Raw genomic sequence first — 122,707 nt, 5'->3', positions numbered from 1 at the left:
CGGTACTTAGGCAGCCACCTGGTCTTAAACTCAGAGTAATAGGGTTTTACACAGAACTCCCAGGAGTACCAGAGTTAAATATGACACAAAAGAGAGCAAGTAACTGGGATACGGCTAGAGCGGCACTGGTGGGATAGATGCAACTAATGTAGCACTGGTGGTATGGATGCGGCTAATGTAGCACTGGTGGTATGGATGTGGCTAAGGTAGCACTGGTGGTATAGATGCGGCTAATGTAGCACTGGTGGTATGGATGTGGCTGGAACCATCTGTGGAAGAGATGCAGCTAGTAGCTGGTAGAATTGATGTGGCTGGTATAGCCTGTGGAATTGATGCAGCAAGTAGCTGGTAGAATTTATTTGGCTGGTGTAGCATGAAGATTTGCTGCAGCAAGTGCGGCCTGGTGATCGTGATGTGGCTTGGTTAGCTGTGGTGTGGCTGCTAGAGCTGGAGGATACGATGTGACCTGGTGACCGAGATGCGGCTTGGTTAGACATGGTGCGGTAACTAGAGCCGGAGGATATGATGCGGCCTGGTGACCGAGGTGCTGCTTGGTTAACTGTGGTGTGGCAACTAGAGATGGAGGATTCGATGTGGCCTGGTGACCGCAGCACAGTGTTGAAAGATGCAGGAGCAAAGTCCAGACACAGGAACTGGAAGGGGACGTACTGAGACGCTATAGCCGGCAAGGCTGTGATGACGATGCCAGGCATAAAAGAGGTGATGCACCAATCAGAACAATGGAGAATCATCCCATGCTCCCAGTGATGCGAAACGTCATCCGGCGTGCAGATCGCCTAGCAATCAATGGAGTAGTACTCACACGGCAGGTGGAAGTGGTGGGAACAATCACTGACGTGTTGGAAAGTGACAAACCGCGCTGGCGATTTGTAATACTCAGTCACCTGATGCTCCTCCACCACTCAGAGCACTGCTCCCAGACCAGCTGATTGCAGCATCCAATCCCTGGAAACTCAGCCCTATAGGTTCCACTTCCTGACTGGCCCACATTGCCAGTACAATGTCGCTCCTGCTAAAGTTACAGCTCTGTGCTGAGCTCAAAGTACCTGCACGGTTCCAGTCCGTCCTAATCCAGTTCCAAATCAGATGTTTGCAAGTCTCCATTACCATCTGCATGTCAGTCTGGATTTCCAAGAGACTTGCTTCTTTCTCCAAACATCAGTCCCAAACCGCTATCTCCAACATCAGTCCCAAACCGCTATTTCAACATCGGTCTCAATTCCATATCTCCAATATGAGTTCAAATTTCATTCTATATCATCAGTTCCAAACCAATTCTACATCATAGAACCCAAACAGATTCGACATCATCTGTCCCAAAGTGATTCTACATCTTTGGTCCCAAACTGATTCTACATCATCTGTCCCAAACCGATTCTACATATTCAGTTCCAAACCGATTCTACATCACGAGTTCCAATTCAATTCTACATCATAGGTTTCAATTTGATTCTGCATCATCAGTTCCAATTCAATTCTACATAATCAATTCCGCATAATCATTTCCAATCCGATTCTGCATCATCAGTTCCAATTTCCATTCTGCATCATCGGTCCCAGTTGGATATCTTCAACATCTATACCAATCCAATATCTACTACTGTTCCAGTATAATGAAGGTATTCCATTCCTGTACCCACCTTCGGGCAACCACTACCAACAGTTCTACTGCTCCCTCTCTTCTACTGCTCCCTCTCTTCTACTGCTCCCTCTCTTCTACTGCTCCCTCTCTCCTACTGCTCCCTCTCTTCTACTGCTCCCTCTCTTCTACTGCTCCCTCTCTTCTACTGCTCCCTTTCTTCTACTGCTCCCTCTATTCTACTGCTCCCTTTCTTCTACTGCTCCCTCTATTCTACTGCTCCCTTTCTTCTACTGCTCCCTCTCTCCTACTGCTCCCTCTCTTCTACTGCTCCCTCTCTTCTACTGCTCCCTCCCTTCTACTGCCCCCTCTCTTCTACTGCTCCCTCTCTCCTACTGCTCCCTCTCTTCTACTGCTCCCTTTCTTCTACTGCTCCCTTTCTTCTGCTGCTCCCTCTATTCTACTGCTCCCTCTCTTCTACTGCTCCCTTTTTTCTACTGCTCCCTTTCTTCTACTGCTCCCTCTCTCCTACTGCTCCCTCTCTTCTACTGCTCCCTCTCTTCTACTGCTCTCTCTCTTCTACTGCTCCCTTTCTTCTACTGCTCCCTTTCTTCTGCTGCTCCCTCTATTCTACTGCTCCCTCTCTTCTACTGCTCCCTTTCTTCTACTGCTCCCTCTCTTCTACTGCTCCCTTTCTTCTACTGCTCCCTCTCTCCTACTGCTCCCTCTCTTCTACTGCTCCCTCTCTTCTACTGCTCCCTCTCTTCTACTGCTCCCTCTATTCTACTGCTCCCTTTCTTCTACTGCTCCCTCTCTCCTACTGCTCCCTCTCTTCTACTGCTCCCTTTCTTCTACTGCTCCCTTTCTTCTACTGCTCCCTCTCTTCTACTGCTCCCTCTCTTCTACTGCTCCCTTTCTTCTACTGCTCCCTTTCTTCTGCTGCTCCCTCTCTTCTACTGCTCCCTTTCTTCTACTGCTCCCTCTCTCCTACTGCTCCCTCTCTTCTACTGCTCCCTCTCTTCTACTGCTCCCTCTCTTCTACTGCTCCCTTTCTTCTACTGCTCCCTCTCTCCTACTGCTCCCTCTCTTCTACTGCTCCCTTTCTTCTACTGCTCCCTTTCTTCTACTGCTCCCTCTCTTCTACTGCTCCCTCTCTTCTACTGCTCCCTTTCTTCTACTGCTCCCTTTCTTCTGCTGCTCCCTCTATTCTACTGCTCTCTTTCTTCTACTGCTCCCTCTCTCCTACTGCTCCCTCTCTTCTACTGCTCCCTCTATTCTACTGCTCCCTTTCTTCTACTGCTCCCTCTCTTCTACTGCTCCCTCTCTTCTACTGCTCCCTCTTCTACTGCTCCCTTTCTTCTACTGCTCCCTCTCTACCACTGCTCCCTCTCTTCTACTGCTCCCTCCCTTCTACTGCCCCCTCTCTTCTACTGCTCCCTCTCTCCTACTGCTCCCTCTCTTCTACTGCTCCCTCTCTTCTACTGCTCCCTTTCTTCTGCTGCTCCCTCTCTTCTACTGCCCCCTTTCTTCTACTGCTCCCTCTCTTCTACTGCTCCCTCTATTCTACTGCTCCATCTCTTCTACTGTTCCCTTTTCTACTGCTCCCTCTCTTCTACTGCTCCCTCTCTTCTACTGCTCCCTTTCTTCTACTGCTCCCTTTCTTCTACTGCTCCCTCTCTCCTACTGCTCCCTTTCTTCTACTGTTCCCTTTTCTACTGCTCCCTCTCTTCTACTGCTCCCTCTTCTACTGCTCCCTCTCTTCTACTGCTCCCTCTTTCACTGCTCCCTCTATTCTACTGCTCCCTCTTCTACTGCTCCCTTTCTTCTACTGCTCCCTTTCTTCTACTGCTCCATCTCTCCTACTGCTCCCTCTCTTCTACTGCTCCCTTTCTTTTACTGCTCCCTTTATTATACTGCTCCCTTTCTTCTACTGCTCCCTCTATTCTACTGCTCACTTTCTTCTACCTCCCCCTCTCTTCTACTGCCCCCTCTCTTCTACTGCTCGCTCTCTTCTACTGCTCCCTCTATTCTACTGCTCACTTTCTTCTACTGCTCCCTCTATTCTACTGCTCCCTCTCTTCTTTCAATACATGAGGAAGAGCTAACTCAAACCTCCCAGCTTCACACAAGCCTCTTCAGTCTCCACTTCAGCCTCTCACGTCTGTTCCAGCCAACACCAACCCTCAGGTGTGACAGTGTTTTTCCTTGAAATGGATATTGGTTCACACTGACCACTATTGCTCCTCACTGATGATGTCGACAATGACAAAAAGCATTGGGTGTTATAATCTGTGTCCATAACACTGCAAGCCACCTCTGTCACAAGCTCACGTCCTCACGTTATGAGCGACACAAAGAGTGGCAATTTCCATCTGCAGTTTAGTGGTTACAGATTTCTTGTCAATGGTGAATGTAAACTATGATGGTGATTTTTTGATTGAAAATATTCTATGAAAAAATGTTTTAAGAAATATTTGTAAACTCAATTAATTATTTGGTATCGGGTACATGTTTTACTATAAGAATTAGCACACAAATGATTGCACATCAATAGGTCAACTTAGGTTTGACTGATTATACACTCTGTAAAATTGATAAAAATGATAAATAATCAAAAGACATCACCACAGTTTTTTTTAGTTTAGATGGACATTCCATTGTGTCATCAGAGCGCCCTCTTGAATAAAATAGTTTGTATATTGTATTTTATTTAAACCTATGCTGGTGGGTTATATTTGAGAGGAGCAGCTCCAGTTACAACTTATACCCCTTTTCCACCAAAATTCCGGGTCTGACCTGGAGTTGGAACAGAGTTCCTATCTGGATCAGACCCAGAATTTAGCCGGCGCCGACTAGGCATATTCCCAAGTCGGCGCCGCTCACACCGGAGTCGGGTATGCATAGACCCGGCTTTCCTGGCGTGAAAGTGGACGCTTGGAGATGACATCATCTCCAAGCGCCACTGAAGCCGAACCAATCGGCCGGCTAGCAGCGCCTTCCAGGTCATCATGACCCGGAGTGCGCTGTTCTCACAGCAGGGTTTCACGTGCTACGCCCATGTTAAACCCTGCTATTTACATGGGTTGGATTGCCGGGTCACTCGACCCAGCGATCCAACCCTCTCCCCTTTTACACCAGGGAGCTGCCCGGGTTAACCCTGCAATAACCCGGGTTTTAGCTCCGGTGTAAAAGGGGTATTAGTAACAGTACATATATTTAATATAATCTAAACGCAGAAGAGGGATTGTGTTTTTTCATGTTTTCATATATATAAGCCAATGGTACTCCGGCACTCACATGACTATAATCCAAGAAAACTTGCTCCGGTGCCTTCCTTTATAGGGAACAGCGTCCCCACAATACCAATCCAAATAAGGCGGCACTCAGAGTCCATGTACTAATGTAAATAGGTGGTGTTTATTCACACATTCATCGACGTTTCGGGGCCATCTGCCCCTTCTTCAGGATGGCAAAAAGAATGTGACATACAGATCGATTTAAATAACTTACCCCATCGGACATGTAACACCTCCTCCGCGCCGTTCTGGATCCCGGAACTCCAGTGCTCCCACGTGATGGAAACCACACGTGACTGGTGCTGCCGTGACGCAGTCCGGCGCATCGGATGATGTCCTTAGCACGTATGCTAGCATGTTGCCGTGGTAACATCATCTATTATACAAACAAAGAAACGTGAAGACAACACAAACAACATTGGCTAAATTTAGTATACATGTATAACAACATATTTCAATTAATGATCAAAACACCACTGATATATGACTAATGTATTCTCAATAAGAAGTCTAATAAGTTAAAAATAGCAGGACTGCACATTCCAATTATACTATCCGTTCCCCCAATAAAAATGACCTACTGTGTCAACATAAATTTGTAAACATCATTTAATAAGTATCAATATGATACAAAACCAATATATGTGTTAATGTGATATAAACTGTGACAAAAAAATATAACTTGCCACAAATGTAAAAACCTATAAATGTGTGACGTGTATTGATCACTGCTAAAATGCAGTGAAAATTATATGTGTAAATCGTGTGTACAAACCAAATGTATGTGTCAAAAAAGTTATGAAAAAACTAAAAAACAATTGGAATGTGCAGTCATGATATTTTTAAAATAATTAGGCTTCTTATTGAGAATACATTAGTCATATATCAGTGGTGTTTTGATCATTAATTGAAATATGTTGTTATACATGTATACTAAATTTAGCCAATGTTGTTTGTGTTGTCTTCACGTTTCTTTGTTTGTTTGTATAATAGATGATGTTACCACGGCAATATGCTAGCATACGTGCTAAGGACATCATCCGATGCGCCGGATTGCGTCACGGCAGCACCAGTCACGTGTGGTTTCCATCACGTGGGAGCACTGGAGTTCCGGGATCCAGAACGGCGCGGAGGAGGTGTTACATGTCCGGTGGGGTAAGTTATTTAAATCGATCTGTATGTCACATTCTTTTTGTCATCCTGAAGAAGGGGCAGATGGCCCCGAAACGTTGATGAATGTGTGAATAAACACCACCTATTTACATTAGTACATGGACTCTGAGTGCCACCTTATTTGGATTGGTATTGTGGGGACGCTGTTCCCTATAAAGGAAGGCACCGGAGCAAGTTTCTTGGATTATAGTCATGTGAGTGCCGGAGTACCATTGGCTTTTATATTTATCCACGGATACTCAGTGGTTAGTATTGTGGATTACTCAAGGCACCACGGTGCACTCTTACTCCTCAGGACTACAAGTTTTTGTTCACTTATTATTTTTTCACTTATTTCTATATATGCATGTATGTTTTTCACTTGTTTGCAGTTTATGTAAACTTTGTCAGTGACTGTCATTCATACGTGTTTGTTATTGGCTTGATTCAACATATACAGTGTTACAGAAAGTATGGCAGTAGCTCCAGACCCTATTGAGAACATTTCTTATATACTACAATGTGACACATCGGACACGTTTAGTTTTTCTGATCTAGAAGCAGAGGGAATTTTAAGTAAAGAACCCATTTTTGATACATCGATCAATAACAGCAATGAGGATGTCTTCAAGGAATTATTGAAACTGAAAAAACGTGAACTGGACTTTATATTACATAGTCGTACACTTTCAGACTGCTATAGAGCCAAACAAATTCCTAGAGGACTACGGGTCCATAATACTCCTACCATTGGCAGGCACAGTATTCCCTTCTGCCGCCGATGGATTTCAATATTGAACAAATGTTCAATGGACCTTATTTTGTTAATTATTGAAGAGTCCACTCGGGAAAGCAATATAACCAAAGAGAAAATTAAAAAATGAGAGGAAGAAAAATTATTTAACCTTACAGCTGACCCGGATGTTAATTGGCAAGAAAAAATCAATAAGCAGATGGAGCAGTATAAATCTGATCTATTGAAGTTCAAAAAACAAAAATTAGTGAAAGTGCAACAAGACTACGAGCTTCACAGAGTTAGTAACCCTCCCAAAACGAATCGGTTCTATACAGCACGCTCACTAAGAGCTTTCAATAAATTTTCCAGTACATCTGCGAGCGATACAGATGAGGCTATACAGACTCAGAAATCGTCCCATCAACAAGTGCTCCCTTTAGGAATAGGCGGGAATGAAGGGATGACTACCAGAAGAAAAAAAGAACTAGAAGGGGGGGTCAAACGTGGAGGCAGAAACGCAGGCAGACCACCGAGAGGGAGGAGGATTTAATATTTAATTTATCCTCAGTACCATTAACCTCCATTGAACAACAAGTTCTTAGTAAAGGACTTACGTTTGTGCCCACCCACGATGTTAACATGTTTAAGTGGAAAGTCGATAGCTATAAATTCTGCAGAACTTTAAAAATAAAGGAACATTTTAGCAAGAACAACGCATCTCAATTGGACACAGCACCTTCTGCTCTATCTAAAATAGGAGCAAAGTCCACATTTGACCCGTCATCTACGAATTCTTCTATTAAGACGTTTCACAGGATGTTGGATTCTGCACCTCAAAGGATACAATCGGTTCACTCTGCCCCTAATATGTCCAAAGATGAGCTCACAGCTCTTAAATCATTGGGTTCTAGACAGGACATTGTCATAAGGGGTGCTGACAAGGGAGGGTCCATAGTTGTGATGGATACCTCCTTTTATCAAGAGGAGTGTGACAAACTGCTTAGTGATCAAGCTACATATTGTTCTTTATTGGGTGACCCTACAGCTGAATACAAAAAATGTCTGGACAATTTGCTGAAACAAGCTGAGGCTGAGGGTATTATTTCAGAAAGCATTAGTAAAAAATTGATCACTGATTTTCCAGTGGTACCGCTATTTTACATAATACCTAAGATTCACAAGGATTCACAGAGACCCCCTGGCAGACCTATTATCTCAGCCAGGGGTTCTGTCTGTGAATCTATAGCGAAGTATGTTGATATGTTTTTGCAACCCTGTATACAGGATACATTTACTTACCTCAAAGATTCGACTACTTTGTTACGACATTTGACTGCTATGTCAAGCGTGCCTTGTGATATGGTCATGGTCACGCTTGACGTGACAAGCCTCTACACATGCATTCCACACACAGCAGGACTAAGTGCGATTGAGCATTTATTGATTAATAACCCCAAATATGAGGGCCCAGACATTAAGTTTTTTATATCTTTATTAGAGTTCTCGTTAACTCATAATTACTTTTTGTTTAATGGGGTCTTCTATAGACAGAAGACGGGGTGTGCTATGGGTTCTCCAGCTGCCCCGTCCTTCGCTAATGCATTCATGTGGGAAACAGAAAAAGCTTTGTTTTTTGAAAATTTGGCTGTGTCCAGTAAAATTCTGTTATATTATCGTTATATTGACGATTTATTGATTTTCTGGAATGGAGATGTGAACATGCTGTTGAAATTGGTTAAAATACATAATGCGACTTCTAGTCCCATTAAGTTGACAGCTCAGTTCAGTAACAGTTAAATTAATTTTCTGGACATTAACATCAAAATTATTGAATCCAGAATACAAACTTCACTGTATGTTAAACCGACGGACAGAAACACTCTATTATGGTACAACAGTTTTCATCCTAGATCTACAGTGGTAGGGTTACCATTCTCTCAATTCATCAGAGTCTGTAGAACTACCAGTGATAGAAATGAAACTGTGAAACAACTGGACATAATGATGGAAAAACTTTTCAATAGAGGTTATCCAATTAAATTACTTAGGCAAGCTAAATTGAAGGCATCGAGTAAAACTAGAGCATCCTTGTTGGTATCAAAAGATAAAAAACAATTGAAGCAAATGGTACCTTGGGTTAGTGAATTTAATACAAAAAGCCGACAACTATCCACACAGGTGAAACAATGGTGGCCTTTAGTAGCTACGGACCCTGACATGTCGTTAGTACAGGGAACCCGAGTGATGCCCACTTATATGAGGAGTCGCAACATTAAAGATTTCGTGGTAAAAACCGACATCACCCCGTTTAAAAAAGTGGGCACTAAAGAACATTTTCTCAGTAGGAAAAATGGGTGTTTTAAATGTTTAGGGTGCACCACCTGTAGCTATATGTTGACTGGTACACATGTATATCACCCATATTCTGGAAAGAAATTTACCATTAATTGGCCACTCACTTGTAGCTCGATTTGTCATATATGTTCTGTCTTGCCCTTGTGGGTTACACTACGTGGGCAAGACAGAACGACAATTTAAAGAGAGGATGGCACAGCATTGTGCAGCCATTCGGGCTGCTCTTATTGCGGGAACTAGCGACCAACCTGTCGCTCGACATTTTGTTCAGCTAAAACACAATTTAGCTTCAGTCAAATATAAAGTCATTGACCACGTACCCATCTCACTCAGAGGGGGCAATAGATCCAAAAGGTTGTTACAACTCGAGGCTTCCTGGATTTTCAGGTTAGACACTCTAGCCCTCCGTGGTCTAAATGAGTCCTTGGGCTTACAATGCTATTTGTGATCCAGTGGTTCACTTCATTACTCTATGGAGGACAGGTGTGTCCAGGGATCTTAGGATAATATCGGATTCTGATGATATTACAGTAAATTAGTAACAGTATGTAGTATTATAAGATGTTTTGAGTTGCTATAATGGTATTGTATGTTACTTTTGGTAACTATTGGCACAGACCACACACACATGAGATAATGTATATACATTATGGACTGTGGTTCTACAGAGGAGAATATCAATTCTATACTCCATATATTCTCTAGGGTTATGGATATATTTTTTCTGCTACTTTATTTTTTATTTGCTAACACCATTGATTATACATAAGTATTATATCTTAAGCCTTTTGATGGCATTTCATTTAATATTGCAGGTCTACACATTGAGTCATATTAATGTGTTCATTTAACACGTTTAGTTGATAAGTTTATTATATCACACCTAGAAATACTGATTTTGTTGTTTTTTTGTTGTTTTTTAGTTTTTTCATCACTTTTTTGACACATACATTTGGTTTGTACACACGATTTACACATATAATTTTCACTGCATTTTAGCAGTGATCAATACACGTCACACATTTATAGGTTTTTACATTTGTGGCAAGTTATATTTTTTTGTTACAGTTTATATCACATTAACACATATATTGGTTTTGGATCATATTGATACTTATTAAATGATGTTTACAAATTTATGTTGACACAGTAGGTCATTTTTTGGGGGGGAACGGATAGTATAATTGGAATGTGCAGTTCTGCTATTTTTAACTTATTAGACTTCTTATTGAGAATACATTAGTCATATATCAGTGGTGTTTTGATCATTAATTGAAATATGTTGTTATACATGTATACTAAATTTAGCCAATGTTGTTTGTGTTGTCTTCACGTTTCTTTGTTTGTATAATAGATGATGTTACCACGGCAACATGCTAGCATACGTGCTAAGGACATCATCCGATGCGCCGGACTGCGTCACGGCAGCACCAGTCACGTGTGGTTTCCATCACGTGGGAGCACTGGAGTTCCGGGATCCAGAACGGCGCGGAGGAGGTGTTACATGTCCAGTGGGGTAAGTTATTTAAATCGATCTGTATGTCACATTCTTTTTGTCATCCTGAAGAAGGGGCAGATGGCCCCGAAACGTCGATGAATGTGTGAATAAACACCACCTATTTACATTAGTACATGGACTCTGAGTGCCGCCTTATTTGGATTGGTATATATATATATATATATATATATATATATTACAGTGCATCCGGAAAGTATTCACAGCGCATCACTTTTTCCACATTTTGTTATGTTACAGTCTTATTCCAAAATGGAATAAATTAATTTTTCTCCTCAAAATTCTACACACAATACCCCATAATGACAACATGTAAAAAGTTTTTGAGAGATATTTGCAAATTTAATAAAAAAAAGAAATCACATGTACATAAGTATTCACAACCTTTGTTCAATACTTTGTTGTTACACCTTTGGCAGCAATTACAGCCTCAAGTCTTTTGGCACACCTATCTATGGGCAGTTTTGCCCACTCCTCTTTGCAGCACCTCTCAAGCTCCATCAGGTTGGATGGGAAGCGTCGGTGCACAGCCATTTTCAGATCTTTCCAGAGATGTTCAATTGGATTCAAGTCTGGGCTCTGGCTGGGCCACTCAAGGACATTCACAGAGTTGTCCTGAAGCCACTCCTTTCATATCTTGGCTGTGTGCTTAGGGTCGTTGTCCTGCTGAAATATGAATTGTCGCCCCAGTCTAAGGTCAAGAGCGCTCTGGTTCACGGCCGCCGCAAGCTAAGCTTAACAAACGCCGATCAAAGATGTGCCCCCGGATTGGTGCAGTCCCACCCACAGAGAGCCCACTGCCAGCCGGGTGATGGAGAAACAGCTTGTCTCTGTCAGCGCAGACAACGAACATGGACTGAGAGGTACTGTGGGTGAGGTAGTGTAAGCACTGTAAGGTGCAGGGGGGGAGGTGAAGCAGGTAGCTTGTGGGAAGGGGAGGGATTCAGCAAAAATTTCCATACCTCCACTTCATAATTCCCACTTCGAGCACTGATCGCAGCAATAAGAAACTTTAGTATATCCCTGAGATGTATATGGAAATAAGTGATTGCTCATGCGATCTCTTTACTTCCAGAAACAGCCGCATTACTGTGCATGTGCGGTCATCACACCACGCATGTGCTAGCGGAAAGTACATGGAAAGGATCTTTTGCAAAATGGAGCCCATATTCTACAATGGCAGATAGAAAATAGTATTCCCCTGGATCGGCACATTAGTGATATCCACCACAATATCATTGCCCCGGTTCACATTCCAACCGTATATACCTTAATCAATATAATATAAAATGGCTCCAAGCAGTATAAAATAATAAAATAAATAATCAAATACACAATCACCCTAATGAGTGAAATACCACAGATGGGTGTAATGTTTTACATGTGGGGGGAGGGTATTCTTTGTCAGTGTGCCAGTCTGTGTGTGTATAGGCTTTGTCAGTGTGTGTCAGTTTCTATGTGTGTGTGTTTAGGCTTTGTCAGTGTGTGTGTATAGGCTTTGTCAGTGTGTGTGTCAGTCTGTGTGTGTGTGTTTGTGTATAGGCTTTGTCAGTTCAATTTAAGGCAAAATCAGTATTCTTTTCTGCAGATCATTGTTGCTTGTTTCTTTGTAGTGTGTATGTATAGGCTTTGTCAGTGTGTGTGTGTATGTAGGCATTGTCAGTGCAGTGTCTGTCAGTGTGTGTGTATAGGCTTTGTCAGTGTGTGTGTATAGGCTGTCAGTGCAGTATCTGTCAGTGTGTGTGTGTCTAGGCTTTGTCAGTGTGTGTGTGTATATGTTGTCAGTGCAGTGTGTGTATAGGCTTTGTCAGTGCAGTCTGTGTGTGCGTGTATATGTCACTGTGTATGTTTGCGGTGCCGCCTTTTTATTTCTTCAAGGAGATGAAAAGCTCCATATTAATATAGTCAAGAAGACTCCAAATAAAAAAGCCCAACAAGCCGGGGTGCAGATCCTAAGAACTAAGCAGACCGCTCAGTCTTGAACATACAATCAGATATAGGCAGCGCTCCTCGGGTACTCAATAATCAATAATCCAAGCTTGTTAATCCATTACTGTGCAACGTTTCAGATGCAATTATTACATATTTTGTCAAGGCATTGACGAAATATGTAATAAATTCATCTGAAACGTTGCACGGTAATGGATTAACTAGCTTGGATTATTGAGTATTGATTATTGAGTACCCGAGGAGTGCTGCCTGTATGTGGTTAGATATTTTTGCCATTGGTTTTGTAACCAAGTATTGAAAACCTCCCCTTTCAAAATCCTGCGTTTGCCACTGATGGGTTTGTCAGATGTCTTTTGATTGTAAGTTTTGTAACGCAAGGCGTATTGAGGACCAGTGATTCGCCAACCTCTCTCGAAAAGTCCATGTAGTCATACCCACATAATAAAAGCCCACATGGGCATATTAATATGTAGACTACAAAGTCCACCATACAGTGGAGTATATGCTGGATCGCTATCCTTTGTCCACTGTGCGGGTGCGAAAAATTTGATCCGACCATCATGGATCTACACATTGTGCAATTGGCACACCTAAAGCAACCATTCTTACAGTTAGAAAGCCAATTTGCATGTTGTTCCTTAGGTTGCTTTATCAGACGAAGAAGTAATTGCTTCACATTAGGACCCCTACGGTAAGCGCATGTAGGAGGACTTTTACTCACTGCTTTGAGGACAGGAATTGAGGAAATAATAGGCCAGTGCCTCTTCAGTGCCCTCTGCATATCATACACTGGGCCTGATTCAGACCCGGTCGCAAGCGCTGAGCGCTCGCAACCGGGTCGATGGTGGCCCAGAGCACATGCGCACGATGGAGCCGGCTCCGTCGTGCACATGCGCGAGACCCGGTAACTTTTTAGCCAATTCCGGCTTTTCGCTCCAAATTGAATATGGGCCATAGGGTTACTCGCCACTTTAGAATATGTCAATGTGCATACATTCACCGGGTGCTTTATTTTTGTGGGTATCCAAAATAACGAAGCTGTTTTCAAGGGATATCCTACTATTTATTTTTAATATGCCCCTGAAAGTCTAAATTAAGTTAAATTTCCTGCTGTTCTCCAGCTGTTGTGCAGCACGGGATGTAGTTATTAGACCACCGGATGGCATGCTGCCGGTCTGAATCCCGACGCTGAAAGTCCGACACGGCACTTAAGATAGGCATTGAAATACTGACGCCTATCTTAATACCAACCCCGGAACACAGACAGACGCCAGCCCGAACCAGTTAAGTCCGGGGCGTCTTAGCTGTTAGTTGCGGGGAGGTGGGTGGAGGGAGCATAGCGGTGTTAGCGCTAGGTTTTTGGGGGGAGGTTAGGCACCACTGGCAGGGTTAGGCACTAAGGGGGAGGGTTAGGTTTAGGCACGAAGGGGGAAGACTTAGGTTTAGACACTAACGAGGAGAGTTAGGTTACAAGAAGGGAGGGATAGGGTTAGGGGGAGGGTAAGAATACTTACCCAAATCCTGTCTGGATAACAACCATCGGGGCATTACATACCGATTCTGTGCAGAACAGCTAGCTTAAGAATGGTCTAAAATGCTGCAATTACTGTTATATAAACATACTAGTGGCCAAAATTGTGGAAACCTTTTGGAAAATGTGCATTTTTGAAGTTTAACAGCTTATAGCACTAATATATTTTAGTGTTATACCAAAAAGCATACATTATTACAATGGCAATTTCATTTAGAACATAATACAACATAATACAATGAACTTTATAACAAAATTTGACATTTTGAAAACAGTTATACGTACTGAACTGTGGGAAAGTACATTTCTTAATTTTGCACAATATCCATTAGTACTTAGGGCCTGATTCAGAGCCGTTCGCTAGATGCGTTTGCTCGCTCCCAGCGTATGCAAATCCAGCGCACGCCCAGCAAGGCAGGCGATCGCTCGGCAAGGCATTAGCACGCCGTCTGTGTCTTGGCGAGTGATCACTTTGTGTAAGCAGACGCCCACCAGCCATTCATAAGATGCCCACTTGCGCACGTCATCTCCAGGAAGTGCATGAGAACATTGGTACATCGAGCACCATCGGATTTGCTCGCAGCGCTTAAGGTTGACTACACCTGGCCGCAAGCATTGCGATCCCTTCAGTGTGAAATACAACGAGGTGACGTGTACTATGACACTGCCTGTTAATTATGCACGTCTATGAAACGGCGTTGAAACACACAAGCACGCCTGCGTTCGCACCTCCACTGCCCTGTTTCTAGTGGCCAGCCCCTGTTGCCACCCACAAACAGCCTCTCCTGTCACTCATTCAGCTGGGCTGTCTATGCTCAGCGAGCGAGTGATTCCCGGTCTGTCGCAGTGGTTCGCGCACGGGCAATGTGATGCATACACATGCGCAGAACGCAAATATCAGCCAGCAACGAGCGTTCACATCCTAGCGAGCAGGTCTGAATCAGGTCCTTAGTTTGGAAGCCCTTTCCTGCAATTACATACCTCCTAACATTGGTGACCAGTGAATCGGGACCCTTGGTGTGCCTAAGGCGCGCTTATGTCAGGAAAGGGGGTGGAGCCTATGTAAAATGGGTGGAGCCTCGCAGCAACCTGGCTTCAAGGTTGTCTTAACAGCAGTGTGGGCCCTTGGCAAAGCAATGCACTGGGGCCCCTACCCACCCATTTACGGGAAAAAAATTTAAATGGTCAATAAAATGAAACCCTCCTGCATACCCATCAGACCTCTCACACATGCAGAGAGACTCTGTATGACTGGTCTGAAGCCAGCGGATGAAGTGAAACTGGAACTGAAGTGAGTACTCATCACCGGAGGGAGGTTAGATCAGAATACAGTGGACCGGCAGTCGGCTTATAAAAATATCACAAATTTACCAACTGGCCGCGGCTGCAGGGCGGTGGGTTGGCGGGCCCCTACAAGCTTCAGGCTCTTGGGCAACTGCCCAACAAGCCCAATGGAAGAGATGGCCCTGCCTGGCTTCAGTCACTGTGGGGTTGTGCCCAGTACTCTCCGAGATGCTGGGCTGCCCCCAGACTCTCTCTGCACTGTGAATATATGCTGTGCACATTGTCTATTCACCCGATGCTTTGCCATGCAGAGCAGCGGTGTGTGCTCACCCCAACTGCACCCCCCCACACACTGCGGGACACTGATGTATTTGCTATTTAAAGTGTCTTGATCATACAAATTCGTCCCACACCTTTTGCTGTCATACATCCCCACAGCATAACACTAACTGGATGCTTCACAGTAGGTGTTGTGCACTCTTCTCAAATTCTTCTGTAGACATATTTCATTCCATCACTGCCAAATATGGATATTATAGTTTTGTCACTCCAGATGACATTGTTCTATTGTTCTTCTGACCAATTAATATGCTTTTTAGCCAATTCCAATCTTTTCTGTCTTTAAGAGATAAATGTGGCCTTTTCCATGGAATTCTGGCGTTTAATACAAAATACTGAAGTCTGCGTAGAACAGCCCTGGCACTGATGTTTACACATTCATGTAAATCATTTTGAATGGCCTCAGATGATTTTCTTCTGTCACTCAAGCACAGTTTTTTCATTCTTCTATCACAGCATGGTGTTGTGGATCTGCTCCTACCTTTACTAGTATTGTTTTGAATTGACTGAGGGCCTGATTCAGAGCCGGACGCAATCAGCCGTTCGCCCGCAGTAGGTACGACCGTCAAAATGTCAAACCAAGCGCTCGCACGTGTGGTCGCTCGTAGCGAGTCTTCTGCCCCATATTTCCCCAACCCCTCCTCTAGCTAACTAGCATCCGAAATAGCTTTGTCCATTGCCTTGTTTCTCGTTCGGCAAACATCCGTGAATCGATTGGTGCCAATCATTACCTTAATTTACTTAATTGTTGGTCGAATGTTTTCAATCTTGTTTCTATTTTGAATGTCAATAAACTTTATTGTTTGTTTTGTGTTCATTTTGGTCCGTAGTTTCCGTCCGCTTTAACGGCAAACTTGTTGTTTATTTTAAATCCAAACGCTGTTTGTGCGTTTTTTTGGGGGGTTTTATTTAGGTTTATAATATTGAAATGTATTTTCTTTTTTTTTCCGGATTGTTGCTAACGCATCAAAATGCAGCCAGATAATCCTAAATCACAATATATTTTTATGGGTTGTTCACATGACTCACACAATAACCAATAGAATTGTTCATGTTATTTATGAAAGTACATTAGCCAATCAAAATTTCGGGGTCCCTGTAATAAATCTGATTTGTCTTAAAAAAAACCCATTGCCATCATGAGAGCCAGTGATTTTACACGGCGTGAGCTGCTGGTGCTCACAAACGTAATGGATTGCCTTATAACGGACAGGCCGCCTCCCGTCACCAACATGGTCAAGCGTCGGGCGAACGTGGAGGTGCGGTGCAGGCTGCGGACAATGGGCTATCGGAGGACCATCGGCCAATTGGAGCGCCGGTGGTCTGATTTACGCCGCCGGTCCCCACACCTGCTTGCGCATCTTCGGATGAGGATCCGTCAGCGTAAGTGGATATTTGAATGTTTATATATGACAATCTTTTTTTATTTTTTCTCTTTGCTAATGTAAATTTGCATTAATGCGTGTGCATGTGTGCAGTATGCGTTTTGTTTTGGCTAAATGAGACCTTGTTAATGTTGTTTTTTTATTTTCTTTTGGGTTAATGTTTTACATTTAAATAGTTTTTTGGAATACACAATTGCTAATATTCCAAACTATACATCATTTAGGTCAGGAGCGGATCCAGAGACGGAGTCGGAGGCCTGCCCGACCCCTCTCCCCAACTCCCACCATCTCCTCCCCGGCCCACTCCTCCCAAATTTCTCCACCCTCCCCTGACCTGGACATCCCTATTTCCCCTCCCTCTCCTGCTCCCCAAATCCAAATAACCCCTCCCTCCCCTGTCCTACCCATCCACATTCCCACACCCTCCCCTGATGCACCCACTCTTGATTATACTCCCTCCCCTTTATCCCCACCGGAAATTACCCCACCTTATTCGGATGTCCACTGGCCCACTTCATCGGAGGATGAGGATCTGGGCCAACCTGGCCCTGAAGCTGCAGGTATTTTGTTTTTCATGTGTGCACTTAATGTGTGAAAAGGTGCCCTATATGCATACACTGTGGTATCACTGAATACAATCTAAGGCCAGTCCAATTTTTTTTTTTTTTTTTGGGTTAAATCATCCTTCGTTTTTTTTTTGTTGGGTGCTAATTAATGAAAAATTTTGTCCCACATTTTAACATTAAAATGTATTCATTTTTTTATGGTGGTTTTTTTTTGGGGGTGAAATAAAATTTGGCCGATTGTCTTCATTTTTCATATCAAAATAATTTTTTAAAAATCCACATATGCCAGAGCCAAATACAAGTTTCATTGTGCTTTTTACATTTGTTGTCTAAAATCAAAATTCAAATTGTGTAAGGATTATTTCAGATGCCAAAGTGATTGTTCAACCCACTATTCTCATGTTCATGTTGTTGTAAGTTGTTTTTTTGTGCCAATTGGTAATTTAGGCAAGTTCATGTAACCACTATATTTGTGTTCAAAATTTAGCATGGTATGTTAACTAATTTTCGTGGAAAATCATACTGTCGTTTTGTTTTGTTTTTTAATTCTATAAAGAAATTTTATTAAAACACAGATTTGTCTTTCCACAGACCCAAGGAGGCAGGATCATCAGATTTTGGCCCATATTTTAGACATGAGGGGCCATTTGGTGCAGCTGCTTGTGTCCATGGACCATTTAATGTTTTTTGCGCCATTAATATGTTTTTCATTTGTGTTTTTGTTAATAAAATTTGTTTTTTTCTAAAAATCTTATTTATTGACTCAAACATTAGCTCACAAGGTCAATCAATGTGTTTGCTTGTTTTTTTTTGAATTTGCATATGAAAATGCAAACAATGTTCCAGACTAAAATTTATTTAAAAAAAAAAAAAAAAAGGAGTAGTTTACCAGAAATTGTAGACATATTTTGTCAGTCCAAAAATTGGGAAACTTGACATTAACTCCATAATGTTTCGCTGGAATACCCTTATGTAGTTATTTAATTTCTTAAAAATTATAAATGCAACTCCCAAAATAGGAAAATAAAGAGGAAAAAAGGTTGGGCAAACTATGCCAACATGTTGTTAATTGTTAGGTTAAAAAGACAAAAATACCAAACCCAAAAAATAAAAAAAACACTTGGAAAGTAATTTCAAAGGTACTGTCTATTTGTGAAAGGCTTTTGTGGTTTTTTCACGTAAAACAAAAAAAAAATTAAATTCAAAATTAATACACATTAGCTCACAAACCAAAAAATATACACACAAATGGATGTTAGTCAAAATCAAGAACTGGTTGAAGATGGTGCATGCCAACAGGTCCAAAATCAGGTAAGAAACACATTTGTCCAGGTGTAAAGGTCATTTGTGAGTCATTATTGTCACAGGCGATCAATTTCCGGAAGTAAGCAGGAAGCAGGTTGTTGTTTGGATTTTGAGAAAAAATTTAAAAAAAAAGGTTACAATTCAAAACATAGGATAGTTAACACACATAATTTTCCTTATTCCCAATGTCAACAAATGAAAAAAAAAGGAAATCAAATACCTGAAAAAACGAGTAACTACCTAATCACGTATGGTTCCTGAGGCACAAAAATGTAACACCGACATTAACTGCGTAAGTGGTGGTATTGCTGTTGGATTGTTAATTTGCCTTTCAAGATCACTCTCTATTAATGAAAGAGTGTCTAGGATGATTTGGGGTGGTAGGCGATAACGCCTTAAAACCACATCATCAGGCATTCCAAAAAGGGTGACACGTGTTCTAAATATCTGGGGCCTTGCACGCCTATGATGCCTACGCCTAGGAGGATGTTCAGGTTGGTCGGGATCATGGACCATTGCCACTATAATACGCTCAACATCAATCTGAAATGTTAGACAATGTAGTTATTTTTCCAACATTTAACAATGAGAAAATATACTTATCTTTTTTACACATTAAGAAGAATCTTACAGGGTTAGGCAGTGACATCTTGAAGTAAACCTACGAGTTAGATTTTCCATAAAAATAATGTAAAAATTAACACAAAATAAAGACAGGCTAAGGCTAAAATAAAAAGAATGCATGCACTACACAGATGATGTTGTTATTCTAGGATTGTACAAGAAAATTAAAATGTACGCTAAAGCCACAGACAGGAGATGAGCAAAATATACGCAATAGAGGTTACAAAATAACGCTAAATGGTACGCTAAAGCCACAGACAGGAGATGAGCAAAATATACGCAATAGAGGTTACAAAATAACGCTAAATGGTACGCTAAAGCCACAGACAGGAGATGAGCAAAATATACGCAATAGAGGTTACAAAATAACGCTAAATGGTACGCTAAAGCCACAGAGAGGAGATGAGCAAAATATACCCAATAGAGGTTACAAAATAACGCTAAATGGTACGCTAAAGCCACAAAAAACAGGAGATGGGCAAAATATGCGCAATACATTTCGCATTTATTATGGCAAAAAAACCATTGGCAAAAAAAACAGGATTTTGGTACTTACCGATAAATCCCTTTCTCTGATTCCACAGGGGACACTGGTGGACTTCAAGACAGTGGGGGTATAGACGTGCTGAGTGGAGCTGGCACTTTAAATTTAAATGAAGTGTGACTAGCTCCTCCCCTCTATACCCCCGTATAGGCCAGTATTAGAACCGAGCCCGAGGGGAGCAGAGAAAAAAGATTGACAGAAGAGGAGGAGGCGAAAGTACACATAACAACTGAAAGGTGAAAACAAAGCAAAATAGAATGAAACAAGAGATGACAAACATGTCTCTAACATTCATAACATCACCCTAGACAACAAACATGTCGCCAACAGGCATAACAGGTGGCAGGAAGAACAGCGCAGGGTGGGCGTCCAGTGTCCCCTGTGGAATCGGAGAAAGGGATTTATCGGTAAGTACCAAAATCCTGTTTTCTCCTTCATCCACTAGGGGACACTGGAGGACTTCAAGACAGTGGGGACGTCCCAGAGCTCCCATCACAGGTGGGAAAGCGCTGAGAACCCTGCAAAACAGACCGACCATATTGCGCTGCAGAAGTCGCAAAGGTGTCAAATCTGTAAAACCGAACAATAGTATGCCGTCCTGACCAAGTAGCTGCCCGGCATAGAGATTCCATAGAAACGCCTCGAGCAGCCGCCCACGAGGCACCCACTGAGCGAGTGGAATGTGCGGTAATGGAAAATGGAGGTTCTCTAGACGAGGCCAAATATGCCTGTCGTATGGTCAGATGAATCCATCGAGCCAGTGTCTGTTTGGAAGCTGGCCAACCCGGACGAGCAGCATCGTACAAAACAAACAGAGTATCTGTCTTGCGAACGGCTGCCATCCTGTCTACATATATGCGAAGAGCTCTAACCACATCCAAGGATCTAGAAGAAGGATAATCCTGTGGAAGAACCGGAACCACAATAGGTTGATTGATGTGGAAGGCTGAAACCACCTTAGGCAGAAAATCCATTCTGGTGCGTAGCTCAGCTCTATCCTCATGAAATACCAAATATGGTGGACGACATGATAAAGCTCCCAGCTCTGACACCCTCCTGGCGGAAGCCAGAGCCAGCAGAAGTATCACCTTCCATGAAAGATACTTCAATTCCACCGACTCCAAAGGCTCGAACAACGAAGACTGCAAGAAAGACAGGATGAAGTCCAAGTCCCATGGAGCTGTAGGAGGAACAGAGGGTGGTTGTAATCTAACCACACCCTGCAGAAAAGTTTGCACATCCGGTAATAAGGCCAATTTCTTTTGGAAGAAAACCGAGAGTGCTGAAATCTGTACCTTCAGAGATCCCAACCGAAGGCCTGCAGAGAGACCTGCTTGCAGAAAAAGCAGAAATCTGGGAAGACTGAACTCCGTAGAAGGCAGAACTCTACGTTCGCACCAGGTTACATATGCCCTCCAAATACGATGGTAATGCCTGGAAGTAACTTCCTTCCTGGCTCTAAGCATCGTAGGAATCACCTTGGAAGGTATCCCTTTACGTCTTAAGATGGCCCTTTCAACAACCAGGCCGTCAAACGTAGCTGCTTTAAGTTTGGATAGAGTAAAGGACCCTGAAGGAGCAGATCCTCTCTGAGTGGTAAGGGCCACGGATTGTCTACCAACAGGAGCTGAATGTTGGAGTACCAAGCTCTGCGAGGCCAGTCCGGAGCTATCAGCAGTACCTTGGCCTGTTCCCTCTTGATGCGTTGAAGGATTCGAGGGAGAAGGGGAAATGGAGGAAACAGATAAATGAATTGGAACCGCCATGGTGTTGACAGTGCATCCACAGCCACCGCTTGTGGATCCCTTGTTCGAGAGCAGTAAAGGGGCAGTTGATGGTTCTGCCAGGATGCCATGAGGTTGACCTGCGGAAGACCCCACCGTTAGACCAGCTGCTGAAACACCTGTGGATGTAGAGCCCATTCTCCTGGATTTACATCCTGACGACTGAGGTAATCTGCCTCCCAATTTTCGACGCCCGGAATGAAGATTGCCGAAATCGACCTTGCGTAGCTTTCCGCCCAGATCAGAATCCTGCTGACTTCTTTCATGGCTGCACGACTTCTGGTGCCTCCTTGCCTGTTTATGTATGCCACTGCTGTGGCATTGTCGGACTGGACCCTGACTGCTCGGCCCCTCAGAAAGTGAGCTGCTGTCTGTAGTGCATAGAAAACTGCTCTTAACTCCAATATGTTGATTGGAAGACTCGATTCCTGTGCTGTCCAGCGTCCCTGGAAGTGATGCTCCAGAACTACTGCCCCCCAGCCTCTTAGACTCGCACCCGTGGTAAGAAGCGTCAAATCCCACTCTCCGAATCTCTTTCCCTCCGCAAGGTGAACTGAGTTTAGCCACCACAGTAGGGAAATCCGAGTCTTGGGTTGTAACCTGACTCTTTTGTGAAGAAACAGGTGGGATCCTGACCATTGTGATAAGAGATCTAGCTGAAAAGGTCTGGAGTGAAACGACCGTACTGGACAGCCTCAAAGGCTGCCACCATCTTCCCCAGAAGTCGGATACATGCATGAACCGAAACCTGCCGACGTCAAAGGACCAACCTCACCATCTCCTGAATGGAAGTTATTTTGTCCTGGGGAAGGAACACCCGTTGAGACACTGTGTCCATGATCATTCCTAGAAACTGCAATCTCTGTGTCGGTTGGGAAAATTCAGGATCCATCCATGACGAATGAGGAGGTTGTGCGTCACGGTGATGTCCTGTAATAGTTGATCCTTGGAATTCGCCTTCAGGAGTAGGTCGTCCAGGTATGGAATAATAGTGATTCCTTGTTTCCGAAGGAGACTCATCATCACAACCATAACCTTTGTGAATACCCGTGGGGCCGAAGATAAGCTGAAGGGCAAGGCCTGAAACTGGAGATGTGAATCCCGAACTGCGAATCTCAGGAAAGCCTGGTGAGGTGGCCAAATGGGAATGTGCAGATAGGCGTCCTTGATATCTAGAGATACCATGAACTCGCCCTCCTCCAAGCCTGCAATTACCGACTGAAGAGACTCCATCTTGAACCTGAAGATCCGTAAGTATGGATTGAGATCCTTTAAGTTTAGAATGGGTCTGACCAACCGTCCGGCTTCGGAACGACAAAAATACTGGAGTAAAATCCTTTTCCCTTCTGATGACTGGGGACTTGGATTACCACTTTCATGGACAGAAGCCTGTCTATTGCTTTCTGTAAGACCACACTTCTGTCGTTGGAAACTGGCAAACCTGTTGTAAAAAAATGATTTGGGGGTTGCAGTTGAAAATCTAGCTTGTAGCCCCAAATTATTAGATCTCGGACCCAAGCGTCCGCACAGGTTTCCGTCCAGACCTCGCTGAAGTCCCGAAGACACGCTCCCACTCTGGGGTCCCCCAGGTGAGAGGGAAGCCCGTCATGCACTGGGTTTAGAAGTGGACTTAACTTCCTGTAGACTTGAGCCTCTGCTGGCTGCGGTTCTACCCCGACTTCTGGTACCACGGGACGTTGATGATCCTCTGAAACGACCATGTGAACGACCCGGGGCCCGGAAGGACCGAAATGAAGGTCCTGAGTAAGATCGTCTAGGTGGAGGAGCTGCAGATGGTAGAAAAGTGGATTTACCTCCAGTAGCCTGAGATATCCATTTATCTAGTTCTGCCCCGAATAGTACATGTCCAGTGAAAGGAAGTGCTTCCACAGCCTTTTTGGATTCCGCGTCAGCCTGCCAAGTTTTGAGCCACAGCGCCCGCCGTGCTGAAATTGCCAGAGCTGAAGTTCTGGAGGCAATAGAACAAACATCCTTAGACGCCTCTCCAAGGTAAGCTGCCGCTTCACCTATATGTTCTGCTAATGGAATGAGTTCCTCCATTGGTAGTTGATCTTTCATTCCGTCCGCCAATTGCTTAGCCCAAATTTCAATAGCCTTGTTAGTCCAGCAGCTAACGATCGCTGGACGAAGAGTCACCCCTGCAGCGGTGTAAATGGACTTAAGAGTGCTCTCCAGTCTCAGATCGGACGTGTCCTTTAAAGACGTGACTCCTGGAACAGGGAGCGTAGTCTTTTTTGACAATCGCGATACAGATGAATCTACCGTAGAAGGAGTTTCACAAGCCTTTCTATTATCTGCTGGAAAAGGGTAAAAAGATAATAAACGCCGGGACATCTGAAATTTTTTATCTGGATGTTCCCAGGCTATCGTTAGAAGAGAATCCAGCTCTTCCGATATAGGGAAATCCGTAGCTTGTCTTTGTTTCTTAAGAAAGAAAGACTGTTTTGCAGGACCTGAGTCCTCTTCCTGTATTTGCAATACCTGTCGTATTGCAGCAATCAAGGCTTCTATTCCCTCTGATACCTGTTCAGGATCAGACTCCAGAGGCTCTTTAGGCGAATCAGGGGCATATTCACCCTCTTCTAATTCGGGCATATCCTCCTCCTCCTCCTCTGGGTCATCCCAATGGAGGACTGAGGGTAACAGTCTCTTTTTAGAGACCTGCGGAGCGGACGCCATTGTCATGGCTTTGGAAATCCCCTCCATAGAAACAGCTAGGGATCTCGTCCATGCTGGTTCCTCTGTAGCAGCTGACCTATAAGCCTCTCTTTCTCTGCGAGAAGCCTCTAGTTCAGCCGAGAGAGAGGACATAACAGATGTAACCTGCGTCCAAGACGGTGGTTCTGACATCTCTGCAGATTGCTGATCCGTATAACAACCGTCACACAATCTGGAGGTAGATGACTGTCCCTGTGTAAATTTTACTCCACACTTTTTGCAGGTAAATAACTTTTGCGAAGCCTTAGACCTGCCAGTCATGCTACATACAGACCCCACACAAACCACAAGAGGTTAAGTGACAGGGTAAGAAAAACAGTATACTGGGGTACAGAGAGATTGGAGACAGTCACACTTGCCCACAACGGCGCTCCTAGCAGTGCCAGAACGCCAGGCAAAGGATTAATTATTATTATGCTCCAAATGCTCACTTTACATCAGCCTAAACCCCTGCTGTGATACATACAAGTTCGTAGGCTGTCCAGCGCTGCCGCTCCCTGTAATGGCCGCCAGCAGTCTGCAGGGAAACAGTAGGGCTGATGGGAGGCAGGAGAAGGAAGTCGGAGCTAAGCTCCGTCCCCCGCATTCTAGCGCCTTGTACACAGGCGCCTGTACCCAGTACTTCTTTATTTATATATAGTGTTCCCGCTAGGCTGTTTTAGCGGGGCGCGGCGCCCTGCCCTCCTTCTGGAGGGCAAAAAGCACCCTGCCCTCCAGGAGGGCAAAAAGCGCCCTGCCCTCACAGCCTGCGGGAGCCGTTCTCACCCGCAGGACGCAGTGTCCCGCGGGTGGAGAAACATGCGGTGACCCGGTCACCGCCGGAGAATAGACTCCGGGCGCATGCGCCCGGCATCTATTCTCCCTGTCTGCAGGGCTTGGGGGCTGCCCGGCGTGTCCGTAAGTGCCGGGCACGCCCCCAAGAGTGACGAAAAGGGGACGCGTCTTATAGACATGCCCCCTTTCCGATGACCACGCCCCCTTCTCGGTCACGCGCACGGGCATGCCCTCTCTAGCTCCGGCGCCCTGCCTCCCGCCGGAGCTAGAGGGAACACTAATATATATACTGCCTCTGCAGTATATGCTGAGCCGCCTAATGCAGGGACAATACCGGCTACCCTGCTTATCAGGGAGCCGGAGCGCACAGGAAGCCGCCTCTATTAGCCAGAAGCTGGCTTCCCTGCTAATCAGGGAGCCAGCTGTCACAGAGCGAGAGAGAGCGATGCGCTGGCAGCTGAGCTGCCACCGGCGCTCTCTGTGGGGGGTCTAAGAAGCCGCCTCTGACCGCTAAGCTGGCTTCCCTGCTAATCAGGGAGCCAGCTGTACACAGAGCGAGAGACGCGCTGGCGGCTGAGCTGCCGCTGGCGCGCTCTGTGGGGGGTCTGATAAGCCACCTGTGTTAGTGCTAAGCTGGCTGCCCTGCTAATCAGGGAGCCAGCTGTACTGACAGAGAGATGCGCTGGCTTTACTGCCGTCTGCGCGCTCTCTGGTATATGAGCCCGCCTCTGTCAGCCCTGCTAATCAGGGAGCCAGCTGTACTTATAAATAACGCGCTGGTGGCTGTGCCGCCGGCACGGATGTGACTGTGTGGGGCCACCTAATGTAATAAGCTGGCTGCCCTGCTAATCAGGGAGCCAGCTGTACTCACAGGGAGACGATGAGGAGGCTTCCTGCTGCTGCCGGCGGCTGGCTGACTGGGGGGGTCCGCAATGCGCGCTGCATGCAGCGGCATGTGGCCCCCTCCTGAAGACTGAGGTCTCAGGTGTCGGGGACCCCAGGCGAAGTACATGCACTTGCGAGTGAGTCCCCTCCGGCAGCGTCCCACGTACCAGATAGGCAGTTGCAGCTACTGCTCGTCTGTCCTCAGATTCTATTTATTAAAAACTATCCTAGCCCTTAGAGTAGGAGAAGTCTTTTTTGTGACCTGCTCCCACTCAGGCACAAACTAATACTGGCCTATAGGGGGGTATAGAGGGGAGGAGCTAGTCACACTTCATTTAAATTTAAAGTGCCAGCTCCACTCAGCACCGTCTATACCCCCACTGTCTTGAAGTCCTCCAGTGTCCCCTAGTAGATGAAGGAGAAATCCCAATTTTTAAGTACACCTATCTGCATAGTGTGACCCCTTAAATAAACATGAAAAATTAATAAAAATAACAGGGTCTAATGTATGACAAAAAACACTTACCGCACAAAGACGATAACACCAAAATAAACGCGATCCACAACACCAAACAAAAAAAAACAAAAAAAAAACAAAGGAAACACGTATTAACATTAAAAAAGAATAAAATATTTGCAAGTTATAATCGACCAAAAATCGTTCCAAAAAACTTACCTCAACAAAAAATAAATTTATGAAAGAAAATAAACAAACAGAAAACTCGCCAAAAATCCACCAAACTCTCCGCAACCAACCACTACTCCGATTAACTCTCAAACTACAACCACTACAAACAACCCACCCCGAAACAAGGCCACAAAAAAGCCTTAAATAGACCGAACTTTCCCGCTCAAATCAATGACGCACAATAGATGCGCCCGTATAATGCACACACATCTATAAAAACGTCACGAGAGCCCACAATGGGTCAGCTGAATTCAAGGGTTGAATCATGTCCACTGAACAGCAGCAAAGCCAAAATCCAGGACCTCACAGTAAGTAGCTCCAAAATTAAAGTTACCACCCAAAAAAAATAAAATACATTTTTTCTAAATTTTTTGTAAGGTGTTGAGACTGACAATGAGGGGGCTGCTGGGCCTAGTACCCAGGCCAGGGCCAAACGCAAAAGGCAGCAGCAATTCACAAGAAAGGAGATGTAGGCTTTGGTGCAATAGTGCATTGATAACCTGGCACAGGCACCCCGAAATATGGGTGCAACCCAGAGATGGAAACTGTGGGAGGAAATAGCCAGTGCTGTCAATGGGGTTGATTTTGTCCGTTCAACCAAAGAGGTCAAACGCCGGTACGTAAATGCTGTAACCTATTTCCAAATTGAAAAAAAATTAGGAACAAATCTAACCATACATTTTTAAACAACAGATGGAGCGACTTCAAATATCGGCTAAAACAAAAAATGGCTGATAGGGCTAGGCATGCAGGGGGGACAGGTGGTGGGCCAACCCCTGTGTCATTGGAGCTAACATATTTGGAGGAGCTGGCACAGGGGTGTGTGCAGGAAGAGGAGGTGTTTGGCGTGTCCAACATGGACACAGACATGCCAGACTTTGCAGCTCCACATGTTGCTGCAGGTAATTTAGTTAAAAATGATTGAAAAACTTGTTTAAGTAAATTTACAAATGTACTAATATTTGTATGATCTCTCTTTTTCACACAGGCACAGAAGAGGACGAGCCTGCTCCAGAACTGAGGTTTGGCCGCAGTAGATCTGCTGGCTCCGCAGGGGAGGAAGCAGTATTTCCGGCTGGGGACCCTGTGGCGGACAGTCCAGGGCCTTCCCCCTCGCAGGCAGTGGCCCTTCTCTCAGATCTCTGAAACGCTGCGGCCAATGTCAGAATAGCTAATGCTCTGGAGCAGCTCGTCCGCCTGCGCATGTTGGAGCCGGCCTCCCTTCCTGCCGGAACATCAGGGCCCTCCGCCTCTGGCGCAACATCGGCCATCCCTCCAAATGTGCCTAGCCCTATGCCTAGGCCAGAGGAAACACCAGCTACCTCTGGCCAGGCACGCCGTACGACCAGACAAAGTCATGCTCCCTCCAACATCAAGCCAAGCGGGGGAGAAGCACTGGCTAATTCCCCCAAATTCCATCTCTGTGTTTGCCCCATATTTTTGCACCACAAAACCTCCCTCTCCTTTCTTGTTTTTTTGTTTCTTTATTTTTGGGATCTAAAAAAAAAAAAATTGGCTGAAAAAAATCCACATTTCTACCAAAATGTGAACATTTAATTTTTGAAAAGTAAAAATCCCTAAAAAAAAAATTGTGTGTCAAATTCATTAGCAAATGGCTAAAAGGGACTGGAACAAACATACTTAAATACATAACAAAGGTCATATACTTAAAAAAATGTTTAATTTAAAAAAACATAACGTAACAGGTAAGTAAACAATAACACAAGCAAAGCAATTAGTAGCTGATTGTCTTTCTGTATTGTAACCAAAATGTTAAAAAAAATTATAAATAAAAAAAAAAGGTGTTGGGCTTTTTAAAACAAAATAAATCTGAAAACAACATGCGTACGGAATATAGCAAAAACATCAAGCATTTTTACCTTTATTTAAACATTTATTTTGTGATTGCTGTGATTTCAAAACACAAACAAATAGGAACACAACATGCGTTCCAAATTTAGCTAATAAATCATGGCCATTGCAAATCACCTTCTCGCAAGTGAACCAATTATTAGGTGATTGGTCTTGTGCCTTGTAAAGGAGAATAGCAAAACATCGATTCGCTAAGGGAGTTACGAAGAGACCATCGTCTTTGCGAGATCCAATACCCTACCACAAGCTGAACGAGCAGTCATAATGGAAACTGGATCACACAGTGACGTAGCGTTCCCGCTAGGCTGTTTTAGCCGGGCGCGGCGCCCTGCCCTCCTTCTGGAGGGCAAAAAGCACCCTGCCCTCCAGGAGGAGGGCAAAAAGCGCCCTGCCCTCACAGCCTGCAGGAGCCGTTCTCACCCGCGGGACGCAGTGTCCCGCGGGTGGAGAAAAATGCGGTGACCCTGTCACCGTCGGAGAATAGACGCCGGGCGCATGCGCCCGGCATCGTCTCCCTGTCTGCAGGGCTTGGGGGCTGCCCGGCGTGTCCGTTAGTGCCAGGCACGCCCCCAAGAGTGACAAAAATGGGACGCGTCTTATAGACACACCCCCTTTTCCCAATGACCACGCCCCCTTTTCGGTCACGCGCGCGCCGAAGGCACGCGCACGGGCATGCCCTCTCTAGCTCCGGCGCCCTGCCTCCCGCCGGAGCTAGAGGGAACACTAGTGACGTATCCAAAAGACCGTCCAAATTGGACGTTCGCAAAAAGATAATACATGTACGCCCAAAAAACGGCTTGACACTTCTGCGTTTTCTCATCTCCACCCCCATTACCACCCATAAACGGAACATTCTGTCAATCAAATTACATAGGTCACTTCCTGTTCGCTGTGTAACCGAGCGAACGAAAAATGACCGCAATGATCCGGCCGCACATGCGCAATGATAACCGGACGCATGCGTGGTTTAAAACAATCGAATGTGTACGAGCGAATGGCTGATTGCGTCCGGCTCTGAATCAGGCCCTGAGTCTGTTGATACTTAATTCACAGTTTCAAAATGTCTCCTTTGGTTACCTTCTTCACGTAAAATAGTCAACTCTTTTTACTTTGCTTGTCATCCTACATAAGTTACACAGCTTACTTCAAGGAATTAAAGTAAAAAAAACACATAAAAAACAGCGACCAACTTAGGACTGTATTCAATTAGCATCAAAAAGCTGTAATCGGCAAAAAAGTATCACGGATGACGTAATTTCGCCAGGCGGAAACTTTTCACTGTATTCAGTTGCAAAGACTTTTCACGAATGCGGAAAGTCAATGCAATGTAATAGGCAAAAAAGTTTTGCCTATGAATATCCTGCGGAAAAAAAGTGCAGAATTGCGGATTTTTTTGGGGTGCAAAGGTGCGGAAACCACTCTTCACCCTTTGGACAGCCCCCCAAAGGGTAACTGCATCAAAATAATGCCAAAATAAAGAACACCCCAAAAAAGCACTTTGAAAATGGGTGGCGAAAAAGTACAAACGCAAAAACTAGCGAAATAGACTTTTGGGGGGTTTGCAAGTATGGGTGAGGTGTTTTTTTAATTGCAGGTGTTTGCTGAAGGTGCATTTCTTTGCAGCACTTAAAACTTGACTTTAGCAATTTTTAACTATGCTTGCACCCATTTTCAAGTACCCCAAATTTGACAGGACTACTTATTTTCACCCCCAAAAAATGCTTAATGCTATTCTTCACCACTTTGTGCAAAGCGCTATTATGGTGCAATTGCCAGCACTTAAGTACCCCAAATAGCTTCAGTAGGGCTAATCGGGGACAACTACATTGACCCCCAATGTTAGTGCATCTTTTGAGGGGTGTCAGGCTGATTTCTCCAATTTTGACAACAATTTTCACCTGTTAGTTTCGCCAGGATGCGTTTTCGCGTCCTTTGGAATTGAACACGGCAAATAGCGGGAGCGCGAGCGATACTTTTTCGCATGGAAAACTGGCGATCGGCGAAATGTCAGGCATACGAAAAAGTATTGCGGGTGCGAAAAGAATTGTATACGGCCCTATGTGATAGTAAAACATCTTATTTAGTTTGATTATCAATTCTAGTCAGGGGTGTCTTAAGAGAGGAGGGGGCCCGTGTACATTCCCCGTGTGGCGCCCCCTCCTCTATCCCTGGCGGCCGGCAGCCAACTGAAGCGGCTGGCCGGCCACCACATAATCAGTAGACTCTGGGCACTAGTGTGCCCAAAGTCTACTGCGCATGCGCAGAACGGCGGAAAAATGGGCGCAGCGGCCATTTTCCCGTGTTCTGTGCAGCGCTGATACACGAGGTGGGACCACGGACAGGTGAGTTTTAGATAATATTTGTGCAGGGTGTGCGGTGCGGGGCCCCGTACACTCTGCACCCATTATAGATACGCCCCTGATTCTGTTAGCAACAAATGTGCTCCCCATCTTTATTTAGCTATAACTTTTTATGCAATAAAGATAATTTGTTGCGGTGAACTGCATTATATTGTGTATAAAATTATCTTTCCAGTGATATACACCTTATAATGCAGTTATAAGCATTTTCCAAAAGGTTTCCACAATTTTGGCCACTAGTGTGTATATATATATATAAATGTGTGTATATATGTGTTTATATATATTTGGGCATATGTGTATGTTTAGATATAATATATATATAGAGAGAGATGTGTGTGTATATATATATATATATGCACAGTATATATACGTACAGCACAAACCCTGGAAATGTGCAAAGATAGATAATGCATTGGGCAGTGGCTGCGCTGTCATATAATAGGTAGAGACCGGAGAATGGATAAAGAGCACATTCCGCACCTTCCCCTGGACCCCCGGGCCCGCTGCGCCCACCCTGATGCCGATGTTACACAGTGCTACAGTACACTCGGGAGTCGCCAACCAAACGTAAGCGGGCGCGGCCAACCAGCGTGGGCGTGGCCTCCCCCTCCCTGCGGGCGTAGCGCTCCCCTCCCCGGCAGGCTACGTGCTATGCCCCACCCATCCACTCCTTCCAGCTTCATTCTCCTCAGACGTGCGTCCTCCCCCGCCCCCCCCCCCCTGTGCGTGCTGCGTGGCCACGCCCACCCTCCCGCCGTCCTGGAAGAGAGGAGGAAAAAAAAAAAAAAAAAAACTTTTTTTTTTTTTTAATTGAGGAATCAACAGCCGCCATCTTGTCGCGGCTCGGTCAGCGCCGGAGATCCCGGGGCCCTGCTGCACGGAGAGGGGAGGAGAGGGCGGCCCGGAGAGGCAGGGGGGGCGGCTGGCTGGCTCTCCCCCACCCCCGGAGGACGCTCCTGCTATTTCCCTAATCCGATGCCCCGTGTGGCGGCGGCTGCTCATTGTTTTCCCTCCCCTCCCGGAGGAGGGGGAAGCGGCCGCACGGTTGCGTGGGCGGGCGGAGAGGACCGGCATCGGGGGCGGGCTGGGAGCCAGGCCTGACGCAGCCCACGGGACTGGAGAGCGGTGCGCGGGGCCTAGCCTCTTCTGTGCCCGGTGCTCACCCGACAACACCCCCCCCCCCCTCCGACAATCTCCACCCTAGGGGGGGTGGTTACCCCAAATTCCCTCACCCCCCCCCCCCCTTCCGCTGTCATTGGTCTGCGACAGGTCTGTGTGAGCCATCCATTCGGGGCTTCCGGGAACTTGCATACAGGGGGCCCCAGCTGCTCCTTTTTTGGTGTCAGTGTTTTTTGGGTGGCTCTAGACTCATTGTAGGGTGCCCCAGTGGCCATTTGCACGAGGCTTTTTGCAGGGGGAGCTGATATTTTGGGGTTTAGGGTGTTACTGTGGGTCCTGTACGGGTGGTATTTGGGGGGGGTACCTGTTTTAGGGGTGATACGACTCATTGCGGCTTACCCCAGTGGGCATTTGCAGGATACTTTTTTTTTCCCGGGGGCAGTGGACATTTTTGGGGTGTACGGTTTCTAAGGGGGTTCCTGTTACGGGTTAGGGGGGGGGTGTCCCTAGACTCATTGTAGGGTGCCCCACTGGGCATTTGCAGGAAGCTGTTTCCTGGGAGCTGACATTTTTGGGGAGTTAAGTGTGTGGGTCCTGCTGGGGTGTTATTTTGGGGCGTCACTGTTGATTGTGCGCAGGGGTGGGTGGGTCGGGGTTATCAGTCACACAAGTGACACTGACAGCTTGAGCCCACTCTGTACGATTTAGGGCCCACACCTGGGGGGTGACAGGGTTCCCTGGGTCAGCCGTGCTCCCCACCAATTCCAGGAGTTGCCGCTAAGGAACTCGTTGACAGGGGGGTTCCCGACAGCGGCTGCGATTGGGGGACTCTGCCCACGGGGTCCCCCCGGGATGCAGGACTCGGGGGGTCGCTGAGCTGTAGAAGTGACGGGCCCGGACATCCCCTACTTTCCTATCCCCCCACCCCTCCCTCGCTGCCTCTCCTTCAGGGACGGAGCCTTGTCTGTCTTCGGTGACCGATCAGAGAAGGGGGTGAAGATGGCCGAGAACCTGCTGGACGGGCCTCCCAGCCGGAAGAGACCCAAACTCAGCTCGCCTGGCTTCTCGGCCAGCGCAGACAGCACAGGTAGGAGAGGCCGGGGCCCTTTACACCAGGTGCCTGCAGGGAGGTTAGGAGTGGATGATGCATAGTGCCTTCGGGACCTGGCAGCATATGTGTAGCTAGGACATGCTGCATATACAGTACATGGAAATAAATTGGTTATTTATTGTTACTTTCATTGCTCCAGCAGATAGTTTTGTTACATATGAGATCAGCTGGCAGGTAGATGACAATTATGAGGAATGTTTGCAATGCACATTTTTTTCTTTTTGTGTACAGATCGTTTAAAAAGTTGTCGTGTTTAAGGGCAACGGCCTTAGTTGGAAAATTACAGCTTTATAATTATCCTGTCTTCCTATTCCTTATAAACTGCGTCAGAAGAAATGACATGTTTTACGTCCATAGGTGACGGAAATGTTGGGGAAGTAGTCATTTTAGTAGTTGTATTGTGCGTGATACATTTGTAGTTTCTTTGATGGCATTTGTGTTGGATAGAAGATATCAGAAGGTGGAAATGTGAGCAGAAGTGACATGCTTGTATTGGTCCTGCAAAGCCCAAGGAGTAGGGGAGACCCCACCATGGCCCTCAAACAATCAAGAGAAGTTCTGCATTCAATTGGAAGTACATATAGAGGATCTCCGAGCCCATGCCAACTAGTTATGGTATATTGGGTAGATGTTTATGGTTCTGTTTTACAACAAGTGTGATGTTATATTTTGGCTCAAAGTTGATATATGTAATAGAATAAAGTCTGTCTGTTAATATAGGTATGTCGCGGAACATGGCGATTTAGCATGTGCAGCCGATGGACTTGACTTAGTGGAAAACTTTGTGAGGATAGTGTGTTCAGAGCTTCGTGTAATCATGGCGCACAATCGGAACAACAAGCCAAAGGGCCTTCTCTAATAGCCCGCGAGATGCAATCACGGGCACGATTCCGATGAGTCTGCCCGAATGTTTGCAGCGGCAATAATTTAAACCAGGCTAGTTATGCCTTTTACAGTATTGCTGCTTTTAAAATACAGGCAGTCTCGCTGGAATTGCGACCAGGCAGTGCCTGCGTTTTATAGGCTATCGCATAAGGCCCAAAGTGTTCTTGGACCTTATCCTACATAAAGTAATCGGAGGCTCTCCTGGTGACATTTTGAACATGTACAGTGTTTACACCTATATCTAGTTGTGTAGGTATCCCAACTGGGAACAGCTTGAGAGCCATTTGACAGGACGTGTTCCCTGTGAACAAAATCAAGAATGGATGAATGGTAACCGGAGACTGTAGCTTGTGAGAGTGATGTGAGTAAGGTGATGGATAGTTGAGGTACTGGACCCAATGCCACGTTTGTTGGAGTTGTTGCCAGCGTCCGTATGGCTGGTGATGTACAACACATGTTTTTTGAGGATTAGTTCATTTGTATTGGGAAGACATTAGAGATGGTTCGTTTCGATCATGTAATGAACTATATGTGTGTGTGTGTATATATGTATAAAATATATATAAATTTTTTATTTTTTTTAATTCAGCAGCCACCATTGAAATTGATGTGAGTGAATATTTGTCAAAACGCTTGTGTATGAGTAATTTTGCTTACATTATATTTTGTAGTTGCGTTATCACAATATATACTAGATTTGTTGAAGCTTTGAGCGGTTGATTGTAACACTTGTGTATAAGCGGTCATACTTAACACTTCATACAGAATAGATGAGCAGGTTTCTCTTCACACTGTCCCAGCATACATGTAATTTTGCTGTATTCCACCTTGCTCTGCTACACAGTACATAATACAGCTGTTCTTTAAACATCTATGTTGCAGCTATTGTGGTCACTTTAAACCACTTTATCCAAACCCCTAACTACATTGGTCATAGGCTTATATCAGGCATTCCCAGTTATTTTGTGCAGGGATCCCAGTTATTTTGTTCCTACCCTGGTTAATTTGTATTTATCTACACAGCTTTGATGCCTTTCCGGCATTGCGCTGGTACCGTTACTATTAATTTAAGCATAAAAGACTGCGCTTCAATTCTGTGTCTAGAAAGGGTAGACAAGTTGGTGTATGGAAGTTATCCGTGTCACTAGTTCTGACCGGGACCCTCCATGTAAAGTCCTGGACTGTCTGCACTTCGCCCACCGTTCTGCAGCAAAATACAGCGTGTTATGCGTTGGCAAACACCTGCGGCTGTCGTTGCCTTTTTTTCGGACAACTCCTTTGTGGTTCTGGTACCCAAATAGTTATCTTGCTGTGCTGTTATCCAGATGTTGAGAGATCGAAGGAACTAATCATTTATTAACCTCTATGTTCTTGGGCAAGGGTATCAAACTCGTGGCCATCCAGCTGCTGTGGGACTACATAGCCCAGCATGCACTGCCACAGTTTTAACATGCCCTAATAGCAAAACTGGCATTGCGTGCTGGGATGTGTAGTTCCACTGCAGCTGAAGTGCTGCAAGTTTGACACCACTGTTCTAGGGGATGGTTTTGCAAATCTTTATATGAAAAAAAAATGAATCCTCTTGTTTCTAAATAAAACAAAACGCCCTGAATGCTGCAGCATTGGCAGCTGGTTAGACCATGTGTAGATGTAATTTTTTATTTTTTTTTTAGAAGTGGAGATATTGCCCATAGCAACCAATCAGATTCTACTTCTTTATCTAGTACCGTTTAGAAGATAATAGCCAGGATCTGGTTACTATGGGCAGCATCTCCACTTCTAAAAACCCGCACTTAAGTTAATATACCCCTGAGTCGCCACTTGTTTAGGCTGAAAAAAGCTCCTCCCCCCCCCCCCCCCCGATCTTTTTTTTTTTCTGGGGAGACAGCAAATGTCGAAGGGTTACCCCATCTGACCACCTGTGTTGTCATCCCTCCATGTATGGGTATGGCCTGATCTGTCCGCTTGGCCTGCCAGTACATCGGCAGATCTATTTTTATTGATCAAATTGGCTTTTGAGTTTTTGTGAACAAATTAAAAAAATTTTTTTAATCTAGCTTAATTTACAAAGTATGCATTTTACTATCCCAGCTGAACAGCCTGCTAATTGCTAACCGTCTAGTAATGTTATAACCACATTTCCTCATGATAATGTCTGTGATTTTAGTGGTCTGTTTGATAACAGCGCTATGAAACAGGCAATGAATGAATGGCTGTGATTTGTAGTTGAATACACGACTGACTGCTCTCACCCAAGATTATACTATGAATGGAATTCGTTACCGGATAGTTTAAGCAGGGTCTGTGGCAAACTTGTTTTCTGTGGCATTTTGTGCCACTGTCCTAGAACACACAGCATAATAGCCCTGTCCATTAGGACATTGGACATTTACACTTTGCATGTTTAGGTGTGGACTGAGTGTGGATAATGGTAGAGGTGTCTGATCACTGACACTGCAGGGGTTACTATTTGCTGTGGTCCATAGTGTAGACATTGAGCCGGCAGTTACAATTGCCCTGGTATCTGGGGAAATGCTGCCGGGACATGGTGAGAACATCAGCGGCTTCCTCCTGCTTGCCTGTGTAGTGTCCACGTGCAGCATCGCAGCTTTGTAGTTCTTGTCACCGTGCATCAGAGAAGTTGAATTGCAGAGTCGGGATCTGTCAGTAAACTCTGTTCAAGGGGCGATCTGCTTCCTTGGATTTACTTGTTAAGGTTTATTGCACTACTGTGGAATTTAAAAACCTCACAAGCATAAAATGTCAGCAGATTGTTCCTCGTCGTTCCCATACAGTGAGGCTGGAATTGAACATAATATGGGCTATTTAGATGCTTTTGGCGCATTAGACAAGACTCCAAATTAATTGCAAATTAAATTGTGCCATTATTATGCTTGGTATATTGAATTGTGAATTGCTGCAGGTTCAGTCAGGCACTCACTAGATTTGCATCACTGTATTAGTCCTGTTGCTGCTTTAGGTTTGTACCATATTTAATTATGTAACAAGATACTATATCCTATAAACATGCACATGTTTATGGGAAGTACTGCAGTTTTCTGGTGTGTGTGTGTGGCTATGTATATAAGCGTGTGTGTGTGTATGTATGTGTATATATATATATATATATATATATATATATAGGGTGTGGTTTACACCCATCTGACATAACATTAAAACCAACTGCCTAATAGCCGCTTCATTAAAACCACCTGTTTTGGTGACACCAATTGATGCCACCAAAACAGCTCGAGCCCATCGATGCATGGACTCCACAAGACTTCTGAATGTTGAGTTGGGGCCTCCATGGCTCGGACTTGTTTTTCCACAGATGCTGGATCGGACTGGAATCTGGGGAATTTGGGGGCCAAGTCAACACCTTGATCTTTTGTCATGTTCCTCAAACCATTCTTGACCAATGTTTTCAGTGTGGCAGGCAGGGCGCATTATCCTGCCGAAAGAGGCCTCCGCCATCAGGGAATACCGTTGCCATGAAGGGGTGTCCTTGGTCTGCAACAATGTTTAGGTCAGAGATTCCCAAACTGTGTCCTCAAGGCACCCTAAAGCTGGGCATGCACTATACAATTATCTGTCAGATATCTGTCCAATCTGGCTGCTTGGAATGAAAACATGGTAATGTATGGGAGCAAACGACAATCGTCCATTTGCGCAAAAACACTGGAAAATAGCCAAAAAATGGTTGTTCAGACCAATTGGTTAAAACACACAAAATTAACCAATTTGAAGAATTGTTTTTTGTCCTTTTTTCAGTGTTTAAAACCATATGATCGCCTGTCATTGGCTCCCATACATTACCAGGTTTTCATTCCAACCAGCCAGATTGGACAGATATCTGACAGAAAATTGTATAGTGGATGGCCAGCTTAACAGTCCAGGTTTTAAAGCTATCCATGCTTGACCACAGGTGACTTAATTAGTACCTCAGTCAATTTGATTTAACCACCTGTGTTCAACCATGGATATCTCTAAAACCTTAATTGTTGGGGTGCCTCAGGAACCACAGGTTTAAGTAGATGGTACAAAAAGTATGGTGGTCGCTCATATCAGCTTAATGACTTTGCACAGGTGCTTGTAAAGGGCGGGGTTTACACTGAACCACAGAAAAAAAAGATTCCCTCCAGCTCACTGCTGCAATATCAACAAAAAATACTTAAATCCTACATGATAAGAGAGATTCAGAGGGATTAGTTACATACATTTGCACATATGAGTAAGCACCGGGCCATCGTCAAGGCTCCTCTATACTGGCATCTCTAACATTAAGGGATTCACGTCTGAGAAGCAAGGTATCCCAAAAAATTCCAGCCAAGGACTGTCACCAGGGCATCACATGAAAAGGGGGAAAAAAGGTGATAGTGAAGTGTAAAGATAAATCAATAAGTGTTTAAATCAATAAGTGTTACAAGCTTTACAAGCACCTGTGCAAAGTCATTAAGCTGATGTGAGCGACCACCATACTTTTTGTTTGCAGTCTTGAGCGGCATGAAGGGAGTCAGCATTGGGAGGATGTGCTGGTCCTTATAGTGCTATGTGGAGGTTTCTGGGGTACCTCCTAGGTGAGTAAGCTTATATATGTGCTGTTATCATGCAGTACATTAATTGTAATTATATGACCCAGATGGGTGCTACTATTATGTAGCAATAATTATTTTGGGCTGAGCAGTGTTGCTCTGGCTGGACCTTTTTCAGAGCAGCACCACTTAATTCACATAGATATTTTTTTAATCACTTTTCTAATTGTTAATTATTTTTGTCATTTTAATTCTTTCTCATTTCATTAACACTTATTGATTTATCTTTGCACCCTTTACACTTCACTATCACCTTTTTTCCCCTTTTCGTGTGATGCCCTGGGGACGGTCCTTGGCTGGAATTATTTGGGGTACCTTGCTTCTCGGACGTGAACCCCTTAATGTTGGGGACGCCAGTATAGAGGAGCCTTGACGATGGCCTGGCGCTTATTCATATATTTGCAAATGTATGTAACTAATACCTCCTGAATCTCTATTATCATGTAGGATTTAAGTATTGTTTGTTGATATTGCTGCAGTGAGCTGGAGGGAATCTTTTTTTTTTTTTCTTTTCTTCTGTGGTTAACTAGATGGTACACGTCAAAGTAATATCCACATGAATGACCGGACCAAAGTTTTTCCAGCCGAACATTGGCCAGAGCATCACACTGCCTCTGCCGGCTTGCCTTCTTCCCATAGTGCATCCGGGTGCTATCTTTCCCCCCGGGTAAACAACGCACTCACACCCAGCTGTCCCCATGGTGTAAAAGAAAACGTGATTCACCAGACCAGACCAGGCTATCTTCTTCCATTGCTCCATGTTCCAGTGCTGATGCTCATGTGCCCATTGTAGACGCTTTCGGCGGTGGACAGAGGTCAGTATGGAAAATCTGACTGGTCTACGGCTACTCAACCCCATTTATAGCAAGCTGCGATGTACTTTGTGCAGGCCTGCCATCAGAAATTGTGGGGCCCAGTACAAACTATACAAGCAAGGCGTCCCACTCACTCCACCTGCCCAGTGGATGTATACAAACACACCTAAGTAAAACAGGAAATAAATAAATAAATAAATAAAAAATATTTATTTTTATTTTTTTTTCATATATTTTTTAAAAATGCCGAAAAAAAGCACATTTTTTAAAAAGAATATTGGGGATACAAGAACTGCCAGGGCAGTTGTTAAATAGGGACAGCAGCTAGTCTTAGCGCACGCTGAAAATCTGGGCTGTGATGCTTTGGAGGGGGGTGTGAGCAGGAAGACCAATGAAAAAGACCACAGACACCATTAAAGTGCTCAGCGAAAAAGAAAATCCTCCTCTTTAGGCGATTGTGCTGCACTAAACGTCAATGTAAATTTAGCAAAACGCTCAAATTGGTCCGATTGTGAAAGTCGAAATTCTGCTCATCATAAAAGGGATAATTAAAGAGTCGTTATAATAGAACAAAAGGCCAAAGGTGAGGGAAAGAAGAAGCCATCTATTAATCTGCCTGTGACTAATAAGTAGATCACAGGTGGGATCATCTGCACTCTGCGGGCCCCCCTCTGAGCGCGGGCCTGGTACATTCGTAACAGCTGTACCCTCCCCCCCCTGATGGCGATCCTAACTGCGTGTTCTGACACTTATCTATCATCGCCAGCATTAACTTTTTCAGCAAATTGTACTACAGTAGCTCTTCTGTTGGATGGGGACCAGATGGACTGGCCTGCGCTCCCCACGTGCATCAATGTGCCTTGGGTACCCATGACTCTGTAGCCGGTCCACTGGTTGTCCTTTTTTGGACCTCTAACCCATGTATACCAGGAACACCCCACAAGACCTGGCGTTTTGGAGATGCTCTGACCCAGCCAACTAGCCATCACAATTTGGCCCTGGTCCAAGTCGCTCAGATCCTTAGGGCGCTATTCAATTGTTATAGCGTGCCCGATCTCCCATCTAAAGTGACGGGAGATCAATTGATTCAGATTTTCATGCTGATCGCGCCCATACTGGTCATGTTTAGCCGCATAAAGTGGCTACCACCGGGCGCAATCGCGAAAAGTGCAGTTTGGGCGCCCGAACAGGTCACTTTTCTCCCATGTCAGCTCGCACCATTGGCCATGTATTAAACTATGTATGTACTGCATGCTTTTCCATATGGGGAGCAATCCAAAAGAGTGACTCTGACGTACGTCTGATCCACACTCATTTGCTCCATCTCTCCCGCGGGATGAACTGCATACACTGAACGTTCAGACGTTCAGTGTATGCAGATCAATCATCCCCATGGCATGGCAACCTGACGGCGGTTTTCAGGTTGACCGTCATGTTCGGGCAATGATTGATGTTAAAAACGACCAGTTGGCGCGCAAATCGCTGGTCGTTTTTAACCTTTTACTGCCCGATTTGCGGGCGATTACCAAGAGATGGAGCGATAACGACCGTCTTTATCGCTCCATCGCTAGGTATAATCGCCTAGTGGATGGGCAGCATAAACCTTCACAGTCCCGTAACAGCACTTTAATGTTATGTTCTTTTGTTGTTTGTTTTGAAATCCTGAATTTTGGGGGATAAAAACCTGCACATAACTGAGTGGACGGAGTTGGTGTAACGTTGCATGCAAGTCCCTATTGTGTAGAAACCTACGAGCAAGTAGAGTCCATCTGTCACATCTCCATAATTTATTTTATTTGTTTAGTACAGCGATGTATCCTTTAACTTTTCTTCTGGTTTGACAATAATGTAATGTGCGTCCTGTCGAATTGTTGGGCAAATACTGGCTTCTTAGGTACTTGGGGTTGGTTTGCAATACACTGTCTTGTCGGGTTGAGCCCTGACGAGTAGCTCAAGCACTGTGGCCTTGTTTCAGACATGGGACGCCGGTGCTTGTGAATGTTTCCTGCACAACGTAAAGGGCCTGAGAGAGTTTTATTGTCCCATGCGTTAATGTAATGTGGGCCAATAGTAATGTCTCCTATCTCTGGTCTCAGAGAAAGTGGCTGTTATCACTGCATATAATGACATGGGGTCAGTGCGGTTTTCATATTCTAGATCAGATGTGGACCCCCCTGTGTAAATCCCCCTTACACGCAGGGAAGCACAACTTGGAGTCTGCTTGAGTTTTCTGTGACTTGTCAGAGGTTCATTTGTAGAAATGACTGTGAGCTCCCGGGGTATATATTTAGCCTTGTGTTTGCCATGTGACATTACTGCTCAAACGTGGATATCTCAACTTTCTTACCGAGTTATATATCAAAGGTGCTATATACTGGGTGATTACACCACTTCTCTCAGAATGACTTATTGTACCTCCTGTAGCACTAAACTAAAACCCTGCCACATCTCTAAATCATTGGGGGGAATTCAATTGTTTTTTGGCACCCGTAGGTAATGGTCACCTGATGGGCGATATTTGATTGATTTTGCCAAGTTCCGCGGACGCCCATTACTTATCGAGCATGTCGCACCCAAATGCACCAGGACTAGCTACCGTAAAGCGGCTAAACCCGTGCAACTTACTGGGCGTGATGAGTTTTGGGCGTCCAAAAGCCTGACTTTGGGCGGATTTCTGTTCACCACCTCAGGTCAGTCTGCCTGTGATTTGAGACTGGGACGGAGGTTCACCTTCCAGCAGGACAATGGCACGAAGCATACTGCTAAAGCAACACTCGAGTGGTTTAAGGGGAAACATTTAAATGTGTTGGAATGGGATTCAGAATGGCCGACAGTTCAAATCCCGACAGCGGCATCCCGGCAGCACTGAAAATCCCGATCGTCCCCAGGTAAGTATAAACTAACCTATTCTACCCCCTAACCCTAACCTCCAACCTAAGTGCCTAACCCTAGCCCCCCCCTTCCCCGCCTCCTAAACCTAACCTCCTGGGGGGGGTGCCTAACCCTAAGTTCACCCCCCCGGGAACGCTAAACCTAACCCTCAGTCCCCCAACCCCAGCGGCTTTCCACACCCATCAACCGGTTTACCTTCGATCGGTAAGCCGGGTGTCGGGCTCCCAGCGTAGGGAAAATGACAGGCGTCGGGATTATACAGTCTGGAAGCCTCTGGTCGGGATTCCGTCCATCGGCTTCCTGACTGTTTCCCGTTAGAATGGCCTAGTCAAAGCCCAGATCTCAATCCAATTGAGAATCTGTGGTCAGACTTGAAGGTTGCTGTTCACAAGCGGAAACATCCAACATGAGGGAGCTGGAGCAGTTTTGCCTTGAGGAATGGGCAAAAATCCCAGGGGCAAGATGTGGCAAGCTCATAGGGCACGATTCTATTCTATGCGATGCAAATAGCGCCGGGAGTGAGCTCCCGGTGCTATTCAATACACCGCGCTGCCAAGTCCGACTAGGATTTCTTCTCGCATCCCCCCGGGGATGAGAGCAGAAATCCGACAAAAGTCCTGGCGTGAGGCTGTTTTCTGCCCTTAGCGCCGGGAAGTTAGGTCGGGGAATGCCCGTTATCGCGCCTTTAAACAGGGTGTTTAGTCGCGATACCGGGCATTCTCCGACTAAACACCGCACACAATTGAATAGCTCCGGGAGCTATCTCCCGGCGCTATTCACATCGCATAGAATAGAATCGTGCCCATAGAGAGTTATCCAAAGCGACTTGCAGCTGTAATTGCCGCAAAAGGTGGCTCGACAAAGTACTGACTTTAGGGGGGTGAATAGTTATGCACGCTGTAGTTTTCGGTTATGTCGTCCTAAATGATGTTTGATTCACAATATAAAAAAAAAAAACACAACGTCACAGTTGTAGGCATGCTCTGTGAATGAAATGATGCACACCTTCACACAATCCATTATAATTCCAGGTTGAGGCACCAAAACATGAAAAATGCAAAGGGAAGGGGGGGGGGTGAATACTTTTGCAAGGCATTGTAGGCGGGTGCGGGCAGCTGTACTTACATGGCTTACATGCACAATTGCCCCACGATCCACGGCTCTGGGGCAGAAAGTTTGTTTGCTGTGTAGCTTCTACATTTCTGATTGGCGGACAAACCTACTTCAAATAAGATAAGAACTGAGAAGTAAGATTTACTGTACAACAAACCGGGACAACACGTGTGAAGAAATCTACAAGCTAAGACCTTTGTCTTTACTTTTCAGCGTCTCCAATAAAAGGAAGTTATTTCATTTTTCCACACAAGAATAATAGACAGACAACATTAGGAGAGACTTGTATTGTTTCCAAATGATCTTTGCCAAGAATTATACAGCGAGTGGGGTTTACATACTATGATCATGCCTTATCCCTATTTCACCTTCTAAGTTTCCTCAGGTCACCATGTCTGGTTCTTACAAAACCTGCTGATTTAATGGCAGGCGAGGAAGGGAGCAGATATACTATACAGCAATCGTTCTCGCGGTTAACTTTTTCTCCTTATTTTATTTCCCTTTGGATTCATTTAAAGGGTCTCCGTCAAGACCGCTGTAGATTGTAGTTCTATTCATGCTTGGTAAGTCTTATGCAGTAATGCTTATCCCTACACACTTTTAGAGGGAGTCAGTTAGCTGCAGGGTTTTAGCTGCCAGGTTAAGTACCCAGAGCTATGGAATTTCTGCCCGCGACTAGCCCAAGGGTGCACTTAAAGGGGATTTCTGCGTTAAATAGTGCTTCCGGGGCTAGTCGCAGGCTTATCACGGGCGGTAATTGCATTGCTCTGCGCACTTAACCTAGGAGCTATGCTTTACAGCTGCTTAGTCACGGGCTTACCGTGGGAGATAATTGTATAGCTCCTGGTACTTCAACCAGGAGCTAAAACCCTGTGGCAAGTCCTGAAGCAAATCTAAATCCCTAATTTGTATATAATACAGTATATAGGCTGAAAACGGCAGTTGCCATAAGGTGCGAACACACTGGGCGATAAAGTGGACGACTGAACGATAACTATATCGTTGTCGTTCACTATATCGTCCATTTTGTACACCAGAACGATAGCGACGATGCGCATTCCCATGGGTCGTTCGTCATTGTCGTTCATCGGGCTGACATGCAGGCCAACCTGACGATATTGTCAGTTTGCTGCATGTTGGGGAATGGGGGAGAGAGCCCAGAGTCAAGTTTGCTAGTTTTTAACTTTGTCCCCCAACATTTTTTTTTCGCCTCCAAATTCAAAGTGATTTTTTTTTTGGGGGTGTTGAGTGTTTTTTTTTTTTTTTTTACATTTTTTGACAGTTCACATGTGGGGGGCTGTCTGAAGGCTGCACGTGGATTCCCACAATGTTGCACCCCAAAACCCCAATTCTGCACTTTTTTCCACCTGCTATTCATATCTGTTATATTGCATTCACTTTCCGCCTAGGCAGAAAGTCTTTCAAATCGAATACGGCGATACTTTTCCACCTGGCGAAATTACGTCATTGGCGAAAAGTTTTCGCAAAAAACTTGCGAAAACTGCTTTTTGCTCCAAATTGAATACGGGCCTTAGTTGGGAGATGCCGGCTAGTGCCCCTTAAGCCGGGTGTTTAGGCGCACCAACCGGCATCTTCCGACTTAAATGTCGTCCGCAATGTTTTTCGCACTGCTCTAAGCTATTAAACAGCATCGCGTCTGGCACTTTAGTCGGATTTGTGCTCGCACCCTCAGGACAGCACGAGACAAAATCCTTTAGCCGTGCTGACAGCGCAGTGGATTGAATAGCTGTGGGAACTCCTTGCAGCCACCATCTAAGCATTTACATGTATTCATTGGAACAGGATAATGGGTGTTAGATATTATAATAATTGAAGGTGCAGTTGCATATATACCAGGGAATTCTTTTACTGCTGATGTGCCACCGAGCACAGTGGCGCACGTAACGGCCAGTTATGGTACCCCAGACATCGCAAGTTTTCATGCGCACATATATTCGGTGCAAGCAAAAAGTTGTGATGCACAATTCCCAAACAGCACACTAAGTCCGTCCCACCAGAATTGATCGAATCCCCTAGTCCCCCATAGTCTATGAAACATTGGGTCTCATTTAGGCATGTATACGGAAACTCGATACCTTGCAAACTTCTCTGATGGAGGGGCGCCTGTGTCATCGAACACAGGGACGGGGTGGGGTGCCAGCCTCCGTTCTGGAAAATAGAGGCTTGTTGTTCCCATTTCCTGGAAGCGCCAATACCAGGGTCTGCAAGCTGTCGTTCTGAAACAGGGCGGCCGCTTGCATCGTGAACGGCCGCCTCCATGTCGGTCGTTAGGCTGTGGGTTAACACCCACAGCTCTAACGACCGCTAGAGTGATGGTTGCGATGGTCAAAAGCATCGGGGCTAACGACGAGACCCTAAGGTAGGGTCTCGTCAACCTTTATGCTCTGTTTGAACAGGAAGCTCCCCACTGACATCACCGATGATGTCTTTGGGGTCGCCCCCAAACGGCAAGCGTTTAGACGGGAACGCCTCTGTTTGGCCCCCAGGCCGCCCAGCAAACGGAGCGAGCTGTCACTCAACATAGACAGCTTGCCCCGTCTGCTACGAGACCCCTAACGACTGATCACCCGTCGTTAGCCGGGTCTCGCGCATGCGCACGACGGAGCCAGCTCCGTCATGCGCACTGGAGCAATATCGACCCGGTTGCGAGCTCTTAGAGCTAACGACCGGGTCTGAATAAGCTCCTGAGTTTTTAGTGTTCCCCTCTAAACAAATGTGTGACAAACTAAAGTACTTCTAGAGTACCAATATCTAACTAATGATGGATTAATTAAGGGGAAGTCGACTTTCCTACAAAGTTACATAAAGTTTAGTTCTTTGTCCTATATTAGTAGATACAATCTTTGTCAAGGCAGGTTCTCTATTGCCGTATCAGACTGACCCTAGTTCTCCTTTTAACATTCATATTTATTTGCACTGAATTGTTCAGTGTGCGGTGTGACGGTACCTGTACACGGCGAGATATGTCCCATTTAATAGTTAATCTTTGATCTGGCTTCCTGCCACTGCCACCGAGCACCAGCCCTATAACACACGTGTAAGAGACATTATAGCAATGTGGCTCTCCGATTTATTTGTACGTTGTGATGTATAAGAAGTTTGCCCCAGCTGTACAATGTGCATGTTGTAACTGCTGCACGGATGTCTCTTCTCCCAATGGGCGGAATTCAATTGATTTCGCGGCCCGCATCTCCCGTCTAAAGTGACAGGAGATCGCGGGCCGCTATTCAATTGTGCCAGAATTTCACGCTGATCGCGCCCATAGAGGTTAGGTTTAGCCGCGTAAAGCAGCAAAACCCGACCAAAGTGCTGGGCGCGATCGCGAAAAGTGATGTTTGGCCGCCCAAACATGTCACTTTTCGCACATTTCAGCTCTCATCCTCCAGGGGCTGCGAGCTGAATGTAGCGCTTGGCAGCTGATCGCGCCCGTCAGGAGCAAGAATAGAATAGCTCCGTCGGGCGCGATAGGGGCTGGAGAGAATTGAATTCCGCCCAATGTGTCACCGCCGTGCACTGCCTTAAATGTCACCGATTCATCGTAAGACCTGCAATATGCAAATAGCTGGATATCAGCAAGCACATCACACGTGGGGTGATTCAATTAAATACGACGTTGACAAGCGTTGGTAATGAGTTCCCGGAGCTATTCAGTTGTCCCCATTGCACCCAGATGCAGGTTACGTCGCCGTAAGCCTGGTGTTGGTAAACTGCTTTCTCCAACTTTAGTGCCGGCTATGGTGGTGTTAACGCACGTGTTAAGCCCGAAACTAGCGGCACTAGTTTAGTCTGATTTCTGCTCACACCTCAGGGGCTGCGAGCAGAAATCCTCTAGTTGTGGGTTAACAGCGCGGTCAATTGAATAGCTCCAGGAACTAATTCCCGGCGCTATTCAACATAGCATTTAAGTGAATTGCGCCCCCATAGAAAGGATGGGACACAATTATTCTTCACGGTTTGGTAGTGACAATATATTGTACTGTTATGCGCTGATTTATCTTCTGAGCTGGTGGTGGTGTCCATGTTCTAAGTTTGCTTTAACAATTGCTAAACTTGTAGGAATATGTGTGTGAGGGGGGGGGGGGGGTGGAATTACTGCGACCTCTTCCAAAAGTAGGGGACAGAGAGCAGATGCTGTAAAATTACAAACTTCATTCTTCTGTTTTTACTTGTTATGGTTTTTCTATCTGAAGACGTTTCATTATGCAACCGTGTGCCTTTGCTATAGCGTATATAGATTATGCCGTTAATAAGCATGGCGATGCAGCAAACCTTATTTGGGGAAAGCGAGAACTGGTGGCTTGAAAAAGAGATGGATAGGAGATGTTTACAAGGAAGTGAGTTTTGTTGTGATTGAAGCTGCAATAATGGTTTAGAAAATGTTGATGTTTGGAAGCTTAAGTGAGAAAATGTGGATTGGTGAAGTGATGGAAATATTCAGCATTACTGTAGGCGTAATTACACAATTCTTGTTCCGTACGATGAGCTTGCATAGTCCTCAGGAGCTGGTGGACTGATGTCTGGTTGGTCAGTGAAGCTGTAGGGTAAAGGCCCCCATACATCAACGATGGATTTTGCCGATCACCAGACACCGGGATCAGGGCATTTATGGAATCCAACATGTTGGATTTCCCTGATTTGCACATTCCGACCAAAATATGATCATCGGTAAATCGGGGCTTTTTAAAATGAATAATTTCACTGATTCCCCGGCAATCAACGTTGGCCACTGATCGGCATTTCAGGTTGAATCGGGGATTCTGTGAAACAGCCGCCTGATGTATGGGGTATTTAGGAGTGAATGAGGACTGCTGGGATAAAGAGAATATATGTGTTGAACAGGAAGGGGAAGAGAGATCTGTACGGGGGGGGGGGGGGAATATGGCTTTGATAGTCCATAGCAGTATTTATTCATTTATTTTTCTATCTTCACAGATTTTGGATCTTTCTTTGACTTGGAAAATGACCTTCCTGATGAGTTAATTCCCAATGGAGATCTCAGCCTCTTGGGCACTGGTGGGAGTCTGGGGCAGGATGCGGTCTCTCAAAACAAGCAGCTTTCTGATCTCCTCCGCGGAGGGAATCCAGGACTGGGCGCTGGCATGGGAAGAGGAGGGTCCGGCAGCCCTGTGCATCAAAGTATGGGAGGTCAAGGACCGCAAAACAGCCCGGGCCTCGGTAACATGGGCAGCCTCAACAAGAGCCCACTCAACCAAGGGCTCTCTGCCACTCCTCCCTCCGGATTGAGCAAGCAAACAACTGGCACACCCGGCCCATCAGTGGCCACCGCCCAATCGCAAAAGCAAGTCGGCATGGTGGCGGGGAGTCCGGCGGCTCCACAGGCGTCTGCCGGTATCTGCATGAACTCGAACTTCAACCAAGGACATCAAGCTCTGTTGAATAACAATGCTGGGCACGCGTTAATGAGCCAAGCCCAGCCAGCACAGGGACAGGTCCTGAACGGGTCACTGGGCCCGGCTAGCAGAGGTCGGGGAGCGGGCTTGCAGTACAACTCTGCCGCTTTGCAGACTAACCCTGGCAGCGTCCTCGCGGAAACATTGACACAAGGCACCGCGACTATGCCGTCTCACACGGGAATGACCACTGCTCAGGCAGGACCCATGACTAAAGTACGTACTGAATTTCTTGGTGCTAATCTGTATGTCAGTGTTTCCCTTGTTGGGTGTTAGCATGCATTCCATGGTATTTGTATCACAAGGGTCACAGTGTGAAGTGTGTGCGCGCGCGGCAATTATCATTATAAATAACACCAACATGGTGCTCGGTATAAATAGCTGTCATTCTTTTTCTGCAACATTTTTACTTAAATATTTAAAATCAACAAGTGGTTTGTAAAGATGAATATTATTTAAAATGCATGAAAATTGGAATTGTTTTAAATGGGGCAGAGGTATGATTATTTCATGCGACCTATAAAGACCTTCCAGAAAGTTTACGCAAAATACTTATGTCTTCAAAGAATCGGCTAGTGCTGTAATGTGCAGGACTTTTTTAGGCTTCTAATGCTGGTTTAGTTTGCATTGCTGTATTGCTTATAGAAAGACATGACTTCGAAGCACAGAAGGGGGAATTCAATTCAGTGCGCTGTTGATGGCGCCGGGAGAGGGCGCTCCCGGTACTATTCCATTCAGCCCGCTGATTAGCCCAACAGAAGTCCAGTCTGAGAATGCAGGTTCTCGTGACTTAACCTGGGTATATAGCCGCGAGAACCAGCACTCTCCTACTAAAGTGCCGGCCAGGAGGTTGTTAGTGCCGCGCTAAACCGGAAAGCAGCCTCGCGGCTGGCACTTTAGTTGGATTTGGTTTAGTCGCCCTAACAGCGCGCTGGATTGAATTCCCCCCCCAGAAAATGGTCAGTTACTCTACACTGGGACATGGCACAAGCTGCACCCTAGATTGTACAGAGCACATTGCAGCAATTGAATATTGGGCCTGATCCAGACCCGCTCGCAAGCGGGTCGATGGCCGGGCAGTGCGCACGCGCGAGCGAGAAATTAACTCGCTCCAGGGCTCGCTGCAAAAGGGGCGGCTGCTGATGTTGATCAACAGCTCACCCCGTTTTGTAGGCGGGTCGGGGGGTGGCTTGCCAAACGGAGGCTTTCTTGAAGGAACGCCTGCCGTTTGGGGGCGGCCCTACTGACATCACTCGTGATGTCAGTAGTGAGCTTCCAGCTCTATTAGAGCATGAAGACCACTGGGGCTTGCGGCAGACGAGACCCTACCACAAAGGTCTCGTCGCAAGCCCGATGGTCGCGACCATCACCTGGCCGCTCGCACAAGCTGTGGGTGGTCACCCACAGCTTAGCGAGCGGCCAGAAGGCCGGGAAAGAAAAAAAACGCCCTTCAGACCTGCGAGCTGCCTCCGGCAGCGAGTGGGTCTGAATCAGGGCCATTGTGCACTGGGCACGTCTTTGGAAGAGCGCACCGATGGCTAGAAATCCAGTCAATGCTAGAAATCTGAGGTGTCTGAGCACTGAACGTAGGAATAAAGGAACATTGATTCACACTATCATATATTCTATATATGATATGGTTGATCAGGTCAGTATGGCAGTAAAAACTAGTCCTGCTGACCTGAGCAGGAACCCACTTAAGGCACGTGCAGGTCATCTAATAATAATTGTGACTGTATATGGAGATTGTTACATCCAGTCAAAGTAGCATCTTAGTACATATATATAAGGGTAAGCTATCCTTGAAGCCACAACGCTCCTGTCTGGTTCCGTTCTTCCAGTTGTCTGTGTTCTCTGCATCTTGTGGCTTGCACGTCCTCTTTGCTGGTATTACTTTTGCTTCGAAGTGGTTGGCTGCCGCTGTGACATGAGCTATACTGGTGAATTCTGTTCTTAGAATGATCCTCTTCATTGGACCGCATTAACGTAACGCAGAATTGTAAGGCGCGCGACGGCTCGGTGTGCTTTAGCCTGGTTACCCGCTCATGTTGCATTTGTGTCAGATATGTGGTTCACATGCACATGGGGGCTTTTCTCATTCATTTCAATTGCCCATTTATTTTAGTGGGGTTTCCCTGTTGGAATGAGTGGGCTATTGAAATTAATGGGAGATGGTTTACTTGTATATCTAAAAATCATCCAGTAACCGCAAGCTGGGGTTTTGCACCTCAGTGGTCACAGTGTAGGGTTACGCCATCTCTATGCAAGTAAAATAAAGCAGCCCTGGTGTAGAATGAGGGAAGGAATAATTGACCAGTCCTACTCTTACCTGCTCAGCCAATCACAAACTGTTCTCCCACTAGGTGCGATATGACTGGCTAGCAGCGAATGGGTAGTTGCCATGGGCTCCATGCTTTAATTGTATAGAAGTAGAGATTAAATCGTCTGTGCTGTGTAGCATTGTACAGGTGTGGTATATTTTGTTGACATTCACCATGCCGACATGGTAGCAATGTCAATGTGCATGGCATGTTCATATTGACCATGTCAACACAGACTAAATGTCGACTATGGCCTAACCCTAGTCTCCCTTCCCGCAGCCCAACCCTTAACCCACTGCTGACTGTCCGTGCCGTGGGCTGACATTGTTAACATGTCGACAGTCTTCAAATGCCGACCTGTTCAATGTCTACATAATTAATATTGACTTTGTGGTGTTTGCATTACTAGTACATCTCCTCTTTACATGTCTATGAGCCATGTACTTTGATAACCTGATGATTTTAACTGAGCTTTTACATGTAGTTTACAGCTCCATTGAAACGAGTGGGCTATTTTTAATGAATGGGACATACTTCAAACCCACTGAAATAAAAAAGCCATGCCCTCACTGCAATGTATGAACATAAATTGGCATGGACACACCAAAGGGCTCTCATTGTTACATATATTAGACGCCAGTGGCTAAGTGGCCTTATTCTGTTCATTGCATGTTATTGTCTACCCACTATTTATTTACATCCATGGACTTTTATGTTTGAGGCTTACATGTGGGCACGGGTGGGATTCTATTTGTCAGCGGATTATCTTTTCCGCTTCGCCAAAGCAAAGGGATATGACCGCGTGTTGCGTTGCTGGAAGGAAACATTGAACAAGTTCTTTGTAAATGTACTGTAGAATGTGATCACTGGGGTGGGAAGAGAGCACAGTCTGTCTATGCACTAGGGGCTTGCACTTGTCATGAAGCGCCTCATATCCCTGTGGTGTCACCGTTCTGAATTTTGGCTCGGCCCATCAAATCTGCTCTTTAGCATCTCAATGAAAACTGCAGTGTATAATAGTATTCATAGCAGACAGTGGAGAAATCGGCCGACTCGGGTTTAGCCTGTGTGTAACCATTTTGAAGAGCAACCTTTTCCCATATGGGCGTTCCTGCAGCGTTCGTAACGTAGATAATCTGGCTGCTTAACCAGGCAGTGCTTCTATATAAATGCAGGCTAGAATTAAGTAATCGAAGCGTATATATGGCATACGGAAAATGGTTTTACATTTTATATATATATATATATATATATATATATATATAATTTTTTTTATTTTTTTTTTCTCAGCGGCCACATTATGTAAACTGTTTGTCCCAAAGGTGCTGTATTGCATTCCTGCAGTTGTGAAACTACAAGTCCCAGCATACTCTCCCAAAGATCAGCTGGTAAAACACACTGGGACTTGTAGTTTCACAACAGCTGGAGAGCCACAGGTTGGCCTATGGGAATGAGTAGGGAGCAATAGGGGGAATGTATTGTCGGTGCTTATGAATCACTTCCCATAAGGTCTGCATCTCAGATAAGAGGCCGTTTTCTCTGAAAGAGAACCCAGAGGGCTGAGGACTGAGCAGTCAAAGTTTTTAATCCCTTCCAGACCATCCTATAGAAATGGCAGCAACTTAGAGGATGCGAAATACAGAACAGCCCTGTTTGTCACCTCTCGCCACTAGCAGAGAGTCTGAGGGAGACTTTTTATTTTTTTATTTTAAATTCAGTTTGACCTTGAATGCACTCTAATGAAACTGTATATGGCACCACCAGTGATGGCACCACCATCTTTCTCAGGACCTTCATGCAAAGGTAAACTAACAGTGACTGCAAACTAACAGGGACTTTACCAGTCCTTGTAGTGAGAGGTTCTTGCCCTCTGGTAAGACCACCCACTGCTGATGGGTGTCAAACAGGACGACCGTTGGCTGTGAGATTCCATGGTGTGGGCTGACTCCAGCACGAGTGTCCAGTGTGGCCATCGAGTTCATCTCGATCAGATACGGGAGCCCGTCACTCCCCTGGATCTGAGAAGGGCAGCCATAACTGCTGTGATCTTTGTGAACACCTGCTGTGCTGTCACAAAGTAAAGAACAGAAACTCAAAGTGACAAGGCTGAATGGTAACTCACTGGTCCATGCCAGATCGGTACATGTTAGTATGTGTCCTTGATGACCATGGACACCATGAACTTGTCTTCTTCCATGCTCTTGCTAACTGTCCTGCGGGGTTCCATTCCCTAGTTACTGAACTGCACATAGTTGGGGGCTTTAAATGGTCCTTGATGTGTACTCCGACTTAAGGCTCATTTTAGGCTTCTATAACGAGCAGTGGAGCCACTGGTCTCGGAAGAGAAGCAGACCCGCAGTCACCACAGCAGTGTCTGGGTGTGCAGCCTCCCTGCATCCCTCCATTGGTGGTGAGGATTTGACCCCTTAGGATCTTACTCTTCACTTTTTCAGAGGGACTGATGGACAGGAACCTCAGACCCTTGGGTGGATGGCTTCCTGTAGCTTCACATGAGAGAACAGAGGTGGGAGAAGGAGCTGCTGCTCCCAGAAAATGGCTGATTTGTGTCTGTTCCGTTGAGCTTGCGCATGGGATATGGCACCAGGGAGAATGGCATCTTTCATCCACACTCATCACCTGCTCCCATTCACGGATACAGGACTGTTTTCAGGTTGCACCCACTCTGTGGAATGCCCACCTACACACACTAAAACTATCCTCTAGTCTCCAAACCTTCCATCGTTCCCTGTTAACTCACATTTTTAGATAGGCATCCCATATTCCCAAACCACCCAACTACCCAATTTCATCCCCTATATACAGTCCACACATAACCTCCATTAGCTATCCTACCCAATTACATCCCCACTATACAGCACACACATATCCTCCATAAGCTATCCTACCCAATTACATCCCTTCTATACAGCACACACATAACCTCCATAAGCTATCCTACCCAATTACATCCCCACTATCCAGCACACACACATCCTCCATTAGCTATCCTACCCAATTACATCCCCACTATACAGCACACACATATCCTCCATAAGCTATCCTACCCAATTACATCTCCTATATACAGCCCACACATATCCTCCATAAGCTATCCTACCCAATTACATCCCCACTATACAGCACACACACATCCTCCATAAGCTATCCTACCCAATTACATCCCCTCTATACAGCACACACATATCCTCCATAATCTATCCTACCCAATTACATCCCTTCTATACAGCCCACACACACATCCTCCATAAGCTATCCTACCCAATTACATCACTATACAGCACACACATAACCTCCATAAGCTATCCTACCCAATTACATCCCCTCTATACAGCACACACACATCCTCCATAAGCTATCCTGCCCAATTACATCCCTTCTATACAGCCCACACACATCCTCCATAAGCTATCCTACCCAATTACATCCCCTCTATACAGCCCACACACATCCTCCATAAGCTATCCTACCCAATTACATCCCCTCTATACAGCACACACACATATCCTCCATAAGCTATCCTACCCAATTACATCCCCTCTATACAGCCCACACATATCCTCCATAAGCTATCCTACCCAATTACATCCCCTCTATACAGTACACACATATCCTCCATAAGCTATCCTACCCAATTACATCCCCTCTATACAGCACACACATATCCTCCATAAGCTATCCTACCCAATTACATCCCCTCTATACAGCACACACATATCCTCCATAAGCTATCCTACCCAATTACATCCCCTCTATACCCTGTCTTTGTGGGGGCGATTCATTTGTTTTTTAGGGCGCCTAAACTAATAGTCACCCAACGGAGCTATTCAATCGTTGCTTCGGTTAGGCACACACAATCCACGGTTTGACACATTTCTGCTCGCCGCCTCCTGAGTTGGCGAGCAGAAATGTGCGATTAGTCGGCTGTTTGGTCGCCCAAAGTAGGACTTCAGACTGGGTTAGCTGCTATACCCGGCTAAAACCCCTGCTTTTGAGGCGCCCACATGGAGAAACGATTTGTTTTTTTTGGGGAGCCCAAAGGAGCAATTCAGTCGACTCGCTACATCTGTCTGTTATGACAGACTTGTATTTATTACAGTTTGTTCCTAATTGTAATGCTCCAAGGACTATGCTGGCGCTATGTAAGTAACCGATAATAAAATAAAAGCATGGCCACTTGGGCTGTATGGATCTCGCATAAGTTGTATTATTAATACATCTGTATTATTACTACTCCCTATATTGTTTCATTGGGGCATTCCTGGAATTCTGGGTGCGGTTTTTGTGTGACGGTGACTCAGTGGGACTTTTGTGAATAGGAGCGCAGGCAGCTATAGGCCCTGTACCCAGAGCAACCGATCAGATGCTGCTTTCATTTCCTAAACTGATAGTGAAAGGAGTCTGAATGGTATTGCTATGGGTGAGTGGTTTTTGTTTCTCTGTAGTTACCTGAGCACTAGCTAGTGCACGAGTGGACATTGGCCTGTGAATATTACGGTGTATAATCAGGTGTTTGTTTCTGTAAAATGCTCCTGTAATGATACAAGTCACGTTACACAGAAATATCACTTATGGTCACTTTGGGGGGAATTCAATTAGCATTGCTCTGAGCTATTCAGTTGTTCACCACCTTCTAGCGCACAGGTTCTCAAACTCGGTACTCAGGACTCCAAACAGTGCATGTTTTCCAGGTCTCCTCACAGAATCACAAGTGATATAGTTAGCTCCACTTGTGGATCGGTTAAAATGAGTCAGCGAGTAATGACTACACCTGTGCAGCTGCTGGGTGACCTGAAAATGTGAACTGTGTGGGGTTCTGGGGACCGAGTTTGAGGATCACTGTTCTGGCTGATACCTGCTCGCGCCCACCTGAGGGTGCAAGCAGCAATTTGCGTCATCTAGTGCCTTGTGGCTAGACGCGGTGTTGCCGCGTGCGGTAACAGCTTTGTGACCGGGCTAAGTCGCCTTAAACTGCATCTTGCTGGTTAATTGATGCTAATTGAATTTTCCCCCTTTTTTTTTTTTTTTTTAAAGGGGAGGTCAATTCACTTGAGCGCAATGTTGAATAGCACCAGGAAGGAGCTCCCGGAGCTATTCAGTTTGCCGCGCTAAGTCTGACTACAGGATTTCTTCTCTCACACTCCGGAGGTACGAGCAGAAAGCGGACGAAATGCTGTTTTCCGGCTTAGCACGAAACTAACACCATCGTGGCCGGTACTTTAGTCTGAGAATACCGGTTAGCATGACTAAAAACTTATGGCACAGTAACCGGCATTCTCCGACTTAAGTGGTTCCAGTCAGACTTAATAGCGCGGTCAATTGAACAGCTCCCGGGAACTCCTTCCCGTGGCTGTTCAGCATCGCGCTGAATTGAATCGCCCCCATGTAGACATTAGCAAAAATGACATTCCAGAATATTAATCTATAATAAGAATAAGATTATGTTGATCACAATTTTACCTACAGTATCTAGGTTTAGCAGTACGACATGTGAGGTACTGTACGCCTGTTGTAGCCTAAAGAGGGCACCACGGCCCTGAGGTCAAGAGTTCAATTTCTGACCAAGGTGACTGTCTGTGTGGAGTTTGTATGTCCTGTTCGTGGTTGAGTGGGTTTCCTCCCACACTCCAAAAACATACTGGTAGATTAAATTGTCTTCTGGCAAAAAAAACCTAACCTTTTCAGTATATGTGTCTCCATGTGGTAGTCATATAGGTCTTAAGCTCCACTGGGGCAGGAACTGATGGGAATGACGGACACGTTCTGTATGGAATATGTGTGCACTATAATAGAGACGATCGGCCTGATCAGGGGTGGACACTGCTCCGTCCGCTATTGTGTATGTAACTTGAGTCGCTGCCGCTATAATATACAAATGCTAGTTTCAGCCTCCCCCCCCCCCCCCCCCCTGGTGTAGTAGCCTGCGTCACAGAGACACCCACTTTCAGCGTTGCTGCGTGCTGTAATTCATGACACGCCACCCTTGCGTGCACCATAGAGACTTGCACCTGACTATGGCCGCTGCGGCTCTGCGTCTGGGAATTGCAGCCACTTTCACTGACACGGCCACTTTATGGACTTTTTTTTGTGTGCGTTCACTTCTAACCTCCTCTTCGGGACTCCCATCACTTTGCCGCCCCATATCTAATATCTGGCCGGATTCAATTTGCCGCGAAAAAGTTCGAGATTCGGCAAAGTTTTCGCCTGCTTAATAAATGCGCGCACCCGCTTTTCGCCCTATTCAATTGTAAAACAGGTGAAAATGCATATGGGCGATTGCAGCGAATAGCGGAACCAGCGAAAAGGTCAGATTTTTTTTTGGGGGGGGGAAATCAGTCTGTACCCCCCAATAAAGCCTAACTCACGCGGGGAATGCATATAGAAGTGTATTAATAACCCTAATAAAAGTAATTGGGGATCTTATTTTGAGTGAAAGGGCTGTTATATGCATATTTACATAAGTGTTTAAAAATGATAGTAAGCCATGTCTTTTATGGAAAATTATTGCTGTAGTTAAATTGGGGGTACATGTAAATGGGTACTAGTATATTTTGGGGTTTGTAAAGTGCAGAATAAATGTTTAACAATACACCTGCTGCAGCCTCCTGCAGTACTAAAAACACCTGTCCCATCCATACAGCCCCCCAACATACCTGTCCCATCCATACAGCCCCCCAACATACCAGACCCATCCATATAGCCCCCCAACATACCTGTCCCATCCATATAGCCCCCCAACATACCTGTCCCATCCATATAGCCCCCCAAAATACCTGTCCCATCCATATAGCCCCCCAAAATACCTGTCCCATCCATACAGCCCCCCAAAATACCTGTCCCATCCATACAGCCCCCCAAAATACCTGTCCCATCCATACAGCCCCCCAAAATACCTGTCCCATCCATACAGCCCCCCAAAATACCTGTCCCAGTACTTAAGCCCCATTTTCCAACACTTTCTTTTTTTTTTTTTTTTACATTTCCGCCCCAAAACTGACATGTCTTTTTTGGGGTGATTTAAGAAAACTGTTTTACATTTTTTTTGCCTAATTAGTCATTAGGGGGGGTGTCCAAAGGGTTCTGAACCATGTCCCCCACATTTTTACCCCAAAATATGGATTTTGCACTACTTTTCTCCTGCCTTTTGCTGGAGAAACTTTTTTTTTCTCCTGTTTTTGCCTATGGAGTTTTCGCCTAGGCGACAACGGCCTGGAATTGAATAAGGCGATACTTTTCGCCGATCGAGGCTTTTCGCCTCTAACTGAATACGGGCCATAGTGTTCATTCTAGCAACCCCTGCATCTATCACAGCCAGTGCAGTTCCTCTTTCCTGCCTGGGGTGTCGCTCTCTGCTCTGGTGCTTCTAGCACACTCAGCTGATGCAACAAACTGCTGAGATACAGACCAACCTGTGCTAGAAGCACCAGAACAGAGGGCGACACCCCAGGCAGGAAAGAGGAACTGCACGGGTTGTGACAGGTGCAGGGTGCTAGAATGAAGACTCTTGATAGTGACTTTAATCGGTTGCCACCGTCGGTCCCATACGCAGCAGTACCTTTTGTGCGTTTACACACAGATTACTGTATGACCCCAGATGGCCTTAGTTTTGGTTCCCTTGCCAACTTGTTCACCGACCTTTTTTTTCTTACTACAAACAAGCAATGATTGCAGGCCCGCGGAGGTAACAAACCAATTTCAGCAAAGGTTTTGAGATATCGGCTGCAAAACTGGGTAAAAGTTTTGCAGCTGATATCTCACAACCTTTGCTGAATTTGGTTTGTTACCTGCACCTTCCCGCGGGTCTGCAATCATTGCTTGTGATTTCTGTGGACCACACACCTGTTCTCATGTAGCGGTTGTATCTCTGTTTTTTTTTTTTCCTTCCACAGATTGGCCTTCAAGGCAACAGCAGCCCATTTGTACAGACCTTCAACCCAGCACCTGGACAACAAATTCGAGCCCAGGGGGTAAATCCTCAGCTTCCCACCAAGCCTGGCATGGCAAATAGCCTTCCACCATTCCCCTCCGATTTGAAAAGCTCACCTGTCGCCAACGTGCCCAGCATGGTAAGGCCGAACAATATATACCACCTGGAAAGCTTTTATAATGTAGATAGGTGGCTCGCCCTGTGCTGAGGCCGGTCACAGCTTTAAGTGGGTTTAGTGTGTTCTGCTAAGGTACATGGGCAGTGTAGTGTTTTTTTTCCCATTTGCCGGGATGCTGTCTCTTCTATACTCACATTGCACTATTTATATTATTACAGCAATATAAAACAGGTCTTCCTGCAATGGCGGATGGAACACATTCTTGATCTATTTATCTTTTGAGATAATTTAATATGAGCATTTTTACATGAGCCATGGACTTTTTAGATTACATGTGGTTGTTTTGGTTTTATGCTCCCTGGCATGTTTCTGCTCCAGGGATGCGGTGCTTAAACTCTGATATACTTCTAATTTATTTATATTCCTTACACACATCTTTATAAAGGGGGCAGATTCAGCTGCCCTGAGGCAGCACTTAACGCTGATCTCAGAAATCTGCATTTAATGCTGCGTTGGAGATGCTCACGGGTCTCTTAATAGCTTTATTTGGTAGAAGAGTCCCCACCAACAGACCCTTCTTCCTGAGTACTACTTATATATTTGTTCCTGTGCTGCTTAAATCCAACTGTTATATTCTCTAGTATAGATTAGAGATAAGCGTATTCGGATTTCCTCGCCGAGTTCGGATTTTTCCCGGCAAAAAACGGGACTCGGAAAGAGGCAAAACGTCATCTTTCATGGACAAACATCATCATTCCTGGACAAAAGTCCAGGAATGATGATGTTTGTACATGGAAAAATTACAGTTTGCCTCTTTCTGAGTCCCGTTTTTTGCCGGGAAAAATCCGAACTCGGCGAGGAAATCCGAACCAATCCGAACCCGCTCATCTCTAGTATAGATGTAGTGGGCCGTCAGGATCATGGCTGTTCCATATCAGTTTAGGAATTAATTGGGATATGCTTTTTATTTGTGCATTTTTTTTTATTTTTTTTTAAGTATATGCATTCCTCAAAATGTGGTTTTTTTTTTTCTTTTTCCGTTTCCCAGTCTACCTTGCAAGCCCAAGTCCAACAAGTAGGCATCGGTACCACCCCGTCCATGGGAACCGGTCCCACCGCCGACCCAGAAAAGCGCAAGCTCATCCAGCAGCAGCTGGTTCTCCTGTTACACGCCCACAAGTGCCAGCGGCGCGAGCAAGCCAACGGCGAGATGCGGGACTGCGCACTACCCCACTGTCGGACCATGAAGAACGTGCTGAACCACATGACGCACTGCCAGGCTGGGAAAGCTTGCCAGGGTACATAATCTGATATTCCATACAGCAAGCGACACCAGAGTGTAAACTCCATGCTTAGGTCCCTCTGGCCCCATGGGGCATTCACCTACTGTTCTTACTCTTCATATGCTTAGAGTTACAATGCATATTGCAGTTTTATTATTGGATTTGAAGCTATTATCAAGAAAAAGCGTATTAAAGTTCTTTATCGTTCTGGCAAAATAGTTTGTCCATATTCGAGGCCATGCCTGGCAGTAAGATAGGCTTTCTTATGGAGTTATATAATGTATGAGCCCTGTACTTTCTTCATATATCTTCTCTAAAAAGGAAACCGTTAAAGGTGTATACTGTCGTTTATAGGCCTGTATGGTCTATAAGTCTATACTGTTGTCTACAGGTCTATACTGTAGTCTATAGGTTTAGCCTGTCTACTGGCATCTATAGGTCTAATCTATCTATACTGTTGTCTATAGGCCCAGGCTATCTGCCGGTCTGTACTGTCTACTATAGGTCTAGCCATTTCTGTAGTCTTTTATAGGCCTATACTGTCTTCCATAGGTCTATACTGTCTTTTATAGATCTAGCCTGTACTGTAGTGTCTTTTATAGGTCTGTAGTGCCTTTTATAGGTCTATACTGTCTTCTATAGTGTCGTCTATACTGTCTTCTATAGTGTCGTCTGTACTGTCTTCTATAGTGTTCTCTACTATCTTCTATAGGACTAGCCGGTCTATACTGTCTTCTATAGTGTTGCCTATACTGTCTTCTATAGTGTTGTCTATACTGTCTTCTATAGGTCTATGCTGTTGTCCCCGTGTACTAAACATTTACCATTCTCCTCCCACACCACAGTTGCCCACTGTGCTTCCTCAAGGCAGATCATTTCACACTGGAAGAACTGTACGCGGCACGATTGTCCTGTGTGCCTACCTTTGAAGAATGCCAGCGACAAGCGGAATCAGCAACGTAAGTGTTTGTCGCGGTCACGTCTTTGTGAGCTACGTGTCAGCCACTCGCACATTACATGGCATCGGTACCGCAACCTTTCACATGCCAACACAGTGCCGCTGCTAGAACACTGAAGCGTGTTACAGGGTCGTCTAGCTGATAGGAGCGCACGTCACATTTTAGTGACCACAGACTGGTGCTGCAAAAGCCAAGTAGACTTAAACACTGTGGTCTATTAGTGATGTTCCGTGTGTTGAGGGAAAGCGGACACATTTCTCATCTTTGTACCTTTAGAAGTGATGAGCAGCCTGTGAGTTGCTTGTAACTGACCTGGAACATACCCAGCATGACATTAGTGCCTTCCTCCTTCTACAGCTCTCCTGGGATCCCCTTCCAGCGGGGTGCAGAACACGATTGGGGCAGTGGGCGGAAGCCAGCAGACTGCTCCGTCACTCAGCAGCCCGAATCCCATCGATCCCAGTTCCATGCAGAGGGCGTACGCTGCACTGGGTCTTCCCTACGGTAACCAGTCCCAGGTCCCGGGCCAGCAGCCGGCACAGGCTCAAGTTCATCAGCAGATCCGCGGAATCAATTCACTGAGTGAGTAATGTGGGCGGGGGGGGGAGGGGTGGTTTTAGCGCCAGCTTACGCGCCTGTGCGCTGTACTTCTCAGTGTAATTTTGCAAATTTTGTTTTTTATTCCTTTCTGTTAATACGCTTTTCGTTGAGTCCGTATTTTATGTAGTATGCTTAATAATACTTCTCCTTGTGGCCTTGCAGGTGGCAATCAGATAAACCTCTCTGCTGGAGGCATGGCTGCCGACCAGCAGACCAATCTGATCAGTGAAGCGGCTCTTCCCACTGCCCTGACCAGCACAAAGTGAGTGAGATGTATTTACCAGTGACAATGACATGTGTTCAGCAGGACTGTCAGAGAAGCAGCAGCACCTCCAGTCATACAGATGTGACCACATACATCTTACCTCTGTGCGCTACAAGTCGTTTTAAACACGTCAGCGCCGCCGTGCAACTCCGTAGCGCAGAGCGGCTTTTCGTACGGCTTTTTGCCTTCAAATGCGCCTTATTCCCAAAGCAAATAGGACACACTTAAGCTTATGCTGATTAAAATATGCGGCATGCCTATATTCTTTGTGCGAATGCGGGCGTATCAGCATGCGAAACGCTACGTTACAGTGTCAGCGGCTGTGACACTGTAACGTAGCATTTCTCACGTAGATACACCTGCACAGCATGGCGGGACTAGAAGGGCTGTTTAATGCGCAAGGAAGTAAGATGTATGTAGAAACGGCTGGATGTCCTGACTGGGCTGGATGAGTGCAGCTTGCATAGTGAAGAGTTCAGTAGCAAGTATACCTGGTATTTGAGCAGACTAAGTGTTCCAGCTATCCTGCAGGAACGGCAGGGCACTGGGGTGGCCGGCTGGGAGTCTCTGCGTGCGCCGACGGCCCCGAAAAAAGGGGTTGTGGCTGGGCGGGGAGGGGGCATCTACTTGGGACACACCTCTAATTTGTCACGCTTGGGGGCGTGTCCAGCACTTGCGGAAGTGCTGGGCTTTCCCCCAGGCTCTCCCCTCCTCACAGTGAATAGATGCCTTGCGCGTGGTGTCTATTCACCCGGCGGTGATCGGTCTCCGCAACTTTTCTCACCTGCGGGACACTCTGGCCCGCGGGTGGGGAAGGCCGCGGGCATGCTGTTTTTAACGGGGCGCCGCTAAAAGGGCAGAGCCTTTTAAAATCAGGCAGGGTGCGCCGCTCTGCTAAACCAAGCTAGCGGGAACACTATATGCCTTACTACCCATCGCTACATGGCTGCACAGTAATTGGCATTTATGTGCCACAGCCCCGGCGCCATAGGCATTATTCTGGCACAATCTGTGTGTAGTTTGCGTGTGCTCCATCTATATGCAGGGTCTGACCCAGGTGTTCTTGATTCCTCCAGAGCATACCATTAGGATAACTTTATTAGTGTAAATACAGCATTTATGTATTGGAGAATTTGGATTGTAGAATCTGACAGCTGCAGCAAAATACAGTATACATGTAAGAGTTCCTGCCTAGGAAAATAATGAAAACTCTGCTATAAAGGCTATTTATGATCAGACATTATGCAGAGGAGTCTATGAGCACTCAGAGGAATGGGAGTTAGTATTGTGCAGTTGAGGAACCAGGTCCCGCTAACGTCTATGGCCAAGCCCTGCTCCCCATGCTGCCTGCTTGCCAGCACCTGTTCCTGTTATTGGTCATATGAAGTGTGCGGAGACACATCCCTTTGTGAATATGATGTCAGAATAATCGGAGGTGATTGTAACAGCTGTTCATTCCCGCACCAAAGATCCTTAACGCGTTTCGCTGCTAATGTGCACATCATCAGAAGGGGAATGCTGATTCCTCTGTTCCAGTGTATCCAACCGGATTAGATTGCTTAGGCTACACCCAAAGAACTTAATGGCACATAAATTGCAGCACATTCCGCAAACGAATGCCTGTAAATACATTTGCAAACAAACTTCCACATGTATCAAAATTATCCGTTAGCTTTTTGACTAATTTAACCATATATAATAATCTATTATACAAACGACTATATGAAATTAGGCTTCATTTATGACATACATTATGGCCCGTATTCAATTAGAAACGAAAAAGTCCCGGACTTTTTGCCTGCCGGGCTTTCCGCCTACATTGCGTGTTTTTGGTGAAAACCCTTTCCGCACGCCTTGCCGCTTTTCGCCCTATTCAATTCAAAAGGACGCGAAAACGGCACCCGGCAAAACTTGAGCAGGCGGAAAGTTCTCTCAAAAACGGGGAAATCGGCCTGACACCCCCCAAAAGATGCACTGACATGGGGGATCACTATGGATACCCCCGAATTGCCCTGCTGGAGGTATATGGGGTATTTAAATGGTCTCCAATAGGTGCTGTTTTGCGTATTTGCATAAGTGGTGAGAATAGATTTTAGATGGTTTTTTAGGAGAAAATAACTATTCCCATCAAATTTGGGGTACATGAAAATGGGGGGTAGCATATTTAAAAGTTGCAAAAGTGAAGTTTTAAACATCGTGAAAAATCCACCTGCCGCAAGCACCTGCAAACTTAAAAACACCTGGGGCATACTTGGGGACCCCCCTGCAGTCTATTTCGCTAGTTTTTAAGTGTCCCCCCCAACTTTGGTCTTTTTCACCCCCAAAATGAAAGTACATTTTTGGGGGTGTTCTGAAGTATTTTTTAAACTTTTTTTTAAGACCGTTTACCTTTTGGGGGGGCTGTCCCAAGGGTGCTGGGTGTTTTTCCAATGTTTGCACCCCAAAACCCCAATTCTGCACTTTTTTCCGCCTGCTATTCATAGGCAAAACTTTTTCGCCGGGTCCATTGCATTTTCTGCATCGGCGAAAAGTATATGGAATTGAATACGGGGATAAGCTTCCGTCTGGCGAAATGTCACCCGCGATACTTTTTCGCCGAAACTGACTTTTCGCTTCTAAGTGAATACGGCCCTATATATGTTCTCACCTCACCATCCAGACCAATGGGCAGTAATATATGCAAACATCACGTCTATGTACTAAGGTAAATAAAGTAACAGACCAGAGGACCTATGTACTAAGTCATGGAGATAAAGTTACCACCCAATCAGTTGCTAACTGTCACTTTATAGGCTGTTTGAAAAATGTCAGGAGCTAATTGGTCGGAACTTTATCTCCGTCCACTTTCTCTCTCTCTCTCGCTCGCTCCAAGGCTTAGTACATAGACCCCCAGGTCATATACACCAACATTAACATAGAGCAAGCAATTCTATAAATGACGTTTATGAAGTGCAAATAAAATGCAAAACATAAGTATCAACCACAGTCATTTTATAAAAAATGTATATATTTTAGGGATGTGCAGGCTCGGATAGGTTCGAGTTTGCACGTGGAGTTCGGATTTTTCCCTCCAAAAAAACGGAACTCAGAACGAGGCAAAACGTCATCTTACATGGACGAACATCATCATTCCTGGTCTTTTGTCCAGGAATGATGATGTTCGTCCATGTAAGATGACGTTTTGCCTCGTTCTGAGTTCCGTTTTTTTGGAGGGAAAAATCCGAACTCCACGTGCAAACTCGAACCTATCCGAGCCTGCACATCCCTAATATATTTATACGTATGTTTTAAACACGCTGGTCGCTATTTATTAATTTCACTATTTACACACACACACACACACACACTATATTTTCATTCATTCCAGGTCTAGCTTTGTGTATTGCGCTGTTTATCCTTGCCACATATTTTCCATATACGTATTCAGATATGTCCTCATACACTTTTGCTCAAGTCTCACCAAGTAGCCCCTCTCGGCACGCCAGGTGTCGGCGGCCTTGGGCACGCCAAGCGTCTTTCCCGTGCAAAATGTGCTTCTTATTCGCGTAAATAAGTATAACAACTGCGAGCGACAAAACTACTTTTACTTTGCTAGATCACACTGATAATTTGATGTACAACGTTTGTACATCTGTGTGCGACTGAGTCAGACCCTGTGTACGAGGTGCCACGATGCAACGGGCACGGCTTTATATTCACCCCAAGTCCTGTTGTGCCTCATCCGCGACTTTGTACATGTTTACCAATCCCTGTGTGGTTAATGCCGCAGCCCAGCGGTTCTAGTACACTGAGGGGTGTTTCTCTGTGAATGCAAATAAGATCTAAAATTGAAAGACACATACGGTACGCCACTCCTCTCCAAGCGTCTCGGTTGCTCCGGCCGTCCCGCGCTGTATGACGTATAGACGCCAAGTGTATGAGGACACAACTGTATGTAGTAAAGTGACACGTAGTCGTTGCATGTGTGGGAGAGGGTGAGTAGTGGTACAATTGTTATCCTACCCCTGTTATTGCCCGTCATTGTTTTATTTTGACAACTGATCATTGTCCGTAATATGTCGGTGCTTTTATGACTAATAATAACCTCTCCGCACTGCAGTTCATTGCTGAATGACGGTAACGGCCCCGGTGGTGTCTGCAGCTTAGGCGGCAGTGTCGGCAGCTTGGGCACTATGCCTACTGCTGCTCCCCCTTCCACCACCGGTGTGAGGAAAGCCTGGCACGAACATGTGACTCAGGACCTTCGGAATCACCTTGTCCACAAGCTGTAAGTGAAGCGCGCTGCTTGTCTCAGTGACGCCCTACAAATGTATCATGTTGGTGAATCCGCTGAGCTGTCATCTATATATCTAACCTCGCAGGGTCCAAGCGATTTTCCCCACGCCCGATCCGGCAGCCCTGAAAGATCGGCGCATGGAAAACCTGGTTGCTTATGCCCGAAAAGTTGAGGGTGACATGTACGAGTCGGCCAACAGCAGGGTATGTATTTACCTAATCCTAAAACCTTCTAAGGAACACATGGATGGGGGCTGCTATGTTTGAGTGGTTCTAAAGAAACTTATCCGCCCTGTTAAGCAATTAGACACATGGGGAATTGATGGATGACACTTCTATAAATGGACGGGGTTGATACATTAATTTATTGTGTTGGTATCCTTACAGTTTGTTGGATACAATGTTGTTGGATATAATGTTGAAGACCTTCATGATGTAATACATAAGTGTACCAGCATCAGAGAGGATTACTGCCATTAGGGGCAGAGATATTCCCTCCGGTCTGGGGGCTCACACATTGCCACTCATATAATAATAATTGGTATTCACTAATTTAACACAGATGAATATGTGGGAGGAATATGGCTTTTTTCAAGGAACCTTTGTAACATAAATGAATGATATTTAGGAGCAGACCTCCGTGTAGATGATGTTTAAATGATGTCATTGGAAGTTTACTGTCTTAGAATGTAAGCTCTTACGAGCAGGGCCCTCTACTCTCTTGTGCTTCTCCCTACTTCACTTTCATCTACTCCTTACTCCCCACTAGGGCACCTAACACTGTTGCTTATGCTCTGCTGCTTATGTGGGTGTTATGGTCGCTAATGTAGTAATGTATATTATCCATGTCCTGCATTGTATTGATTTGTAAGTCACTGGTCACCTATTTATGTACTTTGTAAGGCGCTGCGGAGCACTTGTGGCGCTATATAAATAAATTGTAATAATAATACTGTCCGAATCTGTATTCCCCTCCCCAGGATGAATACTACCATTTGCTTGCTGAAAAGATCTATAAAATCCAAAAGGAGCTGGAAGAGAAGCGAAGGTCACGTTTGCTGAAGCAAGGGATTCTGGGTACCCAGGCCAACTTACAGACCCCCGGCACGCAGGCTCCAACTCTTCCACAGGCGGCCGCTGCGTTGGGCCAAGCACAGCCTGTCCGGCCAGCCAGTAAGTCAGTAGGGATGAATGAAGTGCCCAAGTTGTATGGGAGGTATTGTGAACAGAACTCGTTGCATAGATTGTCTCCCAATTTCTCTCTCTTATTGTAGATGGCCCCCTCCCGATGTCTTCGGTTCCTATGAGTAGAATGCCACTAACTTCAGGTAACAAATAAAATGTTCTGTTGTTGCCAGACACCCATTGAGTGTGCACTGTCTTTGGCGTATGTTTGTATTAACCAAAACCTAATGTCTGAGAGATTGCGGCTTGTGATAGGTATTCCCAAACACCCTCCAGCCCTATCCCCCTCCCTCCGTATTAAAGGTGGGTATCCTAACGGATTTGCCAGCATTGGGAGAATGGATGTACATAGCAGTCACTGGATAAGCTGGCGAGGGCTGCCACTGTTACCGTTTACTAGGTAAAAGTTAAACCCTGGGAAACTATGACAATGCAGTTAGTTCCTAAAGCATCGATTATTTAATTTCATGGTGACTAAAGGACTGATTTCTGCGATCCCACAGGCTTGGGTACACTACTCTTTAATTGATTGCTGTAGCTGGTCACATGACCAGAGTGTGATATTTGGACCATGTGGATGGCTGGGCTCTGATAAATTGATGTTAGAGCACAAAGGGAGAGATGTATCAAAGCTTGGAGAGAGATAAAGTACCAGCCAATCAGCATCTTACTGTCATTTTTCAAATGTAGCCTGTAAATTGACAGGAGCCGATTGGTACTTTCTCTCTCTTTCCATTTTATCTCTCTCCAGGCTTTGATACATCTCCCCCGAAGTGTGATCTCTTTGAGTTGTGTTTCTGCAGGGTACGCGCTATGCGGCCAGCATAAATCTGGAGCAATGTATACGTAATCTCTGCGGCTCCGTTACACACACAAGTTTTCCTAAGTGCCCGTCGTTGCTTGGTGCTCGGTTGGGTCTCTATACTTTCATACTGTGTTACTCTGAAGGCACTTGATCAGCAATATACGAAACCTTTTTTTTTTTTTTTTCTGTTGTGGCAATTCAGGAATGAACCAGTTTAACAGCATGCCCATTGGGAATGTCCAGATTCCTTCTGCCCCCCTGGGACCCCGTGCAGCATCCCCACTAAACCACCCGACGCAAATGAACAACATGGGGTCCGTGCCTGCGGTAAGTGCCATCTATGGCATAGGACGTGATGCCTTAGCCATTTGTCAGCACCATCTGAGATAAAACCGACTGTAACAGGGAGACGGCCACACACGGGCGGTTGAATTACATCCCACGATTGTCTCCATAGATGGCGATGTCTCCCTCCCGCATGTCCCAGCCGCAGAGCATGATGGGAGCACATGGCAATAACCTGATGGGTCCAGCACAGACTCAGAGCCAGTTCTTACAACAAGGGCAGTTCCAGAGCAACGCTGCAGGCTTAGGGGTAGCGTTGGGGCAGACGGGAGCAGCAGCTGCAGTGTCCCAGGTGAGAAGATTTGTTTGTATAGAAACTTATAAGCCTGTGGTTAAGGAATGTATTACTAAATATGTATCCTTCTCATTTATTAGCAGGGACAGGCGCCCACTGCATCTCTGCCAGTCAGCAACTCTATGAACCTGTTGGGCCCCCAAACCAGTCAGCTTCCGCGGCCAGCTCTCTCCCAGTCTCCCCTCCATCAGACCCCACCATCAGTCACCGCTTCACCTGCCGGGATGCCTCCTGCCCAGCACCCAACACCCGCCGGCATGACGCCTCCTCAGCCGGCAGCTCCTTCCCAGCCATCCACTCCGCTGCCCCCAGTAGGACAAACCCCAGCTCCCACGCCCGGCTCCATCCCGAACGCTATGCAGGCACAGAGCACCCCGACAGTCCAAGCTGCTGCCCAGGCTCAACTCACTCCTCAGCCGCCTACTCCTGTGCCCAGTCAGTCTGTGCCCACCCCACAACCATCTCAGCTGCAACCCACGTCTGTGCATGCAGCAGCCCCTGGCACTCCAGTAAGTATATGTTGTCTGTACTTAGTACAGTGATAAATAATAGATGTCCCTGTCATCCGTCCCTGCAGGTTGGCCAGACAGCTCTATTGGGATGAATTGTATTCACGAATTGTTTTATTTTCGGCAAATGGCTTAAAATCTGTGTTTAACTTCAGTTATCCCAGGCAGCTGCAAGTGTTGACAACCGTGTGCCCACACCTGCTTCCGTGGCCAGTACGGACAACCAGGCGGCCCCCGATCACCCAATGACCGATATCAAGCAGGAGGTCAAAACTGAAGACCAGGAGCCTTGTGAGAACCAAGTGGAGACCAAAACAGAGGTAGGGACTGACCTACACACGTATCGTTGGTTACATATTTGCACAGGGCTTAAGGAAAATGCTATTATGTTAAAGATGTTGATAACTCGTGGACACCACCCCTGCTCCCACCACCCACCTCCTCGTCCGCTAATATAATGCACTGATGCAGGATCCCCCACCATTAGCTAATACTCAGCACTGGACTGGCCTGGGTGTGTGAGGGTGAGACTGCTGGGGCTGGGACGATTTATTATTGCTTGTAAACTGCCGCCATCCAGTTAGGTTGCAATGTTTCCTCCACACCACCCATCCTAGCTATCTGACTTTCTAGGACAAGTTTGGTCCTACATTCGCTCTCTTCCCCCTACATGCCAAACATAATGGACTGGCAGCAACAACCAGGTAACGGTGGGGTGTCATCCTGGGGAGAGCTACGTGGGGGAGGAGGGGGGGATTGCTAATAAAAGGAGATTTATCTCAAACTTAGACAATCTCTCTCTCTTTCTATAATAACCGTGAAAACATGTATTTATCACTTACACCTTGCCCGGTTCTTCTTTCTTTGTTCTCCTGTATAGGTTGAAGAGGAGTTACCAACGCAAGTAAAGGAAGCCCCATGTGAGGGCCTAGAGCCAAAACAGGAGCCAATGGAGGTGGAGGAAAAGAAACCGGAAGTTAAGACTGAGCCCAAGGAAGATGAGGAGAATGCGGGCAACGCTACTACCCCACCGTCCACGTCTCCTTCCCAGCCACGAAAGAAGAGTAAGTCATTTGATCAGTCATTATAGGTCATGCCACACACATTGGTTGACATTAGATGAGCCTGTTTTAAAAATATATATATATATTTTTCTTCAGTTTTTAAGCCAGAGGAGCTACGCCAGGCCCTAATGCCTACCCTTGAAGCGCTATATCGACAGGATCCGGAGTCGTTGCCTTTCCGACAGCCAGTTGATCCGCAGTTGCTAGGCATCCCTGTGAGTAGCTCACACCTCGTGTCCTTGCATAGCCAATGTCCTAAGTCTGATCTGTTACATGCTGCGGAGTTACGTGCATGCACCTCTCTGCGGCATCTTCATCTGAATATGTTGGTTTAAGGGGACAGAATATCCCTTGCCCATTGTTAGGCCTCACCTTGGGTTACCCTTGTGTATTTCAAAGAAGCGGTGCAGAAGTGGAATGACACAGTAGCTGGTTTATTATACAGTTATGGGTAAGACCGAGACAGGATTTATACAGGATAAAGATGTCCAGGAATAACACAATACTGCATGCATGGGTTAATGCTGGAGTAACTTGTAAGGCAGTATAACAGCTTAGCAGACTTCACTTGCAAATAGAATATACACGGTAGCTGACTTCACTTGAAATGCAGTATTACAGGCTAGCAGACTGGACTTGCAATACAATGTATCACAATAGCTTGCACTATAATATACAAGGTAGCAGACTTGAAATGCACTACAGCAGACTTGACTTGCAGTGCAATAGAACAGGATAGCTTGCAATGTAATATACCATGTAGCAGACGTGACTTGACATACAGAATAACCATGGTAATAAGGCAAAGTATTGTAACATGATAGGCACTTGAAGTGCTAATGAGAAGAGCCACAGATAGTCACTGGAGTAGCATGGATTGCTAGGCTGCAGACTGGCCTGTGAGCGAAGCTGTAATTGACTGCAGACTCTGAACAGCCTGGAAGCTGAACTGGTAGCCAGGAGCAGGATAGATTTAGGCATCTAGAACTGATGATCTGGCACTGAGGGGGCGACTCAGACCCGGGCGCTAATCCACGGACGCACGCTATGGCCGATAGTCGCCCGTATGCGCCAATATGTGCACGCGCAAGTCACTCACTGCGCTCGGGAATTGTGCGCTCGTAGTACACAGACTGGACGCTACTTTGAGTGACAGTTCCATTTGTGGGTGATAACGGGAAGGTGCTTGTGAACGGGGGAGTGGTGGTGCGAACGCTGGCGTGTCTGGGCGTCAAAACGTCGATTTACGGGTGTGCATAATTAGCATAGAAGCGTCATTGTACACGTCACTTGGTTGTATTTTAGCCTGCAGTGATCGCAGTGCTTGCGGCGGGGTAGGGTCTACCTCAAGCGCTGCGTGCAGCTCTGATGGCTCTCGATGGTTCTGATTGATCATACACTTCCTGGAGATGACGTGTGTTAAGAAAGGAAAGAGGGCGTCTAGACCGGCGTGCATTCGCTCTGCCGTCGCGGAATTTGCATACCCTGCCCCTGATGGCAGCGAAAGTGAGCTGCTTAGCGTCCGGGTCTGAATCGCCCCCTGAGTTCTCAGAAGCTGGGTAATAAGCAGGAGTAACAAGTGCGGCTCATTAGCCAATTACATTCAGCTGCAGAGACACAAACCACAGAGTGCTAGGAGCACCAGCAGAAGTGCCGCATCACTAATGAGAGAGGATACTGCAGGAATCCACACTAGGAGAGCACCACCACTGGAGGAAGAGTGGTACTGCTGTGGATCGTAACACCCATAAGTGTCCCTAGGCTTTAAATGGGGGTGAGAATACGATCAACCCCAGATAACTATCCCTTTTTCTTTTTTCAAGGATTACTTTGACATTGTGAAGAACCCCATGGACTTATCCACAATCAAGCGGAAGCTCGATACCGGGCAGTACCAAGAGCCATGGCAGTATGCGGATGATGTGTGGCTCATGTTCAACAATGCCTGGCTGTATAACCGCAAGACTTCCCGCGTTTACAAGTACTGCACCAAGCTTGCAGAGGTGTTTGAGCTGGACATCGATCCCGTCATGCAGTCTCTGGGCTACTGTTGTGGCCGTAAGGTGAGACGGTTACTATTGGCACCCTGTAGACTGGACTTTGATTGTAGTGGAAATGTGAAGGAGAGTGTCCTAAAAATCCTCCTTTTCTCTCCTGCAGTTTGAGTTCTCACCGCAGACGTTATGCTGCTACGGGAAGCAGCTGTGTACAATCCCTCGGGACGCTGCCTACTACAGCTATCAGAACAGGTAATCTTCAGCTCTGTCTCCGACGACACTAGTGTCTGTAAAGGCATCTTTGCTTTGCGGATTCCATTTTTGTTGAGCTCTGCGTGAAGGACAGTGTAGTATGACAGCATGTTAAACTACATAACTATTGCTTTGAAAGGTATTAAACGCTAGGCAATAGCTACCTAAGACTTAATAGTGACATGATGTCCCAGTCTATGCTGATACTTGCAAAGGCGCTGTAACAAAGCAAAATAATAATATATATAAAGACCATGCATCCCTGAGGATGACCTGCTACAGTAAGAGTGAAACGCGTTGGGTTGGCTTTACTTTGCCAAACTTATACCTGGCTATTTGTGTAAATACAAGATACATTGCCTGAGCAGTTGGGTGTAGTCCATAATGGCCTCTGTCCTTCCACCATCTGGGGGACACTTGACCATGGGGTGTGTTGAGGGTTGAGCAGCTGGCACTTAATAGGTTAATTTTTTTAGGGTGTGTATATATGCTTCTCACCTCCAACCCCTTTCTCCATTTTAAATAAACTGTAGAAGGAGTAGGTCAGTACTAGAGTGACGCGGCATGGAACATCCGCGGAGCTCGGTTCATACTTTCACCAGATTTTCACAGGTTCTGTGACCGAGTACAGAGAAGTTTCCTTTGCATATAAAGTATGGAGTTCAGCCAATGCTGATCATCCCCTCCCCTAGGGGTAGCTTTTGTACATTCCCATGGTCAAGAGTGTTCCGGCCTAGATGGACTAGGAGAAAGAGATTTAATGACAACCATTCTGTCCGCTTGATCTGAGCATGGTCGTTGTTTGCTGTGAATTTATGTTTCCATCTGATTGTCAATCTGCTGGGTTTCTTCTAGGTATCACTTCTGTGAAAAGTGTTTCACTGAGATTCAGGGGGACAATGTTACTTTAGGAGATGACCCTTCGCAACCTCAAACGTAAGTGCCTTCACCTCCTGTCTCTGTATAGTTGGGCCCAGTGTTTGGAAATAAAACCATAATAATACTGAATAATTAGTGGATGAGTTAATAGATTAGTGATTGATGCTGGACAGTCGCAGGGTGAGGGCTTGTGTGACAAATCAGTGATGGATTCTGGGCCGTTAGAGGATACAGCTGCATGAATTGGGTCAGTGATATATACAGTACTGTTACCAGGAGGGCTCTTGTGAATGAGCAGCTACTGAGGGGTAGATGAACTCTCCGATAAGGCATAGCTATGATTGTAGGTGCCATGTTAGTGATCAGTACTGTTGGGCAGGTTTGCAAACTGCACATTCTGCGTTCACTAACACATAAACTGGAGGTGATCGCAGCATGAACAGATCTGTACGTTACAGAGCACTGTAACGGTGCGTACACACGGTCAGATAAGGCCGCTTCTGGCCCCTGCAAACGATGGTCGATGCACGGCCACGTATGGTGGTTATCGACCATCATCCGTAGTCCGTGCAAGCTGGCATAGCTGGTTGATATCGACCAGGTTAACCTGTTTACTATATTATAATCGTAGGTGCCAAACATGCATGTGTTGGATGTTCGAATAAGATCATTCAACACATGCGGGGTGATCAGATAACGATCGTTATTGTTATCTGATCGTCCCGCGGTGTGACCGCGTGTACGCACCATTAGGTACACATTGCTGGTAGTCGCTGTACTTACTCCAAATAATTATACCAAAAATACAGCAATCCCCCACATTTAGATGACTTTTGACTGGTACCTGCCCTACAAGTTTTTCTAAATATGCTGCTTTTTTTCTGGCTGCCCTTTCTTCAGAGATGTTTTTTGTTGCTCTGAGTTATCGCAATATCAGTCTTTTATACTTGGCTGCGTTTGGTGTGCCCCCAGGTTAGCCCCTGCTTATTAGAAGCCTTTATTGGCGATCACTCCCTACTGGCTGCCAATGACAGCAGCGCTTCTACAGTGCATCACTCTGCTTCTTCTCCTTTCATCATCATTCAATTTCCTTTTATTTACAATGATGCTGTGTATTTGGTGCACCGTGCATAACCCAGAATGCATCACCATTATTTTAAAAGATCCACAGGTGGAGATTATTATTATCCTTTATTTATGTAATGCCACAAGGGTTCCGCAGCGCCTTACATAGTACATAAACGAACGAGCACACAAGGCAAGTGCATACTGTAGACAAATGAGCACACAAGAAAAACCCTTATTAACAGTACAAACAATGCAGGACAAATACACGATTTATACATCGCTGCGTAACACTGAAATAAGCAGCATGGCGTCAGCAACCAAGGGTTAGGTGCTGTTGTAAATTAAAGCAGGAGTAAGTGAGGGAGAAGCACATGAGGGAAGAGGGCCCTGCTGATGAGAGCTTACATAATTTATTTCACGTTTGATTCTGTGAGGAGACCTGGAAAACATGCACTGCTGGGGGTCCTGAGTACTGAGTTTGAGAACCTGTGCTTTAGTTCATTGACTTGTACATTCCCTCCCCTTAGTGATGCTAAATAGATTGTTTTTTTTATTTTATTTCTCGGTGCCTCCTGATCTTCTGCAGCGATAGGTTTAGGCAGAGATGTTTCGTTGCCTGGAGACACAATTCATTGCTAGTCGTTAGATAGATTTTGTCATTGGATATATTTTGTGGCCAGTGCAAACTGCAGAACTGTGTTCATCGAATAACTAATAAACCACCGTGCTTAATAAGGACAGGCGTGAATAACAGTGTGTTTATAGGAGGGCAATATAGGTTAAAGGTGGAGAATCCCTTTAAGTTAAGTTGTCATAAGTGGCTTTCCATTGGTAAAGTGTTAGGTGAAAAATAAATGGTGCTTTAAGACAATATAAATATATATATATATATATATTATGTATGTGTGTGTGGTTGTGTCTATATATTTTCCCATTTTGGGTAAATGCAAGAAATGTTCTATCCCATTGATTTAACTATAAACTGGCATGGGGGGGGTGGGGTAGGTGACAGTGACCCTCGGAAGTTTTGTATGCACGTTTGTTTTGTGAAATCACTAATCCTACCTCCAACTTACTGGGAGAGGGCTTTAACTCCAGCATGACGGTGTATTTCAGACTGATGGACGAGAAAAATGGAAGGAGATGCTTTCAGCTGAACAAAATGTAAATATATGCTTCCTCGTTACGTGGGAATACGTGATATGCCTTCGGTGTGCCCCCTTTCCCAGGCTGTGTCGGCAGCATGCAGCTGACGAGACCCTCCCCTTTAACCCAGCAGGGGGAGACGGAGAGCAAAAGCGAGGCGTCGTCATTGACACTGTTCTTTTCTTTCCTCAGGACAATCTCCAAAGATCAGTTTGAGAAGAAGAAGAATGACATGCTGGACCCTGAGCCGTAAGTAGCAAGGCCTACATTCTGTATAGGGGTTTTTTATTCCCCTCAATGCTCCTTGCTCCCATTTTACCATGTTACGGTTATCCTGACCTATATTGTCTTCTAAGCTTTATGATTGTGTAGCGTCTATTTTATTAGGACTGTAATGTAATAAGTTGTCCTCCTGCATCCTCTTTGTCCGCCAGGTTTGTGGATTGTAAGGAGTGCGGAAGGAAAATGCATCAGATCTGTGTGTTACATTTTGACATCATTTGGCCCTCAGGGTAAGTTCCGAACCCCCCGAGGGGATCTCATCCGCTGATACGCTGGTTTTGTCCGGGGCATTAACTTGTGTTCTCTTTCTAATCATCTGTTCTTACTCACATTTGGTAGATGAATTCTTCCCACGTTTAATAGATCTCCTTTCCCAAAGTGAAATAGCTCCCAATCACAATTTGTGGATTATTATATATAGCGTATTGGGGGGGGGAGGGATCTAAAGATCTATTGTTTCATTTTGCCTTTTACTAACCGTCCCTTTTACCTTTTTTGTACAGATTTGTCTGTGATAACTGCTTAAAGAAAACCGGACGGACGCGTAAAGAGAATAAATTCGCCGCAAAGAGTGAGTGGCTCCAGTTCTTGCTTTTTTAATTCAAGTGGGACATATGCGCCGTTCTCTCAGCGCATCAGAATTCCAAGCAGTGCGCTTCCTCGCAAGCATGTCTCTTTCCTGTATCTGCTGTGGCTACGAACAAACCACAGGAATCCACTGACACAGATCATTAGCAGTAGACGTGTCCATTCCCTGTACGGCATTCAGCAGTAGCCCTGTGCTGCTAGATGGAAGGATTTTTCTACTCGCCGTTTCATTTGCCCGAGTCCAGCTGGTGCACACTGCTGTGACGTGGGTTGTGCTGAGGGCACAGGAGTTGGGCACTTGAAAAGGAGTGTCTGATGTTCCTCCCTTCTCCAACCATTCTCCATTTCCAGCTTTCTCCACACAAGGTCCTAAACGACAAGATAAATATCAAAGAACAACCAGAACTCCATTGTGTGTAAGGGTTGGTGGGCAGTGTCCCCAAGATGGACTTAGAGGAATGGATTTAACCGTGAGCACCAAAACTCCTATTTTGTTTTTCATACAAACTCTTGAGACAAAGGACAATTGACGGCCGGCCCTACCTGAACCAGAAGAGTGAGCAGGAAAAGCTTTCTGGAACCAGTTTCCAGATACTTCTAATAAGCCTGCTGAACAGCAGACCTTAGGGAATGGGTATGAAATGCCGCCGTCCGCATGGCCGGCGGTTCGATTCCCGTCAGCGGCAGCCCGACATGAGCAGAGTTCGGAGCAGCGGAAGCCCGACAGCGCTGGAAATCCCGATCGTGGATAGGTGAGTATCTACTAACCTAACCCCCCTAACCCTCCTTAGGGGTGCCTAACCCTAACTTCCCCCCCAAGTGCCTAACCCTAATCCCCCCTCTAAGTGCCTAACCCTAACCACCCCCTTCCCCGCTGCCTAAACCTAAGTGCCCCGGGGGGGTGCCTAACCCTAAGTCCCCCCCGGGAGCCTTAAACCTAACCCTCCCCCATCGCGGCGCCCGGCATTACTACGATCTGAATGCCGGGCGCTGGTCTCCCGGCGTCGGGGAAATGCGGGCGTCTACATCTAGACGCCCGGCATTTCACCCTTGCCGGGATATGTCAGTTGGGAAGCCGGCTGCCGGTATTTAGGCAGTCGGCTTCCCGATTGCATACAGACCTTTGGGGTGCCCACACACATACTGATATACTTACGATCTGACGATGTGTCCAATTTCCCTTGAAATTCTCCCCCGGCAGCTCAGCACACGATTTGGTGTCCAATCTTCATACGATCTCCTGCAGCCAGACTTTTATAGTGCATTGTGTCCTAGATTGTCAGGTCTGCCCTACTGCACGGCAGATCTGAAGATGCGATGTGCGACCTGCGGGGGACGCGCATCGCATCGTCATCATGAGTGGGGACTCAAGATTTCGGCATGTTTTTACCCGGTTTGTCGTTCCAATGTGTTGGAATCGGCCAGATCGGGGAAGAAAATCGCTGTGTGTGGGGGCACCCTTAGTCATGTAACTATAGCTTGTTTTGACACCAGGTGGTCACTGCTTTGCACTTTGTAACGCACCAGTAGATTATTGGACCTCCTAACACCTAAAGCCCATTTCCAGATAAGGATGATGTGCTATCCACATTCAGTAGAATCAGCTGTCTTAGTGCATCTAAACATTCATACCTTGGTAAAAGGTAGTGATGGGAACTAGGCACCATATTAGGCTGGAATGACGGGTCGAGTTTTCGGAAGATTGCGCTAACCCATCGAGAGATCAAGAAAGAAGACCCACATCTCATAGGAAGGACATTTGTAAAGATCACAAACATAACGAAACTCTCTCCAAAAGGGACAGTGGAGAAAACTGAATAAAAAAAGAAACACTGTTATGCATTCCTGTTGCTGGATGCAATGCAAGGAACCTGCCCTGACAAAAAAAGGCCACCTTATAATCCATACCGAACAAAGAAACACAAAGTGCTATACTTGGAAGTTTCACTGTTTGTAACCAGACTCAGAAACAGACTCTGAAGTCCTTACCTAAACTTGACTAATGACCTCAGCCAAATTCAGGGTTCCAGGGTAGTAAAGTACCTTGTGACTGAAGGTCTCCCCGTAGAGGGAAGTGGTCAATAAAGGCCTGTCCTTAGCCATCCAGGGTCTGCAAGAATCACCGGAGTTCTATACCTCTCATTCCGTCGGAGTACTTGAAGATGGAAAAGAAAAAGTAAATGGGGAAAAAAGCTCTTAAAACAACTGTATTGTCAGCGCCACAGAGAACCTGCCCACTCGTAGGGCACTTAACACTAAACTGGGGAAGATAGGTTAGGGGTACATCAGCCTTCAAAAAACTTTTAACATCTCCTGTGACCCTCAACACAAACTATGGTAAACGTATCTCCATGATTTGATAAGAGAAAAACAAAAACCGTGCTAGTTATTTCCTGGAACAATGCAGAACATTTGTTTTATAACCTTAAATATGAACCTGTGGTTTAATAGGTCTTTAGCACACAAGTACTTGGGGCCGTAGGTTTTAATTAGAACTGTTGAACTCCAAACTGGCCAGAGCATAGAACGGAATGCCAGTGTTGTGACAGCGTGGAAAAGCACTCCCACATAACGCGTTTCACTGCTCGGATAGCAGTTTCATCAGAAGCGGCTGGCTCACACTTTTTTGTGTTTTGCTATTGGTCTAATTCAGAAAGGAGAGTGCAGATATCTCCAGTTGCAGAAGCTGAATCTATCCTTGGGCTTATTAACTGCGTTCAGTATGTACTTTTTATAATTTAACCATTCTCCTTTTTAAAAGCCACAGTAGGTATTATAGTGAACAGGGTGTTTTTCTTTTCTCTTTCTTCCTTTATTCATAATATTGGTTTGTTGGCGCTCAATGTGTGTGTTTTTGGTTGCTCCAAAATCTTCTGGAGTCTTATACTTCATTCTCACTAGCTCTTCCATTTCCCAGGGCTTCAAACAACTCGACTAGGAAACCATCTCGAGGATCGTGTCAACAAGTTCCTTAGGCGGCAGAACCATCCAGAGTCGGGCGAGGTTTCAGTCAGGGTGGTGGCCAGTTCTGATAAGATGGTGGAAGTCAAATCTGGCATGAAATCCAGGTATAATTTGAAACTGTATGAAAAAAATTGACTTCCGAGCTACCCTCGAAAGTCGTTCTAATCTGCTCTCATATATCTTGTCATGTGCATTCTAGACCTCTTTGTTACTGTTAAGCTGTTGGATGTATTTAAATATTTAATGTCCAAAATGGTTGCAGAATAGTTGATTCGGATTAGTAGCTATTTGTTCAGTGATTTTCTTGACCTCTCGCTTCTTGCTTTTAGGTTTGTTGACACGGGTGAAATGCCGGATTCCTTCCCGTACCGCACTAAGGCTCTGTTCGCCTTTGAGGAGATTGATGGGGTGGATGTGTGCTTCTTTGGTATGCACGTGCAGGAATATGGGTCCGAGTGCCCTCTTCCCAACACCAGGTGACTTGTCAGCCATACTCCAGGCTTCTTTGTTGTATTGTGTGTGTGTGTGAAATTCAATTAAAATATGTCAATTCAGTTTGGTACATCAGGTAAATGGCCTATGTCAGTGGTGGCGAACCTTGGCACTCCAGCTGCTGTGGGACTACATATTCCAGCATGCACTGCCAGAGTTTTGCTGTTAGCGAACGCTAAAACTGGCAGGGCATGCTGGGATATGTAGTCCCACAGCAGCTGGAGTGCCAAGGTTGGCCAACACTGGTCTATGTGATGGGCAGATTGTCATTCATAAGCACATTGCAGCACGAACGTAGTTCTACTGATCTAAGAGTGCTGCGAGTTGATGCAAAGAGGTTTACGCTATTTAGATAGGAGGTGGAACAATACTCGTGAGACTGCATCCTATTAACTCACTCCAAAACTAAGCACCTCGTGCCATTAGGTTGCATGTCAGTGCACTTTAGGACTGTAATGCATGTTTTTGTTTTATTTATTGTTTATTTACTCTTTATCTTGCTCTTTAGGCGTGTATACATCTCGTACCTGGACAGCATTCACTTCTTCCGGCCGCGTAGCCTCCGAACAGCCGTGTACCATGAAATACTCATTGGGTACTTGGAATACGTGAAAAAACTTGGGTAAATCTGCTACTATATTATTACATACGTCTGTGTAGTAGTAGTAGTAGTAGTAGTGACTTTGTATTGGGCATATTTTTTGTTTTTGCATGTCTTCTTTTTCATTAGATTTTTCTTTTTTCCCTTTTCAGCTACGTTACAGGACACATTTGGGCCTGCCCTCCAAGTGAAGGAGATGATTACATCTTCCACTGTCACCCAGCCGACCAGAAGATCCCCAAACCTAAGCGTTTACAGGAGTGGTACAAAAAGATGCTGGACAAAGCCTTCGCGGAGCGTATTATACATGACTATAAGGTATGTTGGGGGTGGTGGTTGTTGGACGGAAAAACTAGCTAATCCTAGATCTTTTAACATCTCCTCCTTCCTTGCTTTCTGTTCTGCAGGACATATTTAAGCAGGCCACAGAGGATCGACTTACCAGTGCCAAGGAGCTTCCATATTTTGAAGGGGACTTTTGGCCCAATGTGCTGGAAGAAAGCATAAAGGAATTAGAGCAGGAGGAAGAGGAGCGGAAAAAGGAGGAGAACACGGCAGCGTGCGAGGTCCCCGAGGTGAGTTTATCGAGCAACATGACGGGTCTCCTTGAATGTGCTAATTAAGGAAAACATGCCCATCGGAATGCTTAGAAGTGGTTGTGATTGGACGTGCTGTCACTTGTGAACATGTCAAAGGACGCTAAGAGGTTGACCATGGTCTTCTTGCAGGGCTGCCAGGGAGACAGCAAAAATGCCAAGAAGAAGAACAGCAAAAAGACCAACAAGAATAAAAGCAGCATGAGCCGGGCCAACAAGAAGAAAACCAGCATGCCCAACGTGTGCAACGACCTGAGCCAGAAACTGTATGCCACCATGGAGAAGCATAAAGAGGTAAGATGCTCTGGGTCAACGTTAGAAAGAGCAGCACAACATGTAGTGAATTCGGGTTCTTCTGTATCTTCATTCCTTTTGTAGATGTTGACTCTTCTTTAATTATGTTCTTCTGCTTGTTGCCTTATTGTTTGCTAGTATGGAGACGTTGCATACAAAAAAAAAAAAAGGAGGAAAGTAGGGCTAGTTGTTGGGGCACACTTAGAAAAATATAATAAAATGTAACTTTTATTAAATATAAATAGATAAAATATAAGCACCACCAACAATGATCTTATTTGAAAGCAGTGATCACGTATGGTTGGTCCTTTGTGGATATTATTGATCTAATTCAAGAAAACCCGCTCTGTGCAGAATCTTCCCTCTCTTTGTGCATAGTATGGAGATGTAAAATGTCCTGGCTTCTTTTTATAACCCGAGCTGTAACTTCTATTACAGTTTTGTTCCGTCTATACATAATTTTTGTTGTTTTGTTCTTCCTCCACCTTTTTGCTTGTTTACTTATACTGCATTTATTTTTCCCAGGTTTTTTTTGTGATACACTTCTATGCGGGTCCAGTGATCAACTCCCTCCCGCCTATTGTGGACCCAGATCCCATGCTAAGCTGTGATTTGATGGACGGGCGAGACGCGTTTCTGACCCTGGCCCGGGATAAGCACTGGGAGTTCTCCTCGTTGCGTCGCTCCAAATGGTCTACACTGTGCATGCTGGTGGAACTGCACACTCAGGGCCAGGACAGATTTGTCTACACCTGCAATGAATGCAAGCACCACGTGGAGACTCGCTGGCACTGTACTGTTTGTGAGGTGAGTGTGGCAGCCTGAAGAGGTACGAAATGACTATGATGATTGTTGTGTAGCGCTGTGGATTCTGCCCCTCCATCGTGTAAACTTATTCCACTCTTTCCCACCTCCCCCTCCCCAGGATTATGATCTGTGTGTGAGCTGCTACAACATGAAGAGTCACGAGCACAAGATGGTGAAGTGGGGTTTGGGACTGGACGACGAGAGCAACAGCCAGGGAGAGGCGCAGTCCAAGAGTCCGCAGGAGTCGCGCCGTCTGAGCATCCAGCGCTGTATCCAATCTCTGGTGCATGCCTGCCAGTGTCGCAATGCCAACTGCTCGCTGCCCTCATGCCAGAAAATGAAACGCGTTGTGCAGCACACGAAGGGCTGCAAGCGCAAGACCAATGGAGGATGTCCTGTCTGCAAGCAGCTTATTGCCCTGTGCTGCTACCATGCAAAACATTGCCAGGAGAACAAGTGCCCAGTCCCCTTCTGTCTGAACATCAAGCAAAAGCTACGGCAGCAGCAGATTCAACACCGACTGCAGCAGGCGCAGCTAATGAGGCGGCGTATCGCTACCATGAACACACGTACAGCTCCTCAGCAGCCTCTGCCCTCCCCTACCCCTGCCACGCCTGGAACGCCTACCCAACAACCCAGTACGCCACAGACTCCACAGCCTGCTCCTCAACCTTCCCCAGGAGGAATGGCCTCTCCAGGCTTCCCCAGTGTGGCTAGGACTCAGCCCCCCAACGTGGCATCACAGGGTAAGCCAACCAGTTCACTGCTTGTTGAGTCTCCCTCCCAGCCCACTGTAAAGCCACCACCAGCTGCTGTTGCAGCCGCCCGTCAAATAGAACGGGAGGCACAGCAACAGCAGCAGCTGTATCGGGTCACCAACATTGAGAGTATGACTAGCGTGCGCCCAGGCATGGTGAATCCGACCGTGGGACCTGTTAATGCTTTGCCGCAAATTAATATGAACGTGCCGCGCCCAGGTCCCATTGCAGCCCCTCCAATCATGGCAGGCATGCAGCAAGGACAGTGGTCTACAGCTCCAATGCCTCAGCAGACTCCAATGCAGCAGAGTATCCAGCGTCCGGTGATGCAGATGGCCACAGCCCAGCAAGCAGTGGCAGGGCCCCGACTGCAAGGAGTTCCACAGCAGCAGGCCCGGACCATATCACCCAATGCTTTGCAAGACCTCCTACGTACCCTAAAGTCCCCCAGCTCTCCGCAGCAGCAGCAACAGGTGCTCAATATCCTGAAGTCCAACCCCCAGTTGATGGCTGCTTTTATCAAGCAAAGGACTGCCAAATATGCGTCACACCAGCCAGGTATGCAGCCACAGCAGGTACCCCAGCCGCCACCACAACAACCAGGCATGCATCCACAGCCTGGCCTGCAGACCATGAGCCCCATGCAGGTCAGTGTGCAACGGCCCACTGTCCCTCAACAGCAGCCGGGGATGAATCCACAGAGCCAGGGCATCAGTCTCATGAATCCAGCTCACAATCCCAGCTTAGCGAATATGAACCCACAATATCGAGAGATGCTACGGCGGCAGATAATGCAGCAACAGCAGAGCGGAGCAGGCATGGCCGGTGGGATGCCAGCCCACGGGCAGTTCCAGCAGCCGCAAGGAGGATACTCGCAGTCGCAGGCTTTGCAGCAGCAGCAGCAGCAACGTATGCAGCAGCATCTCTCCATACAAAGCGGAGCCATGGGACAGATCTCGCAGATGGCACAGCAAGGACTGGGCACAGATGGGGCACCATCAACCATCCAGCAATTGCAACAGCGACTTCAACAGCAGCTCAAGCAGCAGATTGCTTCCTCTGGGCAGCCTAACCCCATGAGTCCTCAGCAGCATCTCCTGACAGGCCAGCCCCCTTCCACGCACCTTGCCCCAGGCCAACAAATTGCCACCTCGCTCAGCAATCAGGTGCGCTCACCTGCCCCCGTCCAGTCACCCCGCCCTCAGTCGCAGCCTCCACATTCCAGCCCTTCGCCCCGTGTACAGCCGCAACCCTCTCCTCACCACGTGTCTCCGCAGACGGGCTCGCCTCACCCGGGCTTGGCAGCCTCTATGGGCACCTCTTTAGACCAGGGTCACCTGGGTAACCCAGAACAGAGCGCCATGCTTCCACAGCTGAATCCTCCCAACCGTGGCGCCCTTACAAATGACTTGTCTCTTGTAGGAGATACTTCAGGGGATACTTTGGAAAAGTTTGTTGAGGGATTGTAGCATCCACAGAATGCCAGTGAACTGGAGGACTGCAATGGTGGATGGTAAAAGGGGGGGATCACTCTCCTAACGCCTCCACCTCTCTCCCCACTTTGTTATATATAAATATAAATATATAAATATCTATCCCTCCCATTCCTTCCACCCTACAATGGACGTTATTTTATTTTTTGTTTTGTTTGCCTACTCATTGCTGGTCTGCACATCAGGGACACAGGGTCACAGTCTGGACTGAGACCGCCGCCCATTTGCCAGATTTCAACCCTGCACTGTCAGGGGAGGGGATGGCAGAGCGTTGCTGAGCACCGCCGTCACCCTTCTCTTAGCATTGTCAGTGGCTGCTTTGACTTTGAACTCAACTGAACATTTTGTGTCTTGGGGGGGGGGGGGGGGGGGGGTTTCCTATTTTATCCTTTTTTTTTTTTTTTTTTTTTTTTTTTTTTAGCTATCCAAATGGCCAAAATGACATACCTCCCTCCCCTTTTTGGGTTGCTATGAATTTCCATCACCGGTCTGAGATGCAATAGGCCAGGCAGCCATAGAGGAACTTACCCCGCTTCCATCCTCACTTTGTGGGGGAACGCGCTTCTCTGCCAGGTGGATGCAGTATTGCTTCAGGCAGTGAAGGGTGGTGAACTCTTAATTACGCTATTATGTGTGTAATTATTTTCATTTTCTTCATTTTTGAGGACTGTCTTATTGGGTATTTTTCTCCTGCAGATACAGAGCCTAAAACAAAATAGGGGAGGGAGAGGGGGGGGACTTTTTGCCACTTGTAATTACATCTGTCCCTTCCAGACTGGGAAGAGGTTTTTTTGTTTTTTGTTTTTTTCTCCATATTTGTAAAGAAGTTAGGAGAAGAATTTTCATGGATTACTTTATTCCCTCCTGTCCAAAAACCCCAGACTACCAAAAGCTCTTCCACCAAATCTTCCCAGCAAACCTTACCCCCCCAGAGGGGTGAAGCCGTGCAATCTGAATTTTCATCAGCCCACCGAAGTACCCCTCCTAATTTTATTTTATTTTTTAAGTATCGGCTGGGGCATGAAATGGGAAATGGCTCCCACGAACTTTGGAACTACAGCAAAATTGAGGGGGGGGAAAAAATAAAATAATAAAAAATAAAAAAACACAAGCAATCAAAGTGTAAATCATGTCAGTTCTACCAGTATACGGCGAGGGGTGGCGAAACGCAAAAAAAAAAGACTGAATCATTGTACAGAACGGTAGAACGCGTGACGAAACCCGGGAGCATTTCTTAACGTATATGACATTTTGTTAACTGCTCTTCTGTCGGAGGGGGGTAAGCAATCATTCTTTGACCCCTTCTGGCAGGAAAGTGGTGGAAATACTGTCTTGACAGCAGCTATTTTCATGCTGAGTAAAAGTGTATATGGTATTAAAACTTCAGTGTTCTGGGTTTTTTCTTAGTTTTTTTTTTTTTGTTTATGAAAAATGCTGTTTTTAACATTGTACGCTGGACTATGCATGTATTTTTTTTTTAACTGTATATAAAGTATTGCTTAAAATTGATATAAATTACTGACCTTTTTACCATGTAGTTCATTCCTTACAGCCCCTAGACCACACAGAGCTGTACAGACCGTGATCTGACTGTTTTGGGTAAAAATTTGGTTGTTCTTTTTTATTCAACTTAACATCAGCTAAGAGAGCAGCTTTGTAGGCCCGAGGCTGACTTAAAAGCATTTTCTAGCATACAGGGCCACGGGAGACAAGTGCACGGCATATAATGGTTGGGCACAAATATAGGTGTCTGCAAAAAAAAAGCGCTTAAATCCTTCACAAAGCGCCATGGTGAAATGCCAACTTATTCACAGACCGCAGAGGCGGTCATTTTGTGACTGATCCAGTATTTGAGGCAATGCGAACCTATTGACTTGGGTGACTAGGTTGAAGTGACTTGGGTTATATCCGTTCCTATTTATGGTTAGATGGTCATGACAAAACGGGCGCTTCAGCCCACAGAAACGGCTGCCCTCCACCACATGCAGGCAGCAGGCGGTAGACTGGGAAAAGGTCTATGCTCACTGGGTGAAAACAGATAACCTGCTTTAGACACTAAAGTGCGCTAGATCCATGCTGACTTGGGATGTTTTTGTGGTGTCCATTAGTGACAAATGTCCATGTCTGGCTGTCTCTCTTCCTCGTTATTATAGTCCCATTGTTATCCAGAATTGAAGCACTACGTTGGTAGCAATTGTGCAGCATGACCCGGTTTTGGCGCTGTGAGATCAGCTTATTGGGAGGAGAGTTTCACGGCTTTCTCACTATTGAAATAATTGTCTCCTTCATATATAAGTTCACAGCAGCCATTACAATGCCTTCTGAGATACACAACCTCTGTGGGATGGTAGATAACGCACCGCCTCTAATTCCCCTGCGTCTATTCCTGCCCCTCATCATAGGTAGGCCAGACGCTGTCGTGTTGTGCATCTCTAGTGCACGGCTTTTATTGTCTTATTGATCACGACGCCGCACCATTCTGATTCTGCAAACCGTGAAGGATCTGGGTGCCTCCGGAGGCTGTAAAAAGAAAATTTGTACCTGGCAGTAGATTAAAAAAACAATGGCGCACAGCTGTAGCAATGTAATGAGGAAGCACGACTTAATTGGAGACTGGTACCTAAAGTAGAAACGTCTGTAACCGGCGTGTGCCCTAGGACTACAATTCCTATTGACGGTGCTGGGGGAGGGGGGTGGTTTCATTCAATTTAAGTTTCTTTCTACTTCAGGGTCCATAGGGGTCCACAGGGTGACCTTGGGGTATAGCTGGATCCTGGATCCTCGGGCACCACGGAGTTAAAGCTTTTAGCTGCTCCCAGGATGCACTTGGGTCCAACCTCCCCTATACCCCGCCCCCGAGCCACAGGCACCTCAGTTTTAGATGGTGCCCGGCCGGAGTCGGGTCACCCTGCCGGGTGGGCTGCAGGAGCAGCCCCCTAAAGCTTTTAATTTTTTATTGAACTTAGTTAAATTTATTTATTTTTTACTATTAGTTTTTTCTCTAGAGCAGCAGCGCTGGGCTGTCTGTACAGACGCCCACGCTGCCGCTCCTTCTCCCTGCTGGCGCCGCGACGCCAGCACTGAACTGGGGATCGCGGCGGGGGAAGCCACAGTCTGTACTAGCCGGACTCTGGCTTCCCCCGGGACTGCTGCCGGAAGACGCCGGGGAGATCAGGTAAGCCGCGCACCGCTGATTAGCGGCGGTGCGCGGGTTCCTTGTAAATGCAGTCCCATGCCCCCGGTCTAGGGGACAGACCGGGGGCGCTAGCGGTGGCGGCGGGCCCCCCCTCCAGCGGAGGCATACCCCGCCAGACCACTAGACCACCAGGGTTAATATCGCGGCAAGCGGGATGCCGGCAACCCGGGGGTTAATATGCTAGCCAGGGGAGGAAGCCTTCCCTGTCTAGCGGCTCCTCCCCTCAGCTCAGCGCGCCTTTCAGCTCGGAGTCTGGCGTCGCTGAGCTGCAGATACTCGGCCACTCCTCCTCTGAGGTCTCCAGCGGCCATTTTCTTACTGGCAGCGTGGATACTCTCAGGGAGCACGCGGACCGGTCCCCCTGTGTACCTCTCCCCTGCAGAAGGACAGTGTACACAGCACTATAGCCCTCCCAGACACTGAATCTGGGAGGTTGATTGTAGTGGAAAGGTGCAGTGAGTATATCTTCCTGCATGGTATGTGACTTTTGCTAGTGCTGCCTGTCTGTGTCTTTTTTCTACTTACTGTCAGCCTGTACCTATCCCTTTCCTTCTCCTACAAGCCCTACAGGTGTGCGGGGGAAGGGTGTTTCTACTGACCTCACCTATATAGATCACGTATTTGTGAGGTCCGTCACATACAGTTGTGTGCTACACAGTACCATATTGTGGGCTGTTGTTCAGCACATTGGTGAGTGCGCACGTTTTCTTCCTAAGTCATGTCTGAGGAGGAGATTGAGCACTCCGGGGCTCCAGCATTGTTCTCCTGCAGGCGCTGTTCTGCAGGAGTGGATAGGGAGGATTTGTCACAGGACGGCCTGTGCGGACGGTGCCAGGCGGTCCCTGGTACGTCTAAACCTCCCATTTCGCAGGAGCCACCATGGGCGATGTTTTCCCAGGTGCTGGTGTCCATCGCGGACCGTCTGTCGGTCCCGACTGCCGCCCCTACTAGGGCGTTGCCCCAGCCTGCCATCCCCCATTCCCCGGGTGTCCCACAATTATTGCAGACTCCCCCGGGGTCTCAGCCTGTTGGTCCCTATGCGGGGTTGCCAATGTATATTCAGTCCACCCCTGTGGCACAGCCGGCTGTGGTGCCGTTTCAGGCTCCTGTGACAGCTCCTCCACCCTGGGTGGATGCGCTTTCCCACACTGTCCAAGATTTGGCGGCAGCATCTTCGGCTTTTCAGTCGATGTTGCGCAGTGACGTGCCCTCCAGGGCGTCTAAACGCTCAGTCATGGCACAGGCTGCGCATCTTTCGGATTCTGAGGGGTTCTCGGATGATGGTGAGGTACAGGATGACTCAGCCTCAGATGCCTCAGTCCAGGAGGTAGACACTAAGTCTTCCATCAATGTGCGGGCTCTGGTTAAGGCGGTGCGGGCTATTCTTCTGATTGAGGATGAGGCACCCGCTCCCAAGTCAAGGTATCCTAGTTTTAAAAAAGCTAAGGTTACTTCTACAGCGTTCCCCTTGTCTGATCAGTTGACTGATCACATGGCGGTGGCCTGGCAGACGCCCAGTAAGCGTTTCCTGCCACAGAAACGCTTGGCGTCCAATTATCCATTCCCGGAAGCGCATTGTAAGAAATGGGAAACTCCGCCTGCAGTCGATTCCCATGTAACACGCCTCATCAGGAGTGCTACTTTGCCATTGCCGTCTATATCCTCGCTGAAGGATCCTACGGACAGGAAGGTGGAGACTTGTCTAAAGTCTATTTATTCTCTCTCAGGGGCTGTAGCCCGGCCGTCCATGGCCATCTCCTGGGTGGCCAAGGCCATTGAGGGGTGGGCCAACGCCTTGGAGGACACGTTTACGGATGAATCTCCGGACGTCCAGGGGGCGTTGTTAGGACAGATGAGAGATGCCGCCTCCTACATTGGAGAAGCATCTTTGGATGCTAGCCTGTTGACCTCTAGGGTTTCGGCGGCAGCAGTGTATGCTCGTAGATCCTTGTGGTTGCGGTCTTGGAGAGCAGACGCGGATTCAAAGAAAGGCTTGGAGGCCTTACCTTTTAATGGGGAATTACTATTTGGTCCGGACCTGGACAAAATAGTAGATACCCTGGCAAAATCCAAGTCAGCCTTCCTCCCTTCAGCTACTACACCTGCTAAGGTCCGGAGCTCGGCGTTTCGTTCCTTTCGGGTTCAGGGCAAGGCAAAGGGTCAGTCCTTCCCGAGGCAGTCCGCACCCAAGACCGCCACAAAGCCAAAGAAGCAAGCCTGGAGTGCTAGGCGCCCTTCTTCAAAGCCAGAAGATAAGCCTTCTGCGTGATGGGACGGGCCTCCCTCTGGGGGACCCCAGAGTGGGAGGCCGACTTCTTCAATTCGCCCAGTGCTGGCACAATACCACCACGGATGCCTGGGTGCGAGAAGTGGTCTCCCAGGGGTACGCCCTGTCTTTTCGGCACAGGCCGCCTTGCCAGTTTTTTTGCACAAGTCCTTCTCAGGACAAAACCAAGGCCTTGCAGGTTCAGGAAGCCATAGAGGCCTTGCTGACGGCGGGGGTCATTATACCCGTACCACAGTCTCAACGTGGGATGGGGTATTACTCTACGCTGTTTCTGGTGCAGAAACCCAATGGCTCTCATCGCCCCATCCTCAATTTGAAGTCCCTGAACAGGTTTCTCAGGGTTCCCAAATTCAGGATGGAAACTTTGCGTTCCATCATACTGGCGATGGAACCGGGGGATTATATGGTCTCCCTGGATATCCAGGACGCCTACCTCCATGTGCCTATAGCAACATCGCACCAAAGGTTTCTGCGGTTTGCTATTCTCCACAACCACTACCAATTCAGGGCTCTACCCTTTGGTCTCTCCACGGCACCAAGGGTATTTACCAAGGTGATGGCGGTCATGGCGGCTCACCTTCGGAGCCAGGGGATACGGTTGCTACCGTATCTAGACGACCTCCTCTTGCTGGCAAGCTCCCCGGAGGTACTGATCCAGCATCTCCACCTGACGGTCGCTTGTCTACAGGCGCACGGCTGGTTGATCAACTGGAAGAAATCCTCCCTCATCCCATCACAACGGATGGTTCATTTGGGGGCCCTGCTGGACTCTCGTCAGCAACGGATTTTTCTGACTCCAGAGAAGGTCTCCTCCTTACAGCTGCGGATTCACAGTTGTCTGAGCAGTGGCAGAGTGTCGGTGCACTCAGCGATGAGAGTTTTGGGGTCCATGGTGTCGGCATTCGACATGGTGGAGTTTGCCCAGTTCCATTCCAGGCCCCTGCAGGGGCTGATTCTTTCAGAATGGAACGGATTGCCACACAGGATCCGCTCTCAGATGCTGGTGTTGTCCTCGGAGGTGCGTCTGTCCCTAGCCTGGTGGCTGCAGACAGCGCATCTCCTGGAGGGGCGCCCCTTTTGGATCCCGGAATGGGTTCTGCTCACGACAGATGCCAGTCTCCGGGGTTGGGGGGCGGTGACAGGCTCCTTGTCACTTCAGGGTCGTTGGTCGGCGGAGGAAGCGATTCTTCCCATCAACATCCTGGAACTGCGGGCAGTATACAGAGCCCTGCAGTCGTCCGGCACCGCTCTTCACGGAAGGGCCGTTCAGGTGCAGTCAGACAACGCCACCACGGTGGCGTACATCAATCACCAGGGAGGGACTCGCAGTCGAGCTGCGATGTCGGAGGTGTCCCGCGTCCTGGCTTGGGCGGAGCGCTATCTTCCAGCTCTCTCGGCAGTTTTCATCCCAGGAGTCCTCAATTGGGAGGCAGACTTCCTCAGCCGTTACGATGTGCATCCCGGGGAATGGTCGCTTCATCCAGAGGTATTCCAACTACTCGTGGACAAGTGGGGGCTGCCAGAGCTGGACCTGATGGCGTCCCGTTACAATCACAGGCTGCCTGTGTACGGGTCAAGGACAAGGGACGCAGGCGCAAGTCTGATAGACGCGCTGTCGGTGAAATGGCTGTTTCAACTGGCTTACTTGTTCCCTCCGATATCTCTGCTGCCTCGGGTCCTGCGCAAGTTCAAACAGGACGGAGGCACACTGATCCTGGTGGCCCCAGCGTGGCCCAGAAGGCCGTGGTACTCCGATCTGCGGAGCCTGTCCATCGACGCTCCGTACCTCCTACCTCAACGGCGGGACCTGTTGTCTCAGGGGCCCTGTCTTCACCCGGATCTGGGTCGACTATCTTTGACGGCGTGGCTCTTGAGACAGCCGTCCTGAGGTCTCGGGGCTTTTCTAGCTCCGTTATTACCACCATGCTGAGGGCGCGCAAGCCTACTTCCGCGAGGATCTATCACAGAGTGTGGCACACTTACTTTCAGTGGTGCGAGGCCAGAAACTATGATCCCCAGGTGTTCCGAGTTTCGCGTATTCTGGCTTTCCTTCAGTCCGGTTTGGACTTAGGATTACGTCTTTCTTCACTGAAGGTACACGTGTCTGGTCTGTCGGTGTGGTTCCAGCGCAGGATCGCTGCTATGCCGGACGTACACACCTTTTTCCAGGGTGTTTTGAGAATCCAGCCTCCCTTTGTGCCACCTGTGGCCCCGTGGGATTTGGCGGTGGTTCTTAGGGCCTTACAGGGTCCTCCTTTTGAGCCCTTGGAGTCAGTGGAGCTCAAGTGGCTAACTTTTAAAACTGTTTTCCTCTTGGCAATTGCTTCTGCCAGGAGGGTTTCAGATTTGGGGGCGCTTTCTTGTCGTCCCCCTTTTCTGATTTTTCATCAGGACAGAGCGGTGCTTCGCACTCGTCCTGATTTCCTGCCTAAGGTGGTTTCCAGGTTCCACATTAATCAGGAAATTGTTGTACCAGCCTTTCAGTCACCTGATCTTTCGGCTGGGGAGACTTCCTTAGACGTTGTAAGGGCACTCCAGGTTTATGTGGACCGGACTAGTTCTGTGAGGAAGTCGGATTCTTTGTTTATCCTCTTTGGTTTTCACAAGAGGGGTTGGCCTGCCAACAAACAGACTCTAGCCCGTTGGCTTCGTTCTGTTATTATTGAGGCTTATATGCAGGAGGGTTTAGCTGTTCCAGCCTCTGTTAAGGCTCATTCCACTCGGTCCGTGGGCCCTTCTTGGGCTGCTAGCCGTGGCGCCTCTGCTGTTCAGCTCTGTAAGGCGGCCACCTGGTCTTCCATTCAGACCTTTTTGAGGTTCTATGCGTTTGACACCTTTGCCTCTCAGGATGCATCCTTTGGGCGCCGGGTTCTCCTATCAGCACAGGAGCGTCCCCGCCCTTAGTTGGACTGCTTTGGGACATCCCCAAGGTCACCCTGTGGACCCCTATGGACCCTGAAGTAGAAAACAAGAGATATGGTAAGAACTTACCTTTGTTATCTCTGTTTCTACGAAGTCCATAGGGTCCACAGGGCACCCGCCCTGACGCACCTGGCTTCATAAGGGCTCTGTGACTGGTCACCGGTTTTCCGTCTCCCATTTCTGTGAGTATGGTTCTTGTGTGTTCCAGTCTTCCTTCTCTCTGTTTCGTCTCCTCCTCCGGCCTGGGCTGCTTACCAACTGAGGTGCCTGTGGCTCGGGGGCGGGGTATAGGGGAGGTTGGACCCAAGTGCATCCTGGGAGCAGCTAAAAGCTTTAACTCCGTGGTGCCCGAGGATCCAGGATCCAGCTATACCCCAAGGTCACCCTGTGGACCCTATGGACTTCGTAGAAACAGAGATAACAAAGGTAAGTTCTTACCATATCTCTTGTTTTTTCAGAAACATAAGCATGCATTGACAGCCTAAATTGTGGACTTCTCTCCCATAACACTGCAACAAATTAAGGGCCTGATACAGAGCGGAACGGTAATGCAACAGCACAGCCTCACGGATCGCAGTTGCTAAAATATGCTAATGCCTTCCTAAGCACGGCCGAGCATTGGGGCGCCCACTGCTGCCTTCTCACATCTGCCCGTCGTCATGCAACAGCGTAAACATCGGTATTATCGACGCACATCGGGCAATTACACAGCATGTACGTAAAGTCTGACCTGCCGCAAACAATGCAGCTCTCGCAATGGCTAATTTATGCACGCCCACGAAACGCCGTTTAAACAGTCAGACGCGCCTGCGTTTTTCTAACAGCCTTCTCCCCCGTTACTACCCTCAAACACTGACGACCTGTCCCTCACTTTGCGAGTGGCTCCTCTGTGCGTGATCGCAATGCAATCGCTGTGTATGTGCAGTGTGGAGTTTGCGCATTAGCAGTCGCTCGATCTGCGTGAAAATCATCATTGTATCCGTCTCTGAATCAGGTCCTAAGTGTAAAAACATGAAGTCTCTATATGCCCCATGGATGGGAAGGAGCAGGATTCTTTCTGAAGCTCCAGACTTTTTCAAGAAGAACAGTGGAAGCAGGAACCCCCATGGCATCAGTAGTAGTAGTAGTCCGGAGGTTACTGTGCGAGTGACCTCGGAGAGATACCCAGGAGAAGGGAAACGGGTAGTACCAGCTAAGAATTATGTGAATTATAGGGAGAGAGATATAATTACTATATGAAGCCTGTGTAGGCCCTATTACTGCTTCAGCAAGATATAGGACATCAACCGGCCAGAAGAGCCCCCTGGTTGTGCCCCCGGGTAGATCACCAGTCTGGGAATAGCTTGGCAAACCTCCCACTTGGAGAAGCTCTTCTTTCTACTTCAGGGTCCATAGGGGATCCACAGGGTTGACCTTGGGGTATAGCTTGGATCTGGATCCACGGGCACCATACAGTTAAAGCTTTAGCTCCCAGGATGCACTTGGGTCCTCCTCTATACCCCGCCCCTGAGCCACAGGCACCTCAGTTTGGTGCCAGCCGAAGTCGGTTGCACTGTGCAGTGGGGCTTCAGGAGCAGCCCCTAAGCTTTATTTTTACAGAAGAAAAGTTTTTTATTTTTTCTCTCGTGTTTTACACTTAATGCGGCAGCATAGGACTGTCCTTCTGGATGTCCACGCTGCCGCTCCAACACCCCGCTGGCGCTGCGACGCCAGTACTGCTCTGGGGATCGCAGCGGGACCCCGGAGTTAGTCCTAGCATGGCTCCGGGACCTCCCTCTGACTGCTGCCGGACTCTACGGGGAACAGGTAAGCCGCGAGCAGCGCTCTTAGTGCCGCTCGCGGGGATAAATGCAGTCAGTTGCCGCCGGTCTCTGGGGACAGACCGGCGGCGCTAGTAGCGGCGGCGGGCTCCCCCTCATGCAGGCATACCCCGCGCTCCGCTGGACCACCAGGGTATAAGTTCCGGGGGGGAACCAGCATCCCTGGGGTTAAATACTAGCCAGGGGAGGCAGCCTTCCCTGGTTTAGCGGCTCCTCCCCTCAGCTCAGCGCGCCTTTTCTCATGTGTACTGGTGTCGCTGAGCTGCTCCTCTGCTGGCCACTCCTCAGAGCTCTCCGACTAACGCAGACTCCCAGGCAGGTGCATGGTCAGGTCCCCCCCTGTGTACCTCTCCCCACCAAAAGGACAGTGTACACAGCGCTATAACTCCCCCCAGACACTGAATCTGGGTGGTTGAGGGCAGCGATTGGTGCAGTAAGTACAATCTTCCTGCATTGTATGTGACTTTGCTAGTGCTGCTGTCTGTACTTATTTTCTAATTGCTGTCAGCTTATGTCTATCCCTTTGCTTCTCCTACAGCCCGAAGGTGTGTGGGGGAGGGGCGTTTTTCTATTAACCTCAGTATTTGTGAGGTCAGTCACATACTGTTGTGTGATACACAGTACCATATTTTTGGGCCTGTTTGTGTTGCATGCTGGTGAGTGCGAGAGTGTTAACACCGTATGTCCTCTGCTGATAAGTATTGTATAATTACTGTATCATGTCTGATGAGGAGACTGAGCACTCCGGGCTCCTGTGTTGCTTTCCTGCAGACGCTGTTCTGCTGGTGTTAATGGGGGGGATTTATCTCAGGATGGTCTTTGCGGGCAGTGCCAGCTGGCACCAGGCCCCTCTATACCCCCTATGCAGCAGGACCCCCTTGGGCGATGTTTTCACAAGTGCTGACATCTATTGCAGATGTCGATCCCTACAGTGACCCCTTCTGGGGCATTGTCCCAGCACTCTATCTCCCATTCCCCGGATATTCCGCAGGTATTGCGGTCTCCCTCCGGGGCCCAGACTGTGAGACAGTATTCGGGGCTGTCTGTGTATGTCCAGCCTCCCCCTGTATCACAACAGTCTGTAGTGCCTTTTCAGGGCTTCCCTCAGTCGGCTCCTCTGCCTTGGGTGGATGTTCTCTCCAACTCGGTACAGAGTTTGGCGGCCTCATCCTCGGATTTTCAGTCATTTTTGCAGGGTGATGTGCCACAGTAGGCGACCTAGCGGCCTGTTGTGAGTTTACTCACTGCGCAGGTATCAGAATCGGATCCCTCTTCAGATGATGGAGAGGTCCATGAGGGTTCTGATTTGGATGCTGTGGGACAGGAGGTTGAGCCTAGGTCCTCCATTAATGTTCCAGCATTAGTCAGGGCGGTGCGGGCTATTCTAAATATAGAGGAGGAGGCACCGGTCCCTAAGTCGAAGTTTCCTGACTTCAAGAAAGCAAAGGTTTCTTCTAATGTGTTCCCTCTGTCCGATCAGTTGGCGGCGGCCTGGCAATTACCCAGCAAGAGATTCCAACCGCAGAAAAGGTTGGCTTCTCATTGTCCCTTTCCTGAGGATCAATGCAGGAAATGGGAGACTCCACCGGCGGTGGATTCACTTGTCACTCACTTGGTTAAAACCACTACGCTACCATTGCCGTCTATTTCCTCTTTAAAGGATCCAACGGACAGGAAAGTGGAGATTTGTTTGAAGTCCATTTACTCGCTCTCCGGAGTGGTGGCGCGCCCGTCCATGGCCATTTCCTGGGTGGCTAAAGCCATTGAGAACTGGGCCAATGCCTTGGAGGATTCTCTTACGGACGATGTTCCGGATGTTCAGAGAGCATTAGTGGCACAAATGAGGGATGCCGCTTCCTATACTGGGGAAGCGTCATTGGACGCAAGCATGTTAACCTCTAGAGTTTCGGCTGCGGCTGTGTCTGCTCGGAGATCCTTGTGGCTGCGGTCCTGGAGGGCTGATGCGGACTCTAAAAAGGGTCTGGAGGCTCTCCCCTTTAATGGAGATTTGCTATTTGGTCCAGATTTGGACAAAATAGTGGATACCTTGGCTAAGTCCAAGTCGGCTTTCCTCCCTTCGGCTTCTGCGCCGGCTAGGGTGAGGAGCACTGCCGTTCGGTCCTTTCGGGTTCAGGGTAAGGCCAAGGGCCAGTCCTTCCCGAGACATTCAGCGACCAAAGCCTCATCCAAACCCAAGAAGCATATGGAATGCTTGGCACCCCTCTTCCAAACAGGAGGATAAACCTGCTGCCTGACGGGACGGGCCTCTCCCTGGGGGACCCCAGAGTGGGAGGCCGACTTCTCAGATTCGCCCAGTGTTGGTTCAGTACCACCATGGATGCTTGGGTTCGAGAAGTAGTCTCTCAGGGGTACGCCCTGTTGTTTCGGTGCAGGCCGCCCCACCAATTTTTTTGCACGAGTCTTTCGCTGGACGAGTCCAAAGCTTTGCATCTCTGTTTCTAGTGCAGAGACCCAATGGGTCTCATCGCCCTATTCTGAATTTAAGGTCTTTGAACAAGTACCTCAGAGTTCCCAGGTTCAGGATGGAAACTTGCGGTCCATCATCCTGGCGATGGAACCAGGGGACTTCATGGTCTCCCTCGATATCCAGGACGCCTATCTCCATGTGCCCGTGGCACCGGCACATCAGCGGTACCTGAGGTTTGCTATCCTAAACCATCACTACCAATTTCGGGCGTTGCCTTTCGTTCTTTCCACGGCTCCGAGGGTTTTCACCAAGGTGATGGCAGTCATGGCTGCCCACCTTCGGGGTCAGGGTATACGGCTGCTGCCGTACCTGGACGATCTGCTGCTGCTGGCGAGTTCCCCGGAGGTGCTTCTTCATCATCTACACCTGACAATTGCTTGTCTTCAAGCACATGGGTGGTTAATAATTTGGAAGAAGTCGTCTCTGATCCCATCTCAACGGATGGTCCATCTGGGAGCACTTCTGGACTCCAGTCAACAAAGGATTTTCTTGACTCTGGTAAAGGTATCCTCCCTACAACTGAGGATACACGGTTGCCTAAGCAGTGGCACGGTGTCAATACATTTGGCTATGAGTCCTGGGGTCCATGGTGTCGGCATTCGACATGGTGTAGTTCGCCCAGTTCCATTCCAGGCCCCTGCAGGGGCAGATTCTTGTGGAATGGAACGGGTTGTCCCGCCGGATCCGACCCCAGATGCTGGTATTGTCCCCGGAAGTGGGCCCGTCCTTGGCGTGGTGGCTGCAGTCAGCTCATCTCAGCCAGGGTCGCCCCTTTTGGATTCCGGACTGGGTTCTGCTCACGACAGATGCCAGTCTCCGGGGTTGAGGGGCAGTGACCGGCTCGTTGTCTCTTCAGGGCCGTTGGTCAGCGGAGGAGGCCGTCCTTCCCATAAACATTCTAGAACTACGGGCAGTATACCGTGCTCTTCTGGTGTCAGGCACCGTTCTCGGAAGAGCAGTTCAGGTGCGATCAGAAAACGCCACCACGGTGGCATACATAAATCACCAGGGAGGAACTCGCAGTTGAGCTGCGATGTCGGAAGTGTCCCAAATCCTGACTTGGGCGGAGTGCCACCTTCCAGCAATATCGGCAGTCTTCGTCCCGGGAGTCCTCAATTGGGAGGCAGACTTCCTCAGCCGTCACGACGTGCATCCCGGGGAATGGTTGCTTCATCCAGAGGTGTTTCAACTTCTCGTGGACAAGTGGGGACTGCCGGAATTGGACCTGATGGCCTCTCGTCAGAATTTCAAGTTGCCCATATATACGGCTCAAGGACAAGGGACGTGGGCGCAAGCCTAGTGGATGCGTTGTCAGTGAAATGGTCGTTTCACCTAGCGTATCTGTTTCCTCCAATCTCCCTGCTCCCTCGGGTACTCAGAAAGATCAAACGGGACGGAGGCACGTTTCTGTTGGTGGCTCCAGCGTGGCCCGGATGTCCTTGATTCTCCGATCTCAGGGGCCTGTCTGTAGACGCTCCGTACCTTCTGCTTCAACGTTAGGATCTGCTGTCTCAGGGTCCCTGCCTTTACCCGGATCTGGGTCGACTGTCTTTGACGGCATGGCTCTTGAGACAGCCGTCTTAAGGTCCCGGGGCTTTTCAAGCTCTGTCAACAGTACCATGCTTAGGGCATGTAAACCTGCCTCTGCACGGATTTACCACAGAGTGTGGCACACTTACTTTCAATGGTGCGAGTATAGAAGCTATGACCCTCAGTGTTCAGAGTTTCTAGAATCTTGGCATTTCTGCAGTCAGGTCTTGACCTGGGCTTACGGCTTGCTTCCCTAAAAGTTCATGTATCGGCCCTGTCAGTGTGGTTCCAACGAAGGATTGCCTCACTGCCTGATGTTCACACCTTGTTCCAAGGTGTGCTGAGGATCCAGCCTCCCTTTGTGCCTCCAGTGGCTCCGTGGGACTTGGCGGTGATTCTTCGGGTCCTGCAGGGACCTCCTTTTGAGCCTCTTGAGTCAGTTGACCTCAAGTGGTTAACACTTAAGACTGTGTTTCTCCTGGCTCTTGCTTCGGCCAGGAGGGTATCGAGTTGGGGGCACTTTCCTGTAGCCCCCCCTTCCTGATTTTTCATCAGGACAGGGCTGTGCTTCGCACCCTTTCCTGAGTTTTTGCCTAAAGTAGTCTCTAAGTTCCACATAAATCAGGAACTTGTGGTACCAGCTTTTCAGGCTCCGGGTCTTACGGCTGGCGAGGCTTCGCCGGACGTGGTCCGGGCTCTCAGAATTTATGTTGAACAGACGGCCTCTGTTAGGAAGTCCGATTCGTTGTTTGTCCTCTTTGGTTTTCATGAGAGGGGTTGGCCTGCCAACAAACAAACTTTAGCCCGTTGGCTTTGTTCTGTTATTGGGGAGGCTTATATACAGGAACCTTTGCCTGTTTCAGCCTCGGTTAAGGCTCATTCCACTCGGTCTGTAGGCCCTTCTTGGGCTGCTAGACGTGGTGCCTCTGCTGTTCAGCTGTGTAAGGCGGCCACTTGGTCTTCAATTCAGACATTTTTGAGTTTTTATGCGTTTGACACCTTTGCCTCTCAGGATGCATCCTTCGGGCGCAGGATTCTCCTTTCTGCTCAGGAGCGTCCCCGCCCTTAGTTGAACTGCTTTGGGACATCCCCAAGGTCAACCCTGTGGACCCCCTATGGACCCTGAAGTAGAAAACAAGAGATATGGTAAGAACTTACCTTTGTTATCTCTGTTTCTACGAAGTCCATAGGGTCCACAGGGCGCCCGCCCTGACGCACCTGGCTTCAAATGGGCTGTGGTACTGGTGACTGGTGTTTCCGTCTCCCATTTCTGTGAGTATGGTTTCTTGTGTGTTCCAGTCTTCCTTCTCTCTGTTTAGTCTCCTCCTTCGGCCTAGGCTACTTACCAACTGAGGTGCCTGTGGCTCAGGGGCGGGGTATAGAGGAGGACCCAAGTGCATCCTGGGAGCTAAAGCTTTAACTGTATGGTGCCCGTGGATCCAGATCCAAGCTATACCCCAAGGTCAACCCTGTGGACCCTATGGACTTCGTAGAAACAGAGATAACAAAGGTAAGTTCTTACCATATCTCTTGTTATTTGCAGAAAAATGGCTGGTACAAGAGTCCATGACGGCAAAGGGCAAACCAAAGCGTTTGCCACAAGAGCAAAGTTTTTGTTTTTCATTTCATCCCATTACTTCACCGAGATGCATGGACCTATTAACCAGGAGGACAACGCATCAGGCAGAATATGCCTTCTACCGCTAGACAGACCTTTTGTGCTTTTAAGATTGAAAATGAAATTCGAAATCTGAGAAACATAGAATTTGACGGCAGATAAGAACCACTTGGCCCATGTAGTCTACCCTTTTTTCCTTTTTGGTAACCTCAACCCTATGTGATTCTCAGTTCTTTGTAAGGATATTCTTATGCCTATCCCAAGCATGTTTAAATTGTTCTACTTTCTTAGCCTCTACCACCTCTGATGGGAGGCTATTCCACTTATCCAATACCCTTCTGTGAAGTAATTTTTCCTCAGATTTCCTTTGAATCTGCTCCCCTCCAGTGTTAGTGCATGTCCTCTTGTTTTAGTACCTCTCTTTTGAAGAATGTTTTCCTCCTGCACCATGTGCAGGAGGGAGAACCCTACAACATTTGTCAAAATCCATCCTTTTTAAAGGAGCATTATTGCACAATTTGCAGATATGGTCCCATTCATCGAAGCTTCAACCTGTCTCCAGAGAGTGGCTTTGGGCTCCTGGTCTCCCTGTGTACTACCTCCTCAGCGGTCAGGTTATACTGAAAGCTGCTTCCTGCCAAGTGGTGTGTTGGATTTTACCTGCATTGAATGTTTGTGTGCATGTAATTGGGTATAGGAGTACTGTGTTTTCTCATGTGTCCTGTTCTAATTTGGTCTCTTTATCCTGTCCTGTCTGACTTAGTTCTCTACAGAGAGCCTAGAATCCTCAGAGTTCTGGGTTCGGTTTATACCCTCTTCTGCAAAGCCCCACTTACTGAGGTGAGATCACATTCATTTCCCTACCCCGTATTGAACACTAGTTTTATTAGCTTTGTGCCCTGGGACTGCCCTGGTTTGCTGTACCATGTCTTTCAAGGGTAAGATACCCAGGGATGAGGGGTGCTGCTGTGTTGCATAACTGCAGGACTTGTACCACTATACTTTCAACTCAGGTTTCAGACCATGATGGACTCTGTGTCCGGTGCTTTGCAACAAGAGTCAGTCGGCCATGATTTCCAGCCAGGAACCGGCCTAGGCTACATCTCACAGGTATTGTTGCAGTTAGCTAATATACTTGCAACCCCTGGGCCTGCTGGTATCTCTCCGGTATCTACAGCGGCTCAGCTGCCCCCAGTTGTATCTTCTCTGGGTACTTTACAAGTGGCTGCCATAGAACCACCATGGATGCAGTCCTTCTCGCAGTCAGTACAAGGGTTTGCACAGGTGTCAGCATCTTTCCAGCAAATGCTGGACAGTAACTACTTAACACTAATTTCTTAAGGGTCCATAAGGCTCCACAGGGAGACAATGGGGTGTAGGTGGGACCTTGGAGGACCGGACACCAACAGCAAAGCTTTTCAATCCCAGGATGCTCTGGTCCTTCCCCCACCCTCTACCCCTTCAAGGAGCCCAACCTTATTTTTATGATTAATTTTTTTATTTGTAGTGTTTTAAACTGAGCAGCAGCAAATGACTGTACCTTGGACGTCTGCGCTGCTGCTCCATCGCCCCTCTGGCGCCATGACACCAATCCCCGGCCAGGTACTCCCGGCGGGGCACTTGGCCCCAGACTGCAGCTTGGAATCCAGGGGACAGGTACGCAGTCTAGCCTCTGGTCTCAGGGGACGGATTGGAGGCACTGTTGTGTACACTGGTGCGCCCACAACTCCACTAGACCACGAGGGCTTTAATATACTGAGGGGACCCGGTGGTTAATGTCAACACGGGGAGAAAGCGCTCTTTCTGCAGCCCCTCCCCAGCTCAGGACGCCATTCCACTGCGGTCTAGCCGTTTCCTAAGCTGCTCCTCCCTCCCCCTCAGAGATGCGTGGCAGCCATTTTCTGCTTCACAGGTCTCTGGGAACGCTGGGTCCATTCTCCCTGTATACCTCTCCCACGGGCCAGGTTATACAGCGCTAAATCCTACCAGCAACTGCTGTCTGTGTGTAGTTGATTGTAATGCCAATTGCAGATATATAGTTTGTATATGACTAGTGCTGGCTCTGATCTCTACTTTCTATAATGTCAGCTTATACCTTTCCCTTTATTCTAATTTACCCTGGCATACTAAGGTTTAGGGTGGTTCATTGTACCTCTCATCTATATATTTGTGAGGGCTGTCACATACTATATAGCGCGGTTGCACACTACACTGTGCCATATTACACATACTGCGGGGTGTGCGCTGCACTGTATCATACTGTGTTTTATTTTTGTGGCTGTGTCTGGCAGAGGAGACAATAACCAGCAAGGCTGATGTTGCTGCTCCTACTCTGGTGTCTTGTATGTCCTGCTCAGCGGGCTTAACCCCAGAGGACCTCATTCAGGATGGTCTTTGTACTAATTGTTGCACAGACTCGGGCCCCGATGTCTCCTCAGGACCCACCCTGGGCTGCCCTTTCTCAGGTACTGACAAAGATTGCGGACCACTTAGCAATCCCCGTTGTAGCCCCACCCTGCGGGATGGCCACAGCAGGTATTCCCTGCAAATCCTTTGCCTCCTCCATGGGAAGACTTACTCTCTACCTCAGTACAGAGTTTCACTAATACCGCTACCGTTTCTCAGCAAATGCTGCAAAAGGAAAAGCCTTTACCTACTAAACGTGCTGTTATCTTCCCAGTCCATCCAGTTATCTGATTCTGATAGATTATCTGGGGAGGCAGAAGATGCAGACCTCTCTCACTATGACTCCGTCTCAGGAGACGAGGAGCCACCCTCTAAATTAAATATGCCTGCTCTTGTGATAGCTGTAAAATCTATTTCTCTTTCAGGGGACAGTGGAGGTGCTTACGCTGGGGTATAGAGGCGTGGATAACTGGAGCCGGCACTTATAATTTAGAAGTGTGAAGCTCCTCCCCCTCTATGCCCCATCAGCCCTCAGTTTAGAAAATGTGCCTCTAGGAGCTGGTCACTACATGCTGTGCTCCAGCAAAGACATCTATTTTATTTATTTTGTTTAATTATAGCATCTTTTACACTCCTATAGGTACCCTTCGCCACCTATCTAAAAGGTGGGGTCCGGGTACCTGGCGCCCCTGATGTTTTAGCAAACACCAGGAGCGACTGCACAGGGCTCATTACAAGAGCTCCTGACAGCTCCTTATTGCCACAGCAGGTCTTCACACAAGAAGAGAAGACTCTGCTGACCTGCCGAGAGAGGCCTCCGGGGACACGCAGTGAGTAACAGGCTGCGCATCCCCAGGCTCATGCCCCCGCTGCCTGGCGCTGACACAGCATGCTGCGCTGTGTTAGGGTGCATAGCGCTGTTAGACAGCGCTACAAAGTCCCACTATCAGCGCTACCCTGCGCTGTTAGGGAATACACAGCGCTACACGCGGCTGTTTGTTTCTTCCCTCTCCCCGTTGATACACGCGGGTAGCGCGGAGGGAGGGGGATGGGCACATAGCCATAATGGAGCCCTTAGGGCATGAAGAAGGGGGCGGGGCCTAATTAGCACGGGCTCTCTCCTATATGCGGCAAGCGGCTGTAGATAACAGCGTGGCTGCCGTTTATTAACTGTTAAATGCCTGCATCTCCTTTATACAGGAAGAGTGCAGCAGATCTGAAGGCTGGATTCTTTGGCTCCCCATTACTGGCTACAGCAGCTACAAGTTAAGCGGAGGCTGTGCATAATACACTGGGGGTGCAGGGAATCTGATCTGTGGGAAGGGAGTGGGGTGTATCTCCTCCTCTGTGTCCCAAGTCAGCCTTCTGTTGGTTCTTTACTTCTGTTATACTCTGTCCCTCTGTGTTGGTGACTGTGTGTATCCATGTCAAACAGAACAAAAGCTTCTCAAAAGATGTTAGTTTGTTTGTTCTAGGTGTAACAACAAACTATCCAAGCCGCATACTGCTGGGTCCACGTTATGTGATGCTTGTATAGCAATTGATCCACCTGTGGCTAATACTGCCTCACCTGCGCCTACATGGGCCGCTGACATGGTAGGAGTAATGACGGATTTAACGTCTGAGTTAGCTGAGGCACACAAGTCTCAGCCTCCCTGGGTTGCTGGGCTAACCAAGTCTCTTGACACCCTGGTACAGGTAATGGGTACGGCTGTGTCCGCACCCTCCACTTCCTTACAGGGACTGACACAAAAGCGTCCTTTATCGACTGTTCTCCAGTCAGAAGAGTCTGACGAGGAATTCCTCGCTACGGAGGATACTGAGGAAGGGGAATTGGAGGAAGCATTACAGGACGATACCCCTCTAGAGTTAGAGTCCACCTCTCCCGGGGTGGAATCTTTAATTTTGGCAGTCAGAAAAATCCTTAACTTACCTGAGGATATTATTCCTGCATCCCAGGAGTGTGAATTATTTCATCAACAACCAAAGAGTTCGGCGGTTTTTCCGTTCTCACTGCATCTTCAACAACAGCTCTCAGTGGCCTGGAAGCAACCGGATAAACGGTTCCAAATTCCGCGCCGGTTTCCTTCTAGCTACCCTTTTCCATCATCCATGATGGAGAAATGGGAAACACCCCCTCCAGTAGATGCGTCCGTCTCCCGTCTTTCTAAAAAAAAAGCACTCCCAGTACCGGGAGCTACAGTATTAAATGTGTTGGAACTCAGAGCGATCTACAGTGCTCTGATAGAAGCAACAGAGTATCTAAGAACTCGTCCGGTAAGAGTTCAGTCCGACAACGCGACGGCCGTCGCGTACATCAACCGCCAAGGAGGGACTCTTGAGTCGCATGGCCATGCGAGAAGTAACTCAGATTCTCAGGTGGGCCGAGAGCAAGTCAGTAATCCTGTCGGCGGTATTCATCCCAGGTGTGGACAACTGGGAAGCAGATTACCTAAGCCGACAAGATATCCACCCCGGGGAATGGAAGCTTCATCCAGACGTGTTCAACGTGCTGATACGTCGATGGGGATGTCCTCAGGTGGACCTCATGGCATCACGATCGAATCGTCAGCTCCCGGTATACGTGTCAAGAACTCGAGATCCGCAGGCAGTGGCAGTAGACGCTCTGACAGTTCCGTGGAACTTCGATTTGGTTTACCTCTTTCCTCCGATTCCAATTCTTCCTCGACTGCTAAAAAGGATAAAACTCGAGTCAGCCTCTGTCATTCTCGTGGCTCCGAACTGGCCTCGGAGGAGTTGGTTCGCGGACCTTCGGCCCCTTTTGTCAGACGATCCGTGGCCCCTTCCTCTGCGCCCGGATCTGCTACAGCAGGGTCCTTTAGAACACCCCAACCTAGCGCAAATGCGTTTAACGGGGTAGCTTTTGAAACCGATATCCTAAGACGCAGTGGAATCCCAGACTCTGTCATTCCCACCATGCTATGCGCCAGGAAACCAGTTTCTGCTGCGCATTATCACAGCATCTGGCGTTCTTATATCTCGTGGTGTTCCAGTCGGGATCTTCCATCTAGGACTTTTCGGTTGTCCTGGTTTCTGCTTTTTCTTCAGACGGATCTGGATTCTGGCCTTCGTCTTGGAACTTTAAAGGTGCAGGTTTCTGCCTTTTCCATTTTCTTTCAATGGAAATTGGCCCTCATTCCTGAGGTGCAGACGTTTTTTTCAGGGGGTCCTGCGGGTGCAGCCTCCTTTTTGTACCTCCGATTGCTCCCTGGGACTTGAACTTAGTGCTTTTGTTTCTTCAGTCGTCCATGTTTGAACCTTTGGAAGAGGTTGATATTAAGTACTTGTCTTGGAAGACAGTCCTCCTCTTTGCTCTAGCTTCGGCTCGTAGAGTTTCGGAATTGGGTGCTCTGTCCTATAAGCCACCTTACCTTGTGTTTCATGCTGATAGGGCAGAACTCCGGACTGTAGCCGCCTTCCTTCCCAAGGTAGTGTCGGCTTTTCATATTAATCAGCCTATTGTGGTACCGTCTTTGGTGGAGGACTCTGGTGGTTCTTCTACCTTGGATGTGGATAGAGCTCTCCGCATCTATGTTGACAGGACTGCTTCCCTCCGTAAGTCTGAGTCACTTTTTGTCCTCTATGATGCGGTTTGGAGGGGTTGGCCAGCGTCTAAGCAGACTTTGGCACGTTGGATCCGACTGACTATTCATCAGGCTTATGTTGGTGCCGAACGCCGGCCTCCTTCGTCCATTTCGGCTCATTCCACACGTTATGTGGGTGCGTCCTGGGCGGCCGGTAGGCGAGCCTCCACGTCATAATTGTGCCGTGCGGCTACTTGGTCTTCTGTGCACACGTTTGTCAAGTTTTACAAATTTGATACGTTCGCGGTTTCGGCATCCCGTTTGGGCCGTCTTGTTCTGCAGGTCCCGCAGAGCGCTCCCTCCCGCCCGTGGGGAAAACTTTGGGACGTCCCCAGCGTAAGCACCTCCAGTGTCCCCTAGTGGATGAAAGAGAAAATGGGATTTTGGTACCTACCGGTAAATCCTTTTCTCTGATTCCACAGGGAACACTGGACGCCCACCTCTGCGCTCTTAGCCTGCCATGTTCGGTTTGTTCCATATGTTGTATGTTTTGATTATTGTGTGTTCTCTCCCTTTTTACTCCGCTTGTTCTCCATCTCCTCTCGGCCTTCATTTTCTAAACTAAGGGCTGATGGGGCATAGAGGGGGAGGAGCTTCACACTTCTAAATTATTTAAAGTGCCGTCTCCAGTTATCCACGCCTCTATACCCCAGCGTAAGCACCTCCAGTGTCCCCTGTGGAATCAAGAAAAGGATTTACCGGTAGGTACCAAAATCCCATTTTTACAAATAGAAGAGGAAGAACCCGCTCCTTTAAATGACAAGGTAGTTTTACCAGTGTTCTCTCACTCTGATCAGCTATCTGATCACATGAGTGAAGCATGGAATATGCTTCCAGCTACTGATTGCATTAAATGGGAAGTTCCCCCAGCAGTGGATTCTCATGTGACATGTCTGGTTAAGAATGCCACCTTACCAATCCATACTGCAACCTCCTTGATGGAGACTATAGCTAGGCATATAGAAGCTTGTCACAAATCCATATACACTCTTACAGGAGCTATTATTCGTCCTGCTAGGGCTATGGCCTGGGTGGCAAAAGCCATTGAGAGTTGGGCAGAGGCTCTAGAAGAGACGTTTCCCCGATGCTTCGAGGGAACAACTATCCTACATATCTCACATTAGAGATGAAGCCTCCTACTTGGGAGAAGCAGCTATGGATACGGCTCTCCTGGCCTCCAGAATATCTGCCACTTCGGTAGTGGCTTGCTGTATTGTTTGGATCTGTTCCTGGAAAGCAGGTTCAAAAAGGGCTCTGGAGTTCCTTCCTTATTCTGGAGATATCCTATTGGTCCAAATGTGACTACTTTGGCAGCTTCCAAGACTGCATTCCTGCCCTCTACAAATACAAGGCCTCGGGCATCATCCTTTCGCCCACAAGGAAAAGCTAAGGGTCAGTCCTTTCCATGGCAGCAGGCATCAGCCAAGGCCTCCAAGCCTATGGCCAAAGAAGCCTGGGCTACTAGACGTCCACCTGCCAAGTCTGAGGACAAGCCTGACAGGGGCGGGCCTCTCCATTCTTGACTTCTTTAATATGCCCAGTTTTGGCATCAGACGACATGAGACGCCTGGGTAAGAGAAGTGGTCTCACTGAAATGCTCAATCCTTCCTAAGTCGACCCCCCTCCAGCAGTTCTTTTGCGCACAGGGCCTCCATCGGACCTAAGCAAGGCCCTGCTGCTTTAATAAGCCATTCAGTGCTTACTGAATTCAGCAGTAATAATTCTGGTCCCATTCTCACAACAAAGCAAGGGCTATTATTCTACCATTTTCCTGGTTCAGAAGCCCAATGGGTCTCATCGGCCTATCCTCGACCTCAAATCTCTGAACAAGTTTATCAGGGTGCCCAGGTTTCGTATGGAAACCCTCTGCTCTATTATCCTGGCTATGGAGCCTGGGGATTTTATGGTGTCTCGACATTCAGGATGCTTACCTACATGTACCTATAGTGCATTCTCAACAATATCTGGTTTGCTATGCTACAGCAGCATTACCAATTTCAGGCCCAACCGTTTGGCCTCTCAGTGGCCCCTTGGATCTTTACCAAAATTATGGCGGCCTGCCTTCGTCGCCAAGGGATCAGACTACTCCTGTACTTAGACAACCTCTTGCTGTTGGCCAGCTCCCCAGAGATTCGTCACCACCATCTGCAGGCAACAATTGTCTTCCTACAATGCACGGGTGGCTGATCAACTGGAGAAAAGTCTTCCCTGACACCTTCTCAAAGAATGGTACATTTAGGAGCCCTCTTGGAGAATCTTTCTAACAGACAAGATCTCATTAATACAACAGAGTGTGCAGACTGCTATGCAGTCTCCGAGTGTCAATTCACGCTGCAATGTAGACATTGGAATCAATGGTGTCCACCTTCGACATGGTGGAGTCTGTTCAGTTTTTCTCCAAGCCCCTACAACACCTGATCCTTTCCAGGTGGAACGGCCTACCCCATCTACTTCGGTCTCAGACGATGGGCCTCCCCCCAGAGGTTCGCCTGTCCCTAGCCTGGTGGCTACAGACATTCCATTTTGACAAGGGTCACCCCTTTTGGATCCCTGAGTGTGCTTTCCTCACTATGGATACAAGCCTCCGAGGATAGGGCGTAGTGACCGGCCAGCACTCCTTCCAGGGCCGCTGGGCCCCAGTCGAGGCAAAGTTATCAATCAATGTCTTGGAACTTCGAGCCAGCTACAGAGCTCTCACTCTGGCTTAAGATATTCTTCAGGGCAGGCCAGTACAATTACAGTTTGACAACGCCACGGCAGTGGCCTACCTCAATCACCAAGGAGGCACTCTGAGTCAGGCAGCAATGGCAGAAGTGTTCCACATTCTCACATGGACCGAACGCCTTCTTCGCACTATTCATCCCGGGAGTTCTCAGTTGTGAAGCAGATTTCCTCAGCCATCACGACGTACATGCAGGAGAGTGGTCGTCTCTACATCCTGAAGTCTTTCAGCTCCGAGTGGACAAATGGGGTCTGCCGGATGTGGATCTCATGGCCTCAAGACACAACAACAAACTTCCAGTATATGGAACCAGGACAAGGGACCCCGACGTGGCCTTCATGGACGGATTGTCAGTGACATAGACCTTCCATTTGGCATACCTCTTTCCTCCAGTATCCCTGCTTCCTCGAGTTCTTCGGAAGTTAAAGAAGGAAAGGGGCACAGCCTAGTTCAGTGTTGGCTAACCTTGACACTCCAGCTGTTGTGGAACTATATATCCCAGCATGCCCTGCCACAATTTTAGTATGCCCTAATAGCAAAACTGTAACAGTGCATGCTGGGTTATGTAGTTGTATAACAGCTGGAGTGTCATGGTTAGCCAACACTGGCCTAGTTGATAGCTCTGGCTTGGCCCAGACGCCATTTGTACTTTGATCTTCAGAGTCTCTCCATAGACGTTCCTCTTCAACTTCCTCTATGGGTAGACCTGTTTTCTCAGGGTCAATGTCTACATCCGGACCTGGCCCATCTGTCTTTAACGGCTTTGCTCTTGAGACATCCCTCCTAATGGATTTTCTAAGCTCTGTGGTCCAGACCATGCTCAGTGCCCGTAAACCGGCTTCAACCAGGATTTATCACAGAATATGGCATACATAGAGTTATGGTAGACTTACCTAGATAACTCCCTTTTCTTCGAGGTACACAGGGATACCATGGGGGTATTTTGGTAGGAGACCGGGCACCAAACAGTTAAAGCTTCAGCTCCCAGGATGCCTAGGGTCCTCCTCCATGTATACCCCGCCCCTAGCCATAGGACTTCAGTTTTTAGTTAAGCCTCAATGCAGGAGAAGGAAGAGCAACTGTACACTAGAAACACATTTGTACAAAATGAGGGAATGAATATGTGACTGAAAGAAATTACCCATGCAGCTAGGTGCGTCAGGGTGGGTGCCCTGTGGACCCTATGGACCTTGAAGTAAAGAGTTGTCTAGGTAAGTCTGCCATAACTCTATTTTTCTTCAGGGTCCATAAGGATCCATGGGGATGTCCTAAAGCAGTTCCCCTAGGGTGGGGGATGCTCCTGAGCAGAAAGGAGAACTAGTCACCAAAAGGAAGCATCCTGAGAGGCAAAAGTATCAAAGGCATAAAATCTAAGAAAAGTGTGGACTGAAGACCATGTGGTTGCCTTGCACAATTGTTAGAGGCACCACTACTAAATGCCCACGATGTCCCTAGAGACTGAGTGGAATGTGCTGTCACTGTGCTTGGGACAGGGAGATCAGCCTGTGTGTACACCTGAGAGATAGTCATGCGTAGCCATCTCACCAGAGTCTGCTTATTAGCTGGCCATCCTTCATTGTGAAAACCATATAATACAAAAAGAGCATTGATTTGTGTGCTCCACATAGATACAGAGAGCTCGAACTACATTCAGGGAGGCTTCACTTACAGAAAGATCTGGAGCCTGAAAAGCTGGAAATACAATTTCTTCATTCACATGAAAACTGGACACTACCTTAGGAAGGTAACCCTCCCTTGTACGAAGAACCGCTTTATCCTGGTGGAAAATCAGAAATGGAGAGCGACAAAGCGCTGCCAAATCAGAGAGACTGCGAGCAGAAGAGATAGCAAGGAGAAAGTGTCTTCGCTGTCAACCACTTCAAATTTAGAGAGTCTAGAGGTTCAAATGGAGGAGCTTGTAGCCCCTTAGAACCAAAGACATCCCACTGTGCTATCGGTGGAACAAAAGGAGGCAGAACTTGCAGAACTCCTTTACCAAAAATTCTAATTGGTAATGAGGCAATCTTCCTCTGAATCCACACTGACCATGCAGAAACCTGCACTCTCAAAGTAGCCAGGTGGAGACCACAGTCTAAACCTGCCTGGAGAAAAGCCAGTATCCTGGGAATCCTAAACACCTTAGGATTATACCTTCTTTGAGAACACCATTGACCAAAGGAATGCCAAACTCTGTAATATATGCGGGCAGAGGCAGGCTTTCATGCCCTAAGCATTGTTTGAATTCTAGAATTGGAAAAACCTTTTGCTCTTAGGATGGAAGATTCATGAGACATGCCGTCAAAGCCAGACGAGGTCCGGAAGCTTGCAGGGACCCTGCATTAGCAGATCCTGCCATAGAGTAAGAGGATACGGACTGTCTATTGACAGATTCTGTATGTTGGTCAACCAATGACGTCTGAGTCAAGCTGGAGCCACCAGTATTACTGTTCCGCCTTCCTGCTTGAATTTCCTGAGAACTCTTGAAAGGAGGGAGATCAGAGGAAAGTGATACGCCAGCTTGAAGTCCCATCTTGCTGTCAGTGCGTCCATGAAGGTTGCTGATGGGTATGTGGACCTGTACCTGGGGACCTTGTGGTTGTGACGTGACGCCTTGAGATCTTTCTCTGGTAGACCCCATTTGTTTACCATGAGCTGAAACACTCCAGGGTGGAGAGACCACTCCGGCGTGTATCTCCTGGCGACTTAGGGAAGTCTGCTTCCCAATTGAGAACTCCTTGTATGAATATTACCAAGATGACGTTCTGCCCAAATCAGAACCCGTGTCACTTCTTTCATTGCTGCATAACTTTTTGTGCCTACCCGATGATTGAGGTAGGCCACTGTTGTCACATTGTTGAACTGGACTGGTTTGCTCTGGAGCAGGTCCTGTGCCATGACAAATGCTTCATATACTGCTTGCAGTTCCAGAATGTTTATCGACAGATTACTTTCCTGATTTGTCCATCTTCCCTGCAAGGTGTGATGACCTGTCACTGCTCCCCTTCTGCGAAGACTGGTGTCTGTGGTGAGCAGCACCCAATTTGGAATCCAGAATGGGCACCCTTTGTCCAGATGACCTTTCTCAGCCACCACAGGAGGGAGTGACGAACCTCCTGGAGTAAGAAGGATCCTCTGGGACTTTATTCGATGATACTGACTGTTCCACTTGAAAAGAATCTTTGCAGAGGTCTGGAATGGAACTGAGCATACCCCACCATGTTGAAGGTGGATACCATTGATATGCAGTTTGCATATTCGCAACAATAGAGCCACAATCTTGTCCTCTGGTAGAATCACTGTCTGTGCCCGAGAATCCAGAAGAGCTCCCAGATGTATCATCTGCGGTGTTGGATACAGTGATGATTTCTTCCAATTGATGATCCAGCGGTGCTTTTGTAAGCATGCTATGGTCCGATGAAGATGGTTTAGTAAAACAAACGGAGTCTGTGCCATTATCAGAAGGTCATCCAGATATGGCAGAACTCTGACTCCCTGACACCTGAGAGAGGCCGTCATGACTGCCATTATTTTTGTAAATACCCGTGGAGCCGTAGATAGGCCAAAGCCAAACCGTAAAAATTTGCTGGTATCGGATGGTATAATAGGAACATGCAGATATGCATTCTGAATGTCCAGGGAGACCATGTAATCCCCCGGCTCCATTACCAAAAATAATTGATCGGAGAGTTTCCATACAAAACTTGGGTATGTGGATAAACCTGTTGAGGGTTTTTAAGTTTAGTATATAGGGCGATAAGCCCCATTCGGTTTCTGAACCAGAAATAGATTGGAATAATAACCCCTTCTCTGTTGAAACATAGGAACCAGGACTATTGCCCCCACCTGCATCATGGAGTGCATGCTTCCTGAAGGGCCAAAGCCTTTACCGCATCTGCTGGAGGATCTGCAAAAAAACTTCTGGGGAGGATGCCTCCTAAAAGTGAGTGCATACCCCTGAGACCCCACTTCTCTGACCCAGGCAACTGCTGTTTGATGCCAACAATCCACAAAGTCGGCCTCCTACCCTGGGATCCCCCAGAAAAAGGCCCGCCCTATCAGGCAGAGTGTTTTTGTCATCCGGTTTAGAAGCTGGACGTCTTGCCGGGCCAGACCTCTTAGTTTATCGCCTTGATATTTTGCGAAAACAAGAAGTCTTAGTGGAAGGCTGTTCCCTTGCTCATCCCTGAGAACGGAAGGACTGAAAAAAACCTGCCTAGACTTTATAGTTGCCGTAGATGGCACACCTGCTGACTTCAAAGCTGCCAGAGTAGCTATTATTTTATCCAACTCTGCTCCGAAAAATAACTTTTCCATAGAAAGGTAAAACTTCCATTGCCGCCTTTGATCCTGTATCAGCTTTTCATGATCTTAACCAAAGGGCCCTGCGTGCCACTAGTGAAGCTAAAATTCCGGCATCTACAGCAGCTCCTCCCAAATAGGAAGCCGCTTCCCGTATATAGGTGATATACATCGGGAAAGGATACAACCATGTAATTCACTTATTCACATAAAAATGTTTGTTTGTCAGGATTACCCCATGCCTCATCCATAAGTTCAGTGAGCTGTTTAGATACAGAACTCAGTTTTGACCACCTTCTGGTGGTGATTAAACACTGGAGCCTTCTTATTATGAGCTGGTTTGTCATCCTGTATGTCTAGGATTTATTTAACCGCCTTCACCAAAGAAGGAACATCCACTGTAGACAGATGGTGGTCCTCCCCCGAACTAGACTTTGGAGAGGAACTTTGCGCATCATCTGAATCCTCTGATGATGTGTCTGAATCCATATGTTGAGCAGACTGTTAAAAAGCTAACTTGCGCTTAGGCGTCTTAGTAACTGCCGATCTGCTATCAACATTAGATGGTGCCATACTGGCTAGAATGGCCATCAACACCCTTCCAGGAAAAATGTATAGGAGGTGTGAACATAGCATGTTGTGGACACCCCCATCAAAGGAGGCATAGTGGAAGCAGCCATACGATCCACAAACTGCTTCATTACATGGGACGAAGTGGATATCCAAGAAGGCTCTTGTCCAGGAACCGGTAAACTGGACTGGTTATAGGTGGCTCTTTATGACAGAGAACACACAAACCATCCTTAATGTCCTGAGGGGACAAATAAGCCATACACTATTTACATGAAACCAGCACAGAGGGCTCCCCCTCCTGTATACCTTTATCTTTTGACATGTTCAGTAAAGGAAATAATTGCAATTTTATGTGACAGCCTTCACAAAATCTAAATGAATGTGAAGTACTCAGAGAAAAACCTCCACCCCAAGAGGATAGAGAGGAAAAACTGTGATGGTTATAACTGACAGAAATTAAAGACAGTGTCAGTACAGCAGCTAGCAAACTGTCACACAATGCATTTGTAATAAAATTACAATCAACTCTATATCAACTACACAAAGGAATGGTAGGATATAGAGCACTATATACCTTAACCAAGGGAGAGGTATACAGGGAGACTGACCCAAACCCTCCTGAGACCAACAGCTACAGGGCGCACTGAGCATGGACCGTGAACATCTCATATACACGTGGAGGGTGGCGGAGCAACCCAGAATCGCAAAATGCTTCATATAATGCGAAGCCTTGAATGTCATCCTTTCGTTCTCAAGGAAAAGGTAAAGGTCAGTCCTTTCCAAGGCATCAGGCACCAACTAAGGCCTCCAAGCCTAGGACCAAACAGACCTGGGCTACTAGACTTCCACCTACCAAATCTGAGGACAAGCCTTCAGCCTGACTGGGCAGGCCTCTCCCTGGGGGCTCCCAGGGTGGGAGGCCGACTTCTTCAATTCACCCAAAATTTCAGTATTACAGCACTAGTTGCGCAGACTACTACACAGTCACCGAGTGTCCATTCACTCTGCAATTCAGACCCTGGGATCCATCGTGTCTACCTTCGACATGGTGGAGTTTGTTCAGTTTCACTCCAGGCCCCTACAACACTTGATCCTCTCCAGGTGGAAAGGGCTGCCCCATCTGCTCAGATCCTAGACCAGGCATGGCCAACCTGTGGCTCTCCAGCTGTTGCGAAACTACAAGTCCCACCATGCCTTGCTACAGTTTTGCTATTAGGGTATGCTAAAACTGTTGCAGTGCATGCTGGAACTTGTAGTTTCACAACAGCTGGAGAGCCATAGGTTGGCCAGGCCTGTCTTAGACGATGGGCCTCTCCCCGGAAGTTCGCCTGTCCCTAGCCTGGTGGCTACAGACATCCCACTTAGACAAGGGACGCCCATTTTGGATCCCAACTGGGCACTCCTCACCACGGACGCAAGCCTCTGCGGGTGGGGCGCAGTGACCCCCCAGCACTCTTTCCAGGACCGCTGGACTCCAGTCGAGGTGGTCTTGCCAATCAATTTCCTGGAACTCCGAGCCATCTACAGAGTTCTCACTCTGGCTCACGATATTCTTAAGGGCAGGCCAGTACAAAGTCCGACAACGCCACGGCAGTGGCCTACCACAATCACCAAGGAGGGACAAAGTCGGACAGCAATGGTAGAAGTGTCCTGCATTCTCACATAGGCCGAACGCCATCTCCCAGCGATCTCCGCAGTGTTCATCACAGGAATTCTCAATTGGAAAATGGATTTTCTCAGCTGTGGATGTGCATGCAGGAGAGTGGTCTCTACATTCAGATGTTTTTCAGCTCCTGGTGGACCTTATGGCCTCAAAACACAACCACAAACTTCCAGTGTATGGAGCCAGGACAAGGGACCCCAGCGCGGCCTTCGTGGTCGCATTATCTGTGTGGTGGACCTTCCATTTGGCGTAACTCTTTCCTCCAATATCCCTTCTTCCAGAAGTTCAAACAGGAAGGGGCCACAGTCCCATTGGTAGCTCTGGCTTGGCCCAGACGCCATTGGCACTCCGATCTTCAAAGTCTCTCCATAGACGTACCTCTTCAACTTCCTCTACGACTAGACCTGTTGTCTCAGGCTCCATGTTTACATCCGGATCTGGCCCGCCTGTCGTTAATGGCTTGGCTCTTGAGACATTCCTCCTAAGGGCTAAGGGATTTTCTAGCTCTGTGGTCCAGACCATGCTCGGAGCACGTAAACCGGTCTCGGCTAGGATTTATTACCGGATATGGCATACATATTTCCAGTGGTGTGCTCCTAGAAACCGTGATCCTCAAGTTTTTAAGGTTTCTAGAATATTTTACCTTTCTTCAGAATGGATTGGAACTTGGACTCCGCCTAACATCTCTGAAAGTGCACGGTTCTGCTCTGTCCATCTGGTTCCAGCGCAAAATTGTTCCTCTACCGAATGTTCACACCATCCTACAAGGTGTTCTACGTATACAACCTCCCTTTGTCCCTTCTGTGGCTCCGTGGGATTTGTCAGTTGTTCTCCACGCACTTCACGAACCTCCATTCGAACCCCTGGAATCTTTAGATGTCAAGTGGCTCACTACGAAGACCCTGTTTCTTCTGGCTATAGCATCTGCTTGTAGGGTATCGGATTTATGGGCGCTTTCATGTCGCTCTCCCTTTTTAATCTTTCATCAGGACAAGGCTATACTTAGAACGCGCCCGAGCTTCCTTCCCAAGGTGGTTTCTCGATTCCACCGTCATGAGGAAATTGTGCTTCCGGGCTTTCACTCGCCAGACCTCTCGGCAGGTGAGGCTTCTTTGGATGTGGTCCATGCTCTGAAGATCTATGTGGACCGTACTACTTCCATCAGGAAATCGGACTCCCTCTTCATCTTATATGGATTCCATAAGTAGGGATGGCCAGCTAACAAACGGACTCTGGCCAGGTGGCTTTGCATGACTATCTCACAGGCTTACACTCAGACGGTCCTTCATGTGCCCGTTACAGTATCTGCTTATTCTATTCGCTGTGAGGGTCCCTCATGGGCAGCGAGGCGCCTCTGCTGAACAGCTATGCAAGGCGGCCAGTGGTCTTCTGTTCACACCTTTCTTAGGTTCTTTGCCTCTCAGGATGCTTCTTTCGGGTGCCAGATTCTCCTCTCCACTCAGGAACGTCCCCGCCCTTGAACAACTGATTTGGGACATCTCCATTCTCCCTGTGGAGCCCTATGGACCCTGAACAAGAAAAGAAGTTAAGGTAAAACTTAACCTTGTTAACTGTCTTTCTTCAAAGTCCATAGCGCCCACAGGGCACTCACCCTGACGCACCTGGCTTCTATGGGTTTCTTATCTTGGTCACTTGTTTCCTTCTCTGTGAGAGTGTGATTGCTCAGTGTACCAGTCTTCCTTCTCTCCTCTCCTGCTCCTGCCTTGGGCTTGTTAACAAAACTGAGTTGCCCTCAGGCTGTGGCCGGGGTATAGGGGGAAGGACCGGAGCATCCGGGGATTGAAAAGCTTTGCTTTTGGCGTCCGGGCCTCCGGGTCCCACCTACACCCCATTGTCTCCCCTGTGGACCATATGGACTTTGAAGAAAGAGAGTTAATGGTATTTTATCTTAACTCTCTCTTCTGTGCGGTTTTAACAAAAAAAAAATATATATATTTTTTAAATTTAATTAAGTTTTAAAATTACATTTAAATATTTTGTTAAAAAAAAATATACACCTAGGGTATGTTTTGCATCCCCCCCACCCCCAACTCCCCTCTCCATAGGCCCCCATTGTAATTTAACGTTCCACCCCCCCCATTAAAAATTGTCCCCCTAGTGTCATAAAATCTCCAGCAATAACTCCAACCCCCCCCCTTGTTATAATTGGTACCTGTGGCACAGCCCCCACCTTCACCCCAGGAACAATGGGTACCCAATGCAGGCCCCCTCCCCATGTGTCACACTATATATATATATATATATATATATATATATATAACCCCACCCTCCCATCTAAAAATTTTTTTACTGGCCTGCATTACTTTCGCACCCCCCCCCTTCCCCACCCAGACCTTCGTTACCCCTTTCCCTCCCCTATCTAGCCCTGCGCCCTCACATTTGCAGGGGGGGATCATCATTCCTCCCCCCACCCCCCGCTGCAGCTGATCTCTGCACATGCAAAGATCAGGAGACTGGTGCTTGTGGGGGAACTATGTTCCCCTCCTTGCACTTTTACTACCGGGACATGCGCCCCAGAGCGATGTTCACACAGCATTCTTGGGCGTGATTCTGGCAGTGATGTCGGTGGTCACAGGACAAAGGCGGAGCTGCGGCTGGAAGGAGGCGGCTGGCGTGCTGCCGCAGCTACTGCAGCTAGTCACCATTGTGATCACTGCTACTCAGCAGCTGCAGCGGGAGGGTGTCCCGCCAGCTGCCCTGGAACACAGCAGGGGCAGCATCTACTGCTTTTAGTGAAGGGGGTGATGTTGGCTGCCTGATCATTGCTGGCCACTGTGATCGGGAAACAGCCGCGGCTGCTGCTTCTATGAAAAGGAGGGTGCTGCTGCCAGCAGTGATGGGGGCATGAAGGAGAGGAAGCTGAGGGTGTAGAGGGACCAGCAAGTCCCTCTGACATAGACAGCTGCAGGAAGATTAGCTTCCCACAGCCACCTAGTGGGCTTTTCTGACTGGTCACATCACACGTGACTGTCAGGGAAAGCCCAGTCTGGTGTGGTCGCATCTAATACGACTACGCCAGGCAAGTGGTTAAGGCAGTAAAATATATCCTCCCCATTAAGGATGCTGAGCAGGCCCCTAAAGCAAGCGGTCTGGTGTTTTAATTCCCTTTGCAACTGGAGGACCTTTTAGCAGAGACATGGGCCTACCCTAATAGGTGCTTCCAGGTTTCTAAGCTCATTGCCTCCTTTTATACACTGACTGCTATGTATCAAGCCAAATGAGGTCTCTTCTTGTTGATGCTGACATTGACGGCCTAGTCAAAAACACTACCCTTCCTATTCCTAATACAGCAACCCTTAAGGATCAGACAGATAGGAAGCTGGGATCTTCCCTCAAGGGGATTTATTCTCATGCAGTGCCACCGTGCGTCCAGCCCTAGCGTCTGATTTGCTGGCTAAAACCATTGAGGGTTGGGCAGGTGCCCTGGAAAGTGGCCTCAGGTACCCATAGGATAGAGCTGTTGTCTCTCTTGGTGCAAGGGCATGTTGTGGCATAAGGATTCTTGCCTGGATGACCTACTGATCCTTGCCTGGTCACCAGAGGTCCTTAAGGAGCATATTCGTCTCATGATCTCCTCCAGTCCCACAGTTGAATCATCAATTGGAAGAAGTCCTTCTTGACTTTGTTGCAGGAGATTTGCCATCTGGGGGCCTTGTTGGTTTCTAAGGTTTAGCTGGTCTTCCTCCTGGCAGAATAACTTTGGTACTTACAGGCCAGAATTCACAAGTTCTTACATCATCACCAAGTGTCAATATACTATTGCATGCAGATCCTGGGCTCTCTTGTCTTCACCTTTGACATGGTGGAGTATGCTCCGTTTAACTCCTGGCCTCTTTAAATAGAAGCTCTATCCCAATGTAACAAGTCACATCAGCTCTGGACGCAAACGATCATCCTCTCTCAGGAGGTCCGGCACTCCCTCTTGTGGTGGCTCCAGGGTTTCCACTTGGACAAATGCTGCCCCTTTTTAATTCAGGACTGGGTCTTCCTCACCACCAACGCAAATTTTCACAGGTGAGAGGCAGTAACCTGTCAACAGACCTTTCGGAGTCGGTGGGCAGCTCAAGAGAGCTGGCTACCATCAACACTCTGGATACCCGAGCTGTTTTCAGAGCTCTTTGCCTAGCTCTGCCGCTCCTCCAGCATTGTCTAGTCCAGGTACAGTCCAACAATGCAACATTCTACATAATCCACCAAAGCAGCACACGCAGTCACGGCGCCATGAAGGAGGTGAGTTGCATTCTCAACTGGGCAGAGTGTCCTCTACTGGCTCTGTCAGCGGTTTTCATCCCCATGGTACAGAATTCAGAAGCAGACTTACTCAGCCGCCAGGATGTACACTCAGGTGAGTGGGTGCTTCATCCAGATGCCTCTCAGCTTCTGGTTCTTCTCTTGGCTTGCCAGATATTGGCTTGATGGCATCTCAGCACAACCACAAGATGCTGAGGTAGTGCTCTTTCACCAGGGATTTCCTCCCCCCCCTCCCTCCCCCTGATCTGTTTCCACTGGTTTTCCACAAGTTGAAGTTGGAAGGTAGCACTGTGATCTCTATCGATTCTCTGCTGTGCTTTCGTCTGCGGCCGGCTCTTCTGTCTCAGGGCCTGTGCTTCCATCCTGATCTGGCCTATCTCACTTTGACGGGGTGACCCTTGAGAAATTCGTCCTGAGAGCTAAAGGGTTCTCCAGATAAGTTATTCGTACGATGCTGAATGCCCATAAACTTTCCTATGAAAATGTATCACCATGTTTGGTGGACTTATGGTGCATACACACGGTCAGATCTGTCAGACGAACGATGAACTACAAAGGATTTGAACGATTTTACCAACGATTTCATGAACTACGAACAATTTTTGACAGTATTAAACTTAATGAAAATCTGACTGCAAACGCATCAGATGTCCGATATCGTTATCTGACAAACGGGAACGCGCATCGTTCATCGTTGCAGGGACTCATGCAGATGTTCTTTCAGATATGAACGATTTTTAAATCGTTATTGTACAAGTCTGAAGGAAAATATGGCCGTGTGTATGCACCATTACTTTGCTTGGTGTTTTCTTCCAGGGGATTTAACCCCAGATAATTTTGAGTCTCATGAGCCCTTTCAGAGTCCTTTGAAGGTGCAGGTTTCCCCACTTTCTGTCCTCTTCCAGAGGCAGATTGCTCTGATGCCTGATGTATGTACTTTCCTCCAGGGTTCCCTCAACATACAACCCCTGTTTGTTCTTTCGGTGGCTCCATGCAACTTGTCTTTGGTGCTTCGGGCTCCTCAATAGTCACCCTTTGAGCCCTTGGGAGTCCGTGGATATTTTTTGGCTTATGCGGAAGACTGTCTTTTTATTGCATCAGCTCGGCGAGTGTCAGACTTGGGCATGTTGTCTTGTTGCTCCTCATTTCTGGTCTTTTACTTGGACCGAGCTGCTCTTCGGACTCGATTAGGCTACCTTCCTAAGGTAGTTTCTCTATTTTACATTAACCAGGAAACCACGGTCCCTGCCTTTCAGATGCCTGATTCTTCGCCGGAGGAGGCCTCTTTGGATCTTGTGATGGCCTTTGGTGTATATGTGGACAGGACCAGGGATTTCAGTAAAACTAGGTCCCTTTTGTCTTTCAAGCTACAAAACAGACTTTAGCTAGATGGCTCCGTTTGGCCATCTGCCACACTTAAGCTGCTCATTTCACCAGGTTGGTGGAAACCTTTTGGGCAGCTCAATGGGGCGCCTGCCATGTGGTCCTCTGACCATACGTTTCTCAAATTCTATTAATTTGACACCTTCCGCAGATACACATTTTTCATACGAGGCTCACAGCGCAGCTCAGGAGCGTCCCCTTCCTTAGGCGGATAGGTTTCAGATGTCCTGCTGTCAATGCCTGTGTACCCTATGGGGAGAAGAAGAAAAGGAGATCTATGTTCTTACCTGGTTAAATCCTTTTATATGAAATCCATAGAGGGGACAGAACACCCACCCTGAAGCACCTGGCTTGCTAAGTTTTTACTCTGCTTCCGGTACACCTATTAGCATTTTCTTGGTATTTGGACCTTCTCCTTCTCGCTACTGCCTTGGGCTTAAGTGGCCTGTCTGGGGGTGGGGAGAAAATTAACTGTTTAGTGCCCGGACTC

At 47.3% G+C, this 122,707-nt stretch overlaps 2 protein-coding genes across 3 annotated transcripts; one reads left to right on the top strand and one right to left on the bottom strand.

Annotated features, from left to right (window-relative positions):
- Window positions 1-23,572: 23,572 nt before the first annotated feature.
- Window positions 23,573-25,292, bottom strand: LOC148535044 (lamina-associated polypeptide 2-like). The gene is made up of 2 exons (XM_088464495.1): window positions 25,173-25,292; window positions 23,573-24,454 (listed from the first exon to the last, which is right to left on the bottom strand). The coding sequence occupies exons 1-2, from the start codon at window positions 25,290-25,292 to the stop codon at window positions 23,573-23,575; spliced, it is 1,002 nt and encodes a 333-aa protein (XP_088320621.1).
- Window positions 25,293-32,090: 6,798 nt separating this feature from the next.
- Window positions 32,091-85,547, top strand: CREBBP (CREB binding lysine acetyltransferase). 2 transcript variants are annotated; one of them, XM_088464723.1, is made up of 32 exons: window positions 32,091-33,494; window positions 48,769-49,463; window positions 59,476-59,652; window positions 60,680-60,929; window positions 61,760-61,873; window positions 62,231-62,455; window positions 62,636-62,735; window positions 66,838-67,005; window positions 67,100-67,217; window positions 67,994-68,186; window positions 68,288-68,341; window positions 69,206-69,330; window positions 69,461-69,640; window positions 69,724-70,152; window positions 70,308-70,472; window positions 71,033-71,216; window positions 71,313-71,431; window positions 73,040-73,279; window positions 73,377-73,465; window positions 74,321-74,401; window positions 76,529-76,576; window positions 76,751-76,807; window positions 76,993-77,070; window positions 77,344-77,411; window positions 80,346-80,496; window positions 80,722-80,868; window positions 81,393-81,506; window positions 81,638-81,803; window positions 81,893-82,060; window positions 82,214-82,375; window positions 82,901-83,182; window positions 83,301-85,547. In XM_088464723.1, the coding sequence occupies exons 1-32, from the start codon at window positions 33,407-33,409 to the stop codon at window positions 85,407-85,409; spliced, it is 7,344 nt and encodes a 2,447-aa protein (XP_088320849.1). In that variant the 5' UTR covers window positions 32,091-33,406; the 3' UTR covers window positions 85,410-85,547. The 2 variants fall into 2 exon arrangements, with proteins under 2 accessions (XP_088320849.1, XP_088320850.1); XM_088464724.1 differs by lacking the exon at window positions 76,529-76,576.
- The last annotated feature ends 37,160 nt before the right edge of the window (window positions 85,548-122,707 follow it).

Source organism: Taudactylus pleione, unplaced genomic scaffold (genome assembly GCF_031769625.1).
Source record: "Taudactylus pleione unplaced genomic scaffold, aTauple2 ptg000061l, whole genome shotgun sequence".
In the NCBI taxonomy this organism is placed as follows: Eukaryota; Metazoa; Chordata; class Amphibia; order Anura; family Myobatrachidae; genus Taudactylus; species Taudactylus pleione.
The sequence above is the reverse complement of the archived record's forward strand: the minus strand, read 5'-3'. Positions and strand labels throughout refer to the sequence as shown.

Bases quoted from the DNA above. Each gene is read 5' to 3' on its own strand.
- LOC148535044 (XM_088464495.1), bottom strand. From the start codon at position 25,292: ATGCGGGGGACGGAGCTTAGCTCCGACTTCCTTCTCCTGCCTCCCATC. The intron at 24,455-25,172 runs GTATGTATCACA...TTGCAAATACAG, and splicing joins GCTGGACAGCCTACGAACTT to GAAGAGGACTCAGGTCCTGC.
- CREBBP (XM_088464723.1), top strand. From the start codon at position 33,407: ATGGCCGAGAACCTGCTGGACGGGCCTCCCAGCCGGAAGAGACCCAAA. The intron at 68,342-69,205 runs GTAACAAATAAA...GTGGCAATTCAG, and splicing joins TAGAATGCCACTAACTTCAG to GAATGAACCAGTTTAACAGC. The intron at 81,804-81,892 runs GTATGTTGGGGG...TCTGTTCTGCAG, and splicing joins GTATTATACATGACTATAAG to GACATATTTAAGCAGGCCAC.